At 43.9% G+C, this 121,481-nt stretch overlaps 3 protein-coding genes, 1 non-coding gene and 1 pseudogene across 7 annotated transcripts; 2 read left to right on the plus strand and 3 right to left on the minus strand.

Annotated features, from left to right (window-relative positions):
• The first annotated feature begins 19,650 nt into the window (after positions 1-19,650).
• On the plus strand, positions 19,651-53,023 carry UBE2Z (ubiquitin conjugating enzyme E2 Z). The gene is made up of 7 exons (XM_007529978.3): positions 19,651-20,395; positions 22,077-22,149; positions 27,068-27,255; positions 30,492-30,603; positions 39,025-39,137; positions 41,623-41,713; positions 51,047-53,023. The coding sequence occupies exons 1-7, from the start codon at positions 20,073-20,075 to the stop codon at positions 51,215-51,217; spliced, it is 1,071 nt and encodes a 356-aa protein (XP_007530040.1). The 5' UTR covers positions 19,651-20,072; the 3' UTR covers positions 51,218-53,023.
• Positions 39,807-39,906, minus strand: LOC132542256 (U6 spliceosomal RNA; annotated as a pseudogene).
• Positions 40,780-40,889, plus strand: LOC132542243 (U6 spliceosomal RNA). Its single transcript, XR_009553348.1, has one exon. It is a non-coding gene; the product is annotated as a U6 spliceosomal RNA (small nuclear RNA).
• Positions 53,024-54,419: 1,396 nt separating the features above from the next.
• SNF8 (SNF8 subunit of ESCRT-II) lies at positions 54,420-82,038 on the minus strand. 3 transcript variants are annotated; one of them, XM_060203664.1, is made up of 8 exons: positions 81,894-82,038; positions 81,490-81,540; positions 69,922-70,060; positions 63,018-63,122; positions 60,347-60,419; positions 58,725-58,866; positions 55,871-55,945; positions 54,420-54,681 (listed from the first exon to the last, which is right to left on the minus strand). In XM_060203664.1, exons 1-8 carry the CDS (start codon positions 81,945-81,947, stop codon positions 54,544-54,546), a joined length of 777 nt encoding a protein of 258 aa, XP_060059647.1. In that variant the 5' UTR covers positions 81,948-82,038; the 3' UTR covers positions 54,420-54,543. The 3 variants fall into 3 exon arrangements, with proteins under 3 accessions (XP_060059647.1, XP_060059648.1, XP_060059649.1); XM_060203665.1 differs by lacking the exon at positions 81,894-82,038 and adding an exon at positions 81,745-81,887; XM_060203666.1 differs by lacking the exon at positions 69,922-70,060 and having other exon boundaries at positions 81,894-81,953.
• Positions 82,039-89,872: 7,834 nt separating this feature from the next.
• Positions 89,873-101,606, minus strand: GIP (gastric inhibitory polypeptide). 2 transcript variants are annotated; one of them, XM_007529977.2, is made up of 4 exons: positions 101,491-101,606; positions 94,244-94,418; positions 93,667-93,756; positions 91,789-91,894 (listed from the first exon to the last, which is right to left on the minus strand). In XM_007529977.2, the coding sequence occupies exons 1-4, from the start codon at positions 101,567-101,569 to the stop codon at positions 91,789-91,791; spliced, it is 450 nt and encodes a 149-aa protein (XP_007530039.1). In that variant the 5' UTR covers positions 101,570-101,606. The 2 variants fall into 2 exon arrangements, 1 of the variants encoding a protein (XP_007530039.1); XR_009552821.1 differs by lacking the exons at positions 94,244-94,418; positions 101,491-101,606 and adding an exon at positions 89,873-89,994 and having other exon boundaries at positions 91,793-91,894; positions 93,667-93,688.
• Positions 101,607-121,481: the final 19,875 nt, after the last annotated feature.

A 121,481-nucleotide genomic window follows, 5' to 3' on the forward strand; every position in this document is an offset into this window, starting at 1 on the left:
CCCCATGTAATAGTCTGGGCCCCTTTGTCAAAGATTAGATGTCCATAGGTGTGGGGCCTCATTTCTGGGCTCTCAATTCTATTCCACTGGTCAGTGTGTCTGTTCATGTTCCAGTACCAAGCAGTTTTGATGACAGTGGCCCTATAATACAGTTTGAGATCTGGGAGTGTGATGCCTCCGGTTCTGTTCTTTTTTCTCAAGATTGTTTTGGCAATTCTAAGTCTTTTCTGGTTCCAGATAGACATTTGTAGCATTTTTTCTATTCCCCTAAACAATGTGCTTGGGATCTTGATGGGGATAGCATTAAATTTGTAGATGGCTCTGGGTAATATATTCATTTTGATGATGTTAATTCTTCCAACCCATGAACATGGAATATCTTTCCACTTCTTTGTGTCTTTTTCAATTTCTTTGAGTAATGACTCATATTTTTCAGTATACAAGTCTTTCACTTCTTTGGTTAGGTTTACTCCTAGATATTTTATTGTGTTTGTTGCTATAGTAAAAGGAATTGATTTCTGGATTTCAATTTCTTCTAGCTTAGTGTTTGCATAGAGGAATGCCACTGACTTTTGAATGTTAATTTTGTAGCCTGACACCTTACTGTATTGACTGATGATTTCTAAAAGCTTGCTGGATTCCTTAGGTTTTTCCATGTATACTATCATGTCATCTGCAAATAAGGAGAGTTTGACTTCTTCTCTTCCAATCTGTATCCCTTTAACTCCTTGCTCCTGCCTGATTGCTATGGCAAGAACTTCCAACACTATGTTGAATAGTAATGGTGATAATGGGCAGCCCTGTCTAGTACCTGATCTGAGGGGAAATGCTTCCAGTTTTTACCATTGAGTATGATGTTGGCTGCAGGTTTGCTATATATAGACTCCACTCTCTTCAGGAATTTTCCATCTATTCCCATTTTTTGTAGTGTTTTGATCATAAAGGGATGTATTTTGTCATAGGCTTTCTCTGCGTCTATTGATATGACCATGTGGTTTTTGGTCTTGCTTTTGTTGATGTGGTGGATCAAATTGATTGATTTACGTATATTAAACCAACCTTGCATGCCTGGGATAAACCCCACTTGGTCATAATGAACAATCTTTTTGATATACTGCTGTATCCGGTTGGCTAGAATTTTGTTCAATATTTTCACATCTATGTTCATCAGAGATATTGGTCTGTAGTTTTCTTTTTTGGTTGTGTCCCTGTCTGCTTTTGGTATCAGGGTGATGTTGGCTTCATAGAAGCTGGCAAGGAGTATTCTAGTGTCTTCAATCTTCTGGAAGACTTTTAAAAGTAGAGGTATTAGTTCTTCTTTGAAGGTTTTGTAGAATTCATTTGTAAAACCATCTGGTCCAGGACTTTTATTTTTGGGGAGATTTTTGATAACTGTTTCAATTTCATTAGCTGTGATGGGCCTGTTCATGTTATCCACTTCCTCTTTACTTAGTTTTGGAAGTTGGTAGGTATCTAGGAAATCATCCATTTCTTCCAAGTTCTCTAGCTTGGTGGCATATAGTTGTTCATAGAAGCCTCGCATCTCTGATACTGTTTTAGCTTGTTCAGCTAGTTGCATTCTTAGCTCAGCGATTTCAGCTTTCAGCTCTCTAATAACCATGAGATAATTAGTATTTTCTTCCATATTCTCATTTGTTGTTCCTGCATTTCTGATTACAATTTTTTCAAATTCTTTACTCACTCCTGTTATTATTTCCTTAGCTAATGTTTGGATGTTGAACTCATTATTTTGTGCTTCACCCTCTGGAGGACTTTTAGCTGGACTCTTGTCCTGGTTCAATTCTCCAATATTTTTTCTTGTTGTTTTAACCATTTTATATATTATGTTATGAGTTCCCTTTATCAGTACTTTTCAGATTATTGATCACTATTGCCTGGATTGACTTGTGTCTAAGTAAGTTAATTAAAGGGTTCACAGTGGTGGAAGTTAACAGTTATTTCAATCCCTGAGTTGGAGCTCAGTGGTTTAAAAGCCTCTTTTTTTTTTTCCTTTCCTGTAGGCTATGGGAGCCTGAGGGCTTTTAAACTATCAATAGGCTTCTTAGCTTAATCACTGACTCCTGACTAAGAGATAAAGCAGGGTGTGGCAGAGATAATCCAGTGGTTATGCAAAGAGACTTTCACAGCCCCTCAGCTATGCCACTGAGGTATAGGTCTTCTGAGTTTCCTGGTTAGGTCTCTGTCCCCTGGTGTCCCTTCCTGCTCCAGATTCTGAGGGTAGTAGCAATGAAGACTCAGAGTTGCACTTAGTGAGTCTCTGGGGAGTCCTCTCCTCCCTTCAGCTGTCCCCTTGTTGGTGGAGCAGACTGGAGGTGGTGTCTCAACTGATAAACTGCTGAACTGTTAGCAGTCACTTAATCTCTCCTTAGGCTCGTCTCTCCTCTCTGTCACCAGCCACATGTGTTTGTACTCACCGGTGATTTACTGGGTTCCTGTGGTCATTCTAGTCCTGCAGTCCCGGGTGGTCTCCTTTGGTATTCCTAGTTGATCCGGGAGAGGAGAGGAAATGAGAGAAAGCGATCTGCTTCTCGTAGCTCCGCCTCCGGAAGTCAAATCTTGGATATTTATTTATTTATTTATTTTTATTAAATTTTATTAATTTTATATTTATTTATTTATTCCCTTTCGTTGCCCTTGTTGTTTTATTGTTGTAGTTATTGATGTTGTCGTTGTTGGATAGGACAGAGAGAAATGGAGAGAGGAGGGGAAGACAGAGGGGGAGAGAAAGACAGACACCTGCAGACCTGCTTCACTGCCTGTGAAGCGACTCCCCTGCAGGTGGGGAGCCAGGGCTCGAACCGGGATCCTTATGCCGGTCCTTGTGCTTTGTGCCACCTGCACTTAACCCGCTGAGCTACAGCCCGACTCCCCGGATATTTATTTTTAACCACAAAGCACTGCTTAGTTTTGGCTTATGGTGGTGCTGGGGATTGAACCTGGGAATTTCAGTGCCTGGGGCATGGAAGTCTCTTTGCATAATCATTATGCTGTCTCCTCAGACCCTAGTATAATTTTTTCTTTAACACAAGTTAGGGAGGAAGGGAAAGCAAACCAGAGTGAGAAAATGGAAGAGTGAGAGGTGGCATGGGCATTGAACTTTAAAGAATAAGGTCTTAAATTTGATCCCTGGCATCCATGTACCAGTGATTCTCTGGTTCTCTCTGTCTTGTGTTAACAAATAAGACCTTGAAACAGCATAATGAAAACAACTTTCACACTTGAGGCTTTGAGCTCCCTGGTTCAATCCCCAGCACCACCATAAAGCCAGAGCTGAGCAGTGCTCTGATAAAAATGAATAAATAAGGAGTCGGGCAGTAACGTAGCGGGTTAAGCACAGTAGCGCAAAGCGCAGGGACCAGCGTAAGGATCCCAGTTTGAGCTGCCGGCTCCCCACCTGCAGGGGAATCCTGCTTCCACCTGCAGGGGAATCACTTCACAGGCGGTGTAGTAGGTCTGCAGTTGTCTTTCTCCCCCCTGTCTTCCCCTCCTCTCTCCATTTCTCTCTGTCCTATCCAACAGTGACAACATCAATAACAATAGTAATAACTACAACAATAAAGCAACAAGGGCAACAAAAGGGAATAAATAAATATTTTTTAAAAATGAATAAATAGGCAACAAGGGCAACAAAAGGGAAAAAAATAAAAATAAGAAAAATTAAAAAAAAAAAAAAAGAAGAAATAGGGACTAGACTCTGGCACACTTGGTTAAGTGCAAACACCACAGTACGCAAGGACCCAGGTTCAAGTCCCTGGTCCCCACTTGCAGGGGAAAAAACAAGGATTTAACATTGTCTCTGCCTCTAACTATATGACAGTACAAAAAATAAATCCTAAAAGAAAGAAAGGGGGCTGGGTGGTGGTACACCTGATTGAGTGTACATGTTGCAATGCACAAGGACCCACGTTTTAAGCCCCCACTCCCCACCTGCAGGAGGAAAGCTTCATAAGTGATAAAACAATACTGTAGATGTCTTTCTTGTCATTCTCCCTCACTATCACCTCCTTCCCTCTCAGTTTCTGGCTGTCTCTATCCAGTAAATAAAGATAATAAAATTTAAAGAAAGAGGGTGGGTGTAGGTAGCATAATGGTTAGTTATGCAAAGAGGCTGTCAAACCTGAGGCTTCAAGATTCCAGTTTCAATTCCTCACACCACATAAGCCAGAGCTGAGAAATGCTCTGGTTAAAAAAGAAAAAATTAAACTAGGGGGTCGGGCAGTAGCGCAGTGGGTTAAGCACAGGTGGTGCAAAGTGCAAGGACTGGTGTAAGGATCCCAGTGCAAGCCCCCAGCTCTCCACCTACAGGGGAGTCACTTCACAGGGGGTGAAGCAGGTCTGCAGGTGTCTCTTTCTCTCTCCCTCTCTGTCTTCCCCTCCTTTCTCCATTTCTCTCTGTCCTAACCAACAATGACAACATCAGTAAGGACTACAATAAGAGCAACAACAGAAAAAGGGAAAATAAATATTTTTTTAAAAAATTAAACTAAATGCAGACAGATGGAGACCTACCTCTACATTCTGTGCAACTATTTCTCTTAGTGGCACCTATTTTATGAAAACCCTGTACTTTAGTTGATGAAAAATTCTGTAAAATTGTGGAGCCAAAAACATACCTAATTAGTGTTTAGTGACATCTAGCTGAAATGCAAAGAGGATTAAAACATGCCAAAGAGAGGGCTGGGGAGACAGCATAATGGTTATACAAACAACTTTCATGCCCAAGGCTCTTGAGATTCCAGGTTCAATCCCCAGAATGACCATAAATCAGAGCTGAGCAGTACTTTGGTAAAAACCAATGGCAAAGTGGTCCAGGAGGTGGCACAGTGGCTGGAACATTAGATTCTCAACCATGAGGTCCTGAGTTCAGTCCCTGGCAGCATATCTGGTTCTTTCTCTTTCCTATCTTTCTCATGGATAAATAAATAAATTCTTTAAAAAAGAATGTGAGGACTAGAGAAATGGCATGGCAGAGTCCTGTCAGCACCTCAGAGGTACTGAGCACAGTCCTACAGACTTTGGGGAAAACAAATATACAAGGTTCTTAACCTCAAGAAAGTTGGGCATTGGAGCTAGGAGCAGCAGATCACTTTTTCTCCTCTCCTCTCCCAGATCAACTAGGAATACCAAAGGAGACCACCCAGGACCGAAACAAGACAGGACTAGAAAGTTGGGCATCAACACAGTAGAAACAATACCATCCATTATCGAGGCTGGGTAGAGGAGCACCTGGTTAAGCGCACACGTTACAATACCATCCATTGTCAAATATGTGGGTACAGAAACTATGTGCTGCAGAAGTTCTAGATGAAAAAAAAGGAAGCTAGTATTCAAAACACCAGTTAATATCTGAGCATTTATATGTAATGCACAGTACTAAGCATATAGTTATGTATATTTTTTTTTTTGCTACCAGGGTTGTTGCTGAGCCTTGGTGCTGGCATTGTGAATCTACCTCTCCCAGTGGCCTTTTTTTTTTTTTTTTTCTATTTTTATTAGGACAGACAGAAGTTGAAATGGGAGAATAAGATATAGAGGGGAAAAGAGACACCTGCAAACCTGCCTTACTGCTTGTGAAGCATCCCCCTTACAAGTGGGGAGCCAGGGCTTGAACCTGAGACCCTGTTCTTGGTAGTGGGTGCGCCACTGCCCAGCCCTTGCATAGTCCATAGTTAATTCCCAGCAGCCCTTTGAAATAAATTACAGAGAAGGAAACTAAGAAAGGTGCAGCAGGGACTGAGTGGTGACGCACCTGGTTGAGTGCACATGTTACAGTGTGCAAGGACCAGGGTTTGAGCCCCTGGTCCCCACCTTCAGGGGGAAAGCTTCACAAGTGATGAAGCAGGACTGCAGGTCTCTCTTCTCTATCTCCACCTCCCCTCTCGATAATCTGGCTGTCTCCAATAAATAAAGATAAAAAATGAAAAGAAAGAAAGGTGCAGCCTCCTGTGATAGTCATATAACTAATAATAAAGTTGGGATTCAGGTGGGGGTAGATAGCATAATGGTTATGCAAAAAGACTCTCATGCTAACAATAATAATAAAATAAAGTTAGGATTCAAACTCTAGAACCTATTTTACCACTGGGTTCACACTTTCAAGTTGAGTGATATAAACAAGATCACAGAACAAGCTAACATTTCCTATCCAAGTCTGACATTCATACAGTTAGGAGCTTGGCACATTTGGGGTCAGATAATTCACTGTTTGGCGTAGGGAAGGGCCACTATCCTGTGTGTTGTGTGATGTGTAGCAGCATTAGATTATAGTTCGAAACAGTACCCCCATTGTTAAATAATCGGAGGGAGGTGAAAATCACTTCTGGTTGAGAACTACTGGTCTGCCATAATCTGCTGCTTGTCTTTACTTTGAGTAACTCAGGATTGCCCAGAGCAATCCAACGGTAGAACCGGAAGCTAAATCCAGCAATCTCAGGACCAAAGAGGAAAGGATCCAAAGTTGAACTGGCAGCTGAGGTATCACCAAGGGAGCAGTGGATTAACGAGTAATGCTCTTACATAAACCTAGTGCAGTAACCCTTTGGGATGTTCTGCTGGCATCCTGATTTAAACCACTAGCTTCTGGTGGTAATCAAGGAATAGCCTCCAGAGAAAGCGATTGCATTTTTTTTCCTGTAGCATACCAAGAACCTTGTTTTCGCAGAATTTAAAACTTTTCTTTCACTGTGGATTCCAAACAACCTTGGAATCCCTGGACTTTCTAATTCAGCAGAATTGGTTATGTGGTCAGTGGACCTAAGATTGAGTCATGGGAGATTCTACCATGTTTTACAAGTGAGGAAACTTCTTCCTGATCTTTCACCAAGCTAATCCTTTTTTAATTTTTTTAAATATTTATTTATTTATTTCCTTTTGTTGCACTTGTTTTATTGTTATAGTTATTGTTGTTGTTCTTGATGTTGTCGTTCTCTCCCCCTCTCTGTCTTCCCCTCCTCTCTCCATTTCTCTCTGTCCTATCTAACAACGATGACATCACTAACAACAATAATAATAACTACAACAATAAAAAGCAACAAGGGCAACAAAAGGGAACATAAATTAATTAATTCATTCATTTAAAAATAGGGATAGGAGGTAGCATAAGTGTTATGCAAAAAGCCGTATGTATCTGATGCTCCTGATGTCCCAGATTCAGTCCCCAACACCACTGTAAGATATAGCTGAGCAGTTCACTAGTCAGAAATAGAGTCAAGCGGTAGTGCAGTGGGTTAAATGCAGGTGGCGCAAAGCACAAGGACCGGCATAAGGATCCCGGTTTGAGCCCCTCGCTCCCCATCTGCAAGGGAGTCACTTCACAGGTGGTGAAGCAGGTCTGCAGGTGTCTGTCTTTCTCTCCTCCTCTCTGTCTTCCCCTCTTCCATTTCTCTCTGTCCTACCCAACAACAACACCAATAACAACAATAACTACAACAACAATAAAGAACAACAAGGGCAACAAAAGGGAAAATAAATAAATTTTTTTAAATGGAGATAAGAGATTGGAGAAATTTCTCCATTGATAGAGCATCAGATATTAATGAGATTCCTGGTTCAATCCCCAGCACCACATGTACTAGAGTGATGCTCTAGCTTTTTTTCTCTCTTCTGTGTCTCATGTGAAACTTTCTCTAATTTGTAATAAATTAAAAATAAATTGGGGGGAGGGGTGTGGCATAATGGTTATGCAAACACACTCTCAAACCTGAGGCTCTGAAGTCCCAGGTTCAATCCCCCTACCACCAGAGCTGAGAGGTACTCTGATAAGAGGGAAAAAAAAAAAGAAAGAAAGAAAGAAAGAAAGAAAGAAAGAAAGAAAACTACAATAGAAGAAGCAACTATACACTTCAAAGTAAAAGTGTTTAATAGCCACCAGGTTCCAGATGCCATCAGGATGCTGGCCAGGCTTCCCTGGACTGAAGACCCCACCAATGTGTCCTGGAGCTCTGCTTCCCCACCCTACTAGGGAAAGAGAGAGGCAGACTGGGAGTATGGACCAACCAGTCAATGTCTCTCCATAAGACATTTAAAGAAATATTTATTCCCTTTTGTTGCCCTTGTTGTGATTGTTGTTGGATAGGACAGAGAGAAATGGAGAGAGGAGGAGGAGAGAAAGATAGACACCTACAGACCTGCTTCACTGCTTATGAAGTGACTCCCCTGCAGGTTAGAGCCTGGGCTCTAACCGGGATCCTTACACAGGTCCTTACGCTTTGTGCCACATGCGCTTAACCCGCTGCACTACCGCCCGACTCCCCATCATAAGACATTTTGAGGGTTTTTTCAGGACTGTACCCTCACTATGTACTGGCAATGATAAGGACTGCCCTACTTTCTGAAGGGAGTCTGGGTCAGCCTACTCTGCTACTGAAGGAAACTGGTCCTGAAATTAGTGCAGCCTAGAATCTTCCCAACTGTGACGAGGAACTGAGAGCACAGGCTAACAGGGACTCAGTGGTGATACAAGCTCCTGTACTGAATATGAATACATATGGACCCTGAGTCAGAATGACATGGTAAACAGTTAACTGGGTTTATATATTTTCTTTAAGTTTGGGAGATACTTTCTGCTAGCAGGGCTCTGAACCCCAATTCCATCATGACCCAGAGAGAGAAGAGGAAAAAAGGAAAGACATTTGGAAGTAAAAGGTGTATGGGGTGACTCAGAAAGGAAGAGAAGAAGGCAAATCATAGGGCAAAAACCGGCAAAAACGTGGTAGATACATAGATAGACAGACAGTGGTCCGGGATGTGGCAAAGTAGATAAAGTGTTGGACTCTCAAGCATGAGGTCTGGAGTTCAATCCCCGGCAGCACATGTACCAGAGTGCTATTTGGTTTTCTCTTTCTGCCTATCATTCTTCATAAATAGATGAATAAAATCTTTTTTAAAAAAGATAGGGGGAATCGGGAGGTAGCGCAGCGGGTTAAGCACATGTGGCACAAAGCACAAGGACCCATGTAAGGATCCTAGTTTGAGCCCCTGGCTCCCCACCTGCAGGGGAGTCGCTTCACAAGTGGTGAAGCAGGTCTGCAAGTGTCTATCTTTCTCTTACCCTCTCTGTCTTCCCCTCCTCTCTCCATTTCTCTCTGTCCTATCCAACAACGACATCAATAATAACTACAACAACAATAAAAAACAACAAGGGCAACAAAAGAGAAAATAAATACATAAATAAGAAAAAGAAAATATCTTTAAAAAAAAAAAAGGGGAGCAAGGCGGTGGCGCACTTGGTTGATCGCTCACATTACAGTGCACCAGGAGCCAGGTTCAAGCCCCTGGTCCCCATTTGCATGGGAAAAACGCCACAAGTGGTGAAGCAGGGCTGCAGGTATCTCTCTGTCTCTTTCCTTCTTTATCTCCCCCCCAATTTCTTTCTGTCTCTATCCAATAAAAATATTTTTTAAAAAAAAGATAGATAGACAGATAGCTAGAGAAATAATAGTAAACCCATATCTGTGACCTAAGGAGAACTTCAATGCAGTTTCCAATAGAGGGAATGAGCACACAGAACTCTGGTGGTGGGAATGATGTGCAATTGTTCCCCTGATATCTTGTAATTTTTTTTAATATTTATTTATTCCTTCTTGCTGCCCTTTTTTTTTTATTGTTGTAGTTATTATTGTTGATGTTGTTGTTGTTAGGACAGAGAGAAATGGAGAGAGGAGGGGAAGACAGAGAGGTAGAGAGAAAGACAGACACCTGCAGACCTGCTTCACCGCCTCTGAAGCAACTCCCCTGCAGGTCAGGAGGCGGGGGCTTGAACTGGGATCCTTGTGCCGGTCCTTGTGCTTTGCGCCACATGCGCTTAACCCGCTGTGCTACCTCCTGACTCCAAATATCTTGTAATTTTGTAAACCAATATTAAATTACTAATAAAGTAAAGTAGAGATGAGAACAATTCATGGTGGTTATGGTAACAAAATATAATTCAGGTAAATATATACAAATTGTGCTAGGAATATAACATGTAAGAACAATGTTTATGGGGAGTCGGGCGGTAGCGCAGCGGGTTAAGCGCATGGTGGCACAAAGCGCAAGGACCGGCGTAATGATCCTGGTTCAAGCCCCCGGCTCCCCATCTGTAGGGGAGTCGCTTCACAGGCGGTGAAGCAGGTCTGCAAGTGTCTTTCTCTCCACCTCTCTGTCTTCCCCATCTCTCTCCATTTCTCTCTGTCCTATCCAACAATGATGACATCAATAATAAATAATAACAACAACAATAAAACAACAAGGGCAACAAAAGGGAATAAATATTTAAAAGAAAAAAATTTTAAAAAAAAGAACAATGTTTATGAAATACATATTTTTAAAGTATATATATTTTTGGGAGGGAGGCCTCTAGGGTTATCACTGGGGCTTGGTACCTGCACTAAGAATCCACTGCTCCTGGCAGCCATCATTTCCCCCCATTGTTATTGTTGCTGCTTTTGTTGTTGGATAGGACGGAAAGAAACAGAGAGAGGAGGGGAAGACAGAGGGGGAGAGAAAGATAGATACCTGGGGGTCGGGAAGTAGTGGAGAGGCTTAAGCGCACATGGCGCAAAGCTCAAGGACCAGCTTAAGGATCCCGGTTCGAGCCCTCCAAAGGGAAATTTGCTTCATAAGCAGTGAAGCAGGTCTGCAGGTGTCTATCTCTCTCCCCCTTTCTTCCCTCCTCTCTTGATTTCTCTCTGCCCTATTCAACTATAATAACAACAACAAAGATGAACAACAAAGGCAACAAAAGGGAAAAAATGGCCTCCAGGAGCAGTGGATTCGTGCTGCAGACACCAAGCCCAGTGATAACCCTGGAGGCAAAAATAATGATAATAATAATAAATAAAAATTTAAAAAGAAAGATAGATACCTGCCGACTTGCTTCAACACTTGTGAATCAATCCCCTTGCAGGTGGGAAGCTGGGGACTTGAACCCAGATCCTTGTGCCAGTTCTTGTGCTTTGTACTATGTTACTTAACCCAGTTAGCTACTGCTTAATCTGGTTAGCTACCGCCTGGTCCCTTAAAGTATATATATATATTTTTTTTTTTAAAAAAGATTTTATGTATTTATTAATGAGAAAGATAGGAGGAGAGAGGAAAGAACCAGACATCACTCTGGTACATGTGCTGCCAGGGATTGAACTCAGGACCTCATGCTTGAGAGTCCAAAGCTTTATCAATGAACCACCTCCTGGACCACAAGAATATTTTTTAAACATTTTTATTTGTTATTAATAGTATGTTATAAGATTATACTGTTACAACATATAGCTCCACACCACACCACCAACAAAGTTCCGTATACCCCCACCCTCCCACCTCTTAAAGATAACCACACCATATTTCTCCCAAGTCTTACAGTTTGCTTGCTTCTGTTTTGTTTGGATTTTTTTTTTTTGGCAAGTTCATATAAATCAGATCTCTAAATTCCACATGAGTGAAAACTTCTGGTAGTTGTCTTTCATCTCTTTACTTATTTTCCTAAGCATAATCCCCTCCAGTTCTATCCATTTTGTACACAATACTATATTTTTGATTACAGAGTAGTATTCCATGGAATATATATCCCATAACTTCTCTAGTCAGTCATCTGATGATGAGCATTTAGGTTGCTTCTACTCTTTGGCTATTGTGAATAATGCAGCTATGAACATAGGGGTGCATGTCTCTTCTGATTAGTGTTTGAGTGTCCACTGGAGTGCCTAAGAGTGGTATTGCTGGATCATAAAGTACTTGCATTTTTATTTGCCTACAGGTGAGGACTGGGGGCTTGAACCTAAGTCCTTGCACATGATTACGTGTGCACTCAACCAGATGTGCCACCACTCAGCCCCTTTCAAGGACTCTCCATATAGTCTTCCAAAGGGTTTGTACCAGTTCGCATTCCCACCAGCAATGTAGCAGAGTTCTCTTTGCTGCACAGCCTCTCCAACACCTGTCATTTCCTGGTTTGTTGATGTAGGTGTGAGATGGTATCTCACTGTAGTTTGAATTTGCATTTCTGTAATGATAAGCGAAGCGGAGCATTTCTTCATGTGTCTGTGGGCTACGCGTATCTCTTCTTTAGAAAACTGTCTATTAGGAGTCGAGCAATAGTGCAGCAGGTTAATCACACTTGGCGCAAAGTACATGGACCGGCGTAAGGATCCCGGTTTGAGTCCCCACTCCCCACCTACAGGGGAATCGCTTCACAGGCAGTGAAGCAGGTCTGCAGGTGTCTATCTTTCTCTCCTCCTCTCTGTCTTCCCCTCCTCTCTCCATTTCTCTTTGTCCTATCCAGCAATGATGACATCAATAACAACAACAATAACTACAATGATAAGAAACAACAAAGGCAACAAAAGGAAATAAATTAATTTTTTAAAAAAAGAAAACTGTCTGTTGGGACCAGGTGGTGGCGAAGCATAAGGACCGCTGTAAGGATCCTGGTTCGAGCCCTCAGCTCCCCACCTGCAGGGGAATCGCTTCACAGGCGGTGAAGCAGGCCTGCAGGTCTATCTTTCTCTCCCCTTCTCTGTCTTCCCTTCCTCTCTCCATTTCTCTCTGTCCTATCCAACAACAACGACATCAATAAAACAACAAGGGCAACAAAAGGAAATAAATGTTAAATTAAAAAAGAATTAAAAAGAAAAGAAAAAAACATGCATTTGGAATTTTGATAGGGATTGTATTGAAATTGTAGATTGCTTTTGGTAGAATGGCCATTTTAAAAAATTAATTTATTTCCTTTTGTTGCCCTTGTTGTATTGTTGTTGTTAATGATATCGTCGTTGTTGAATAGGACAAAGAGAAATGGAGAGGAGGGGAAGACAGAGGGGGAGAGAAAGATAGACACCTGCAGACCTGCTTCACTGTTTGTGAGGCGACTTGGGAGCCAGGGGCTCGAACCGGGATCCTTATGCCAATCCTTGCGCTTTGCGCCACCTGCGCTTAATCCGCTGCACTTAACCCGCTGCACTACCGCCCGACTCCCGGAATGGCCATTTTAATGTTTAGGGAGTCGGGCGGTAGTGCAGCGAGTTAAGCGCACGTGGCGCAAAGCGGAAGGACCGGCGTAAAGATCCCGGTTCGAGCCCCTGGCTCCCCACCTGCAGAGTAGTCGCTTCACAGGCAGTGAAGCAGGTCTGCATGTGTCTATCTTTCTCTCCCCCTCTCTGTCTTCCCCTCCTCTCTCCATTTCTCTCTGTCCTATCTAACAATGACGACATCAATAACAACAACAATAATAAATACAACAATAAAACAAGGGCAACAAAAGAGAAAATAAATATTAAAAAAAAGAGAGAAAGAAAGAAAAAGGAAGGCAGGCAGGCAGGCAGGCAGGCAGGCAGGCAGAGGCTTGGAATCATGTTCCTGTAGGAACACTTCTCAGTTAAGTCAACCATTCCCAGAGGGCAAGGAGTGACTCCAGAAGTACTCTCTTGCCCTCCAGCCAAGTTGCCAATGAAAAGTAGCCAGTTGACGCCTAGAAAGGTTATGAGGGGGGCTGGGTGGTGGTGTACCTGGTTGAGCACACAAGTTACAATGTCAAGGACCTGGATTCAAGCCCCCAGTCCCCACCTGCAAGGGGGTAAGCTTCACAACAATGAAGCAGTGCCTGCCATAGGTATCTCTATCTCTCCGTGTCTGTGTGTGTCTCTATCTCTCCGTGTCTGTCTGTATGTGTGTGTTTCTCTGTCTCCCTTTTCCTCTTGATTTTTCTCTGCCTTATCAAATAAATAAATAAATATTTTTTAAAAAGAAGAAAGGCTGTGAGTAGTAAGCTATGCAACACCAATTTAATACCTTAGTGTGTTTTGTAAAGTTCTCCCCCAGCTTAGTGACCTCACAGAGTTCCTTTGGGAGGCAGTGGGCTGGTACATTCAGTAGCTGCCATCCTCTGCAGCCCATATGCCCTTGACTTACATTTTTGTGCAAGCTTGGCTCACTTCTTTGGGAAAGTAAATAAGCATATCTGAGAAGGAAGAGGTGAAATCATAAAGACCTACATCCAGCGGAAGGGAAGATAGTCTCCATGTCACTATTTCCATTTAGTAACTACTATTAAATGTCAAGACCTGAAGCCACAAATAGGTGCTTCAAGCTTCCTGGCCTAGAGGAGATCAGAGGTTGTAACCAGACAGATGAGTAGCCAAACCACTAAAAAGTAGTGTGTGCTATATAATAAAAGTATGAATAATCAGCTATTGAGGAACTGAGAATGGCATAATTAAGTATGACTAATTAATAATAATATACCTGGAGGTGTTAAAGTTTGACAGAGAAAGTAACATCCCATTCTTACTTGAAGAGTAAGAGCTAGTAATTATGATTTTTAAATAATTTTCATTTTTTAAACAAAATACTATGCAGTTCTAGTTTATAGTGGTGCAGGGGTTATATCTGGGATATCAGAGCCTCAGTCAGGGAGGTCTTTTTGCATAACTATTATATTGCCTTTCCAGCCCAGAGCTAATAATTATTGAATATTTATTCTGGCCAGGCAGTATGCATATTTACTATCATTTTTTAATTGTATTTACTTTTGTTTTTGAGAGAGATGCAGAGAGAGAGAAACACCAGAGCACTGCTCAGCTATGGCTTATGGTGTAACGGGGATTGAACCTGGAACTTTTTGGGCCTCAGGCATGAGAGTCTATTTGCATAACCATTATGCTATCTCCCCTCCCTTTTTTTTTTTTTTTTTAACCAGAGCACTGTACAGCTCTGGCTAATGGTGGTGCGTAGGCTTGAACCTGGGACTTTGGAGTCTCAGGCATCTTAGTCCATCTGTATAATCATTATAATATCTACCCTCCACCCTACTATCATGTTTTATCTTTTTTTTTAAATTTATTTTCCCTTTTTGTTGCCCTTGTTCTTGTAGTTATTATTGTTGTTATTGATGTCGTCATTGTTGGATAGGACAGAGAGAAATGGAGAGAGGAGGGGAAGACAGAGAAGGGGAGAGAAAGGCAGACACCTGCAGACCTGCTTCACCGCCTGTGAAGCGACGCCCCTGAAGGTGGGGAGCCGGGGCTTGAACTGGGATTCTTACGCTGGTCCTTGCTCTTTGTGCCACCTGCTCTTAACCTGCCTGCTGCGCTACCGCCCGACTCCCAACACTTTTTTTTGTTTTGTTTTAGAAATATTTACTTATTCCCTTTTGTTGCTCTTGTTTTATTGTTGTCATTGTTGGATAGGACAAAGAGACATGGAGAGAGGAGGGGAAGACAGAGACTGGGAGAGAAAGATAGACACCTGCAGATCTGCTTCAACGCTTGTGAAGCGACTCCCCTGCAGGTGGGGAGCCAGGGCCATCAACCAGGATCCTTGTGCCGGTCCTTGTGCTTTGTGCCACCTGCACTTCACCGACTGCGGTACCCCCCCGACTCCCGAAGCATCTTTAATATACTATAGAGTGGTAAAATATCTCACCCATAAAACATGTAATCTGTGTGAAATAATTGTATTGATTTATTTTGATTTGTTAAATACCTAAGCTGAAACAGACTCCGCTGTAATTCTAGATAGTAATAGTCTAGAGCTTCCCCCGATTTGTATATAAACATGCTGTGTGTGCTTTTGTTTTGGATAAAAGCAACAGGTGACAGAGGCAAACATGATGTGTGGGGACAGTTCCAAGCTGTGACAGTATCCTGTAGTGGTTAGAACTTCTTGGGAGTTGGGTGGTAGCACAACGGATTAAGGGCACGTGGCATAAAGTGCAAGGCCCAGCATAAGGATCCCCGTTCAAGACCCCGGCTCCCCATCTGCAGGGGAGTCACTTCACAGGCGGTGAAGCAGCAGTTCTGCCGGTGTCTATCTTTCTCTCCCCCTCTCTGTCTTCCCCTCCTCTCTCCATTTCTCTCTGTCCTACCCAACAACGATGACAACAATAACTACAACAGTAAAACAACAGGGCAACAAAAGGGAATAAATAAATTTCTTAAAGTGCTTTTTTAAAGCTTTTAAATTAAAAAAAAAAAGAATTTCTTCTCTGGAGTCCAACAGATTTGGCTCACAGCTTCAATTCTGTCACTGGTTCAGTGTGACAGGTGACTTTAAAAAGCCTTTTTTTACTATCCCGCTGAATGGATCGATAGTTGTACTCATTTCATAGGGTTGTTAAAAAGAATAAATAAGGGGATCGGGCGGTAGCACAGCGGGTTAAACTCAAATGGCGCAAAGCGCAAGAACCAGCATAAGGATCTAGGTTCAAGTCCCGACTCCCCACCAGCAGGGGGGTCGCTTCACAGGCGGTGAAGCAGGTCTGCAGGTGTCTATCTTTCTCTCCCCCTCTCTGTCTTCCCCTCCTCTCTCCATTTCTCTCTGTCCTATCCAACAACGACAACAACAATAATAACTATAACAATAAAACAACAAGGGCAACAAAAGGGAATAAATAAATAAAATAAATATTAAAAAAAAAGAATAAGAAAAAGTATAGGGGCCGGGTGGTGGTGCACCTGGTTGAGCATACATGTTACAGTGTGCAAGCACCCAGGTTCGAGACCCAGGTTTGAGTCCCCAATCCCTACCTGCAGGGGGAAAGCTTCATGAGTGGTGAAGCAGTGCTGCAGGTGTCTCTCTGTCTCTCTCCCTGACTAGCACCCCTTCCCTCTCAATTTCTGCTGTGTCTATATAATAAATAAAGACTTAACACACACACACACACACACACACACACACACGAAGTATAGGAAGTACATAGCAAATATTAAGCACTGATTAAGTGTCAGCTAAATTATCAAAGTCTTTGCCCAGGGTGATAAAACAGTGATTACGTACTAAGCTTTCATGCCTGAGGCTCAGACATCCTAGGTTCCATTTCCAGCATCATTGTAAGACAGAGTTGAGCAGCATCCTGGTTTCTTTCTATATCTTTATTTTATTTATTAGTGAGAGACATAGGAGGAGAGAAAGAACCAGACATCACTCTGGTGGTACATGTGCTGCTGGGTATTGAACTCGAGACCACCCTATGCTTGAGAGTCCAATGTTTTATCCACTGAGCCACCTCCTGGATCACTCTCTGTCTATTTAGATTAAAAAAAAAAGAAAAGAAAAAACAGGGAGTTGGGTGGTAGTGCAGTGGGTTAAATGCAGGTGGCGCAAAGCACAAGGACCGGCGTTAGGATCCCGATTCAAGCCCCGGACTCCCCACCTGCAGGTGGGTGAAGCAGGCCTGCAGGTGTCTCTCTTTCTCTCCCCCTCTCTGTCTTCCCTCCTCTCTCCATTTCTCTCTGTCCTATCCAACAATGGCTACATCAATAACAACAACAATAACTACAACAACAATAAAAAATAAGGCCAACAAAAGGGGGAATAAATAAGTAAGTATTAAAAAAAGAAAGAAAAAACAGGGAGTCAGACGATAGGGCAGTGGGTTAAGCACAGGTGGCACAAAGCGCAAGGACCGGGTGTAAGGATCCAAGTTCGAGTCCCCGGCTCCCTACCTGCAGAGGAGTCGCTTCACAAGTGGTGAAGCAGGTCTGCAGGTGACTCTCATTCTCTCCCCCTCTGTCTTCCCCTCCTCTCTCCATTTCTCTCTGTCCTATCCAACAATGACAACATCAATAACAAGAACAATAATAACTACAACAATAAAACAAGAGCAACAAAAGGGAATAAATAAATATTTAAAAAGAAAAAGAAAAAACTGTTAATTCCAAATACATTTTGACCATTTTCACTCAAATTCACAGTATCTCATTAGAAAATGCCCAATGCACACGGGAACAAAAGACATCAGATGTTTGTGGGTGTGGTTATATATGCAAACACCTAACCTAGGGAAACAAGAAACTGTACACATATGAAAACTGTCAAAGTATTTCCCCAAATAAAGTGATTTACATATAAAAATACTAAGCAAATAGAACATCATAAATGACAGGAAAGTGCCTTGGTCTCTCTGACAAGAAAAAAAAGCATATCTGGCAAAATATAATGCAAAATGAGACTATTCCCCGGAAATATGAATTTTAGTAATGTACTCAAAATGAGTATGAATATTCATACTTTTTTAGAGAAATACCAATATATTTGGTTACTTGGTATTTCCTCAGGTCCTGATGGGAGTGTCACTCTAAATTCTGAAACACATCTGACCCCCAAGAGTATAGGCTAAGATTTGTTTTTAGTATTTTATTTGTTTTTTATTTTTATTTGTTTTTTATTTTGAGATGCAGAGAGAAAGACACAGAGAGAAATACCAAAGCACTACACAGCTCTGGCTTTTGGTGGTGTGGGGGATTGAACCTGGGACTTCAAAGCCTCAGGCATGAGAGTCTCTTTGTATAACTATGCTATCTACCCCCATCCAGGTTAAGATTTCATTTAAAGAAGCATGCCCTTTGTTTCTTTCTTTCCTCTGTCTTTCTCTCTTTCTTTTTGCCTCTAGGGTTATCTCTGGGGTTGGGTGCCTACACTACCAATCCACTGCTCCTGGAGGCCATTTTCCCCCATTTTATTGGCCTTGTTGTTATTTTTGCCATTGCTGTTGTTGGATAGGACAGAGAGAAATGGAAAGAGGAAGGGAAGACAGAGAGGGGAAGAGAAAGACAGACACCTGCAGACCTGCTTCACCGCCTATGAAGCGACTCCCCTGGGGAGCCAGGGGCTTGATATAAAAGGGGGAGAGATACCAGAGGACTGCTCTGGTTTATGGTGGTGCTGGGGATTGAACCTGGGACCTTGGAACCTCAAGCAGCAAAGTCTCTTTGCATAACCATTATGCTGTCTCCCCAGCCCAATCATTACCTTATCTTATCTTTATTTACTGTATAGAGACAGAAAGACACCTGTAGCACTGCTTCACCACTTGCAAAGCTTTCCCCTTGCAGGTGGGGCTGGGGGCTCCAACCCGGGTCCTTGCGTATTGTAACGTGTGCACTCAACCAAGATGCGCCACCACCCAGCCCCACTTTTTTTTTTTTTTTTTTTTTAAGATTTAGTTTCTTATTTATGAGAAAGAAAGAATAAAAATCAAAGCATCACTGACAAACGCGATGCCAGGGTTAAACTGGGAACCTCATGCTTGAGAGACTAAAGGTCAATCCATTCATTGCACTACATCCAGGGTCACAGGATAAGATTCTTGCTAAGGACAAAAATGAAAGTTTTTTTTTTCTTTCTTTCTTCCTTTTTTTTTTAAAAGATTTTATTTATTTATTAATGAGAAAGATAGGAGTAAAGAGAGAAAGAACCAGACATCACTCTGGTACATGTGCTGTCATGGAATGAACTTGGGACCCCATGCTTGAGAGTCCGATGCTTTATCCATTCTCTCTCTCTCCCCTTCTGTTTTTTAGTCCATAGTGCTTTTTACCTCATCTCACATAGCTCAGCAAACTCCTGAGGAATTCTAGGATTTAAATTCACGGCGGCGGGGTGAAGGGGAGAGCGGCGTGGCGACTGGAGTCAGGAAATTGATTTTCCTTCCCTTTCCCAAACGTCTAAGTCGGCTTCATTATCCCTATGGCAACGCCTAGCAACAGTGCTTTCGTGTACATCAAGTGAAGTCTGGAAATGAGGAAGCTAGTCTTTCGCGGGTTCTGATTTCTTTCCGCCTCTGGGTCGTACTGCAGCTACCAGGCAGTCGCAGCCCGCTGTCGCCGGGAGGGTTAAGGGAGGATGGGTAACTCAGCACCTTCAGGGCAAGCACCCCCACGCCTCCCCAATCCTGCCCGACGGACACGTCTCGGGGCGCTTTCCTTAACGAGGGTGTACGCCCTCCCACTTCCAACACTTTAAAATAATATGTTCCGCGAAACCGAGAAGCTCTCAGCTGCACCTCGGCGTCCTGACACACCTCAGAACCTGCCCCAGCAAAGCGCCGTTCCAACGCAGGCCCAGAACCCTAGCGGAGCCGGCCAGTTCCTACCCCCTCCTTGGAGGACCGTGGGTGACGCTCTTGCAGAGCACCTCTCGCTGGTCGGGGCGGAGGGTGGGTGGAGCCAGTGCCGCCCGGGCTGTGCAAGCGGAGGGTGCGTACACTCTGGCCCGGCTCTCGGTGGTGCCGGAGCGGGAGGGAGTAGCGGCCGCTCTGGTCGGCGGACGTGCTGCCGAGCAGTCCCGGAAGCGAAGCAGCGATGGCGGAGAGTCCGACTGAAGAGGCGGCGACGGCGACGGCGGGCCCGGGAGCGACGGGCCCAGGGGCGAGCGGCGTCGCAAGCGTTGTCGGCGTCAGCAGCAGCGGCGGCGGGTTCGGGCCGCCTTTCCTGCCCGACGTGTGGGCGGCGGCGGCGGCAGCGGGTGGGGCCGGGGGCCCGGGGAGCGGCCTGGCTCCACTGCCCGGGCTCCCGCCCACGGCCGCTGCCCACGGGGCCGCACTGCTTAGCCACTGGGACCCCACACTCAGCTCCGACTGGGACGGCGAGCGAACCGCGCCGCAGTGTCTCCTCCGGATCAAGCGGTGAGCCGGGGCTTCTCCTCCCCCAGCCCCGAGTCCTGCTCGGGGGCCCGACCTTCCCCGCCCCCCCTCCCCGACACCCCGCCGCCGCCTCCGCGCTTTGCCCCGGGCGGCCGGGCTCCGCGGCCACCTCTCGGCCAGCTCAGAATTGCCCCGGGCGCCGAGTCCCATCGCACCCCCTCCCCCGCCCCAGCTGCACACGCTCCAGACCCTCCTGGCGGCCCAGGTCGAACCCCGCCCCTCGGCAGCCTCCCGGGGGCCCCGCTGCGCTCCGGACACCCTCCCCCACGCCGCCCGCCCGAAACCCGACCCTTTGGCGCTTCAGCGACACCCCCTCCCGCCTTTCGCGCCGCCCCTCTGCCCCCAGTCCCACCCAGTCGGGCGAACACGGCCCCGAGGCCCCACCCAGCGCCCCCCACCCCCACCCACGCCCCGGCGTCTTCTTGGGAGCCCAGCCTCGCACCCGAGGTCAGCCGTTCAATGCCAGGTGTCTTCAGGCCCCCTCCACAAATCTAGATCGCTTCCCTGAAGACCCGAAATCTTGCCTTGAACCACTTTTCCAGCACCCCAACGCTGACCACCTGTTTTAGCAACTCAGGACTCCCCCTCATTCTCACTCCAGTTTGTAATATCCCACTCGAGACTTTCTTTCCTGAAACCCCCCTCCCCCGCCCTGGATCACACGTTTTACATTTCTGAAGCAAATATATCCAATTCAAATCTAGGAACAAAGGCCTAAGTTCTTTCTGTGCTTGTTTCTCCGGGTGACTGATCAAAGATACTTAGCATAGTACCTATTGCATAGACAGAGGGTAATAGTTTTTAATTAGTTAATCCTAAAACTTGTCTTGTTGACCAGGAGAGGAGAGGGAAGGAGAGAGACCCCTACATATTCTCACTCCCCAGGTTCCAAATTCCTTCAGAGATTTCTCTACCTATCCTTCAAGGTTGTAATGAAAATTGGAACAGCGGATTGTGTGTAAAGTATCTGGCCGGGTGCCTCACACAGGCACCAGCCCTGTCAGCCTTGCCATCACTAACGTAAACTACTCAGTAGCTTTTCTACTTTTTTCCAACCTTTTCAGATACGACCTATAAGTCTTTGAGCTAATTAGCAATTTCAGGGATTCCTCTTGCTAAACTGTAGAGAGCTCTACCCTGTTAATCTCCTGGGCAGGAAGACAGTATTGCTCCCTGCTAGTTCATTTGCTTCATGTTAATCCCCTTCCAACAATAGTCTGTTGTGTGATTTATGAAATTAATTTTTTAGTGGGGTTGAATTATGCCTTCCTAGTTACTAAAAAGAATCTTTATTTAGCAGCATTCATACATAGTACCTGGGAATCTCGGAGGTGGGGAGTGAATGAATTGCCATGTGGGAGGAAATGAGAGTAAATGGGGTATGACTTTGCCAGAGTGACATCTTACGCCATTAGGATCTCTGATTTCTCTCCCCCTTTCTCCGACCCCCCACCTCAAACAATGCCCTTTTAATAATCATTTGCTTTTGGTCCATCTGACAAGTACTCAGCTGAGATTTTCAGCCAAAGAGACAGTACAAACATTTGTGATTGGTACCAAGCACCACTTTCTCGAACCCTCACTCATTGAGATAACTGTCCTGCTCAAGGCATTCCCCTTTTTTCTCTTCCTCATTCCCCCACCTCCTCTTGGTGTTATACAGGGATATCATGTCCATTTATAAGGAGCCTCCTCCAGGAATGTTCGTTGTACCTGATACTGTTGACATGACTAAGGTATGTAACTTGGTGGGGTTGGTGGGTATTGGGGAATTGGGTTCATAAAATTGAAAGAACCTAAAAGGGATTGCTTATCTGTGCTGTAGAGTTTTGTCTATATATCTCTTACATAGATGAATAAACCAAGATCACAAGAGTGTAAGTGGCTTGCCCAAGGTCACAAAGTAAGATGGAGCAGAACAGTGAACAGGTGTCTATGCAAGTACCAGTAGTCCTGGTTGTCCTGGAAGATAGGGGATGGGGTATATTTGAATAGTGTTGGGGGGGGGTCTTTTTTTTTTAAAGACTTTATTTATTTATGAAGAATGATAGGAGGAAAGAGAGAACACCAAACATCACTCTGGTACATGTGTTGTTGGGGATTGAATTCAGGACCTCATGCTTGAGAGTCCAATGCTTTTATCTACTGCATCACCTCCTGGACCACGTGTTACAGGGTCTTCAGGTACCTGTTTTTACTTTTTTTTTTTTTTTTTGCCATGTTTTTTGCCTCCAGGGTTATCGCTGGGGCTTGGTGTCTGTACTATGAATCCACTGCTTCTGGAGACTATTTCCCCCTCACTTTTAAAAAAAATATTTATTCTCTTTTGTTGCCATTGTTGTTTTATTGTTGTAGTTATTATTGATGCTGTCATTGTTGGATAGGACAGAGAGAAATGGAGAGGGGAGGGGGAGAGAAAGACACCTGCAGACCTGCTTCACCACCTGTGAAGCGGCTACCTTGCAGGTGGGGAGCTAGGGGCTTGAACCGGGATCCTTACGTCCTTGCGCTGCCACCTGTGCTTAACCCGCTGCGCTACCACTCGACTCCGACTCCCTATTTTCCACCCTTTGTTGCCCTTGTTTATACTGGTTGCTTTTGAATATTCCCTGCACTCCAAAAGCATTTCTGATCATCTGTACACAGTGAAAAGATTAGTCTTGGGGTGGCGGTAGCTAGCATAATGGCTATGCAGAGAGATTCTCGTGCTCCAGGGTCCCAGGTTCTTGAGGCTCCAGGGTCCCAGGTTCAGTCCCCTGCACCACCATAAACCAGAGCTGAGCAGTGCTCTGCTGAGAGAGAGAGGGCACGAGCTTAGTTTGTAATGTCACAGTCTTCTTAGTGTAAATACCTTGACCGCTCTGTCATTGTGTACGCTTCTTTCTTTCTTTTCTTTCTTTTTTTTCGTTTATTGGATAGGGACAGCTGGAAATTGAGAAAGAAGGGGGTGATAGGAAGGGAGAGAGACAGACATCTGCAGCCCTGCTTCACCACTCAAAAAGCTTTCCCCTTGCAGGTGGGGACCAGGGGCTTGAACCTGGGTCTTTGTGCACTGTAACATGGCACTCAACCAGGTGCGCCACCACCCGGTCCCTTTTTTTTTTAAAGATTTTTATAATTCACGAAAAAGATAGGAGAGGAAAAAAAAAAAACAGCCAGACATCACTACTCACTTGAGAGTCCATTGTGCCACTTTCTGGACTAAGTGCTCCTCTTTTTTTTTTTTTGCCTCCAGGGTTATCAACTGGGGCTCAGTATAGGCACTACAAATCCCCTGCTTCCGGTGGCCATTTTTTCTTTTTCTTTCTTTCTTTCTTTCTTTCTTTCTTTCTTTCTTTTTTTTTTAATGTATTTATTTATTAGGTAGGTCAGAGAGAAATTGGAGGGGAGGGGGAAAGGGAGAGAGAAAGACACCTGCAGGCCTGCACTTAACCCAGTGCCCCCCTCCCCCCGCCACCCCTCAGTGCTCTACTTGCAAAAGTAAAGATTTCCTAGATCTAGAGTTGTTTAAATGAAAACTCACAATTTCAAATTTCGTAGAGCAAAAGTTCAGATTTTGGTATCTTTTGTTTTGAATAGGTTCCCCCCCCCCCCTTTTTTTTTTTTCTGCTTCCAGGATTTTTGCTGGGGCTCAGTGCTGGCTGGCACTATGAATCCATTGCTCCTGAGGCCTTTTTTTTTTTTTTTTTTTTGGATGGAACAGAAAAATTGAGGGAGGGAAAATGGTAGACACCTGCAGACCTGCTTTACCGCTTGTGAAGCAACCTCCCTTACACCGGTCCTTGTGCTTATACTATGTGCACTTAACCTGGTGCGCCACCACTTGGCCCCAAGTTTCCCTTTAAATTGATTATCTCTTTGTGTGGTTGGAAATGTTTTTCCTGGAACGTCTTGCTCTCAGTCAAGTATCAGTGTTTTAATATGCTAATCCTTGGGGTCCCAAAATTGATGCCATGTTGATACTACTTGAGTTTTCTGTTCCTGGTGGTTGAGGACTAAGATAATCTAAACTGTCACCAGGGTGAGGAAGGGGATATTGAGTGATTGCAAGTCCTTTTTCTTTTTACTGTTCCAATTCTGAGCACTTAAATGTCTTTGTAGTAGAAGAAAAAATATTACTGAGTCAGTTCACTATTTTCCCTTTCTGGAAGGGAAATCTTGTGTAATGATTATGGCTGCAGGAAGAGAGTTTAATTTTTTTTTCCCTTTAAGATTGTATTTATTTATTTATTAGAAAGATAGAAAAGAGAAAATCAGATATCACTGTGGTACATGTGCTGCTGGGGGTTGAACTCAGGACTTCATACTTGAGAGTCCAATGCACTGTGCTACTTCCTGGTTCACCAAACTTTATTTGAGGTGCTGCTTATGACTTTTTTTTTTTTTTAATTTCTTTATTGGGAGATTAATGGTTTACAGTTGACAAATAGTTTATATATGCATAACATTTTCCAGTTTTCCACATAACAATTCAACCCCTAGTTCCTCCTCTGCTCTCATGTTCCAGGTCCTGAGCTTTCTTTCCCACCTCAGAGTCTTACTTTGGTGCAGTGCACCAACTCCAATCCAAGTTCTGCTTTGTGTTTTCCCTTCTGTTCTTGTTTTCCAACTTCTGCCTATGAGCAAGATCATTCCATATTCATCCATCCAGGATGAGGTAAAGAAGGTGAATGCACCGTTTTTAATAGCTGTGTAGTATTCCATTGTGTGTGTGTGTATCTGTGTGTGTGTGTGTCACAACTTGCTTGGCCACTCATCTGTTGTTGGACACCTGGTTTGCTTCCAGGTTTTAGCTATTACAGATTGTGCTGCTGTGAACATAGGTATACACACATCTTTTTGGATGGGTGTGTTGGGTTCCTTAGGATATATCCCCAAGAGAGGAATTTCAGGGTCATAGGGTTGGTGGGTCCACTTCTAGCTTTCTGAGAGTTCTCCAGACTGCTCTCCATGGGAATTGGACCAAATGACATTGCCACCAGCAATGCAAGAGGGTTCTTTTATCCCCACAACCCTCTCTAGCATTTATTTTTACTATCTTTTCTGATGTATGACATTCTCATAGGAATTAAGTGGTATCTCATTGTTGTCTTTATTTGCATTTCTCTGATAATCAGTAACTTGGAGCATTTTTTCATGTCTGTTGGTCTATTGGATCTCTTTGGTGAATATTCTGTTCATATTCTCTCATTTTTGGATGGGGTCATATGTTTTCTTATTGCTGAGGATGATTACTTTTTGTTATTAACCTACAGCGTTGGGGAAATTTCTGGGGATGATCTTACAGCTTCTAGTGGTCCTCTGAATCCTTCCCCCCCCCTTTTTTTTTTTTTTATCTTACACAGCTGGATACTGGAAGAGCCACACCCTGTACAGTAGGTTTACTCCTCTGGTGGGAGCAGACACGCCAGCTCTCCATTACAACTCTCAGCCCTACACTGTGATTTGCACTAATGCTGTGGCCTATAGCCCTTTTCCTCTTTTCCATTCATTTTACTTCCCCATTATACAACATTAATGGTAGGTTGAGTAGCATCTCATGCCCTTTAACATAAGCAAATTCAGAGATAACACACTTTTTTTTTTAAGGGGGGGGCTTGGGCGGTAGTGCAGCAGGTTAAGCGCAGGTGGCGGCGCCAAGTGCAAGGACAGGGGAAGGATCCCAGTTTGAGCCCCCGGCTCTCCACCTGCAGGGAAGTCACTTTGTCTTTCTCTCCCCTTTCTATCTTCTCCTCCTCTCTCTATTTCTCTCTGTCCTATCCAACAAAGATGACATAAATAGCAACTACAACAATAAAACAAGGGCAACAAAAGGAAATAAATATTTTTTTTTTAATGTTGTCTTCTGGGGTGGGGAAGATAACATAATGGTTTTGCAGAGACTCTCATGCCAGAGGCTTTGAAGTTCTAGGTTCAATACCCCCCACCACCACCACCACCATAAACCAGAGCTGAGCAGTGCTCTGGTTTAAAAAATAAATATGCTAGGATAATTTTTTATAGACACATTTTGTATTTTGCCTATTGTGTTCTATCTATTTATTACATATAATACTGATCAGGGAAGTGCAAACCAAAAAAACTTCGCTTTAAAGGAAAACTCAAGGGTGATCTTAACTAGATTCAATTTTCACTTTGGTTGGGCTGGGGAGATAGCATAATGGTTATGCAAAAAGACTCATGCTTGAAGCACTAAATTTCTCAGGTTCAATCTCCAGCACCAGCATAAGCCAGAGTTGAGCAGTGCTCTGGTTTAAAAAAAAAAAAAAAAATTCACTTTGGGTTCTAATTTTAAAACGTAACGAGTAAGATACCACTCCACTATAGTGGGATTTCTTTAAATTCTGAGTGTATTAGTATGAGTATAGGCTGTTCATTATGCATAATGAGGATATGGAATATGGTTGCTTAATGAAGGTCCTGCTTCTGGTGTGGGTAGCAAATAGAAAATAGGTGGGTGGGGCTGGGGAGAAAGCTCCAGTCTCCCAGGTTCAATCCCCAGCACCACCATAAGCCAGAGCAGAGCAGTGCTCTGTTCTTTCTTTCCCTCAATCTCTCTCTCTCGTTGAAATAATAAAATCAATATTAAAGAAAATAAGAGGGGTTGGGATGGGAAATCACTTCACAATTTTGAGCTGGGGTTTTATTTTGCAGATTCATGCATTGATCACCGGCCCATTTGACACTCCTTATGAAGGAGGTTTCTTCCTGTTCGTGTTTCGGTGTCCACCCGACTATCCCATCCACCCACCTCGGGTCAAACTGATGACAACGGGCAATAACACAGTGAGGTTTAATCCCAACTTCTACCGCAATGGGAAAGTCTGCTTGAGTATTCTAGGGTAAGAGGAGACTTCTAAGTGGTCATGTTGCTGTTAGCAAGTAATTACCGTAGGCCAGCCTTTATCAACCAGGGCTCTTCATCTGGCACACAGAAAATGATTGGAATGACTTTTCCTCACTTCTCCCCAGGATGGTGCATGACAAGTATTCTACATGTAAAAGAAAAATTAATTTGTTAAATTTATATCCAATGGAAGTCTTAGGGAAGTGGTCCTCTAGGAGCAACAGCTGCATCTGGGAGCTTCTAGCCATCTAGATTTTGAGCCCCCAGTTGAGAGACTTAACTGTCTCAAATTCTAGAGATGGATCTCAGCAATTGCTTTTATATTTTTGCTCATGGTGCTGGAGAACCACTCCTTTAGGGCATGGAGGTTTAATTGTCTCCTCAATCGGTTGAGAAAGGCTACAGGTCTCTGACACTCAAGATTGTGGGTGTCTTATTTCTGAGTCAATTGAGTGCTTTGGTGGTGGTGGTGGTGATGATATTTTCACAACTGAATGAAAAAAATGTCTAAGGTTGGAAATCACATCAGATATGAAACAAATACTAAGTATGTTTTGTTTCTGGAAGTTTGGGTTCATGTAGTTCTCATCTATTCCCTTTTAGTTCCCTTCACAGTTTAAAATTTCAGAGTGGAAATTCCTTACAGTGTATTCTGGATCAGTCTTTTAGTGTAGCCTCAATTTCCCGGTGGTAGAGAACAATTACAGATTGAAGTTGAGAAAGTTGTCCAAGTTGGTGAAATTGTTTTCCCTTGTCCAAAACATTTCCGGGTTTTGGAGGATGGGAGAGTAACTAAAGCTGGATAGGTGGGTTTTTTTTTTTTTAATTGTAGTTATTGATGTCGTTGTTGTTGGATAGGACAGAGAAATTGAGAGAGATAGGGAAGACTGGGAGAGAGAGACACCTGCAGACATGCTTCACCACATGTGAAGCGACTCCCCTTCAGACTGGGAGCCGGAGACTCAAACCGGTATCCTTAAGCCGTTCCTTGCACTTCACGTCACCTGTGTTTAACCCGCTGTGCTACCGCCCGACTCCCTGGGTGATTTTTTTTTTTTTAAGGGGGAAAAAAATCTTCTAAATCCAGGAATATGCTCTGTGGTTGTAGCGGTAAGGAATTATTTTTATTTATTTTTTGCCTCCAGGATTACTGTTGGCTCAGTGCCTGCACCATGAATCCACTGCTCCTGGAGGCTATTTTTTCCCCTTTTGCCCTTGTTGTTGTTGTTTTTTATTTATTTTCCCTTTTGTTGCTCTTGTTTTTATTGTTATTGATGTCATTGTTGGATAGGACAGAGAGAAATGGAGAGAGATGGGGAAGACAGGGGGAGAGAAAGAGACCTGCAGACCTGCTTCACCATCTGTGAAGTGACTCCCCTGCAGGTGGGGAGCTGGGGGCTTGAACCGGGATCCATATACCGGTCCTTGTGCTTTGCATCACCTGTGCTTAACCGCTGCGCTACTGCCCTCCCCACCCTTGTTGTTTTATAGTTGTCGCGGTTGTTATTGTTGTTATTGATGTTGTTGTTGGATAGGGCAGAGAGAAATTGAGAGAGATGGGGAAGACAGAGAGGAGAGATCGACAGACACCTGCAGACCTGCTTTACCCCTCGTGAAATGACCCCCATGCAGGTGGGGAGCCGGTGCCTCGAACCAGGATCCTTATTCCAGTCCTTGCGCTTTGTACCACATGCGCTTAACTTGCTGCACTACCGCCTGACCCCCAGCAAGGAATTAATTTAAAGGAGGTCATTTTAAAACAATTTCTGCTCTTGGTCTGGGAGGTGGCACAGTGGATAAAGCACTGGACTCTCCAGCATGAGGTCCTGAGTTCAATCCCCGGCAGCACATAAACCAGAGTGATGTCTGCAGCACATAAACCAGAGTGATGTCTGCTTCTTTCTCTCTCTCTTCCTACCCCTCTCATTGATAGATAAATGAATAAAATACTTTAAAAAATAAAAATAAAACAATTTATTCTCCTTAAAAATACATAGTTGTCTGTGCTGCTAAGACAGTGATGTGCATAACCTATGGTGTTAAAGAAATTTAGTTGTTTCATGTGAACATCAGGTTGTAAAAGCAGGGGAAAGAAGATATAGTATGGGAGAAGTGGCAGAAGTATAATGGATAGAAGCTACCTGTATTGAAAACTTTGTCATGAAGAATCCGAGTAAAAAAATTCTACTTGTTCTTAACTGACTGTATTAGCTTCTTTAACTTCATTCCTCTCCTTCCAACCTAGGAGGGCGGGGGAGCTGTTGGACTGACATACAGAAGAAAATTCACTGAACATTTATGTTTTAGAGTATAAGGTCTAGACTTCCTGGCAGAACAAAACAGAGAAGAAAGTAGCTTAAGAAACAACTGCAAGCACACTTTATGAAGTTACAGCACTTAGGCTTTTCTCAAGTCTGGCATGGAAAGGGAAGTGGCCGATTCACTTAAACAGGCCAATCCCAGCTCAGTTTGTGTTGTTGCCTGCTCAGGGGCTAAATCTTTGACTAATTTGAGCTAGGAACAAATGTCATTACTGTCCAACCTGCCTCCTACACCCTAAAAAGGGTAGATTAATGAGAGAAAGGAACAGTTTTTGATATCTCTTAATTTGAGATGTTGTCATATATGATTTTCCGATCTTCCACAATCCAGAAGTGTCCCTTATTCCCTTTTGTCCTTTGGCAGAGTTCTGTAGTCTTCAGAGAATTTTGCAGTCCTTGGGACCTTATGGAACTGGATCCCTGATCACCAACCCTACCACATGGCCTCTAACCATATGGTCTAAGTTCCCTTTCTGCCTCTGCTCAACTTCTCTCTTCACTAACTTCATCACCGCCCATAAATAAGTAAGCACTTTGAAGACCCGCAGAGGTTAGCATTTAGAAGACCTGAGAACTGTTCTCTCTTCACCACCCCCCAACCTTAGTACTTTCATTTTGATGTTGAGGACCTTCCCTGGCTACTGTTTCTTCCCTAGCCCAAATAAATAAATCCCTTTAAAGTTATCTTGCTTGTTTTATGCTCTTTTGTCCCACTTGATAAGAGGATTAGACAGTTGACTGATTTTTGATAAATGAGGCTGAGCTAGAGGCTGGGAAATTCCAGAGTATTAGTAGTGAAAGAGAAATGTCGAGTCACGACGGTGCTGCCAGGCCCCACAGTACTTGTGGTCTGGTCTTGCCTTTACCATCACTCTCTGTTTCATTCTTTTCCCTTTTTGTTGTTTTGCAGTACCTGGACTGGCCCTGCCTGGAGCCCAGCGCAGAGCATCTCTTCTGTGCTCATCTCTATCCAGTCCCTGATGACTGAGAACCCCTATCACAATGAGCCTGGTTTTGAGCAGGTAAGGCCAAGGAGGCCCAGCTCCAGGGGTGTGGAATATTGGGTTGTAAAGAACTTGAGATATCTAGATTCTTTTTGTTTGTTGTTTTTCTTTTTTAAAATTTTATTATCTTTATTTACTGGATAGAGACAGCCAAAAATGAGAGGGAGGGATAAAGAGGAAGAGAGACAGAGAGACACCTGCAGCACTGCTTCACCACTTGTGAACCTTTCCCCCTGTAGGTGGGGACCGGGGACTCGAACCAGGATCCTTGTGCATTGTAACATGTGCGCTCAATCAGGTGTGCCACCACCCGGCCCCCTGTTTGTTGTTTTTTAACTTGGCTTATTACAGAAAGAAAAAAAGACTTAACATTTTTACTCCTAAATAATGATTTTTTTTAATTATTATATTTATTCATGAGAAATTATAGAAGAGAGAGAAAGAACCAGATATCACTCTGGTACTTGTGCTGCCGGGGAGTGAACCCAGGACCTCATGCTTGAGAGTGCAGTGCCTTATCTGCTATGCCACCTTCCAGACCACAATAATGATTTTTTTTTTTTTTTTTATGAGAAAGATAGGAGGAGAGAGAAAGAACCAAACATCACTCTGGTACATGTGCTGCCGGGGAGTGAACGAACATAGGACCTCATGCTTGAGAGTTCAGTGCCTTATCTACTACGCCACTTTCCGGACCACAATAATGCTTTTTTTTTTTTTTTTACTTGCAATTTACAGTAATACTGTCAACTTATGATCTGTGTGTAAATGTCAAAAAATACATCTGGGAGTAGGACAGTAGTGCAGCGGGTTACACGCATTTGATGCAAAATGCATGGACTGGCCTAAAGATCCCAGTTCGAGCCCCTGGCTCCCCACCTGCAGGGGTGTCACTTCATAAGCAGTGAAACAGGTCTGCAGGTGTCGTCTGTCTTTCTCTTCCTCTCCTCTCCATTTCTCTCTATCCTATCCAACAACTACAACACCAATAACAATAATAACTACAACAACAATAAAAAACGGGCAACAAAAGGGAAGATTATATATGTGTGTGTGTGTGTGTGTATATATATATATATATATATATATATATATATATATATATCCTTGAATGAATAACTTTACCATAAGGAAGTCAGTGGACTCACTTGGAAATTCATTCTGAGCTAGCTTTGGGGACTGTCGTACATAGGATTCTTCTTTATGTTTCTGTTCTGCAGTATCTATCCCCTTAACATGCTCCCTTGTGATTATTGTCAAGTTAAACATTCTTTTGGAATTATGAGACACTGCTACTAGTGGAACCTAAAGGTGGGCCCATAGCTAGGGCAAGAATGTCTCAGTGCTGCCGAAAAGGTAGATGTGTGAAAGGTAGATAGCATAATGGTTATGCTAACAGACTCTCACACTTGAGCCTCCAAAGTCCCAGGTACAATCCCACCATAAGCCAGAGCTGAACAGTGTGCATGTAAAAAAGAGAAAGAGAGGGAATTGGGCAGTAGCGCAGCGGGTAAAGTAAAGTGCACACAGTGCAAAACGCAAGGACCGGTTAGAATCCCGGTTCACCCACCTGCAGGGGGAAAGCTTCATGAGTGGTGAAGCAGGGCTGCAGGTGTCTCTCTGTCTCTCTCCCTCTCTATCTTCCCCTCCCCTCTTGATTTCTGGCTGTCTCTATCCAATAAATAAATAAAGATAATATAAAAAAAGAAAATATTAAAAAAAAAAAAAGAATCCCGGTTCAAGCCCCCGGCTCCCCACCTGCAGGGAATTCGCTTCACAGGCGGTGAAACAGGTCTGCAGGTGTCTCTCTGTCTCTCTTCCTCTCTATCTCCCCCGTCTCTCTCAATTTCTGTCTCTATCTGATAACAAATAAATAAATAATTTAAAAAGAGAGAGAGAGAAAATGGATGCAGATATGCAAGGGAATGTTATATGCCTGGCAACATCAAGTTTCTGAGTTTCTGGTGCCAGGGATCAAATCCAAGGTCTGGTACATGTGAAGCATCTGCTCTTCAAATGAGTTACATCTATAGCCTAGACAGTGCCTTTTTAATATTAATGTTATTTAATTATTTTAAAGACTTTTTTTTTATTGGGAGTTGGACGGTAGCACAGCAGGTTAAGCATAGGTGGAGCAAAGCGCAAGGACCTGCATAAGGATCCTGGTTCCAGCCCCCAGCTTCCCACCTGCAGGGGAGTCGCTTCACAGGCGGTGAAGCAGGTCTGCAGGTGTCTATCTTTCTCTCCCCCTCTCTGTCTTCCCCTCCTCTCTCCATTTCTCTCTGTCCTACCCAATGACGATGACATCAATAACAGCAATAATAACTACAACAATAAAACAACAAGGGCAACAAAAGGGAATAGATAAATGGGGGAAAAAAAGACTATTTATTTTTAATTTATTTTCCCTCTTGCTGCCCTTGTTTTTTATTATTATTATTTTTTTTATTTAAGGAAGGATAAATTAACAAAACCATAGGGTAGGAGGGGTACAATTTCACACACTTCCCACTACCCAATCTCCATATCCCATCCCTTCCCCCGATAGCTTTCCCATTCTCTATCCCTCTGGGAGCATGGACCCAGGGTCATTGTGGGTTGCAGAAGGTAGAAGGTCTGGCTTCTATAATTGCTTCCCCGCTGAACATGGACGTTGACTGGTCGATCCATACTCCCAGTCTGCCTCTCTCTTTCCCTACTAGGGTGGGTCTCTGGGGAAGCTGAGCTCCAGGACACATTGGTGGGGTGCTGCCCTTGTTTTTATTGTTGTTGTTGATGTCATTGTTACTGGATAGGACAGAGAGGAAGGGAAGACAGAGGAGGAGAGAAATAGACACCTGCTTCACTGCTTGTGTAGCGACTCCCCTGCAGGTGGGGAGCCAGGGGCTTCAACTGGGATCCTTACTCTGGTCCTTGTGCTTTGCACCACGTGAGCTTAACCTGCTCCGCTACCTCCCGACCTCCTATGTTAATTTTTTTCTTAATATTTATTTATTTTTTTGTTGCCCTGGTTGTTTTATTGTTGTTGTTATTATTGATGTCATTGTTTTTGGATAGGACAGAGGGAAATGGAGAGAGGAGGGGAAGAGAAAGACAGACACTTACAGACCTGCTTCACTGCCTGTGAAGCAACTCCCCTGCAGGTGGGGGGGGGGGGTTGTTCAAACCGGGATCTTTACTCCGTTCTTTCCGCTTTGCACCACATGCACTTAACCCGCAGCGCTACCGCCCGTTATTTATTTTTAATCAAAGAGATATTCACGGAGAGAAACACCAGAACACCTCAGTTCTGGCTTTACCGTGGTGTTGGCGATTGAACCTGGGAGTTTAAAGCTTTAGGCATGGAAGTCTTTTGCATAACTATTGTGCTGTTTTCCCAGCTCTACTTTATTTTGTTTTGTCTCCAGGGCTTAATCATTCCAGCTGACTTTTTCACATAGAGAAGGAAAGAAACTATAGCACGGGGAGCTGGGTGGTGGCCCAGCAGGGCAAGGGTCAGTGTAGGGATCCGGGTTCAAACTGCTGGCTCCCCACATGTAGGGGGTTCGCTTCACAGGCGGTGAAGCAGGTCTGTAGGTGTCTTGTCTTTCTCTCCCCTCTCTATCTTCCCCTCCTCTCTCCATTTCTCTCTGTCCTAATCAAACAACAACAACAATAGTAACAATAATGATAAACAAGAAGGGCAACAAAAGGGAAAATAAAAATAAAAAATAAAATAGGAAACACTTGAACTTCAACTTTGATGGCTCGCTGCATTTCCATTCAACAGGTTGCCACATTCTGTTAATTTCTGAAGGATCCTTGAAATTGCCCACTCACCTTCACCCTTACTTCTTCACCCAAATAACACCCTAACTAACTACTGATCCTCTAGATGGTTTCCTTCACACAAAAAAGGAAAAAGAAACTATAGCACTGAAGCTTCAGTTCAATGGGGAATGAGTGTGGCAAAAATAGCACATTACATATAATTTCTCACTTAAGCAGTCCAGGTGGTGGCACAGTGGCTAGAATGTTGAATTTAGCTGGGAAAATAGCATAGAGGTTCGTAAAGAGACACTCATGCCTAAAAGGTCCTCTCACATGGTAGAGTGTGTGCTTTACTGTAAGGATAAGCCATCTCCCAGGCCTATCTTGGAAGGTTTTTCACAGTTGCCCAGGCAAAAAGAAATACTGTGCTGTTTTGCCTGATCCTTTGTTAGATCCAAACAACTCTGTAAATACCTATAGTGATTTCATAGGACGTACACACCTTCGGGCACCCCACAACTTTAAAATCTTGAATAATGATTAGACTCCACCACCTTCGCTTCCTTTCCTTCTATAACATTTTAAATATTTTTAAACGTTTATTCAGTGGTGTGTTATTACAGTGTAACAAGAGTAGGGGAAATAAATTGTACTATGGAGTGCACGATAAAGTGCAAATGTATAGACTACGTATTATGAAACAGTAGTGTAGAGACTGCAGGAATGGGACTGAAACTGAGAAAAGTGATTTGGAATGAGATGCTCAGGCTGAGCTGTGCTGCCATTTCCCGTGGTCAGAGGTCTTGTACATCTCTCCAGTACCACCTCTTCAGAGAGCTACAATTAGACTTTTAAAAAATTTTATTTGTGGTCCGGGAGGTGGCGCAGTGGATAAAGTATTGGGCTCTCAAGCATGAGGTCCTGAGTTCAATCCCCGGCAGCACATGTACCAGAGTGATGTCTGGTTCTTTCTCCTGTCTTCTCATGAATAAATAAATAAAATTTTTTTTTTTTAAAAAAAGAAAAAATTAAAAAAAAATTATTTATGGGTGGGGACAGATATGCAAAGAGACTCATGCCTGAGGCACCAAAGCCCTAGGTTCTGTTCCTCACAATACCATAAGCCAGAGCTGAGCAGTGTTCTCATCAAAAAAAAAAAAAAAAAATTTATTTACTAATGAGAAAGGACAGAAAGAACTAGATATCACTTTGGTATATGTGGTGCTGGAGATTGACCTCAGGACCTCATGCTAGATCATGTCCCGGACCACACTCCAATCATTCTGTAATAAACACAAAACAGATGGGCCACTGAGTGTGTATCAGCTATCTAGTACAGCGTAGCATTTAATTTGAACTGTTGACTTCAGGCTAGTAGTTCTTTTTTTATCTTTATTTTGTCACCCTTGTTGTTTTATTGTAGTTATTATTGTTTGATGTTGCTGGATAAGATAGAAATAGAGGGGGAGAGAAAGACACCGGCAGACCTGCTTCACCTCATGTAAAGCGACTCCCTTGCAGGAGGCTCGAACTGGGATCCTTATGTGGGAACCCTCGTGCGCTTAACCCGCTGCACTACCGCCCGATTCCCAGGCTAGTAGTTCTTATGGTGTTTGACAGGTGCTGAGTTCTGTGGTTTCCTTCATAAGTTTAAAATGTCCTATATCACCACTGTTAAGTTCAGGGACCATGATAGTAGACTGAAGGTATATAGTGTTACCCTGTGTGTCAAAATTTTCACCTAGGACAGTGCTCTGGTTGATTGTGGTTAGTGGTGAGAGGAGCATTGAAGAGCAAATAAAAGTAAAAAGTTAAGGCTGTTTTCATTCATACATCCATGTTAGCTCCCTACACCAGAATTGGAGTTTTTTCTTTTGAAAAATTTCAGTTCTGCTTTTTACGATTTTATTGGTTCGGTCAGTGATAAAGGGGATTTTTTTTTTTTTTTTTTTTTGCCTCCAGGGTTATCGCTGGGACGTGGTGCCTCCACTGCTCCTAGAGGCTATTTTTTCCCTTTTGTTGCCCTTGTTGTTTATTGTTGTTGTTGCTGCTGTCATCATGGTTGGATAGGACAGAGAGAAATTGAGAAGGGGGGGAGACGGGGAAAGAAAGACACTTGCAGACCTTCTTCACCACCTGTGAAGCGACCCCCCTGTAGGTGGGGAGCCGGGGGCTCAAGCCGTGATCCTTAGCTGGTCCTTGGGCTTTGCGCCATATGTGCTTAACCCGCTGCACCACCACCCTGCCCCCCACATTTTTTTTTTGAGTGGGGATAGGATAGGGGATATAAGGCATCAAACTTGGGGGCCCAGGTGGTGGTGCACCTGGTTGAGCACACATGCTGCAGTGCGCAGGACCCAGGTTCGAGCCCCTGGCTCCCACCTGCAGGGGGAAAGCTTCATAAGTGGTGAAGCAGGGCTACAGGTGTCTTCTGTTTGTCTTTCTGTCACCCCCTTCCCTCTCAATTTCTGGCTGTCTCTATCCAAATAAATAAAGATAATTAAAACAAACAAAAAAAGGAATCAACTCTTTTTTTTTTTCTTCTTCCTTTTTTGCCCAGAGCACTGCTTAGCTCTGGCTTATGGTAGTATGGGGAGTTGAATCTGGGACTTTGGAGACTCTGGCATGGGACTCTCTTTGTATAACCATTATGCTACCTAGCCCCACCCTTGACCTGCATCCTTCATCCTGTCCTACCATCTTGATTTATTTTAGAGATAGCAAGAAATTGATAGGGAAAGAGGGGGAGAGACCTACAGCACTACTGAACTGCTCCTGAAGCTTCTCTTCCCTGCAGGTGGGGGCTGAGGGCTTGAAGCCAGGTCCTTGCATACTGTAACGTGTTGAATTAGGTGTGCCACTGCCCAGCCTGATTAAAAAAAAAAAAAAAAATTTAGTTTGGGGCTGGGTGGTGGCGCAACTGGTTGAGCGCATGTACTACAATGTGCAAGGACCTGGGTTTGAATCCCTAGTCCCCACCTGCAGGGGGAAAGCTTTGCAGGCAGTGAAGCAGGGCTGCAGGTGTCTCTGTCCCTCCCCTTCTATCGCCCTCTTGATTTCTGGCTGTCCCTCCCCTTCTCTATCACCCTCTTGATTTCTGGCTGTCTCTATCCAGTAAAGAAAATTTTTTAGGTTTAAAAATAATAAAAAAAAAAAAAACTTAGTCTTTAAAAAATTTTTTTATTATATTCTCTTTTGTTGCCCTTGTTGCTTTATTGTTTTAGTCATTATTGATGTCATTGTTGTTGGATAGGACAGAGAAATTGAAAGAGGAGGGGAAGACAGAGGGGGAGAGAGATAGACACCTGCAGACCTGCTTCACTGCTTGTGAAGTGTCTCCCCTGCAGGTGGGGAGCTGGGAGCTCGAACCAGGATCCTTACACCGTTCCTTGCGCTTTGTGCTACGTGCGCTTAACCGCTGCGCTACCGCACAGCACTGCTTTACAGCTCAGAAAATGGAAAATTTCCCTCTGCAGATAAGTGCCAAAGGCTTGAACCTCAATCCTTGTTTTTGTTTTACCAGAGCACTACTCAACTCTGGCATGTGGTAGTACAGGGGATTGAACCTGGAACCTTGGGAGTCTCAGGCATAATAATCATGCTGTCTCCTCTACCCCTAAGATTTATTTATTTATTTATTAACATGAGAAGGGCTAATCTGAGTATTATGCGATGCTGAGAATCAAACGGGGTGGGGGGCATCGGCGCTGGGCCATGGCGAACTGGGTTAAGCACACATAGTATGAAGGAGTGGAGTAAGGATCCCAGTTCGAGCCCCCAGATCCCCACCTGCAAGGGGGTGGTCATTTCACAAGCAGTGAAGCAGGTCTGCAGATGTGTCTGTCTTTCTGTCCTTCCCCCCAAACCCCCTTTTTTCGCTCCTGATTTCTCTTTGTTCTATCCAATTTAAAAAAAAAAAAAAAGGTGAGGTGGCTCAGTGGATAAAGTACTGGGTGCTCAAGCATAAGGTCCTGAATTCAGTCCCCAGCAGCGCATGTGCCCCAGTGATGTTTGGTTCTCTCTTTTCTCTCTCTCTCTGTCTCTCCCCCAATCTTTCTCATTAATAAATAAATAAAATTTGTGGTCTGGGAGGTGGCGCAGTGGATAAAGCATTGGATTCTCAACCATGAAGACCCACGTTCATTCCCCGGCCGCACATGTACCAGAGTGATGTCTGGTTCTTTCTCTCTTTCCATCTTTCTCATGAATAAATAAATTCTTAAAAATAAATAAAATCTTTAAAAAAAAAAAAAGAATAAGTGGCCACAGGAGCAGTGGAGTCATAGTGCTGGCACCAAGCCCTAGTGAATGAAGGCAAAAAAAAAAAAAAGAAAGAAAGAGAATCAAACCAGGACCTCCTGTATTTGTGCATGCAACTATAGCACCCTACTCACTGTGTCACCTTTCAGGCCACCGACTATCATTCTTTTATTCAGTTATTTTCCACTTACTCTTCACTTAAAAAGCTTTTCATTTGAAGATTAGGAAGATGTGTGATGGGTCTAGTTTTCCTTATTGGTGGAATAACCTGTAACAGCATTGCTATTGGTATGTATGGGCAGCATGCTGAATGGTCTCAAAATAATGGCTGACTTCATGGATCTGCCATAAAGTGGGACAGGTATTCTCTTTGGTCATTCTTTTTGCCTAAATCTGGGGTGTGAATAGTGTGTGTCTGTTTCATTACAGGAAAGACATCCAGGAGACAGCAAGAACTACAATGAATGTATTCGGCATGAGACCATCAGAGTAGCAGTCTGTGACATGATGGAAGGAAAGTGTCCCTGCCCTGAACCCCTTCGGTATGTCTCAAGAGAGCCAACTTGGTATTCTTTTTGGAAATTTAGTTGGCTCCTGTATTTGGGAAGTTTTGGGGGCACAGTGCTGTATTACCTGGCACTGGGGAGGAAATAAAGAAAATATGGCTCGTGTTTTTAAAGTACATATTGCTGAAGGTTATCCAAGAGGAAGTTCAGAGAGGTTATTCTTGGAGAGAATGAAGTCTAATGGCCTCAAAGAATCCCATTTGATGAGAATTTGCACATACGATACTCACTTGTTCTATAGCCAAGTATTATGTAGAGTGCTTCTGAATTAATCCATTTCTTAAAATTCACCTTCCCTCCCTCCTTTCCTTGCTTTTTCTTCATTCCTTTTACCCTTCCTAGATTATTTGTTGGGGGCGGGGGGTTTGCTTTCTGTTTACAAGTGGTTATTTTAAAAGTAAGTAGTAGCCGGGCGGTGGCACAGCAATTTAAGCACAGATGATGAGAAGTGCAAGGACCAGCTTAAGGATCCCAGTTCAAGCCCTCCTCCCCCAACTCCCCACCTGCAGGGGAGTCAATTAACAAGTGACTTCCCCCTCTCTGTCTTCCCCTCCTCTCTCAATTTCTCTGTCTTATCCAGCAACAACGACAACAGTAATAATAATAATGGTAAACAAGGGCAACAAAAGGGAAAAAATAATAGTAATAAATATGTAATGAATTTGCATGTATGTCATCCTTACACAGGGGTTATGCTAATTTTTTCAGTATCATTCCAATTTTAGTATATCTGCTGCCAAAGCAAGCACTGTTTGTTGTCATGAGACCAGAGCATTGCTCAGTTCTGATATATGATGGTAAAAGATAGCATCTGGTGTGCTATTGCTGTCAACCTAGCCCCTCTCCTCCCCCCCCCCCCCCCCCGTTATTTTATTTCATAAGAAAGAGAATCAGAACATCACTCTGGCATATGCAGTGCCGGGGATTGAGCTCAGGATTTCATTACCTGTAAGTCTGTAATTCTTTTTTTTTCTTTCTTTTTTAATTTTTTAAAATACTTATTGCCTTTTGTTACCCTTTTTAAAAATATTTATTCCCTTTTGTTGCCCTTGTTGTTTTATTGTTGTAGTTATTGCTGTTGTTGTTATTGATGTTGTTGTTGGATAGGACAGAGAGAAATGGAGAGAGGAGGGGAAGACAGAGAGGGGGAGAGAAAGATAGACACCTGCAGACCTGCTTCACTACCTGTGAAGCGACTCCCCTGCAGGTGGGGAGCCGGGGGCTCAAACCGGGATCCTTGGGCTGGTCCTTGTGCTTTGCGCCACTTGCGCTTAACCCGCTGCACTACCGCCCAACTCCCTGCCCTTGTTTTTTATTGTTGTAGTAGTAGTTGTTGTTGTTGTTGGATAGGGCAGAGAGAAATGGAGAAAGGAGGGGAAAACAGGGAGAGAAAGAGAGACACCTGCAGACATGCTTCACTGCTTGTGAAGTGACTCCCATATAGGTGGGGAGCCAGGGGCTTGAACTGGGATCCTTAGACCAGTCCTTGCACTTCGCGCCACGTGTGCTTAACCCACTGCACTACCACCTGATTCTCTTTCCCTATTTTCTATTGAGGGGTCTTTGTAGGAAACCAAATACTGATTTAATTTAATTTGGCATTAAGATTAGGTGCTAAGTACTCAATTTAGCAGCAGCACATATACTAAAATTGGAATGATACAGAAAAGATTAGCATGTCCCCTGTTTAAGGATGACACATGAATTTGGGAAGCATTCCATTATTTTAAAAAATAATAAAGATAAATAAGATTAGGTGGTGAGGATAGGGGAGATAGTATAATAGTTAGATAAAAGACTTTAATGCCTGAGGTTCCAAGAACCAAGATTCAATCCCCAGTGCCAATATAAACCAGAGCTGAACAGTGGTCTGGCATTTTTTTTTTTTTTTTTTACCAGAGCACTGCTCAGCTCTGGCTTATGGTGGTATGGGGGGTTGAACCTGGGACTTTAGAGCCTCAGGCATGAGTGTCTCTTTGCATAACCATTATGCTATCTACACCCCTAATCTCTAATACAAAAAATAATAATGATAGGGGGCCAGGCATTAGCGCAGCGGGTTAAGTGTATGTTGCACAAAGCGCAAGGATGGGTGTAAGGATCCTGGTTGGAGCCCCAGGCTCCCCACCTGCAGGGGAGTCGCTTTATAGGTGGTGAAGCAGGTCTGCATGTGTCTATCTTTCTCTCCCCCTTTCTGTTTTCCCCTCCTCTGTCCTGTCCAACAACAACAATAATATTAATAATAACAATAAATAGCAAGGGCAACAAAAGGGGGGAAAATTGGCCTCTAGGAGCAGTAGATTTGTAGTGCAGGCACGAAGCCCCAGCAATAACCCTGGAGGAAAAAAGTAACAAAAAAAAGATTAGATGGTGAAAGGATAATTCATTCACCCTCTGCCCCCACTGTTGTCAATGTGTGTTTCTCTACTTGTCAATTTGTGTTTTTCTACTTGTTTTCCAGAGGGGTGATGGAGAAATCCTTCCTGGAGTATTATGACTTCTACGAGGTAGCCTGCAAAGATCGCCTTCACCTTCAAGGCCAGACTATGCAGGTAACACAGCCTCTGCTTCTGACACCCTAGACCTTATGGAAAGGGGGAATGCAAATTCCCCCTTCCTCCATGCTTACACACACAAGGGTGACAAGTGCATCTCCTAGAGATCAGAGCCAGAAGAACTGTGTCATCTATATATCTAAGACCCAGAAAGAAGATATACATGCCTAAAGTCAGGTAGAGTAGATCTTAAGTGTCCCCCTATCTCCACCCTCCAGACATCACTCTGGTACAAGTGCTACCAGGAATTGAACTCAGTACCTGATGCTTGAGAGTCAAGTGATTTATTTGCTGCACCTCCTGAACCTTTTTTAAAAAAAATTTTTTTTAAAACTATTTATTTTATTTATTTATTCCCTTTTGTTGCCCTTGTTGTTTTATTGTTGTAGTTATTATTGTTGTTGTCGTTATTGGATAGGACAGAGAGAAATGGAGAGAGGAGGGGAAGACAGAGAAGAGGAGAGAAAGATAGACACCTGCAGACCTGCTTCACCGCCTGTGAAGCGACTCCCCTGCAGGTGGGGAGCCGGGGTTCGAACCGGGATCCTTATGCCGGTCCTTGTGCTTTGCGCCACCTGCGCTTAACCCACTGTGCTACAGCCCGACTCCCCCTTTTTTTAAAAAAATTTTTATTCATTTGATAGAGCCAGAAATCAAGAGTAAGGTGGGGGTATAGAGAGGGGAGAGACACCTGCAGCACTGCTTCACCATTTACGAAGCTTCCTCCCTGCAGGTGGGGAACGGGGACTGAAGCTGAGTCCTTGTTCATTGTAACGTGCTCAACCAGGTGCACTACCACCTGGTCCCCATTCTGACTTTTTATTGTGAAGATCAGAGCTGACCCAAGGAAGGAAAAATTCCTGGCAAATTAAAAAAAAAAATTGCTGGCATAAAGTATATATGTGTTGCATTTGATTCGCCCCACTTTCTAGCCTGGATTCCTTCCCTTTGTAGTTGATAGTCTTTAAGCCAAGAATATTTAATTCTCAGAATCTCAGAAATGATATGAGTCATGTATTGGAATTGTATCTCTACTACACACAGTGAGTTGGAGAAATACGGGTGTGCAGTGTTATCTGTTTAAAGGCTCCTTTTACAAAACTGGTAACCAGTTGTTCATCCTTTGCTTCTTCTGGTTATATGTGCTTCTGCTTCCTCTAAGAATGTAGAGCTTAGACTTACAGGTACTTACTACATTGATAATTTTATTGGCTTCATTGGTTTGGCTTATTAGAAAGGCAGTAATAATAATAAGAAAGGGTTCCTTTTTTCTCTCTGTTTTGCTTTCCTTCTATTTATTTTACCGGAGCACTGCTCAGCTCTGGTTTATGGTGGTGTGGGACAATTGAACCTGGGACATCAAAACCATTGGAGTCTCTTTGCATGACCATTATACTATCTACCCCTGCCCCTTTTCTCTTTATAGTTTAGTAATATGTATAGATTTATTTAAGACAAAGGCACATACCAGAGCTGGAGATTGGGCTTGATCTCTAGTAATGAGAAAAACTGCATGGTGAAGAAAATAGATTTGGGGGTGAGGTGGTAGCAGCATAATGGTTATTCAAAGACTCTCATGACAGGCTCAAAAACCCCAGGTTCACTCCCCTCCCTCCATCATAAGCCAGAGCTCAGCAGTGCTAGGGGTAGGCAGGAAGTTGGTCTGCCAGAGAGGTTGTTACCAAATCAAATTATAAAGAGTCAAGCCTAAGTGTGGTCCGGGAGGTGGTGCAGTGGATAAAGCATCAGTCTCTCAAGCATGAGGTGTCCGGAGTTCAGTCCCTGGCAGCACGTGTACCAGAGTGATGTCTGGCTCTTTCTCCTCCTTTGTTTGTCATTAATAAATGAATTTTTAAAAAAAAGGGGGTGGGGGAGTCAGGCTGTAACGCAGCGGGTTAAGCACAGGTGGCACAAAGCGCAAGGACCAGTATAAGGATCGCGGTTCAAGCCCCTGGCTCCCCACCTGCAGGGGAGTCGCTTCACAGGCGGTGAAGCAGGTCTGCAGGTGTCTCTTTTTCTTTCCCCCTCTGTCTTTCCCTCCTCTCTCCATTTCTCTCTGTCCTGTCCAACAACAACATCAATGATGACTACAACAATAAAACAGCAAGGGCAACAAAAGGGGATAAATAAATAAATAATAAAAAATATTTTTTAAAAAAGTAAAAAAAAGAAAGTCAAGCATAAGCAACCTGATTGGTAATAGTATGAGACTTCCTTTTTCTTTTTTCCCCCTCAAAGAGTAATTAATTTATTTTAAAAAATATTTATTCCCTTTTGTTGCCCTTGTTGTTTTATTGCTGCAGTTATTATTTCACTCAACATGATATTTTCAAGGTCCATCCAAGATCGGCTGAAAACAGTGAAGTCACCATTTTTTTTTTGTTTGTTTTTTTTACATACAAAGCCAAACAAATTGTTGAGCAATTATGGACCCAAAGCTTGGAAAAGTGGAGAGGAAGTATTAGGGAGTATCACTGCAAACTCTAGTGTACTTCTGCTTTCTTACTTTGGTGACATACTCCAAACTCAGTCAATTTCTGCTTTGCGTTTCTACTTCTTTTTTTTTTTTTTTAACATGCATAACATTCCCCAGATTCCCATTTAACAATACAACCCCCACTATTTCATTCATCATTTTTCATGGACCTGTATTCTCCCCACCCACCCACCCACCCCAGAGTGAAGTCACCATTTTTTACAGCTGAGTAGTATTCCATTGTGTATATATACCACAACTTGCTCAGCCACTCATCTATTGTTGGACACCTGGGTTGCTTCCAGGTTTTGGCTATTTCTTTTTTTTCTTTTTATTTATTCCCTTTGTTGCCCTTGTTGTTTTATTGTTGTAGTTATTTTTGTTGTTGTTATTTTTATGCCAGTCCTTGTGCTTTGTGCCACCTGCGCTTTGTGCCGCTGCTCTACAGCCCGACTCCCATGGATTTATTTCTTAATAAATTTCTCCATATTAAATTAAGAGATTTTATTTTTTTTCAAATTTCCTGCAATAGATCCCTTAAGTTCCTTCTATCCCCTAAGGTCTTTCTCTGATAATTATTCTGGATCTGCATCAGTACATTCTTGGTTATCACCTTGGGTTTGCAGAACCAGCATTTTCCAAGTTTTACCCATCTGTTTTAGTTTCTCTTGTTAGCCCACAGGTGGTACTAGGTTCTGCTTTATATATGAATTTCAGGGGGACTAGAGGAGTTTTGAAGAAGTGATGTAGTATTAAGGCACCTAATGTCACTTAAATAGAGCCCTAGTTCAGTGGGGTTTATTCAAGTAGGCATACTAATTTTTGGAAAATGGAAACTCTGTTGTGAGGTCAAAGTCACTTTCCCACCTGCAGGATGGTCTGACCCCATTCACCAAGGTCTCTATGTCAGTTGGAACACCTTAGAGTTTGTTCTGCTGTCTTAATACCCCAAGGACAGAGTATTTAGTTTCCTGGTTCCCCTGGAGGACTAAGGTTCACTTAAACTATGGCTTCTATAGCTCTAAACAGCAATCCTGAGATCCTTTTCTTAAGCCACTCAGTGCCCAAGTGGTTTCATGTGGTCCCTTTAAAAATACCATGAGAGGAAATTGCAAAAATAGCACCTACTTGAGATTTTCTCTCTCTCCCCTCCTGCTGTCTGCCAAGCTAGCTTTGCGGGTGGGAGAGAGACGACCAGGGACTCATGGCTGAGTGGGACACAGTTCAATCTTTTTTTTTTTTTCAGGCATTTTTTTATTACTATTATTTTAATAATTTATTTATTGGGGAATTAATGTTTTACATTCAACAGTAAATACAATAGTTTGTACATGCATAACATTCTCCAGATTCCCATTTAACAATACAACCCCCACTATGTCATTCATCATCTTTCATGGACCTGTATTCTCCCCACCCACTGTTGTAGTTATTATTGTTGTCATTGTTGGATAGGACAGAGAGAAATGGAGAGAGGAGGGGAAGACAGAGAGGAGGAGAGAAAGATAGACACCTGCAGACCTGCTTCACCGCCTGTGAAGCGATTCCCCTGCAGGTGGGGAGCCGGGGCTCGAACCGGGATCCTTATGCCAGTCCTTGTGCTTTGTGCCACCTGCGCTTAACCCGCTGTGCTACAGCCCGACTCCCGGCTATTGGCTATTTCTTTTTCTTTTTTGACACCTGCAGACCTGCTTCACTGCCTGTAAAGTGACTCCCCTGCAGGTGGGGAGCCGGGGGCTTAAACCGGGATCCTTATGCCGGTCCTTGTCTTACTTATTTTTTTATTTTTTTATTTATTTGTTATTGGATAGAGTCAGAGAGAAATTGAGAGCGTAGGAGGAGATAGAAAGGAAGACACCTACAGACCTGCTTCACTGCCGGTGAAGTGACTCCCCTGCTGGTGGGGAGCCGGGGGCTTGAACTGGGATCCTCCAGCCTAATGCTCTCCCAACTGAGCTACTTCTGCACTTGAACCGATATCCTAACCGGTCATTGCGCTTTGCACCATGTGCGCTTAACCTGCTGCACTACCGCCTGACTCCCTAAATACCCTTTTTTCTTCACTCCCTGGTTCCTGATGGAACTGTATGGACTTCAGAGCCCTCTGGTCATCTTCCCCTAACATTTCTTCTACTCTGGGAGTGTGGATCAGAATTCTCTATGGGGTGCAGAGGGTGGGAGTTCTGGCTTCTGTAATTGCTTCTCTGCTGGATGTGGACTTTGGCAGATTGATCCATATCCTCAGCTTGTTTCTTTTTTTCTTTTTTTCTTTTTTTTAATATTTATTTATTTCCTTTTGTTGCCCTTGTTTTTTTTTTTTTTTTTTTTTTAATGTCATCGTTGTTGGTATAGGACAGAAAGAAATGGAGAGAGATGGGGAAGACAGAAAGATAGACAGACACCTGCAGACCTGCTACACCGCTTGTGAAGCGACTCCCCTGCAGGTGGAGTGCCGGGGGCTTGAATTGGGATCCTTAAGCCCTTCCTTGTGCTTTGCGCCACCTGCGCTTAACCTGCTGTGCTACCATCCGACTCCCCTTTTTCTTTTTTTTAAAGATTTTATTTATTTATGAGAAAGATAGGAGAGAGAAAGAACCAGACATCACTCTGGCACATGTGCTGCCGGGATTGAACTCAGGACCTCATACTTGAGAGTCCAAAGCCTCATCTCTGCACTACCTCCGGAACACACTAGTGAGGTCATCTGCCCAGAGTTCAGGATGGCAACATAGTAGCATCTGCAGCTTGGTGGCTGAAAGGCAATAAGATATAAAGCAGGACAAAAAGTAGGACTAGAACAGATGAGAATAGGGTTTTTTTTTTTAATTATTTATTTTCCCTTTTGTTGCCCTTGTTTTTCATTGTTGTTGTAGTTATTGATGTCGTCATTGTTAGAGAGGACAGAGAAATGGAAAGAGGAGGGGAAGACAGAGAGGGGGAGAGAAAGATAGACACCTGTAGACCTGCTTCACCGCCTGTGAAGCGACTCCCCTGCAGGTGGGGAGCCTGGAGCTCAAATCGGGATCTTTATGCCGCTCCTACTTTGTGCCACATGCGCTTAACCCACTGCGCTACCACCCGACACCCAAGAATAGGGCTAGAAAGCTGAATTAGGGCAGAGAATAGCTCCCAATAGTATGCATTTAATTGTTACCACATCAGTCTGACTCAGGGCCCGTGTATATTCATATTTAGCACAGGAGCCTGTATAACCTCTTGAGTCCTTGTTGGCCTGAGCTTGCATTCCATGGTCACAGCTGAGAACATTCTAGGCTGCACTCATTTCTGGACCAGTTTTCCTCAAGTGCAGAGTAGGCTGACCCAGCCTCCCTTTGGAGAATGGGGCAGTCCCTAGCATTGCTGCCTTATAATGAGAGCATGGTCCTGGAGAGGCCCACAAGAGGCCATATGATGTTCCTGATGGAAGTGACCAGTGATGGTGGAGAGAGGGATCTACTAGAGGGTTAGGCCCATCATAAATGTGTGGGGATCCAAAGATTCCTGACTAGGGCCCCAGATGATGGAGTGGTCTGGTATTGACCAAAAAGGGCATCATGAAGTGAGTCAGTCTCTTGCCCTTTCCAGCTTTTTTTAGTCCTTTATCTGATGAGCTTAGACTTTCTCCAAGTTGCCAAATTGTGGCATGTCCATTTGTTGTATCCAAACCAGTATTAGGTCTATGAGGTCTGGCCTCAAGGTAGGGAGGGGATAGACTAGCGTTTAAGTGGGATCAAGTGTGTTTAAGTTAACCTCAAGTCTTACTGCATTTACTTGTTTGATGATTCTAATAAAGGCTGTTGTAGGGTCAATAATTCTAAATTTGTGGGGATATATACACACACACATATACATACAGAGCACTACTTAGTTCTTGTCTATGAGGATTGAACCTGGAACTTCAGAGCCTCAGACATGAGAGTGTCTTTTGAATAACCATTATGCTATATACCCTGCCCAATTTATAGTCTTTAAGTGGTGAAGCAGTGTTACAGTTATCTCTTTCCCCCTTATCTCCCTTTTCTCTCTCAACAACTTTCTGTCTCTATCTAAAATAAATAAAATAATGACATCTCACTACTCAGTATAGATTTTCTTTAAGATTTTATGTATACATGAAGAACGACAGAGAGAGGGAACCAGATATCAATCTGGTATGTGTGCTGCTGGAGATTGAAATTGGGACCTCATGCTTGAGAGTCCAGTGCTTTATGCACTGTGTCACCTCCCAGACTATAATCTGTATATATGAAAAAAAAAAAAAAATGGGCAGGGGTAGATAGCATAATGGCCCATGCCTGAGGCTCCAAAATCCCATGTTCAGTTCCCTGTACCACCATAAGCCAGAGCTGAGCAGAGCTCTTCTTCTAGCATTTGCCCTTCTTCCGTAACCAGTCAACAGCGTCAGGTTGAGCCTGATGTAAAGTTTCGAGACCTCCTTTGAATCTGGAGAGGTGGCAGTCGTTGACTATGTGGGTCATAGTCTGTCTGTAGCCGCAGGGGCAGTTCGGGTCGTCTCTGGCTCCCCAGCGATGGAACATAGCGGAGCACCGGCCATGGCCTGTTCGATAGCCATTGAGGAGGGCCCAATCATAACGTGCTAGGTCAAAGCCGGGTTGACGCTTGCAGGAGTCTGTGAGGAGGTGTTTGTTCTTTATCTCAGCTGACTGCCAACTCTGTTTCCAAGAGACTGGAACAGAGAAGTTCAGTGTAGGCATAGGGGACCAGATTGGGTGATGAGACGTCAAGCGTTGGACAGGGTGGGCAAAGATATCCGAGTACATTGGCAGGTCCGGTCGAGCGTAGACGTGGGAAATGAACTTAGATGATGCCGCATCCCGACAAATATCTGGCGGGGCGATGTTGCTAAGAACTGGCAGCCATGGAACCGGGGTGGAACGGATGGTTCCAGAAATTATCCTCATGGAGGAATATAATTTGGAATCGACCAAGTGGACATGGGGGCTACGGAACCATACTGGGGCACAGTATTCTGCAGTGGAATAGCATAATGCCAGAGATGATGATCGTAGTGTGGAAGCGCTCGCACCCCATGAGGAGCTGGCCAGTCTTGCAATGATGTGATTCCTCGCGCCCACCTTTGCTGCAGTTTTTATGAGATGTTTGTGAAATGACAGAGTGTGATCGAGAGTAACGCCAAGATAGACTGGCTGGGCTTCATGCCGGATTCTCGTATCGCCAAGCTGCACGTTAAGCTCACGCGAGGCCGAGGCATGGTGTAGATGGAAAACAGATGATACCGTTTTTGCAGTGCTAGGGATTAGTCGCCATTTTTTACAGTAATCAGATATCAGAGACATGTCTTTCGTGAGTGTTTCCTCGAGGATGTCGAACTTGGATGCCTGAGTTGCACAGCAGATGTCATCGGCGTAGATGAACTTCCTTGAAGAAGTTTCTGGGAGGTCATTGATGTAAATATTAAATAGCGTAGGAGCCAGAATAGAGCCCTGTGGGAGGCCACTTGAGACAAGTCTCCATCTGCTAGACTTGTCACCCAGATGCACCCGGAATCTTCTGTTTTGGAGAAGAAACGATACAGTGTTGGCCACCCATGGAGGCAGGCATCTTGAGATCTTGACTAGGAGACCACGGTGCCAGACCGTGTCATAGGCTGCTGTGAGATCAACAAAGACAGCACCCGTCTTTAAATTCTTCTGGAATCCATTTTCAATGTAAGTTGAGAGGGCCAGGGCTTGTTCGCAGGTAGATCTGGTAAAAAAGAAAAAAGGAAAAAAAAAAGTAGTCTCGTTGGTGGTGCAGTGGTCTTGACAGAAACTGCTGATTCTGAAGTAGTGAGCTTTTTAACTAAGTTAAGTCCTTTCATAAAATGTTTTGCATTTTCATTGTGATACAGAAGTTGAGGGGGTTTTTTTGTTTGTTTTCCTTCTTTTAAACATTTATTTTCCCTTTTGTTGCCCTTGTTTTTTATTGTAGAGTAAGGCATTGGACTCTCAGCATGAGGTCCTGAGTTCAGTCCCTGGCAGCGCATGTACCAGAGTGATGTCTGGTTCTTTCTCTCTCTCCTGTCATTTCTCATGAATCAGTTAATAAAATCTTTTTTTAAGAAAATCAACAGTTACTTGAACCCTAACCAGTTAAAAATCCCTCCTCCTTTTATCTTCTAGCCAACTGTAGCTAATTATTGAAACTTTTAGCCAGTTTGTCATATCTGTTTTTGGAGATTTTTCAAGTATGGCTTTTATGAGGTTAATTAGAAGTACAGACATAATTATTACAATTCTGGTTTTGAACCCCTCTTTCCCATCTATCTCACCTGTACTGTGTCTCCTGCATACTGACTTGCTTTTGAGAAATTCAGATATGTTTGTAATCTGTCTGGGTTATAAGCATTTTGTAAGTTTCCTAAATAGAGATTATGTTATTTTGTTTGGAATTTTATGTGCGGTGTCCTCTTTTTTCCATGAGCTTGCATTTCACATGCTTCCAAAGCTACTTTTTTTTTTCCCCTCTAGGATTATCACTGCAGCTCAGTGTTGGCACTACGTACGAATCCACCACTCGTGGCAGCCTTTTTTTTCTTTTCTTCTTTTGTTGTTTTATTTGATAAGACGGAGAGAAGTTGAGAAGGGAGGGGGAGATAGAGAGGAAAATGAGGTAGACATCTGCAGACCTGCTTCACTACTCTTGAAGTGTATCTGCTGCAGCTGTAGGGCTGGGTCTCGAACCGTGGTACTTGCGCAGGTCCTGCATAGTACTTTCATAGTACTGTGTGCTTAATCTGGTACGCCACTGTCTGGCCTCCAAAGGTACTTTTCTCTAGGATGAGTCATCAGGCTTGAATCTCCCATCCTGATAGTTTCTTCTCCCCCCACCAGGACCCTTTTGGAGAGAAGCGGGGCCATTTTGACTACCAGTCCCTCCTGATGCGCCTGGGACTGATTCGACAGAAAGTGTTGGAGAGGCTCCATAATGAGAATGCCGAAATGGACTCTGATAGCAGTTCATCTGGGACAGAGACAGACCTGCACGGCAGCCTGAGGGTTTAAACCCTGTTCCCCTCTCCCCGCCCCCACTTGAGAGTCCCAGCAAAAGTACCTTCCCCACACCCCAGGGATGGAGAGGCACTGTGTATCTCCCTCCAGATGTGATGTCATCCCGCAAGATGGGAAGAACCAAGCCAGCTTGGATCCCAGGGTGTGAGAGTTGGGGAGGCTGGTCCTGATCTGATCTCCTTGGCTGTCAAGCATCTGGACAACCTAGGGCGACAGCCTCTGACAAAAACAAAACAACCAACACACCTCTCCACAGGGCCAGCTCCTTAGGGACAGTGGGAGACATGTAATTTCAAGAGGGAGTGTGCCCAAACAATTTATGGGGTTATCCAGAAGGGAGCGTGGGGTGGGGGTGGGGTGGGGGCTGTCTGTGACACTTAAGCAGTCTGGGTGGGTGTCTGTCATCAGTCTTGAAGCAGGGCTTCCCAAATGCCCTTTTCCTCATTGCCTCTTTTTCCACATTTGCCATGGGCCAGCATAACTTTGTTTTCCTAATTTATAGTCACTGTTCTAGACAGACCAAAGAGAAGGAACAGTGGTGGAGTCTAGGCTGCTGAAAAGTAAGCTTTACCTAGCACCTGAGCACCTTTCTCCTGCCTCCCTTTCCCTCACCCATATTTCTGGATTTAAGACAGAAGGTAAATGTGGCTGGGACCAAAGCAAGGTCTCAGTAAAGCCTGCCCAGGCACTATAAGAAGCTGAAAGAAAATACTGTTTATTCCTGCAATCACTGATTTGAAAAAGTTCCCAACACAGGCACTTCCGTGTATATGGGATTAGAGCCACTACATAGAATAGTCTCATAGATTTTCATAAATACTAGTTACAATATTATATGGGAGCAGGGTGTATTTTATTTGCTGTCCTTGTGTATTTCCAACCCAACTTAATAAATTCCCCCTCCTCACTAAGCCCAGGGACTTATGAGGAGCAAGGGTAGCCAAAGGCCTAAGGGCATTGGGGCTAGGACTCTGGACTCCGCTCTTCTTCTCTCCCCCTCCCGCCCAGCATCTCATTGTTACTGGCTCTGATGGGTATTTGCCTGACTGTATTGCTTCTCTTACCTGTATTTAGCTACAGTGACCCTTTAGCTGGTTGGTTCAGAAAAAAAAATGTGCTTTAGGTGTCCTGTGAATACTGGGCAACAAGGGAATCCATCCTCCCCCTTTTTGATGTGTTCTCCCATATTTCCAGATTCTTCTTGTTATGGCTCTCAGTGGACTCAGTGATCCACATGATGCAGGGCCTCAGTATCCAGCCACATTGAAGGGAGAGGATAACTTGGTCCTGCCCCTGCCCGCTGCTATGTAGGCCTCTGCCTTACAGATCATGGAACTTCCCTGGGGATGAGGGACTGTAGGGAGAGGGGTTGGACATTCTCAAAAGAGAAATGTCCCACTTGGAAGGGCAGGAAGCAAAGAAACTGGACAGAAAATGGGTTTGGGGAACAAGTTTGTCTTGGCTACCTGAAGGCTGTGTCACTTCACATGGAAACTCAAGAGAAAGGGACACCATCCATTTCCAGTTTCCCCCTTCCATTCCCAGAGCTAGAAAGGTCTGTTGGTCCAGTGTTTTCTGTCATTCATTTTTAAGTGTTCCCAATTTCAAGTGACAATCCTCTCCCTGGTCCTGCCATGGGGCAGAGCATGTCTGGCATACTGGCCCGACTTTAACGCCCTAATCTTGAGTTGAGAAAATGTATGCACAGGAGTCAAAGAGATGTCTTTATATCTGACTGTACATAAATGAAGTTTTTTTTTTTTTCCCCTTTTTGGTGCAATAAAGTTTGTTTTGGCAGAAGGAGGAAGTGCCTATGGGTGTGGGAGGATTTGTGTAAAGGAAAAGTGGGACTGTCTCAACCATACTTCTCACCTGTGCCTGAAACAAGAAAAAATCAAGTATTAAGTGAATTACCTGGAAACTGAAAAATTAGGTTACATGATACGGGGGAAGCAGGGTTTCTGATGGCAAGTTTGCCACCATCCAGTATGGAAGAGCCCCTTGTAAGACCATAGCTCTAGCAGTCAAGGTGAGAGATACCATCTCAGCCTTAGTGGTTTCCAGAGAAACGTTCAGAAATAGGAAAGCAAATTTTTCCTGTAATTTGGGCTTAGACTATATTGGGTTGTTGGCAGTCATGGTTTTTTTTTTTTTTTTTTTTTTTTACCAGAATACTGAGCAGGTCTGGTTTATGGTGGTGCAGTGCAGGGGATTGAACCTGGGACTTTAGAGCCTCAGGCATGAGAGTTTCTTATATAACCATATGCTATCCACCCCCTCCCCACCCTTGCCCTGACTTTGTTTCCCTATACAGAAATGTGCTATGGCTTTCCCCAACAACCCTAAGAGAAAGCTAATATGGATATAACCATTAAGTTTTCAGTTTTTTGGTATTGTCCCTAAATTAGACCATAGGGATTTATTTAGCATTTCAGTCACGAAGACTTACAGGTTTAACACTGGTCTACCAGCACATAACCAACCACCTTCCCTGCTCATACAGAAGGCTTGCTTTCTGAGGCAGAGGCCTTCCGTCCTGGCTAATGATGTATGTAGGAAAAGATTACACGCAAATTGTCTAGTTGGCTGACCTCAGCTGTGGTATTAGTGACCCTAGAGCTTTGGCTCTACTAAAGCTGATGGGCCCTGGTGAATTAAATTCCTTACCTGTGAAGCTATAACGTGAGGAACTTAACTTTTTAACAGTTGTGAGAAAAAAAATGAGGTGTATATAAAACTTGGCACAGGGTAGATACTCAGCAAAAGGTTATCACCACCAAAGCTGGGGTGGGATGGTGGTGGCTGCTGATCAGCCAAAGAGAGCTAGTTGGCAACTCAAACTACATTCACTTTTGGTTGATTTTGATTCCCCCTCAAATGATACTGTTTTCTTTGATTGCCATTTGACACTGACATCTGTTTTCTTTACACTCAGCTAAGTCTTATAACCTGGATAGAGAAAAGGTTTGACTCAACAGGTTATGATTTGTGGCAGGAGACAGGCTGTATTCATTCTTGCCCAGCTCTACCATAAACTTGTGGATAACCTGTACAATTCATTTTACTTGTGCTTGCTCTCAAATCTGTTACTCAGGTTATCATTGCTGGATAATGAGGTTTTCTCCAATAAAGATGCAATGTGAAGGCACTTTAGAAAAACAAATAAAGGCCGAAGAATATTGGGGGGAGAAAAAAATACTTGGAACTTTGTTTCTGTTTTTTTGTTTTGTTTTTTTTTAAACAAAGGTTCAGGTTTTATTCACCAACAGCTCCTCCCTTGTCTCCCAGCCTGCTGCTGTAATCCTTCTGCACTCCAAAATTCAGGGAAGAGCTTCTCTGGCCTCATCGGCTGTTATCTCCTGGGAGTAGAGGTCAGTGAAGAGAGCTGGCAACCAGTAGTGGGCCTCCCCTGGGGCTTGTAGGTCTAGCCAGGCCAGCCCTTCCTTCAGTAGGTGTTCCTAGAGGAAAAAAGCAGTAAGAACCACATGAAGAGAGATTCCACAAAGTAGGATAAATAATCCCCAAGCCTATTTTGGCACCTCGAATTTTCAACTGAAACCACATGAGTGCCTTCACATATTTACACAACCCAACTTCCATGAGCTGCTTGTTCTTGCCCTTTGCCTGAGGTGTGAAAAATGCTACTAAATCACTTAGGCTGTGCAGCTCGGGAATTGTAAAGAGAAGACTGGGGAGTTGGGCGGTAGTGCAGCGGGTTAAGCACAGGTGGTGCAAAGTGCAAGGACCGTCACTTAAGGATCCCGGTCTGAGCCCTGGATCCCCACCTGCAGGGGAGTTGATTGACAGGCAGTGAAGCAGGTCTGCAGGTGTCATCTTTCTCTCCCCCTCTCTTGTCTTCCCCTCTTCTCTCCATTTCTCTGTCCTATCCAACAACAATAAAACAACAAGAGCAACAAAAGGGAATAAGTATTTAAAAAAATGTTATTGAAGGAATGTAGGGATACAGAAATATTTACTGTATGGCTTTGAGCAAAGCAAAATGAGGACTGCTATTCCAGTTAATGATGGACAGATGTGGGTAAACCTCTCTAGAGAAATAAATGGAATGGCCATATTACTATCAGAACAGGCTCAGTTTCTAAGCTGTAAGTATATTCAAAATGGGTTGGTTCTATCTCCACTTAGTAGGTAAAATAAAATGTGCAGCTTAATTGCCTGTGTAAGGAGGAAATAAATACTCAAAATCAAGGCTCCAAATTCTCATGCTGTTCCTTCTTCATGCCACATTTCAACAATACTATGAAATTTGTATATATAAGATTAGATAACATGCAACATACCTAGTGTATAACTATACAGTTAATTCACTGTACTAACTTATTTCAAGTACAAACTATATATGAGCCAACTCAGTAGGCTCTGCAAATCAGAAGGGAGCAAGTATTGATTTCAGAGTAGCAGAGATAAAACCCTGGGTTTATATACATATCCAGGTTGGAGAAGCCTGCCTTTGTGAGTACTAGCTCTCTGCCATCTTCAGAGAAGTGCTGGGCTGGCTTCTGGTGGGGCAGAGGTAGTCTTCATGGCAAGAGGCCAGCAGAATGAGGCGGAAGCTGTGTGTAGTGCCCATCAGCCCACCTCCTATCTAAAGCCCATTTTCTCTAGACCATTCCAAAAGTCACATACCAACACCTGTCGTGCTCGCTCGGTCTCCCACTTAAGAGTGGCTTTGATGTCACTGACAGTCACATAGCCGCTTTTCTGAAGGAAGAATGAGGAATGAGTTAAAGAGTGTTTTCACAGGGAAAAAAAAAAGTTTTCACTTTGAACCCAGCTGCTGCCCAGGGCCACATTTATCTGGACCAGAGAAACTGCCCTTGAGCAAAGCCTAAGAGCACAGAGAAAAAATTTTCAGAGGTTCCAGCACAGAGAGAAAAGTGGTTTTTAGGCTCATGGGGATGTGGGGGTGGTTTCAATCTTAAAAAGTGAGGTTCTTGACACTTAAATATTTAGACTTTCTCAGACCTCTAGAGTATGAGGAGGAAAGATTTGGAATGAATAATTAATAAGAAATAATGGTAATCATAAACTATTCATAATCTAAAATATCTAGTCCTTGCTCTGCCTCACCCTACCCACGCCTCAATTAAGTCCTTCTCTTAGTTTTGTTGTGTATTACAGAATTAAGAAAACGGGGGGCTGGGTGGTGGCGCACGTGGTTGAACACACATTACAGCGCACAAGGACCTAGATTCGAGCCCCCAGTCCCACTTGCAGTGGGAAAGCTTCACAAGTGGTGCAATAATGCTGCAGGTGTCTGTCTGTCCCTTTCTATCACCCCTTTTCTCTCAATTTCTGGCTATCTCTATCCAATAAATATTTTATTTAAAGGGGAGTTGGGCGGTAGCACAGCGGGTAAAGCGCAGGTGGCGTGAAATGCAAGGACCAGCCTAAGGATCCCGGTTCAAGCCCCCGGCTCCCCACCTGCAGGGGTGTCTTTCTCTCCCCCTTTGTCTTCCTCTCTCCATTTCTCTCTGTCCTATCCAACAACAATGACATCAATAACAACTACAAAAAAACCCACAAGGGCAATAAAAGGAAAAATAAAATTTTTTAAAAAGTATTTAAAATTTTTTTTTATTTAAAACGAAAACAGGACTGGGCGGTAGGTAGCACAGTAGGTTAAGCGCACATGGCACAAAGCACAAGGACCGACAGAACCTGGTTCGAGCCCCCAGCTCCTCACCAGCAGGGGAGTCGCTTCACAAGCGGTGAAGCAGGTCTGCGGGTGTCTGTCTTTCCTCTTTGTCTTCCCCTCTGTCCTATCCAACAATAACAACTACAACAAGGGCAACAGAATGGGAAACATGGCCTCCAGGAGCAGTGGATTTGTAGTGCAGGCACCGAGCCCCAGTGATATCCCTGGAGGCAAAGAGAATTAAAAAATAAAAGGAAAGAAAACTGAGGGCAAGGGAGACAGTATAATGGTTATGCAGAGAGATTTTCTTGCCTGAGGCTTCAGGTCCTCAAGTCAATCCCCTGTATTGCCATAAACCAGAGCTGAGTAGTGCTCTAGTAAAAAAATAAATTTTTAAAAATTAATTAAAAAGAAAACTGAACATGTCTTTCCTTCCCTGAACATGACAAGGATTTATTTGGTCATGCTGAGGAACAGGAGGATGTCAAACAAGACTGAATGTTAAGAATCTATATGGTAGGGAATTGGGCAGTAGTGCAGAGGGTGACGTAAAGCGCAAGGACCAGCGTGAGGATCCCTGTTCGAGCCCCAGCTTCCCACCTGCAGGGGAGTCACTTCACAGGCGGTGAAGCAGGTCTGCAGGTGTCTCTCTCTCCCCCTCTCTGTCTTCCCCTCTCCATTTCTCTGTCCTATCCAACAATGATGGCATCAATAACAATAATAACTACAACAATAAAAACAAGGGCAACAAAAACGGAAAATAAATATTAAAATAATAATAATAAGAAGAACCTATACGGTGGTCCCAGAGGTAGCACAATGGTAAAGCTTTGGACTCTCAAGCATGAGGTCCCAAGTTTGATCCCCGGCAGCACATGTGCCAGAGTGATGTCTGGTTCTTACTCCTAAATAAATAAAATCTTTAAAAAAAAAAAAAAGAATCTATATAGTGGGCGGGGGAGATAGTATAATAGTTATGCAAAACAGACTCTCATACCTGAGGCTCCAAAGTCCCAGGTTCAATCCCCTGCTGGTACCACCATAAGCCAGATCTGAGCAGTGCTCTGGTGTTTCTCTCTCTCTCCCTCTGCATCTCTCTCAGAAATAAAATAGGGGCCGGGTGGTGGTGCACCTGGTTGAGTGCACATGTTACAGTGCGCAAGGACCCAGATTCGGGACCCCAATCCCCACCTGTAGGGGGAAAGCTTCACGAGTGGTGAAGCAAGGCTGTAGGTGTCTCTCTGTATCTCTCCCTCTCTATCACCCCTTTCCCCTTAATTTCTGGCTGTTTCTATCCAATAAATAAAGATAATTAAAATTAAAAAATAATAAAATACTTTTTTTAAAGAAAGAATCTATACGGTAATTTTAAGATGATATCAGTCTACCCAAACATATAGTTGTCTGCATGTCTGTCTACTCACTAGACTAAGCTTCCCAAGAGCAGGAACTACCTGGTAGCCTTTATATATCTAGCCCAGTGCTTCACAATAAAGGTTCAATAAGCAGAAATCTGAATAGTTCACTCTATTAGAAAACCTCAGCGAGGGCAGGGGTAGATAACATAATGGCTATACACAGAGACTCTCATGCCTGAGGCTCCAAAGTCCCAGGTTCAATCCCACCATAAACCAGAGCTGAGTAGTGCTCTGGCTAAAAAAAAAGAAAAAAGAAAAAAAAGAAAATCTCAGCAAACACCTGAGTAATGGGGAGGGAAATTATCAGGACTGCTGCAGAATCCCCTCCCAGAGCATCCTTTGTGCATGTGCACACACACACACACACACACACACACACACACACACACACACACACACACACACTCAGAAGGCACGCCAGTACCTCTGCCAGCTGCAACACCACAGTATGGTCCATATTGAGCTCAGCAGGAACGGATTGAATGAGGTAAGTGCCACCCACAGGGATAATGCTGAAACCAGTGCCAAGTGCCTTTAATTTCTTGATAGCTCGGATCAGGTCGTCTCTGAGGTGAGGGAAGAGTTACTTAAAAGACTACTCTTGACCTAGCTACAACGCAGTTTCAGCTCTGCCTGAGACAAGATACCCTGATGAGAAACTCAAAAGGCTAAGTAGTCTTTAACTATGCCAGTAAAGAAGATTAAAGGAAACTGAGTGGTGCTTGAACAGTCAGCAGAGATGGAATACAGGTAAGGAGATAGTTAATGGTTATGCAAACAATGTTCATGCCTGAGGCTCCAAGGTCCTAAATTCAATCCCCAGCACAACTATAAATCAGAGCTGAGTAGTACTCTGGTTAAAAAAAAAAAAAATCCAAAGACAATAGGAATAATATGAACTATGACAAAACAGAGAATGATCATTGAACGGTGGGCAGTGGTGCACTCAATTTAGCACACATGTGCAAGGATCCAGTTTCAAGCCTCCACTCCCCACCTACAGGAAGGATGCTTCGTGAGTGGTGAAGCCAGGCTACAGGTGTCTTTCTCTCTCCTTATCCTTTTCCCTCTCAACTTCTCTCTGTCCTATCAAATAAAAATAAAGTAGAAAAAAAAGGGAAAAATGGCCACCAGGAGCCATGGATTCATAGTGTCTGCATTGAGTCCCAGCAATAACCCTGGGACAATAAAAAATAAAATAATTGGGTGGGGGTATAGCATAATGGCTATGCAAAGAGACTTTCATGCCTGAAGCTCTCAAGTCCCAGGTTCAATCCCCCACACTGCCATAAGCCAGAGCTAAGCAGTGCTCTGGTAAAAAATATATATATATAAATAACTTTAAAAATTAAAATAAGAGTAATTATCTGAAAGACAACCCAGCTGATTATTACATTTAGAAATTCAGGTCCAATATGCCAGATTTCTTAGTTAACAATTAGCTCATGGGCAGGGTAGATAGCATAATGGTTATGCAAAGAGACTCATGTCTGAGGCTCCAAAGTCCCAGGTTCAATCATCCATAAGCCAGAGTTAAGTAGTGCTCTGGTAAAAGAAAAAAAAAAAAAAAAACACCATAGATCAAATAGGAAAAAAAGAAAGCCCACACATAATAGGTAGACCATGTACTCAACCCCCGTGATAGCCTTTAACCGTTTATCAAATTCAAGTCAGCTACAGAGGCAGGTAAGTCAGGTCAACTGACCCACAGGCTCTTCCCAGCCTGTCTCAGTGGCCTGCAATACTCTCCTTACCATCAAATAATCTTGAGTATACACAGTCCAAATATGTTTTCGAGAATCATACAAAAGTAGTAATAAAAATGCTAATAAGCAAATATACCAAAATGTTAAAATGCTTGCAATCTCTCCACTGAGAAATGAGAGCTTTAGTTTACTTTTTTAAAACCTATTCTCAGATTTCTAAACTAAAACTATTTTTTACTGATCAGAAAGAATAAAAATGATTTCAATACTAGACCAGATAGACAAGCAGTAAAAAAAAAAAGGAAAGATATCCATCGAAGAGTTTGGAAGCAAGACCTACTGGCTGACATCCTGGGCAAATTTGCCTCTTCCTTTCAACACCTGTTGATGTAACTCCTCCAGGGTTATCAGACCTATTGGAGAGGGAAACAAAAAGCAAATGGATTACCCCAATAGCGAAAACAACAAAACTTTGTGCCAGATGAGATCAGGCATGTTCAGGTTGGTATGGCTGTAGACATCAAACAGAAAACAACACAAGTGGTCCGGGAGGTGGCGCAGTGGCTAAGGCACTAGACTCTCAAACATGAGGTCCTGGGTCCCCGGCAGCACATGTACCAGAGTGATGGCTGGTTCTTTTTCATGAATAAATTCTTTTTTAAAAGTCCTTTTTTTTATTATTCCCTTTAGTTGCCCTTGTTTTATTGTTGTTATTATTGATGTCGTTGTTGGATAGGACAGACAGAAATGGAGAGAGGAATGGAAGACAGAGAGGGAGAAGAGAAGGATAGACACCTGCAGACCTGCTTCACTGCTTGTGAAGCGACCCCCCTGCAGGTGGGGAGCCGGTCATTGCGCTTTGTGCCACCTGTGCTTAACCTGCTGTGCTACAGCCTGACTCCCATAAATAATTTTAAAAACACACACACACAAAAGGCAGCAGCATCTCTGAGAAATGATGAGCGCGTGCTTGTGTGTGTGTGTGTCCAGGATTTTGTAGATGTATGATTTTATCACCTCATGTCTTTCTGATGGAGAAGGCAGAGCACCAGTGCTTCCCCCACTGCTACAGCACCTCCCATGTTAGACCAGGCACCACACAAATGGCAGGGCACCCTGTGTACCCTATGCGATGCCTTATTTTTAGGCCTGAACGTTCTCTTGACGTGGAACCTATGTATACATACAGCCAATGATTTATACCTTAGGTAAGCTTACTAGCTTTTTTCTTGTCATCAGACCAGGAGTTCATACCTGTCTGTGGTGACAATTCTACCGCTCCCAGTAGACTTTTTTTTTTAATCTTTAATTATTTATTGGGTAGAGACAACCAGAAATTGAGAGGGAAGAGGGTGACAGAGGTGAGAGATAGAGACACCTGCAGCCCTGCTTCCCCACTCGCAAAGCTTTCCCTTCGCAGGTGAGGACCAGGGGCTCGAACCTGGGCCCTTGCACATTGCAACATGCGCACTCAACCAGGTGCACCACCACCCAGCCCCTCCCGGCAGTTATTTATTTATTTATTAATATTTATTTCCTTTTTGTTGCCCTTGTTTTATTGTTGTTGTACTTATTGTTGTTATTGATGTCATCGTTGTTGGATAGGACAGAGAGAAATGGAGAGAGGAGGGGATGACAGAGAGGGGGAGAGAAAGACAGACACCTGCTTCACAGCCTGTGAACTGACTCCCCTGCAGGTGGGGAGCCGGAAGCTCGAACTGGGATCCTTACGCTGGTCATTGCTCTTTGCGCCACCTGTGATTATCCCGCTGCGCTACCGCCCAATTCCCTGAATTTTTAAAATTAATTAATTAATTAATTTTTTAATCTTTGCCTCCAGGGTTATCGCTGGGCTCAGTGCCTGTACTACAAATCCACTCCTCCTGGAGGCCATCTTTTTGCCATTGTTGTTGCTGCAGCTGTTGGATAGGACAGAGAGAAACTGAGAGGGGAGGGGAAGAGAAGACAGAGACGGGGAGAGAAAGAACCTACAAACCTGCTTCACTGCTTGTGAAGTGACGCCCCTATAGGTGAGGAGCCAAGTGCTTGAACCGGGATCCTGGAGCTGGTCCTTGCACTTTGCACTATGTGCGCTTAACCCAGTGTGCTACCGCCCAGCCTCCAGTTTTAAACTTCTTAAGTTCCACTAGACCACTGAATGTACATTTTAATACCATTGCTTATTTATTTATTTATCTATCTATCTATTTATTTATTCCCCAGAGCACTGCTCAGCTCTGGGGATTGAACCTGTGGCTTTGGACCCCCAGACATGAGAATCTCTTTGCATAACCATTATACTATCTTCCCCATCCTGTGTCACCATTTCTAAGAGACAGAAACTTGCTTGACATCATCATACCCTGGGGAGATAAGGTAGCCTTTAAAAAGGAAATCAGGGAGCCAGGCAATGACGCACCTGGTTCAGCGCATACATTATAGTGCAAGGACCCAGGTTTAAGCCCCTGGTCACGACCTGCAGGAGGAAAGCTTCACAAGTGGTAAAGTAGGGCTACAGGTGTCTCTGTCTCTCTCCTCTATCTCCCATGCCCCTCTCTATTTCTGTCTCTATCCAATAAATAAATAAATAAATAAATGATTCATTTTTTTAAAAGGAGGAAATCAGAAACAATACCTCATATATGAAAGGAAAAGACCCATCTCCCCCCTACTTACTCTCTTCTGTAACACGTAGGAGACTGCAACTCCCTTTCCTTATGCCGCTCCTTGCGCTTTGTGCCATGTGCGCTTAACCTGCTGCGCTACCACCCAACTCCCAAGAACTCCCTTTCCAAAGATCGTTGGAAAAAAAAAATTCAATAAATCCAATTACCCTAGGCGACAGAGACCTGTCACATATTCACAACCACATGAAGCAACAAAGATGCTTTTCAAGACCCAAGAACTCCCCAAGACCTTGCTGGCCTACAGACTGCAAAATGGGAAAGATCATCTTTCATTGTTTTTGGAAGTTCCAGATCTAATCCACAGGATGTAGCCAGCCTCCTCACCTCCATTCCGATGCTTCAGGGCCAGGCACACTTCAATAATCTGAACACCAAGTTCATAGTAGAAGTCTCCCACACCTAGCATCTCAGACCAAAATCCTTTTCCAGCTAAACGAAAAGCAAAAGAACACTCATTAGATTATACTTTCATTTTCAAAGCTAGATTGAAAACAGTCATTTCATGGGGAAGTCTTCCCCAGCCTAGCCTTTAAGACCTTCTGGCCTCAACACAACCTGACTCTTGGTTATTCTTCCTCAAGAACTGTCTCGGGGAGGCGGGTGGTGGCGCACCTAGTTGAGCGCACATGCTATAGCACTCAAGGACCTGGGTTCGAGCCCCCAGTTCCCAGCTGCAGGGGGAAAGCTTTGCGAGTGATGAAGCAGGTGTCTCTCTGTCTCTCTCCATCTCTAGCTTCCCTCCTCCTCTTAATTTCTGGCTGTCTCTATTCAATAAATAAAGATAATAATAATAAAAAAAGAATTGTCTCGGGTAGAAGGTAGATAGCATAATGGTTATGCAAACAGACTCTCATGCCTGAGGCTCCAAAATCCCAGGTTCAATTCCCCCGTACCACTATAAACCAGAGCTGAACAGTGCTCTGGTTAAAAAAAAAAAAAAAAAATTGTCTCAAGGTGAGGGCGGGGAGATTGCATAGTGGTAAAACACAGGACCTGCATGCAAGTGATCCCAGGTTCAACCCCCACCACCACCACCAGCCAGATCTGAACAGTGCTCTGGTAAGAATATAAGTAAATAGTAAGTAAATAAGCAAACAAGCAAGCAAGAAGGCTCAGACAGTTCTACAGGGTGGGCAGCCTAAGCCATTTCTGGGACTGCAAGACAGTTCACATGGGAGAATACCCACGTTGATATGATATGATCCAATTTAAGCCAGGTTCCCAACCCCTATCATACTGGAGTGAATTTTAGTGCTATATTATCTTTCCCTCTATCCCTCTATGTCTCCATCTGAATGCTGGATCAGAGTGGTGAAGACCCAACAATGAAAAAAAAAAAGTCATGACCCCATCTTCCCAGACAGTATTTTTAGTCCACGTTCCACCTCCATGTTAGCTTTCAAACTCAATCAAATATTACTAAAGTCATGGGCCCCTAGGAATATATCTAAAGACTTCCTACCTTCTAGGGGCCGGATGGTAGTGCAGCGGGTTAAGCATACATGGCGCAAAGCACAAGGACCTATGTAAGGAACCTGGTTCAAATCCCTGGCTCCCCACCTGCAGGGGGTCACTTCATAAGCTGTGAAGCAGGTCTGCAGGTGTCTATCTTTCTCTCCCCCTCTCTGTCTTCCCCTCCTCTCTCGATTTATCTCTGTCCTATCCAACAATGACAGCAACAACAACAATAATAAAAACAAACATAAACAAGGGCAACAAAAAGGGAAAAAATAGCCTCCAGGAGGAGGTCCGACGGTAGTGCAGCTGGTTAAGCGCACGTGGCACGAAGTGCAAGGTCTGGTGTAAGGATCCTAGTTTGAGCCCCTGGCTCCCCACCTGCAGGGGAGTTACTTCATAGATGGTGAAGCAGGTCTGCAGGTGTCTTATCTTTTTCTCCCTCTCCTTTTTCCATTTCTCTGTCCTATCCAATGACGATGACATCAATAACAATAGCAATAATAATAACTACAACAACAATAAAACAAGGGCAACAAAAAGTGGGGGAAGCAAAATTGAAAAAAAAAAAAAAAAGCCTCCAGGAGCAGTGGATTCGTAGTGCAGGCACCAAGCCCCAGTGATAACCCTGGAGGCAAAAAAAAAAAAGACTTCCTACATTTTTTCCACCCTAAAATACCTATTCTCGGGAGTCAGGCGGCAGCGCAGTGGGTTAAGCACAGATGGCGCGAAGCGCAAGGACCGGCGCAAGGATATCAGTTCGAGCACCCAGCTCCCCACCTGCCGGGGAGTCGCTTCATAGGCGGTGAAGTAGGTCTGCAGGTGTCTATCTTTCTCTCCCCCACTATCTTGCCCTCCTCTCTCCATTTCTCTCTGTCCTATCTAACAACGACATCAATAACAAAAACAATAACTATAATAATAAAAAAAGTTTATAAATATTATGAAAATGTCTAAAAAAGATGTAAAACTGCTAATAGTATTTATGTAATTATGGATCAGGTTCAGACTTCTGTTTTCTCTTCTTCTTTAATCACTGTTGATATTAGTTTATTTATTTACTCCACTGCCTCTGGGATGTCACTGCTCCAGGCCAACTATTTCAGATAGACTGAAAGAAACATACCGCAGCAGTGAAGTTTCCTCTAGTGCAGTGGGGGACTGGGTTCAAACTCTGAATCAAACACATGACTAATTAGGCACACTATACAGGTGAGCTATCTTGAAGGTGTTTTTTTGCCTCTAGGGTTATTGCTGGGTGTCTGCACTATGAGTCCCATGGCTCCTGGAGGCCATTTTTCCCATTTTGTTGCTATTGTTGTTGTTGGATAGGACAGAGAGAAATGGAGAGAGGAGGGGAAGACAGAGAAGGCGAGAGAAAGACAGACACCTGCAGACCTGCTTCACTGCCTGTGAAGCGACTCCCCTGTAGGTGAGGAGGCATAGGCTTGAACAGGATCCTTAGGCTGGTCCTTGTGCTTTGCACCATGTGCGCTTAACCCGCTGTGCCAAGCCCTTTTGTATACAGGGGAAAACCCTGCCCCAAGCCCTTTTGTATACAGGGGAAAAACAGCCATAAAAAATTCTACTGTGGGGAGTTGGGCGGCAGCGCAGTGGATTAGGCGCACATGACACAAAGTGGAAGGACAGGCATAAGGATCCTGGTTCAAGCCCCCAGCTCCCCACCTGCAAAGGAGTGGCTTCACGGGCAGTGAAGTGGGTCTGCAGGAGTCTGTCTTTTTCTCCCCCCTCTCTGCATTTCTCTCTGTCTTATCCAACAATGATGACATCAAGAACAATAATAACTACAACAACAAGGGCAACAAAAAGGAAATAAATAAATATTAGAAAAAAAAGTTTTACTGTGGGGGTGGTGCACTCGGTTGAGCACACATATTACCACATGCAAGCACCTGGGCTTGAATCCCTGCTCCCCACCTGGAGGGGGATGCATCACGAGTGGTGCAGCAGGTCTGAAGGTGTTTGCTTTTTCTCTCCCTCTCGCCTTTCAATTTCTGTCTGTTGTATCTAATAAAATAAAAAGGGGAAAAGGGTGGGGGGGAAACTTTGGTTTGCAGGAGCAATAGATTCATAGTGCTGGCACTGAGCCTCAGCAATAACCCTGGTGTGGGGAAAAAAATCTACAGTAGGGCCATAAGGATAGGTCACTAGGAAGAGTGTCTACTTTCTACTTTGCCATGTGTGTGATCTAGGTTCAAGCCTGATATCCTACCACACTAAGGGAAACTTCCTTTTTTTTTTTTTTTGGAAGAGTTTTGGTTTTGTTTTTAAATATTTATTTATTTATTTATTCCTTTGTGTTGCCCTTACTGATTTATTGTTGTAGCTATTATTGTTGTTGTTGTTGTTTGATAGGACAGAGAGAAATGGAGAGGGGAGGGGAATACAAAGTGGGAAGAGCGAGATAGACACTTGCAGACCTGCTACACCACTTGTGAAGTGACCTCCCCACAGGTGGGGAACTGGGGGCTTGAACTAGGATCTTTACGCTGGTCCTTGTGCTTTGCGCCACCTGCGATTAACCCACTGTGCTACCGCCCGACTCCCGTCTTTCTTTTCTAACCGATAAGGTTAGCTGAGTGGTAAAGCAGCAATAATTAAAAAAAAAAAAAAATCCACAGTAGCTTATTAAAGAGAAGATCAGGAACTCTAACTACTATGTCTGTACTGTAACCTCTCAATCTTCCCCAAAAGAACTGGGCCACTTAAACATTCTGCTAGGTGTGTGTTTAGGCTTCTCCAAAAAGCAACTCTTCAGATCCCTGCAGACCCTTCCAGAAGTGATGACAACCAGGTGAACTTCTGTACCTTAAAAAAACCCTAGGGGGAGTCAGACTGTAGCGCAGTGGGTTAAGTGCAGGTGGCGCAAAGCACAAGGACCGGCATAAGGATCCCGGTTCAAACCCCGGCTCCCCACCTGCAGGGGAGTCGCTTCACAGGCGGTGAAGCAGGTCTGCAGGTGTCTGTCTTTCTCTCCTCCTCTCTGTCTTCCCCTCCTTTCTCCATTTCTCTCTGTCCTATCCAACAACGACGACAATAATAACTAGAACAATAAAAAACAAGGGCAACAAAAGGGAATAAATAAAATAAATATTAAAAAAAAAAAAAAAACCCTAGGATAGTGAGTCGGGCGGTATCACAACAGGTTAAACGCAGGTGGCGCAAAGCACAAGGACCAGCCTAAGGATCATGGTTCGCGCCCCCAGCTCCTCACCTGTAGGGAAGTCGCTTCACAGGAGGTGAAGCAGGTGCAGGTGTCTATCTTTCTCTCCCCCTCTCTGTCTTCCCCTCCTCTCTCCATTTCTCTCTGTCCTTTCCAACAACGACGACTACAACAACAATGGAAACAAGGGCAACAAAAAGGAAATAAGTAAATAAATGTTTTAAAAACCACATGGTCATATCAATAAATACAGAGAAAGCCTTTGACAAAATACAACATCCCTTTATGATCAAAACACTACAAAAAATGGAAATAGATGGAAAATTCCTGAAGAGAGTGGAGTCTATATATAGCAAACCAACAGCCAACATCATACTCAATGGTGAAAAACTGGAAGCATTTCCACCCAGATCAGGTACTAGACAGGGCTGCCCACTATCACCATTACTATTCAACATAGTGTTGGAAGTTCTTGCCATAGCAATCAGGCAGGAGCAAGGAATTAAAGGGATACAGATTGGAAGAGAAGAAGTCAAATTCTCCTTATTTGCAGATGACATGATAGTATACATGGAAAAACCTAAGGAATCCAGCAAGAAGCTTTTGGAAATCATCAGGCAATACAGTAAGGTGTTAGGCTACAAAATTAACATTCAAAAGTCAGTGGCATTCCTCTATGCAAACACTAAGTTAGAAGAAATTGAAATCCAGAAATGAGTTCCTTTTTCTATAGCAACAAAAACAATAAAATATCTAGGAGTAAACCTAACCAAAGAAGTGAAAGACTTGTATACTGAAAATTATGAGTCACTACTCAAGGAAATTGAAAAAGACACAAAGAAGTTGAAAGATATTCCATGTTCATGGGTTGGAAGAATTAACATCATCAAAATGAATATACTACCCAGAGCCATCTACAAATTTAATGCTATCCCCATCAAGATCTCAAGCACATTTTTTAGGAGAATAGAACAAATTCTACAACTGTTTATCTGGAACCAGAAAAGACCTAGAATTGTCAAAACAATCTTGAGAAAAAAGAACAGAACCGGAGGCATCACACTCCCAGATCTCAAACTATATTATAGGGCCGTTGTCATCAAAACTGCTTGGTACTGGAACATGAATAGACACACTGACCAGTGGAATAGAACTGAGAGCCCAGAAGTGAGCCCCCACACCTACGGACATCTAATCTTTGACAAAGGGGCTCAGACTATTAAATGGGGAAAGCAGAGTCTCTTCAACAAATGGTGTTGGAAACAATGGGTTGAAACATGCAGAAGAATAAAACTGAACCACTGTATTTCACCAAATACAAAAGTAAATTCCAAGTAGATCAAGGACTTGGATGTTAGACCAGAAACTATCAGATATTTAGAAGAAAAATATTGGCAGAACTCTTTTCCGCATAAATTTTAAATACATCTTCAATGAAACGAATCCAATTACAAAGAATACTAAGACAAGTATAAACCTATGGGACTACATCAAATTAAAAAGCTTCTTCACAGCAAAAGAAACCACTACCCAAACCAAGAGACCCCTCACAGAATGGGAGAAGATCTTTACATGTCATACATCAGACAAGAGTTTAATAACCAACATATATAAAGAGCTTGCCAAACTCAACAAGACAACAAATAACCCCATCCAAAAATGGGGGGAGGACTTGGACAGAATATTCACCACAGAAGAGATCCAAAAGGTGGAGAAACACATGAAAAAATGCTCCAAGTCTCTGATTGTCAGAGAAATGCAAATCAAGACAACAATGAGATATCACTTCACTCCTGTAAGAATGTCATACATCAGAAAAGGTAACAGCAGCAAATGCTGGAGAGGGTGTGGGGTCAAAGGAACCCTCCTACACTGCTGGTGGGAATGTCAATTGGTCCAACCTCTGTGGAGAACAGTCTGGAGAACTCTCAGAAGGCTAGAAATGGACCTACCCTATGACCCTGCAATTCTTCTCCTGGGGATATATCCTAAAGAACCCAACATATCCATCCAAAAAGATCTGTGTACACATATGTTCTTGGCAGCACAATTTGTAATAGCCAAAACCTGGAAGCAACCCAGGTGTCCAACAACAGATGAGTGGCTGAGCAAGTTGTGGCATATATACACAATGGAATACTACTCAGCTGTAAAAAATGGTGACTTCACCGTTTTCAGCCGATCCTGGATGGACCTTGAAAAAATCATGTTGAGTGAAATAAGTCAGAAACAGAAGGATGAATATGGGATTCTCTCACTCTCAGGCTGAAGTTGAAAAATAAGATCAGAAAGAAAACACAAGTAGAACCTTAAATGGAATTGGCGTATCGCACTAAAGTAAAAGACTCTGGGGTAGGTGGGTGGGGAGAATACAGGTCCAAGAAGGATTCAGAGGACCTAGTGGGGGTTATATTGTTATATGGGAAACTGGGGAATGTTATACACGTACAACTATTGTACTTAGTGTTGAATGTAAAACATTAATTCCCCAATAAGAAAAAAATCAGGAAAAAAAATAATAAGAATAATTTTTTTAAAAAAGGAAAGAAACCCTAGGATAATATGGACCCCCTACAGACAACTCCTTACAGGCCAGAGGATCCACCCCAATGGTGGCACACATGTCCTGGAACTGCACTCGGAACTCGGGATTCTTTCGGATCTCCTGCTTGTGTTTGCTGGCAAATTCTTCCAGGTTGGTCTTGAACATGTCTAACTGCTTTGACATCTGTAATATGAACAAGAGAAAGATTAGTGACAACCCAGTCAGGTTATAATCAAAAGTCAAAAAATAGCATTAGAGACTACAAGGGCATGGTCTGGGAGGTGGCACAGTGGATAAAGCACTGGATTCCCAACCACGAGGTCCCAAGTTAAATCCCTGGCAGCATATATACCAAAAATGATATCTGGTTCTTCCTCTCTCTCCTATTTTTCTCATGATTAAATAAATTATTAAAAAGAGAGAGAGAGCCTCTCCTCTCCCGGATCAACTAGGAATACCAGAGGAGACCACCCGGACAGAAACAAGACAGGACTAGAATGACCACAGAAACCCAGTAAATCACCCGTGAGTACAAACACGCGTGGCTGGTGACAGAGAGGAGAGAGGGGCCTAAGGAGAGATTAAGTGACTGCTAACAGTTCAACAGTTTGTCAGTGGAGACACCACCTCCAGTCTGCTCCACCAACAAGGGGACAGCTAAGGGAGGAAAGGACTCCCCAGAGACTCACCAAGTGCAACTCTGAGTCTCCATTGCTACTACCCTCAGAATCTGGAGCAGCAACAGGGAGGGACACCAGGGTACAGAGATCTAACCGGGAAACTCAGGAGAAGACCTATACCTCGGTGGCATAGCTGAGGGGCTGTGAAAGTCTCTTTGCATAACCACTGGATTATCTCTGCCACACCCTGCTTTATCTCTTGGTCAGGAGTCAGTGATTAAGCTAAGAAGCCTATTGATAGTTTAAAAGCCCTCAGGCTCCCATAACCTACAGGGGGGGAAAAAAAAGGCTTTTACACCACTGAACTCCAACTCAGGGATTGAAAAAAACTGTTAACTTATATAAAATGGTTAAAACAACAAGAAAAAATATTGGAGACTCGAACCAGGACAAGAGTCCAGCTAAAAGTCCTCCAGAGGGTGAAGCACAAAACAACGAGTTCAATATCCAAACATTAGCCAAGGAAATAATAACAGGAGTGAGTAAAGAATTTGAAAAAATTGTAATCAGAAATGCAGGAACAATAAATGAGAATATGGAAGAAAATTCTAATTATCTCATGGTTATTAGAGAGCTGAAAGCTGAAATCGCTGAGCTAAGAAGGCAACTAGCTGAACAAGCTAAAACAGTATCAGAGCAGGGCAACAAAATAGATGAACTCCAGAAAGCAGTAGAGGGCAGAGAGAATAGAATCAATGAGGCTGAAGACAGAATTAGCAAGATTGAGGATGAATTAGAGACAACTAAAAAAGAAGTAAGAGATCTCAAAAAGAGATTAAGAGATGCTGAAAACAACAACAGAGTCCTATGGGATGACTTCAAAAGAAACAATATACGCATTATTGGCTTACCAGAGGAAGAAAGAGAAGGAGAGGAAGAAAGCATTCTCCAGGCCATAATAGCTGAAAATTTCTCTAGTCTAGACAACACCAAAGACATAAAGATTCAAGAAGCCCAGAGGGTCCCAAACAGAATTAACTCAGACCTAAAGACACCAAGACATGTCATACTTAGATTGGAAAGGAATAAGGATAAAGAAAGGATCCTCAAGGCTGCAAGAGAAAAACAAAGAGTCACCTACAAAGGAAAACCCATAAGATTAGCAGCAGACTTCGCCATACAAACACTACAGGCCAGAAGAGAATGGCAAGATATCTATCGAGTGCTCAATGAGAAAGGCTTTCAGCCAAGAATACTATATCCTGCTAGATTGTCATTCAGACTAGATGGAAGCATCAAAACCTTCTCAGACAAGCAACAGCTGAAGGAAGCAACCATCACCAAGCCTGCCCTGAAAGAAGTTCTGAAAGGTCTCCTATAAACAACCAGACCACCACAAATAGGACATATATCAAAACACTCTAAAACTCTACAAGAATGGCATTAAAATATCTTCAATCTTTGATATCAATAAATGTCAATGGCCTGAATTCACCTATTAAAAGACACAGAGTAGGAAGATGGATCAGAAAACACAACCCAACAATATGTTGTCTACAGGAAACTCACCTAACGCAACAAGACAAACACAGACTTAAAGTGAAAGGATGGAAAACTATCATTCAAGCCAATGGCCCACAAAAAAGGGCAGGAACAGCTATTCTCATATCTGACATGATAGACTTTAAAATACATAAGATTAAAAAAGATAGGAATGGACACTACTTAATGCTCAGAGGATCAGTCAATCAAGAGGACTTAACAATTATTAATATCTATGCACCCAATGAGAAGCCATCTAAATACATCAAACTTCTACTGAAAGAGCTACAGCAATATATTAACAGTAACACAATCATAGTAGGGGACTTCAACACCCCGCTATCTCAACTTGACAGATCATCCAGGCAGAAAATCAGTAAAGACATAAGGGAGCTAAATGAAGAGATAGATAAACTAGAACTATTGGACATTTTCAGAATCATTCATCCCAAGAAACTGGAATACACATTTTACTCAAATCCACATGGATCATTCTCAAGAATAGACCATATGTTAGGCCACAAAGACAGCATCAGCCTATTCAAGAGCACTGAAATCATCCCAAGCATCTTCTCAGACCACAGTGGAATTAAACTAACAATCAACAAAAGATTAGTAACAGTGCCAAAATGTGGAAGCTCAACAGTACACTTCTTAACAACTTCTGGGTCAAAGAGGAAATCAAGGAAGAAATCAAAATGTTTCGAGAGTTCAATGAAAATGAAGACACAAGCTATCAAAATATTTGGGACACAGCTAAAGCAGTCCTAAGAGGGAAGTTCATAGCTATACAAGCACACATTAGGAAACAAGAAAAGGCACAAATAAATAGCCTGATTGCACATCTTAAAGACCTAGAAGAAGAACAACAAAGGAACCCTAAAGCAACCAGAAGGACAGAAATTACTAAAGTTAGGGCAGAAATAAATAACATTGAGAATAGGAAAACCATACAAAAGATCAATGAAAGTAAATGTTGGTTCTTCGAAAGAGTAAACAAAATCGACAAACCTTTAGCCAGACTCACAAAACAAAAAAGGGAGAAGACCCAAATAAATCGGATAGTAAATGAAAGAGGAGAAATCACAACAGACACTGCAGAAATTCAACATATCATGCGAGGCTTCTATGAACAATTATATGCCACCAAGCTAGAGAACCTGGAAGAAATGAATGATTTCCTAGATACCTACCAACTTCCAAAACTAAGTAAAGAGGAAGTGGATAACATGAACAGGCCCATCACAGCTAATGAAATTGAAACAGTTATCAAACATCTTCCCAAAAATAAAAGTCCTGGACCAGATGGTTTTACAAATGAATTCTACAAAACCTTCAAAGAAGAACTAATACCTCTACTTTTAAAAGTCTTCCAGAAGATTGAAGACACTGGAATACTCCCTGCCAGCTTCTATGAAGCCAACATCACCCTGATACCAAAAGCAGACAGGGACACAACCAAAAAAGAAAACTACAGACCAATATCTCTGATGAACATAGATGCAAAAATATTGAACAAAATTCTAGCCAACCGGATACAGCAGTATATCAAAAAAATTGTTCATCATGACCAAGTGGGGTTTATCCCAGGCATGCAAGGTTGGTTTAATATACGTAAATCAATCAATGTGATCCACCACATCAACAAAAGCAAGACCAAAAACCACATGGTCATATCAATAGATGCAGAGAAAGCCTTTGACAAAATACAACATCCCTTTATGATCAAAACACTACAAAAAATAGGAATAGATGGAAAATTCCTGAAGAGAGTGGAGTCTATAAATAGCAAACCTACAGCCAACATCATACTCAATGGTGAAAAACTGGAAGCATTTCCCCTCAGATCAGGTACTAGACAGGGCTGCCCACTATCACCATTACTATTCAACATAGTGTTGGAAGTTCTTGCCATAGCAATCAGGCAGGAGCAAGGAATTAAAGGGATACAGATTGGAAGAGAAGAAGTCAAACTCTCCTTATTTGCAGATGACATGATAGTATACATGGAAAAACCTAAGGAATCCAGCAAGAAGCTTTTGGAAATCATCAGGCAATACAGTAATGTGTCAGGCTATAAAATTAACATTCAAAAGTCAGTGGCATTCCTCTATGCAAACACTAAGTTAGAAGAAATTGAAATCCAGAAATCAGTTCCTTTTTCTATAGCAACAAAAACAATAAAATATCTAGGAGTAAACCTAACCAAAGAAGTGAAAGACTTGTATACTGAAAATTATGAGTCACTACTCAAAGAAATTGAAAAAGACACAAAGAAGTGGAAAGATATTCCATGTTCATGGGTTGGAAGAATTAACATCATCAAAATGAATATATTAGTGGCGCAAAGCGCAAGGACCGGCATAAGGATCCCGGTTTGAACCCCGGCTCCCCACCTGCAGGGGAGTCGCTTCACAGGCGGTGAAGCAAGTCTGCAGGTGTCTATCTTTCTCTCTCCCTCTCTGTCTTCCCCTCCTCTCTCCGTTTCTCTCTGTCCTATCCAACAACGATGACAATAATAACTACAACAATAAAAAAAAAAAAATGAATATATTACCCAGAGCCATCTACAAATTTAATGCTATCCCCATCAAGATCCCAAGCACATTTTTTAGGAGAATAGAAAAAATGCTACAAATGTTTATCTGGAACCAGAAAAGACCTAGAATTGCCAAAACAATCTTGAGAAAAAAGAACAGAACTGGAGGCATCACACTGCCAGATCTCAAACTGTATTATAGGGCCATTGTCATCAAAACTGCTTGGTACTGGAACATGAACAGACACACTGACCAGTGGAATAGAATTGAGAGCTCAGAAATGAGGCCCCACACGTATGGACATCTAATCTTTGACAAAGGGGCCCAGACTATTATATGGGGGAAGCAGAGTCTCTTCAACAAATGGTGTTGGAAACAATGGGTTGAAACATGCAGAAGAATGAAACTGAATCACTGTATTTCACCAAATACAAAAGTAAATTCCAAGTGGATCAAAGACTTGGATGTTAGACCAGAAACTATCAGATACTTAGAGGAAAATATTGGAAGGACTCTTTTCCGCATAAATTTTAAAGACATTTTCAATGAAACGAATCCAATTACAAGGAAGACTAAGGCAAGTATAAACCTATGGGACTACATCAAATTAAAAAGCTTCTTCACAGCAAAAGAAACCACTACCCAAATAAAGAGACCCCTCACAGAATGAGAGAAGATCTTTACATGCCATACATCAGATAAGAGTTTAATAACCAACATATATAAAGAGCTTGCCAGACTCAACAACAAGACAACAAATAACCCCATCCAAAAATGGGGGGAGGACTTGGACAGAATATTCACCACAGAAGAGATCCAAAAGGTGGAGAAACACATGAAAAAATGCTCCAAGTCTCTGATTGTCAGAGAAATGCAAATCAAGACAACAATGAGATATCACTTCACTCCTGTGAGAATGTCACACATCAGAAAAGGTAACAGCAGCAAATGCTGGAGAGGGTGTGGGGTCCAAGGAACCCTCCTGCACTGCTGGTGGGAATGTCAACTGGTCCAACCTCTGTGGAGAACAGTCTGGAGAACTCTCAGAAGGCTAGAAATGGACCTACCCTATGACCCTGCAATTCCCCTCCTGGGGATATATCCTAAGGAACACAACACATCCACCCAAAGAGATCTGTGTACACATATGTTCTTGGCAGCACAATTTGTAATAGCCAAAACCTGGAAGCAACCCAGGTGTCCAACAACAGATGAGTGGCTGAGCAAGCTGTGGTCTATATACACAATGGAATACTACTCAGCTGTAAAAAATGGTGACTTCACCGTTTTCAGCCGATCTTGGATGGACCTTGAAAAAATCATGTTGAGTGAAATTAAGTCAGAAACAGAAGGATGAATACGGGATGATCTCACTCTCAGGCCGAAGTTGAAAAACAAGATTAGAAAAGAAAACACAAGTCGAACCTGAAATGGAATTGGAGTATTACACCAAAGTAAAAGACTCTGGGGTGGGTGGGTAGGTAGGTAGGGAGAATACAGGTCCATGAAAAATGATGAATGAAATAGTGGGGGTTGTATTGTTAAATGGGAATCTGGGGAATGTTATGCATGTAAAAAAAAAAAAAAGAAGAAGTAGAAACGCAAAGCAGAAATTGACTGAGTTTGGAGTATGGCACCAAAGTAAGAAAGCAGAAGTACACTAGAGTTTGCAGTGAGTACCTCCCTAATACTTCCTCTCCACTTTTCCAAGCTTTGGGTCCATGATTGCTCAACAATTTGTTTGGCTTTGTATGTTAACTCTCTTTTCAGTCACCAGGTTCCAGGTGTCATCAGGATGCCGGCCAGACTTCCCTGGATTGAAGACCCCACCAATATGTCCTGGAGTTCAGCTTCCCCAGAGACCCACCCTAGTAGGGAAAGAGAGAGGCAGACTGGGAGTATGGACCGACCAGTCAACGCCCATGTTCAGCGGGGAAGCAATTACAGAAGCCAGACCTTCTACCTTCTGCAACCCACAATGACCCTGGGTCCATGCTCCCAGAGGGATAGAGAATGGGAAAGCTATCGGGGGAGGGGGTGGGATATGGAGATTGGGCGGTGGGAATTGTGTGGAGTTGTACCCCTCCTACCCTATGGTTTTGTTAATTAATCCTTTCTTAAATAAAAATTAAAAAAAGAGAGAGAGAGAGAGAGAGAGAGAGAGAGAGGGAGGGAGAGAGTATAAGGGCCCAGGTTCTAGCCCTTAGTTCCCACCTGCAGGTGCAAAGTTTTTTTTTTAATTAATTATTTATTTATTTATTTTCCCTTATGTTGCCCTAGTTTTTTATTGTTGTAGTTATTATTACTGTTGTTCTCATCGTTGTTGGTTAGGAAAGAGAGAAATGGAGAGAGGAGGGGAAGACAGAGGTGGGAGAGAAAGACAGACACCTGCAGACCTGCTTCACCACCTGTGAAGCATCTCCCCTGCAGGTGGGGAGCCAGAGGCTTGAACAGGGATCCTTCCGCCGGTCCTTGTGCTTCAGGCCATGTGCGCTTAACTCAGTGTGCTTAACTCATTGTGCTACTGCCAGACTCCCAGGGGCAAAGTTTTACAAGCGAAGTAGGGCTGCAGGTGTCTATCTCTTTCCCTCTGTCTCCCTTCCTCCTGTCTCTAATAAATAAATAAATAAAAATTAAAATCAAAATAGCTCCCTGGCCCAAAAGTGGATAATACAACCTACTTCCTGGGTCCAAAAAGTGGTGCAGTGGATATAGAATTGGGCTCTCAAGGGTCAGACAATGGTCCAGCCAGTAGAGAGCACATATTACCATGTACAAGGACCCTGGTTCAAGACCCTGGTCCCCAGATGCAGGAGGGATGTTTCACAAATGGTGAAACAGTGCTGTAGGTGTCTCTCTTTCTCTCCCCCCCTTTTTTAAACAAGAGCACTGTTCAGCTCTGGTGTGGGGGACTGAACCTGGGACATTGGAGCCTCAAACGTGAGTCTCTTTGCATAATCATTATTCTGTCTACCCCTGCCCTCTTCTCCCTCTCTAATATCCCCCTTCCCTCTCAATTTCTCTGTTTCTACCCAAAATAAATAAAATATAATAAATATTAAGAACTAGATTCTCAGGTGTAAGGGCCTGAGTTTAATCCTTTACATCCGTGGTCCGAGAGGTGGCAGTGGATAAAGCATTGGACTCTCAGACATGAAATCCTGAGTTCAATCCCCAGCAGCACATGTACCAGAGATGTCTAGCTCTTTCTTGTTGTTGTTAATGATGTCGTTGTTGCTGGATAGGACAGAGAAATGGAGAGAGGAGGGGAAGACAGAGAGGGGGAAAGAAAGATAGACACCTGCAGACCTGCTTCACCGCCTGTGAAGCGAATCCCCTGCAGGTGGGGAGCCGGGGCTCGAACCGGGATCCTTAGCAGGTTCTTGTGCTGTTCCCTTTCTTTTTAACCTCTGCTTCTCCTTCACATATGTATTGTCAGCAGAAATGAGGTACCATAATTGTTTCCTCAATTCCAAAACACACATTACTTTACACAAGTTCCTGTTCTGAGGTCAGGGTGCACCAAGATACATATCTTTTTGTTTTGTATATAGCTTTCTATTTTCAGGCTTTCAATTTTAGTACTTTTCAGGCTGGTGAAACAGCTCACTTGAACAGTATGCAGCTTTGCCAGGTGCATGACTGAGGTTCAATCCCAACCCACACCTCAGGAAGGAAGCTTTGGTACTGTGGTTTCATTCTCTCTCTCTCTCTCACTGTGGTTTCATTCTCTCTCTCTCTGCCTCTCTCTCTCCCTCTGCGCCTCTTTGTCTCCATCTAAAACAAAAAGTCGTGCTTTTCTTTATCCCAGTGAAATAGTTATTAAGTTGTAGACTTGTATAATAATCCCTTTTATCTTTTTTAAATGAGGGAATTGTTTGTTTATTTATTCTTTATTTATTTACTTATTTATGTTTATTCCCTTTTGTTGCCCTTGTTGTAGTTTTTATTGTTGTCGTCGTTGTTGGATAGGACAGAGAGAAATGGAGAGAGGAGGGGAAGAAGACAGAGAAGGGGAGAGAAACATAGACACCTGCAGACCTGCTTCACCGCCTGTGAAGCGACTCCCCTGCAGGTGAGGAGCCGGGGACTCCAACCAGGATCCTTATGCTGGTACTTGCGCTTACGCCATGTGTGCTTAAGCCACTGCGCTACTGCCAGACTCCCATTTTTTTTTTTAATCACTGGGGCTCCACCACTTTTTTAGAAAGAAACAGTGGACTAGGAAGTAGCACAGTGGAAAAACAGGGATGTATGGTCCAGGAGGTGGCGCAGTGGATAAAGCACTGGACTCTCAAGCATGAGGTTCTAATTTCAATCTCCAGCAGCTCATGTACCAGAATGATGTCTGGTTATTTCTGTCTTTCCTCTATCTTTCTCATCAATCAATAAATATTAAAAAGGGGGGGGCTTGCAAATATGATGTTCTGAGCTCAACCCCTAGCATTCTCTGGTTCTTTTTATTTCTCATTAATAAATAAATCTGAAGGGGAGAGGAGGAAGGGATGAAGAGAGGAAGGAAAGGAAGGGAAGGAAGGGTGGGAGAGAAAAACACCATTATTATCAAATCTTCTCCCAGGGTAATGGGAGCATGTTTTGAACTTCAGTCCATGTGCATGACAATACAGGCACTTTCTCAGGTGAGGTACTCACTGGACCTTTGTTGGAGAATTTTTGTTTTTAACTTTCTTTTTTTTTTTTCTTTTTCTTTTTTTTCTTTTTTTTTTTTTTCCTCCAGGGTTATTGCTCGGTGCCTGCACCATGAATCCACCGCTCCTGGAGGCCATTTTTCCCCCTTTTTGTTGCCCTAGTTGTTGCAGCCTCGTTGCGGTCATTATTGCCATCGTTGATGTTGCTTTGTTGTTGGATAGGACAGAGAGAAATGGAGAGAGGAGGGGAAGACAGAGAGAGGGGGAGAGAAAGATAGACACCTGCAGACCTGCTTCACTGCCTGTGAAGCGACTCCCCTGCAGGTGGGGAGCCGGGGGCTCGAACCGGGATCCTTAAGCCGGTCCCTGCGCTTTGCGCCACATGCGCTTAACCCACTGCGCCACCGCCCGACCCCCTAACTTTCTATTTGTATTACTCCTTGTCTTCTCCTAATTAACAAAGCCTATCTGCTACCAGACCAAGTGTAATTAATCCGCCCCTGTGCCAACACCTCATATGCTACATATTAGCAACTTACACAATACACAGTTACCACTTTAAATTGACACCTAGGTAAGAGAGAGAACCAGAGCATCACTCTGGTACATGCAATGCCCAAGACAGAACTTAGGACTTCATGCTTAAGAGTCAACACCTTAGCCACTGCACCGCCTCCCCAGCCACTATTTCCTCAGTTGTAAGGCACATTTCCCTTGAATCTGTGTCTTCACCAGTTACAAATGAGTAAACTCAGTGAATGCACAGAAAAGGGAAGTGTAGGGGCCAGGTGGTGGTGCACCTGGTTAAACACACACATTACAGAAAAGGGAAGCATTAGAGAAGGAAACTGTAGGAGTCACATGGTGGTGGCATGATGCCAAAGGTAATACTTTCATGTTATTCTTTTGTGTTATTTCTTCTTATTATTATCTTTATTTATTAATTGGATAGAGACAGCCAGAAATTGAGAGGGAAGGTGGTAACAGAGGGAGAAAGACAGAAAGACACCTGCAGCCTTGCTTCACCACTCACAAAGCTTTCCCCCTGCAGGTGGGGACCAGGGGTTTGAAGCTGGTTCCTTGTGCATTGTAGCATATGTACTTAACCAGGTGCACCACCACCCAGCCCCTTTCATGTTATTCTTAAGCATTTAAACTAAAATCTCCCAGGAAGGGATGGCACACCCTCTACAGGGCACTGGGTACAATGCACAAGGACCTGGGTTCAACCCCTGATCCCCACCTACAGTGGAGGGAAAGCTTCATCAGCTGTGAAGCACTGTTGCAATGCACACACACACACTCTCTCATATATATATCCCTTTTCCCTCTCAATTCAGTCTCTATCCAATAAAAATAAGTAAAATTTAGATAACTAAAACCTTCCACAGATCTAACTCAAACAGTCCTACCATTTATTACCATGTATCCTTTTTAAAAATTATTTATTTATTACTGGACAGAGAGAAACTGAGAAGGGAGGGGAAAATAGGAAAGAGACAGAGAGACCCCTGCAGTCCTAATTCACTCATGAAGCTTTCCCCCTGCTGGTGGGGGCCAGGTCCTTGAGCACTGTAATGTATGTGCTTAACCAGGTGTACCCCCATGTATCCTTGAAAAAATCAACACCTTAAATCTAACCTGGGAATAACAGAGTTTTTTCCATACAGAATTGTCAGGAGGAATGTAATAGGATGGGGGGGGGGAGGCTGGGAGGTAGTGCTTTGAGTATGACACCAAATTGGAAGCATGAGATCTGAGTTCAATCCTAGGCATTCCATGTGCCAGAATGATGGTCTGGTTCCCTGGTTCCTGCTCTCACCCTCCCTCCCACATTGCCATTCTGCCTTGTGTTAATCAATAATTAAAATGCAAAAAAAAAAAAAAAAAAGGAAATGGACAAGTGCCAGGACATCATAAGATCATAAGCACGTAATCAGAGATACTAGTTATCACCAACATTAGCAAGTCACGTAGATCTGAGCAGCCCCAAAATCAAACTTGCCAAATGCCCCGCTTTTGTTGTTGTTATTGTTTGCTGTTAACCAGAGCACTGCTCAGTTCTGGCTTATAGTGGTGCTGAGGATTGAACCTGGGACCTTGTAACATCAGGCATTAAAGTCTTTTACCTAACCATTACGCTAGCTCCCCAGCCCCAATACCCTGCTTTCGATTCAATCCAAAGAGCTTAATTCACATCAAGTATCCTATTTAGTTTTGTCAGGTCTCCCTTTCAGCATGGAGCCCTCTAACCTACTCACCTGTGCCAGCTGGTCCTCAGCCAAGACAGTCCCTCGCTCTTTATACTTGGCCTGTCAGACAAAGAGACCACCATGAGATGAGAGTGGACGCTGTGGGCTCTCACTTGTACTAACTCAGCTGGTGTACAAAGTGGGTCTCTCTTACACGCCCCCCTCCCAGGAGAGGAATGAGCAAGTAGAATAGAACAGACGACTCATCCGTAGTTGAATTTGGGGAAGCGGGGAGAATGGCTAGGAGAGTATGGGGGTGCTGACATTCCAGTCCACCGGAAGCTGGAGAAACTGGAGTCCCAGGAACCAAGAGCCCGTGTCAGATTTAACAGGAGGCAGTATGAGGACACAGGGCTCTGCATCCAGTCTCTCGCCGATCAGACGTGGCTGTGGATCGGCTTCCTTCCCCTCACCTCGGCAAGCTTCTTCTTGGCGATGGCGCCAGCTCCCACCCCGCGGCGATGCATCCCGCCCTGGGCCCGCGGGCAGCCCCGCTGCCCGGACCCAGGGTTTTCAAGTGCCGGGATCCGCCGTCTACTTCCCCAACGCGGAAGCGCGTGCTGCGCGTCATCTCTGCGCGCCGGAAACTAGGCTCTAGACTTCCTGCCGCGGAGTTGCGAGTCTACAGCTACCGGACTCCACCTTAGACTGTTAGCCGAACTCGGCCAGTTGTTGTGGCTAGAAAGGATTGACAGACCGAGAGACTCGGAGCCCCAACCTCCCTTACGTGACCCTGCCATCCCCAGCCGCAAGAACGCGCGGGAAGCTCGCATCTTCCCGCGACAGCTTCTCCATTTCCACACCAGCCTCCATGGGGGGGGTGTCAACCAATTGTCAACCAATGCCCTTTGACCTCCTACTGCGGCCTACACCCTAAGCTGGGCGCTGAGTTCATTTTGGGCCAGAAATGAAATCCATTCTACTCTATAGATATATTTCTTTTTTAAAGTTTTTTTATAGATATATTTCTTTTCTTCCTCTTCCTTCCTGCCAGAACACTGCTATTTTTGTTTGTTTTTAATATTTATTCCCTTTTGTTGCCCTTGTTGCTTTATTGTTGTAGTTGTTGTTATTGATGTTGTCGTTGTTGGATAGGACAGAGAGAAATGGAGAGAGGAGGGAAGATAGAGAGGGGGAGAGAAAGACACTTGCAGGCCTGCTTCACCGCTTGTGAAGCGACTCCCCTGCAGGTGGGGAGCTGGGGGCTTGAACCGGGGTTCTTTTTTTGTTTTTTACCAGAGCTGGCTTATGGCGGTGTCGGGGATTGAACCTTGGACTTGAGAGCCTCCGGCATGAAAGCATAACCATTATGCTATACCCCCACCCTCTGCTCTGTTTTTTTTATTATTATTTTTAGCTTTATTTATTGGCTAGAGACAGCCAGAAATCGAGAGGGTAGGGGAGCTAGAGAGGGAGAAAGAGAGACACCTGCAGCCCTGCTTCACCACTTGGAAAGCTTTCCCTCTGCAGGTGGAGACCTTGAGCACTGTAATATGTGCGCTCAACCAGGTGCGCCACCACCCGGTTTATAGTGGTGTGAGAGGTTGAACCTGGAACTTTGGAGCCTCAGCCACGAAAGTATGCTATTCCACTGCAGAATACTGTGCCCCAGTATGGTTCCGTAGCCCCCATGTCCACTTGGTCGATTCCAAATTATATTCCTCCATGAGGATAATTTCTGGAACCATCCGTTCCACCCCGGTTCCATGGCTGCCAGTTCTTAGCAACATCGACCCTCCAGATATTCGTCGGGATGCGGCATCATCTAAGTTCATTTCCCACGTCTACGCTCGACCGGACCTGCCAATGTATGCGGATATCTTCGCCCACCCTGTCCAACGCTTGAAGTCTCGTCACCCAATCTGGTCCCCTACGCCTACACTGAACTTCTCTGTTCCAGACTCTTGGAAACAGAGTTGGCAGTCAGCTGAGATAAAGAACAAACACCTCATCACAGACCCCTGCAAGCGTCAACCCGGCTTTGACCTAGCACTTATGATTGGGCCCTCCTCAATGGCTATCGAACAGGCCATGGCCGGTGCGCCGCTATGCTCCATCGCTGGGGAGCCAGAGACGACCCGAACTGCCCCTGCGGCTACAGACAGACTATGACCCACATAGTCAACGACTGCCACCTCTCCAGATTCAAAGGAGGTCTCGAAACTTTACATCAGGCTCAACCTGACGCTGTTGACTGGCTACGGAAGAAGGGCAAACGCTAGAAGAAGAAGCCACGAAAGTCAATTTGCATAATCATATGCTATTTCCCCCACTCTTCCATTCTACTCTGATGGAGCTAAACACTTGCCTTTTTTTTTTAAATATTTTATTTATTAATGAGAAATATAGGAAGAGAGAGAAAGAACCAGACATCACTCTGGCACATGTGCTGCCGGGGATTGAACTCAGGACCTCATGCTTGAGAGTCCAATGCTTTACCCATTGCGCCACCTTCTGGACCACAAGCAAGCTTTTTTTTTTTTTCCTTGTGATGAATAGTAGTTTAGAAAATTGTAAGATGACACAGCATCCACCACCAAAACTGTCCCCACCCTACCACCTCCCAAAGATAACTACTTACAGTTCTCACAAATCTTTTTTTTTAAAGTATTTTATTTATTTTATTTTTGAGAGAGAAAGACACAGAGAGAGAAGCACCAGAGCACTACTTAACTCTGGCTTATGGTAGTGCGGGGGATTGAACCTGGAACTTCGGAACCTCAGGCATGACAGTCTCTTTGCATAACCATTATGCTATCTACCCTCCACAGTTCTCACAAATCTTAAGAACAGTTTACTTCCTTCTGCCCCCCTTCCACCAAGTTCATGTGTATGAGACCTCTAGATTGCACATATCAGTGAAACTATTTGGTAGTTGTCTTTCATTGCTAAGCATGTTCACCTCCAGTTCCATCCATTTTGTACAAAAGGACACAATATTGCCTTTTTTTTTTTTTTTTTGCAGAGGGCAAGTTCTTTAATGTATTAGATTTATCTGTCCACAATTGTGAAAACATAATATCTACTTGATCTTTACAGCTTCATAAGTAGATATAACAAGACATTTAATGCATTACCTGACATGTAAATAGATAAACATCTATGGTGGTTATTGATCAAGCTAAGATCTGTGTAGTTTGGAAGGTTCCACGGATGATTTTGATAGCATTATTGAGTTTAACAACGAGGTAGTGGAGAACTCAACTCAGGGAGTAATAACATCAATGTTTTTTGTTTTAGAAAAATAAATAGCAAATGACAATTTAAGGCATTTGTAGCAGTACAAATGAATAATGAGGACTAAAACTAAGAGGATAGAGAAAATGGGATACATTCATGAGTTAAGAACGGAAAGGTGGGTCAGGGGTAGATAACATAATGGTTATGCAAAGAGACTCTCATCCCTGAGGCTTCAAAGTCCCAGGTTCAATCCCTTGCAGCACCATAAACCAGAGTTGGACAGTGCTCTGGATAACAATGCTGAAGGGCCTAGGTTCAAACCCTGGATCCCTGTCTGCAAAGGGAGAAGCTTCAGGAATGATGAATCAGTGCTGCTAGTGTCTCTGTCTTCCTCTTCTCAATCACTGTCTCTATCCAAAATAAGAAGGGAGAATGGGGGGGCCTGGGAAATATCTTAGATGGATAGTGTGATGCTTTACGATGTGCATAAAATGCTGTTAAAATAATCATAAGGAAAAGAAGATGTCTTGTGGGTTTGTTTTGTTTTGTTTTGTTTTTTTGCCTCCAGGCTTATCCCTGGGGCTCAGTGCTGGCACTATGAATCCACTGCTCTTGGAGGCCACTTCACCCCTTCTTAAAATTTTTATTATTATTATTGGATAGGACAGATAAACTGAGAGAGGAGGGGAAGACAAAGAGGGGGAGAGAAAGATAAGACACTTGCAGACCTGCTTCACTGCTTGTGAAGTGACCACTCCTGCAGGCGGGGAGTCAGGAGCTCAAACAAGGAACCTTGCGTGGGTCCTTGCACTTCTTACTTTGTGTGCTTAACCTGGTGCTGCTACTTACCAGCAGCCCCCAAACCACAGCAGTAATCTCTTGCCCATGTTATGCCAGAGATGATTACTGATACCACATGGTTGTGAATCCAATGCCAGATTGCAAAGCTGCTGCTGTTGCTACTACTGCTTCTTTTATTATTGTTTTGTTTTGTTTTATTTTCACCAGGGCTTTACCACTCCAGGATGACTTATTTCAGGTTAATATACATACACACTCACACACAGAAAGAGAGAGAGAAAGAGAAAGAGAACGAGTGATGGCAGAGGGTAAATAGCATAATGGCTATGCAAACAGACTCTCATGACTGAGGTTCCAAAGTCTCAGGTTCAGTCCTCTGCACCACCATAAGCCACAGCTGAACAGTACTCTGGTAAAAAAAAAAAAAAAAACAAAAAACACGAGTAAAAGAGACAGCAGCACTTAAGTGTCCTCCAAAGCAGTGTGGGCCAGGCTTGACACAAAGATGGCAAAGCAGCTCACTATCCAGGTGACCTGTTTCACCAGCCCCCTCCCCTTATAGTCTTACTTCCCAATCAAAACCTGGTTTCTTAGGTGTTCACCAACACAATCTAGATATACCTAGTTCATTTATTACTCTTTGACTCACACTGTATGACCCCTTAGGTACACACACTAATTCCCTCACCACACCTACGACCCCAGATTTAACTATTCCCATGCACACATATGTGTCCACTTACATACATGCATAGACTCTTGACTGTATCTCATTGCCACATTCACACAGATATATTCATTATGCTAGTTAGACACATTTGTTCCCTTTTATAATTTGGAGGAAATACACTTTCCAGTAACGTGCTAGTAAATATTTAACAACCAATTCTCCAAGTTAGGAAGGAGGAGCTCTGATTTATAGCACCTGCCAATTTCTATGGTCTAAGTAGTCTGACTGTGGGTGGCCAATTTCAAGCTCTCAGTGGTTTTACAACTTACTCACAAAATCCCTTACAATTTAACAATGGCACTCAAGAGTGCTCTGCTCCACTACACCACCGAATGCTGACCATCACAGATGCCTCCACAGTTTTAAGTAATACACAGGCCTTGTGGAAGCAGTATAGCACACAGTTACTTTTTTAAAAATAGTTATTTATTCCGTTTTGTTGCCATTGTTTTATTGTTGTAGTTATTGATGTCGTCGTTGTTGGATAGGACAGAGAGAAATGGAGAGGGAGGGGACGACAGACAGGGAGAGAGAAAGATAGACACTTCAGACTTACTTCAAGGCCTGTGAAGCGAACCTCCTGCCAGTGGGGAGCCGGGGGCTCGAACCAGGATTCTTGTGCCATGTGCGCTTAAGCCGCTGCGCTATTACCGGACTCCCACTTTTTTGTTTTTCCAGAGCACTGCTGAGTTCTGATTTATGGTGGTGCTGCGGATTAAACCTGAAAACTCAAAGCTTCTTATTTTTTTATAATTTTATCTATTTTCCCTTTTGTTGCCCTTGTTGTTTTTATTGTTGTTGTTTTTATTGTTGTCGTTGTTAGATAGGACAGAGAGAAATGGAGAGAGGAGGGGAAGACAGAGAGGGGGAGAGAAAGGCAGACACCTGCAGACCTGCTTCACCGCCTGTGAAGCGACCACCCTGCAGGTGGGAAGCCGGGGGCTCGAACTGGGATCCTTATGCGGGTCCTTGAACTTTGCGCCACCTGCGCTTAACCCGCTGCGCTACCGCCCAACTCCCCTTTCTTTCGTTTTTTTAAACAGTTTTTTTTTTATTACTATCTTTATTTATCGGGTCGAGAGAGCCAGAAATCAAGAGGGAGGGGGGTGATAGAGAGGGACAGAGAGACACACCTGCAGCCCTGCTTCACTTGTAAAGCTTCCCCCCTGCAGGTGGGGACGGGTGCTCTAACCCAGGTCCTTGCGCATTGTATTACATGAGCTCAACCAGGTGCGCCACCACCTGGCCCCTCTTTTTGTTTAAAGATTTTATTTATTTATTCATGAGAAAGATAGGAGGAAAGAGAAAGGACCAGACATCACTCTGGTACATGTGCTGCTGGGGATTGAACTCAGGACCTCACGCTTGAGAGTCCAGTGCTTTATCCACTGGACAACCAATTTTTCCTTTTTTAAATATTTATTTATTATATTTTTATTTAATGAGAATGATACAGAGACATCAGTGTACTGCTCAGCTCAGATTCAGAGCATTGAACCTGGACCTTAGAGTCTCAGGCATGCATGTCTTTTTTTTTCTTTATTTCTTCTTCTTTTTTTAATATTTATTTATTCCCTTTTGTTGCCCTTGTTGTTTATTGTTGTAATTATTATTGTTGTTGTTACTGATGTCCTTGTTGTTGGATAGGACAGAGAGAAATGGAGACAGGAGAGGAAGACAGAGAGGGGGAGAGAAAGATAGACACCTGCAGACCTGCTTCACCGCCTGTGATGCAACTCCCCTCCAGTTGGGGAGCCGGTGACTTGAACCGGGATCCTTATGCCAGTCCTTGAGCTTTGCGCCAAGTGTGCTTAACCTGCTGCGCTACTGCCCGACTCCCCAGGAATGCATGTCTTATGCATAAGTATGGTACTGTTATCCCTGCCTCTTATTTTAAAGATTTTATTTATTTTAGTAAATGTTTATTTATTTTTATCAATTTCTGCTCTGGCTTATAGTGGTGCTAGGGACTGAACCTTGAAACTCAAGAGCTTCAGGCATGAGAGTCTTTAGCATAACCATTACGCTCTTTCCCCTAGCCTTTATTTGTTTATTTTTTTGAGATGAGGGTGGGGGGGAGAAGCAGAACTCTTTATGAAAGTGCTGTGGGGGCAGGGGGCGAGCAGTTAAGTACACATAATACAGAACATAAGGACCCACACAAGGATTCTGGTTCAAGACCTCCAGTTTTCCACCGGCAGAGAGAAAGCTTTGCAAGTGGTGAAGCAGGTCTGCAGCTAGCTATCTTTCTCTCTCCCTCTGTATCTTCCCCTCCTCTCTCAATTTCTCTCTGTCCTATCCTATAAAAAAAAAAAATGGAAAAAATGGCCTCCAGGAGCAGTGGATTCATAGTGCCAGCACTGAGCCCCAGCGATAACCCTGGAGGCAAAAAAAAAAAAAAAAAGAGAGAGAGAGAGAGAGAGAGAGGGAGAGAGAGGGAAAAGAAAAGAAAGAAAGAAAATGCTAGAAACTTGGGGCTTCAGGCATACTACTACTGTGCTTTAGGGGCCGGCCAGTGGTGCACAGTGGTCAGGAACCAGAGTTCAAGCCCCTGGTCCCCGCCTACAGGGGGAAACTACTTTGTCTTTATCATAAATAAACAAATAAAGTAAAATATAACACAGGAATCCCTACCAGACTTCCCTGGTGGTGGAACTGTGCTGTGGTGTCTTTACATCTCTCTATATTTCTCATCTATCTAGAGAAACAGGTGGCAGTGGGGGTGATCAGTGGGAGCCCCAGAAATAACCCCCATGGCAAAATAAAATAGGCCTGGTGGAATAGTCCACCTGGATAGTGCACTGCTTTACCATGTGCACAACCCAGATTTGAGCCTGGCCCCCACCATACTGAAGGAAGCTTCAGTGCTGTGGTCTCTTTCACTCCCTCTACTTCTCTGCCTGTCTATACAAAAAAAAAAAAAAAAAAAAAAAGGAAAAAGAAAAAAAGCAATCTCTTTTTTCTTTTCTCTGAGGCGAAGAACAAACACCACTTCCTATTGAAATGCAAAGCATGGGGCTGGTAAAATAGCTCACCTGGATAGTGTGCTATTCAGGCATGTATTCCAGGGAGGTCCAAGACTAGCTCCCCACCCACTGAGGGAAATTTTAGTGCTGTAATCTCTTTGTTTTTCTGCCTCCTTATCGAGAGAGGGAGAGAGAGAGGAGTGCGGGGGTCAGGCAGAAGTTCAAGCCCTCGGCTCCCCACCTGCAGAGGAGTCTCTTTACAGGTGGTGAAGCAGGTCTGTAGGTGTCTATCTTTCTCTTCCCCTCTCCGTCTTTCCCTCCTCTCTCGATTTCTCTCTATCCTATCCAACAATGAATGACTTCAACAACAACAATAATAATCACAGCAAGGCTACAACGACAAGGGCAACAAAAAGGGAAAAAAAAGTGAAAAGCAAGGTATGTTGGGATATTGGGACTGCTGCATTTGAGAATTATACATGCATGGACACTCTTCTATCCTCCTATCCTCATTTAAATAAGGTCTCTGCATATTAATTTTCTTAACATAAACCTAGTGGTTAGCATAGTCCCTGCTTATGTTCCGTTCTGTTTTTAGAATAAATAGATGATTTAACAGGTAGGCAAGGACCGTGTCTCCTTTTCACTGGGAAGGACACACATATAGTACACAGTAAACATTTCAATAAGTTTTGACAATGGAATAAAGATTTATGTCAGCTTAAATTTTATTGATTTGACTTCTCTTGGTTTTCCTGAAGGGGGGCTGAGGCAGGAGTTGAGTAAGTGCAGGGCAAAGTCCAGTCCGGAGCTGGGTTTGGTTAGAGTCACTGAAACCTGGGGATAGTGGAGAAGAGGTTCACTAGCAGCTTGGAGTCAGCAAAGTCAACTTGCCCTGGAGCCCTCCCACAATTTACCACATTTTATCTCCAAAAGACCTTCTTAATTATGAGTAATCATAATAATTTCAAAGAACATAAGAGTTTGGAGCAGGGGTAGATAGCATAATGAATATGCAAAGAGACTTTCATGCCTGAGGTTCTGAAGTCCCAGGTTCAATCCCCCACATCACCATAAACCATAGCTAATCAGTGCTCTGGTAAAAAAAATAAATAATAATAGGGAGTTGGGCTGTGGCGCAGCGGGTTAAGCGCACGTGGCACAAAGCACAAGGACAGGTGTAAGGATGCTGGTTCAAGCCTCTGGTCCCCACCTGCAGGGAAGTCGCTTCACAAGAGATGAAGCAGGTCTACGGGTGTGTCTGTCTTTCTCTCCCCCTCTCTGTCTTCCCCTATCCAACAACTACGACATCAATAACCACAATAGTGTTAAACAACAAGGGCAGCAAAAGGGAAAATAAATAAATATTTAAAAAATAATAATAAATAAGTAAATAAAGTTATAACTGAAAGAGGCTCTTTAAAAAAAGAGGGGCCAGGCTGTTGAGTGCACACATTAAGGTACAAAAGGACCGGCGTTCAAGCCCCTGGCCCCACTTGCAGGGAGAAACCTTCATGAGTGGTTCAGCAGGGCTGCAGGTTTCTCTATCTCTCCCCACCCCTCTCAATTTCTCTCTGACTAATAATAAATAAATAAAATTATTTTTTTTAAAGTTTGTTATCGAGAGTCTGGTGGTAGCACAGTGGGTTAAGCAGGTGGTGCAAAGTGAAAGGATTGGCTGAAGGATCCCCACCTACAAGGAAGTCGCTTCACAAGCAGTGAAGCAGGTTGCAGGTGTCTGTCTTTCTCTCCCTTCCTCTCTCCATTTCTCTCTGTTCTATCCAACAACGACAGCATTAATAACAACAATAATAACTTCAATAATAAAACAACGGGGCAACACAAGGAAATTAAAAAAAAAAGTTTGTTATCTTACTCATAAGCTCTTCTCCATTGTTCTGGTCACATGCCTCTCTCCTTTCTTAGCCTTTTTTTTTTTTTTTTTTTAACTAGAGCACTGTTTATCTCTGGCTTGTGGGAGGGAGGGAATTGAATTTGGGACTTTGGAGCCTCAGGCATGAGAGTGCATAACCATTAAGCTATCTAACCACCACCACCACCCCCATAGCTTCTTACAGGAAGCCATCTCAGATTTCTTTCCTCAAATCCTCCCTAGTTCTCCAGATTAATTGTCTAACTTTGTTTTGGATTCTTCAGCCTTCACGATTCTAGGGCATACTAGATTAAGGGTCTTGCTAGCTGGTGAGGTAGGTTCAAGGACTACTCTAAACAACAGAGGTTACAAAGAAGAACAAACACCCAGATATAGGGAGTGCATCACTGGGAAGGTACCATGGCATAGGGTACAGAGAGGAAACTACAATAGGGTGAGCTTGGGGGCAGGGGCACTGAGAGCAGCATCTCCCCTGGGGGAAGCTGAGCATTCTAAACTCTCATCCTACACATGCTGGTGTCACTCTTCCCAGATGTTATGTCATTAAAATCTCACAATACCTTGAAGGGGGTTAAGTAGTCCTGATTTCCATGAAAACACTGAGGTTCCGAGAGACTAATTTTGCTAGCAAGCATGGGGAGATGAAGATCTGGACTCAGGTCTCGTCCCAGAGCTCAAGCTTTCAAGAGTCTAATGCTTTATCCACTGTGTCAAACACTCAGCGGCACCAAACATCCTCACCTGAGCCTGCAGAGCTTTGTTTGATCCACCATCCAGGCTAGCAGCTCTTGAATCAGTAAATCTTTCAGCAAGTCTTCATTACTGAGGTCCTTGTGTGAGATGCTGCAAAGGAGTAAACCTTGGTCAGGCTGTTTCAAACTGGGCCCCACCCAGAGTCAATACTGGCCCTGGGACTCCAAAGGGAGCCCAGAGGTGTGGGCAGGAAGTCAACACAGCAGCCTCTCAGTCACCTCCACTTTCAAAGTTCATCCCAGATCTGTCAACTAGGAGAGTGTGGGCTTTTCAACTCAGGCAAAGCCAAGTAGAACTCCAGGGGGAAACAAGACCCCATCCAGCTCCTGGAATGCAAACCCCAGGTGCACCTGGTCAAGCACAGATTTTACAAAGCGCAAGGATCCAGGTTTGAGCCCCTGGTTCCCACCAGCAGGAGGAAAGCTTCAGGAGTGGTAAAGCAGTGTTGTAGGTGTTTCTCTGTCTCTCTGTCTCACTCTCTCTCCCCACTCCCTTCCTTCTCAATTTCTGGCTATTTCTATCCAATCAATAAATAAAGATAACAAAAATTATCTATATATCAGAACAGACAGAAATTGAAAGAGGAGGGAGACATAGAGAGAGAGAGAGAGAGAGGGAGATCAGAAAGACTCCTCCAGCAGTGCTTCCCCACTTGTGAAGCTTCTTCTTTGGAGGTGGGAACCAGGTCTTGAACCCAGACCCTTGCACATGGTGACAAGTACATCATCACTCTGCATTTCTTCCTTCCTCTCTTTCTCTCCCTCATTCTCTCTCTCTTTATATCTATTTTTAAAGATTTATTTATTAATTAATGAGAAAGATAGGAGGAGAAAGAAGGGACAGGGGTAAATAGCATAATGGTTATGCAAACAGACTCTCATGCCTGAGTCTCCAAAGTCCCAGGTTCAATCCCCCACACCACCTTAAGCCAGAGTTGAGCAGTGCTCTGGTTAAAAAAAGAAAGAAAAATAAATAAATAAATAATAAATTTAAAAAAGAAGAGAGAGAGAACCAGACATCACTCTGGTAAATGTGCTGCCGTGGACTGAACTCAAGACCTCATGTTTGAGAGTCTAATGTTTTATCTACTGTGCAACCTCCCAGACCACTCTTTTCTCTCCCTCTTTTTTTTTTCCTTTTCCTTTTTCTTTCTATTTTATTTTATTTATTTTATTTTGTTGTTTATACCAGAGCACTGCTCAGCTCTGGCTTATGGTGGTATGAGAGACTGAACCTGTGACTTTGGAGCCTCAGGTGTGAGAATCTCTTTGCATAACCACTATGCTATCTACCCCCATCCTTCTTTTTTTTTTTTTTCCTTCCTTCCTTCCTTCCTTCCTTCCTTCCTTCCTTCCTTCCTTTTCTCTCTCTTCACCTCCCCTCCCCTCCTCTTTCTTCTCTCCCCTCCTCTCTCCTCTCCTCTCTTCTTCTTCCAATGTGGTAGAAGCCATGCTCCAACTGGTGGGTCATGCACATGCCAAAGCAGCACACTATCCAAGTGAGCTATTTTGCAGCTCAGAAGTGAGTTCCTTAAGTCTCTTTTGCTGCCTCTCTCCTTGACTGAGTGACTCCAAACACTGGGTTATCTATCTTAGAAACCCTGGCTCCCCAGACCCTCCCCCCATCCTTTCCAGGTTTTACCCTCAAGCTTGCCCTGACCTCCAGGAGTTCAATAAAGACACACACACACACACACACACACACACACACACACACACACACACACACTCCTTTGAACTCTGAGTGGTAGCCAATGCTTATGTAAGGTCCTGCCCTGCTCTGGGGTCTGTGAAAAGAAACAATGAGGTGGGGGGAGGGTCAGCAGGCCCCACCCCCATCCTTCCCTCTATGGGCTGACTCACCCCTGTGGCCCCTCCGACTCCTCCTTCCTGTTAGATTGATGTGCCAGCTCCAAGGCTCCAGCCTCCCTCTGGGTGAGATTATGTTTCCAACTGGTAAGATAAAGATTTGGGAGTAGGAGGGGTGAGATCCCAAATGCTCTTGGTTTCAAGGATTACAGATGCTCTTAGTCCTTCTACCTCAGCAGAAGAATGTGCCTCTTTCTCCATTCAGCCTCCCCATTACTGGAGCTCAGCTTAGTGAACAACTTGTGAGAACCCACCATGCTGATTTAAAAGTGTGGGCAAGCAAAGAGAAGGAAGGAACAGTTGACCCTATTTCCAAATTATGAAGCAGACCACCATCAGGTGTCATTGGCAGCAGCTCAGCAACCCCCGCCTTCATGCCCAATCTCTTAGGGATCCTCTGTGAGCAGGAAACATGCCTCCTAGTCTTCTCTTCCCTAAAGAGTGGGGAAATTGGACAGGGCTGCGCCTGAAGGGAAGGCACCATCTGGAGTTGTCATGAGGATGAGTATATAGAGTGTCAGGTATGAAGTTAAGGAAGGGGGAGCAGGTGAGGGCATGCACGGTGACTCACTCATTCTTCTTCCCCTTCTGAGCCAGCAGCCAGTTCACAAAGTCTTGTTGGCGGATCTTGTCCATGGCGATACTGTAGTCACTGAATAAAGTCCCTTCAGCATATCTAGCCCCTCGAGACCAGGGGCCACTGATTTTAGGGTGAAATCTGAGGAATATGGAAGGGAGAGAATGAATGAACAAGGGCAGTGTCTGTTGCCACAGAAAGACAAGCACTGTCATACCAACTTTTGCAAAAAGAAAAAAAAAATTAAAAACCTGAGCTGTTTAAACACAATGGAGAGTAGAGCAATATTGAAATCATCCATACACACACACACACACACACACACACACACACACACACACACACACACACGTGCTTCTTTGTTTTAGAGAATATTTATACAGGCAGAAGGAAGGACTAGAAACTTCCACTGTTGATTGTTTTGAAAAACAAGAGATAAGTTTGGGGATAAATAGGTGTAGTGCTTGAGGCTATCCAGTTATCTGGCCTACTGGATTTTGGTGTTTTTTTCTTCCTTGTAATAAACTCAGTTGTTTGCCTTGAAGGCGAAAAAAAGACAACTAAGCAAGGAACAAGACTGGGTAAGTCTTTAGGCCATCAAGTCATCTGGTTTTCTGGATCAAGATTGATTTTCCTTAACTTCTACAAAGTAGTTTCCGTAACAGAGTGCTAGAGTGGTTATCTTTTGCTTAACCCAATGTATCAATGTCAGGTGGGCTTGTTGGGTCCCTTCGGTGCTAAGGTTGGTTTCAAAACCAGAATGTCATGCAAAGGGAGGAAGGTAAGAGGATTGTTTACTAGTAGGCAATTCATAATGAAATTAATTAACCAACAGCCCAGGAGATGGTGCAGTGGGAAAGCCTTGGATTCTCAAGCATGAAGTCCTGCATTTAATCCCCAGTAGACCATATGCCAGTGTGAGGCTCTGGTTTTCTCTTTCTTTTCCTCCTCTTTCTTCAAAAACATACATAATAATAAATCTTATGGGGGGGGAAGGAAAGGAAAGGAAAAAGAGAGAAATAAAGAAAGAAATGAAGGAAGAGGGGAGTCGGGCAGTAGTGCAGTGGGTTAAGCGCACATGGTGCAAAGCGCAAGGACCAGCATAAGGATCCCGATTCCAGCCCTACCCACCTGCAGGGGAGTCGCTTCACAGGCGGTGAAGCAGGTCTGCAGGTGTCTTTCTCTCCCTCTCTGTCTTCCCCTCCTCTTTCCATTTCTCTCTGTCCTATCCAACAACGACGACATCAATAACAACAACAATAATAACTACAACAATAAAACAACAAGGGCAACAAAAGGGAATAAGTAAATAAGTAAATTTAAAAAAAAGGAAGGAAGGAAGGAAGGAAGGAAGGAAGGAAGGAAGGAAGAAATGGTCCAGGCAGTAGTGAACCTGGTTAAATAGATACATTACAATGTGCAAGGACCTTGGTTCAAGCCCCTGGTCCCCACCTGTAGGGGAGAAGCTTCACAAGTGGTAAAGTAGGATTGTCAGTGTCTCTCTGTCTCTTTCCTCTCTATCTCCTCCTCCCTTCTCAACTTCTTTCTTTTTTTTTTTAATTATCTTTATTTATTTATTGGATAGAGACAGCCAGAAATTGAGAGGGAAGGGTGGAATAGAAAGGGAGACAGAGAAACACCTGAAGCATTGCTTCACCACTTGTGAAGCTTTCCCTCTGCAGGTGGGGACCAGGGGCTCAAACTGGGGTGCTTGCGCATTGTAACATGTGTGCTCAACGAGGTGTGCCACCACCCAGCCCCCCTTTCTTTCTCTATTTAAAAGCAAAAAGAAAGAGTGGTCTGGGAGGTGGTGCAGTGGATAAAGAATTGGACTGTCCACCATGAAGTCCTGAGTTCAGTCCCTGGCAGCCACATGTACCAGAGTGATGTCTGGTTCTTTCTCTCTCTCTCTCCTGTCTTTCTCATGAATAAATAAATAAATAAATAAATAAATACTTAAAAAGAAAGAAGAGAAAAAAAATTAGCCAACCATCCTAGGGAAATAGCTCAGTTAGTAAGAGCCTTAGTCATGCATGCCTGAGGTTCCTGGTTCTATCTCTAGCACCACATGTACTAAAGTAATGCACTGTGCTATTTTACTCTATTTCATGTGAAAAATTCTCTCTCTTATGCAATAAATAAATTAAATCTATCTTTAAAAATAAAGAGGATTGGGAGTTGGGCAGTAGTGCAGCTGGTTAAGCACACTTGGCACAAAGTACAAGGACCGGCGTAAGGATCCCGGTTCGAGCCCCCGGCTCCCCACCTGCCTGGGAGTCGCTTCACAAGCAGTGAAGCAGGTCTGCAGGTGTCTATCTTTCTCTCCCCCTCTCTGTCTTCCCCTCCTCTCTCCATTTCTCTCTGTCCTATCCAACAACAATGACAACAATAATAACAATAGTAAAAAACATTAACAAAAGAGAATAAATTAATAAATATTTTTAGAAATTAAGAAAATTATTTTTAAAAATAAAGAGGGCTGGGAGTCAGGCGGTAGCACAGTGGGTTAAGCACAGGTGGCACTAAGCGCAAGGATCAGTGTTAAGGATCCCAGTTCGAGCCCCTGGCTCCCCACCTGCAGGGAAGTTGCTTCATAGGCAGTGAAGCAGGTCTGCAGGTGTCTCTCTTTCTCTTCCCCTCTTTGTCTTCCCTCCTCTCTCCATTTCTCTCTGTCCTATCCAACAACAACAGTAATAACTACAACAATAAAACAACAAGTGTAACAAGAGGGAATAAATAAATAAATATTTTTAAAAAATAAAATAAAGAGGGCTGGGGGGGCCAGGCTGTGGTGCACCTGGTTAAGCACACACATTACAGTGCACAAGGACCCACGTTCAAGCCTCTGGTCCCCACTTGCAGGGGGAAAGCTTCACAAGTGGTGAAGCAAGGGGTGCAGGGTCTCTTTGTCTCTCTCCCTCTCTATCTCCCCTCACCTCAATTTCTCTCTGTCACTATGCAATAATAAAGATAAATTTAAAATAATTTTTAAAACAAGAAAGAAAGAAAAAGGGCTGGGAGACAGTATAATGGTTATGCCTGAGGCTCTGAGGTCCTGACTTCAATCCCCAGTACCACCATAAGCCAGAGCTGAGCAGTGTTTTGGTATCTCTCTCTCATTCAAATAAAATAAACAAAATATTTAAAAAGAAATAAAGAAAGAAAGGGTCCGAGCGATGGTGTACTATGTGTTAAACACACATAGTATAAACTGCAAGGACCCACTCAAAGATCCTGGTTCAAGCCCCCGACCTGCAGGGGGGTATGCCTCACAAGCAGTCAAGCAGGCTTGCTCTGGTTAAAATAAATAGATGAATAATAAATAGATAAATAAATAATAACTTCTATAGCCTTAAAAAATTAAAATGGTGGTCCGGGAGGTGGCGCAGTGACAAAGCTTTGGACTCTCAAGCATGAGGTCTCGAGTTCGATCCCCGGCAGCACATGTGCCAGAGTGATGTCTGGTTCTTTCTCTCTCCTCCTGTATTTCTGTATTTCTCATAAATAAACAACAACAAAAAAATCTTAAAAAAAATTTAAATGAGGGGGCCAGGTAAAGTGCATTGAGTTAAGTGCACATGGTGTGAAGTACAAGGACCGGCATAGGATCCCGGTTCAAGGAACACCTCCCCTGTCACCTGACTTTTTATTTTAATTTGATGCCAGGAATCAAACCCAGGATCTCATACATCAGGGCTCCTGCTTTATCAACCTAGGTCCAGGCTCAATTCTTCATTCAAATCAGACTCTCTCTTGGTGCCCTCAGATGCAATCAGCGTCTCCTGCTATGTGTACACGCCTGCTTTCCTTCACAGGACTCAGAACAGCTTGCAACATGACTGCATGGTTCTCAATTTCCCCTCAGGTCTCATGAAGGCAGGAGGCATTTATGGGTTACTCTTTTCTTCTTCTTCTTCTTTTTAATATTTATTTATTTATTTTCCCTCTGTTGCCCTTTTTTATTGTTGTAGTTATTGTTGTTATTGATGTCATCGTTGTTAGGACAGAGAGACATGGAGAGAGGAGGGGAAGAAAGAGAGGGGAAGAGAAAGAGTAGACACCTGCAGACCTGCTTCACCACTTGTGAAGTAACTTCCCTGCAGGTGGGGAGCCGGGAATTTGAACCAGGATCTTTATGCCGGTCCTTGCGCTTAGCACCACATGCACTTAACTCACTGTGTTACTGCTCTTTTTTTTTTTTTATTTTTTAAGATTTTATTTGAGGCGTCTGGCAGTAGCACAGTGGGTTAAGCAGACGTGGTGGGAAGTGCAAGGACCAGCTTAAGGATCCCAGTTCAGTCCCCCAGCTCCCCACCTACAGGGGAGTCTCTTCACAGGCAGTGAAGCAGGTCTGCAGGTGTCTATCTTTCTTTCCCCCTCTCTGTCTTCCCCTCCTCTCTCCATGTCTCTCTGTCCTATCCAACAAAGATGACAACAATAATAACTACAACAATAATAAAAGAAACAGAGGCAACAAAAGAGAAAATAAATAAATATACAAAAATATTTTATTTATTAATTAATGATAAAGATAGGAGGAGAGAAAGAACCAGACATCCCTCTGGTAAATGTGCTTCTGGGGATCAAACTTAGAACTCACTGCTTGAGAATCCAGTGCTTTGTTCACTGTACCACTTCTCTGACCACACTGGGCTACTCTTCACATGTGTCCTTTATGCCTGGTGCACAGGAGACCCTCTATAAAATTTGATCAAGTGGTGCAGTTATGTGTCACAGAGGATGAAGTATTGGATTCTCAAGCATATGGTCCCAAGTTAGATCCCCCACTATTGCATATACCAGAGTGATGCTTTGATTCTCTCTCTCTCTTTCTCCCTCTCTCTCTCTCTGTCTCTTTCTTTCTCTCACATACACACACTACATTTTTTAAATTAATTATTTTCCCTTTTGTTGCCCTTGTTTTTATTGTTGTTGTAGTTATTATTGTTGTCATCGTTGTTAGATAGGACAGAGAGAAATGGAGAGAGGAGGGGAAGACAGACGGGAGAGAAAGACAGACACCTGCAGACCTACTTCACTGCTTGTGAAGAGACTCCCCCGCCAGTGGGGAGCCAGGGGCTCTAACTCTGGTCCTTGTGCTTCGTGCCACGTGTGCTTAACCCACTGGGCTACCGCCCAGTTCCCCACACACTACATTTAATACAAACACATTAATAGATAAAATAAATCATTAGGGCTGGGGAGACAGCTTAGTGGTCATGCAAACAACTCTCATGACTGAGGCTCTGAGGTGCCAAGTTTAATCTCAGCACAACCATAAACCAGAGCTGAGTAGTGCTCTGGTAAAAATAAAATAAATAGGGGAGTCAGGCTGTAGCGCAGTGGGTTAAGTGCAGGTGGCGCAAAGCACAAGGACCAGCATAAGGATCCCGGTTCGAATCCCGGTTTGAACCCTGGCTCCCCACCTGCAGGGGAGTCGCTTCACATGCGGTGAAGCAGGTCTGCAGGTGTCTGTCTTTCTCTCCTCCTCTCTGTTTTCCCCTCCTCTCTCCATTTCTCTCTGTCCTATCCAACAACGACAACAACAATAATAACTACAACAATAAAACAACACGGGCAACAAAAGGGAATAAATAAATAAAATAAATATTAAAAAATAAATAAATAAAATAAATAAATAAATAAAATAAATAAATAAATAAAATAAATAAATAAAAACAATAAAAAGACAACAAGGGCAACAAAAGGGAAAATAAATAAATGAAATTAAAATAATAATAATAATAATAAAACAAATATTAAAAAGAAATTGGGTGGGGGTATAGCATAATGATTATGCAAAGAGACTTTCATGCCTGAGGTTCTCAAGTCCCAGGTTCAATCCCCCACACCGCCATAAGACAGAGCTGAGCAGTGCTCTGGTAAAAAATAAATAAATAAAATCATAGTGGTCCAGGAGGTGGTGCAGTGGTGAAGCTTGGACTCTCAAGCATGAAGTTCCGAGTTTGATCCCCGGCAACACATTTGCCAAAGTGATGTATGGTTCTTCCTCCTCCTATCTTTCTCATACATAAATAAAATCTTTTAAAAAATCATCATGACAAGATGGTGGCACACCCAGGTGAGTGCACGCAGTATCATGCACAAGAACCCAGGCTCAATCCCCTATCCCCATCAGCAGGGCAGAAGGTTCATGAGCAATGAAGCAGTACCTCAGGTGTTTATCTCCCCTTCCAATCTCTTTGACTTATCAAATCAAATAAATAAACATTTTTAAATGATCAAATGCAACATGAATGAAAGGTATGGCCTTTCCTTAGGAGGGAAGATGTTAGCACTTAACCACCGAGAAGCCCTTTCCAAAGATATAGCCACAGTTTCTCCTGCGGTGACAGGAGCACATACTAAATACTCTCTAGCTCTGATCTCACTCTGCACTCAACCTAGCAGGTTGTTCCCCTAAAACTTATTAATTTATTTATTTTACTGTCATCAGGGTTATCACTGGGGCTTGGTACCTACACAAAGAACCCATCACTCCTGGTGGCCTTTTTTTTCCTCCCATTCTATTTTATTTAATAGGACAGAGAGAAATTGAGAGGGGAGGGGGTATAGAGAAGGAGAAAGAAAGATAGACATCTGCAGACCTACTTCACTGCCTATGAAACTTCCCCCTTGCAGGTGGGAAATGGGGTTTGAACCCAGGTCCTTGAGTATGCGAGGGGTACAGTGAAGCAATGAAGGGGTGCATTCAACTGGGTGCACCACCACCAACTCCCCAAAGGTTCTTCTTCTTTTTTTTTTTTTTTTTTTTTTTGCCTCCAGGGTTATCACTGGGGCTCGGTGCCTGGACTATGAATCCACTGTTCCTGGAGGCTATTTTTTCCCTTTTGTTGCCCTTGTTGTTTATATTTGTTGTTGTTATTATTGTTGTTATTGATGTTGTTGTTATTGGATAGGATAGAGAGAAATCGAGAGGACAGGAAGACAGAGAGAGGGAGAGAAAGGTAGACACCTACAGACCTGCTTCACCACTTGTGGAGCGACCCCCCTACAAGTGGGGAGTCGGGGACTCGAGCCGGGATCCTTACTCTGGTCGGTGCACTTTGCATGTGCGCTTAACGCGCTGCGCTACCGCCTGGCCCCATGAAGCTTCTTTTCTCTTGGCTTGGACATCTCCCGTTCTTACTACTCATTTCCCCAACATGAGCAGAAAACCCACTTACCTCATCCCAGCCCCCTCTCCTTCCCCAAGCACTTGTTCCCATTACCCTACCTAGAGTGGCCCTCTTCCTTCTCTCCCAGCACCACAGCCAGGAACAGGGACAGCAACAGCAGAGCGATCTTCATGGCCATCATTGTCCAAAGGCGTCTTACTCAGCTGAAAGAAACAGGGTGAGGTGGAAGTGTTCTGCTGAGTGAATGACCAGTAAGGCAGCCCGGGGCCTGGGCCTCAGAACCTGAGCTGGGGACACTGAGTCCTGGGCTTTGGAGCTTTTCCCAGGAGGCAAGAGTAACATCTTGAGGGCCAGGCGGTGGTGCACCTGGTCAAGTGTACACACCGGAAGTGGGGAGGTAGCGCAGCGGGTTAAGCGCACATTGCGCGAAGTGCGAGAACCAGCGTAAAGATCCAGGTTCGAGCCCCCGGCTCCCCACCTGCAGGGGAGTCGCTTCACAGGCGGTGGAGCAGGTCTGCAGGTGTTTCTCTCTCTCTCCCCCCTTCTCTGTCTTCCCCTCCTCTCTCCATTTCTCTCCGTCCTATCTAACAACGACGACATCAATAACAACAACAATAATAGCTACTACAACAATAAAAAACAAGGGCAACAAAAGGAAAAATAAATAAATACATGTCAAAAATTTGGGGGGGGGGAGTCGGACGGTAGCACGGTGGGTTAAGCGCAGGTGGTGCAGAGCGCAAGGACCTGCGGAAGGATCCAGGTTTGAGCCCCCGGCTCCCCACCTGCAGGGGAGTATCTTCACAAGCCGTGAAGCAGGTCTGCAGGTGTCTTTCTTTCCCCCCTCTGTCTTCCCCCCTCTCCATTTCTCTTTGTCTTACCCAACAACAACAACATCAATAACTACAACAATCAAACAACAAGGGCAACAAAAGGGAATAACATAAAATAAATATTAAAAAAAATTTTTTTAAGTGTAAAATTTTTTTTAAGTCCTTCCATAGCACAGTGTGGAAGGACTCAGATTCAAGCCCCTGGTCCCCACCTGCAGGGGGAAAACTTCACAAGTGATGGCGTAGTGCTGCAGGTGTCTTTCTGTCTCTTTTCCTCTTTATCTCCTCCTCTCAATTTCTCTCTGTGGTTATTCAATAATAAATAAAAAATAAATATTATTTAAAAAGTAAAAAAAAAAAGACAAGAGCAACACCTTAAGGGTGGGCATTAGAGTTTGTTACTATTTAGAAGTGAAATGAAAACAGGTTAAGAGATGAACCTGCTTTTTCTTTCCCTTTCTTTAATTTTTTTCCCTCCTTTTGTTGCCCTTGTAGCCTTGTTGCGGTTCTTATTGTTGTTGATGTCGTTCATTATTGTTGGATAGGACAGAGAGAAATGGAGAGAGGAGGGGAAGACAGAGGGGGGAGAGAAAGAGAGACACCTGCAGACCTGCTTCACCACTTTTGAAGCGACTCCCCTTTAAGTAGGGAGCCAGGGGCTGGAACCGGGATCCTTACATCAGTCCTTGCGCTTTGCGTCATGTGCGCTTAATCTGCTGCACTACCGCCAGGCCCCTCTTTTTCGTTTAAAGGGGGGGGCGGACTTCAGTGCAATGGAGGCTAGGCTTAAACCTGGATTTTGCACGACAAGCAACATACTATCCAAGTGAGCTATTTTGATGACCCTTTATATTATAATAATAATTACTATTATTGTTATTATTTGTTGTTACAAAGAAATTGCATGCATGATTTCACTGCTCCAGGGCACTTTTTTTTTCATTCAGATAGAGAGATGGAAATAGAGAGACACCACAATACCAAATCTTTTTTTTTTTTTAAGATTTTAAAAAATATTTATTTACTTATTCATTTTTGTTGCCCTTGTTGCCAAATCTTTTTTTCTTATGCTTGAGTGTCTAGTACCTTATCCACTGCACCACCCCCCAGACCATCTCTGTTTGTATACTGCCTCCCATATGATCACCCACATAGCAATGCGGGCATCCTACTGGGTGAACTATCTCTCTGAGTCTTATCTTTTGTTCTTAAGTATAGGCATGAAGCCCTCTGTTCTACTTTTTTCCCCCCTTGTTACTGGAGTTTCACTGCCCCAGGGCAGCTTTTTCAGACAAAAAGAGAAAGATAGAGACAGGGAAAAAAGGAAAGACAACACAGCATGAGAGCTTCCTCTGGTGGATTAGGACTCTCTTGTGATGTACCAGAGGCTCAGACTTGGGCCATATGCTTAGCAAACAGACACCTTCGAAGGTGAGCTGTGTCACTGGTCCCCATGATTTTCTCATTTTTTTTTTAAAGATTTTAATTTATTTATTAATGAGGAAGATAGGAGGAGAGAGTAAGAACCAGACATGGCTCTGGCACATGTGCTGCCAGGGATCGAACTCAAGACCTCTTGCTTGAGAGTCCAAAGCTTTATCACTGCGCCACCTCCTGGAACACAATTTTCTCATTGTTTTATTTACTTAAAATTTTTTATTTATATATTTATTTATTAGAGACACTGAGAAGGGAGGGGGAAATAGGGAAAAAAACAGCGAGACACCTGAAGCCCCACTTCACCACGTATTTATTTGTTTATTTATTTATTTATTTGCCTCCAGGATCATTGCTGGGGCACAGCACCTGCACCATGAATCCACAGCCCCTGGAGGCCTTTCTTCCCCCTTTTATTGCCCTTGTTGTTGTGGTTAATTATTGTTGTTGTCATCAATGTCATTGTTTTTAGATAGGACGAAGAGAAATGGAGAGAGGAGAGGGGGGGTAGAAGGAGAGATAGCTGCAGACCTGCTTCACCACTTATGAAGCAACCCCCCCGCAGGTGAGGAGCCAAGGGCTCAAACTGGGGATTCTTATGCCAGTCCTTGCGCTTTGTGCCATGTGCACTTAATTTGCTGCGCTACCGCCTGACCCACTCTTCACCACTTTTGAAGTTTTCCCCCTGCAGGTGGGGGCCAGGGGCTTGAACCCTGGCCCTTGTGCACTATATTGTATGTGTTTAACTAGGTATAGGATGCCTCACTCCTATTTATTTATTTAAAGAAAAACATTTTATTTTGTCCAGGTGGTGATGCACTTGGTTGAGCACACATATTACAATGCGCAAGGACCCAGGTTCAAGCCCTGGGCCCCCACCTGCAGGATGAAGCTTCATAAGTGGTAAAGCTGGGCTGCAGGTGTATCTGTTTCTCTCCCTCTCTCCCTCCCTCTTCCTCTCAATTTCTGGCTGTTTTTATCCAATCAATCAGTAAATAAAGGTAATTAAAATATATTTTATTGGGGGTCAGGCGGTGTTACACCCGATTAAGTGCACATAGCGCAAAGTGCAAGGATCCCGGTTCCAGCCCCCGGCTCCCCACCTGCAGGGTGGTCGCTTCACAAATGGTGAAGTAGGTCTGCAAGTGTCTCTCTTTGTCTCTCCCTATCTTCCTCTTCTCTCTCAAATTCTGTCTTATGCAGTAAAATGAAAAAAATAATAAAAGGCCTCCAGGAGCAGTGGATCTGTAGAGCTGGTACCGAACCCCAGCAATAACCCTGGAGGCAATATATATTCACTTTTGGATATAAATGGAGAGAAATTTAGAGGAAAGGAGGAGATAAAGACAGAAAGAGAGGGCAGGGGTAGATCGCACAATGGTTATGCAAAGAGACTCTCATGCCTGAGGCTCCAAATTCCCAGGTTCAATCCTCTGTACCACCATAAGTCAGAGTTGAGCAGTTCTTTGGTAAAAATAAATAAATAGGGAGTTGGGCAGTAGCACAATGGGTTAAGCGCATGTGGCGTGAAGCACAAGGACCGGCGTAAGGATCCTGGTTCGTGTCCCTGGCTCTCCACCTGCAGGAGAGTTGCTTCACAGGTGGTGAAGCAGGTCTGTAGGTGTCTATCTTTCTCTCCACCTCTGTCTTCCCCTCCTTTCTCCATTTCTCTTTGTCCTATTTAACGACGACATCAATAACAACAACCATAACTACAAAAACAATAAAAAACCAAGGGCAACAAAAGGGAAAATAGATATAAAAAAATTAAAAAATAAATAGAAAGAATTCAATTTTAAAAAAAAGCTTCTTGTGATATTCCTACTCTGCTGGTAGGGATGGGGCTTGAACCTAGGTCCTTGTTCATGGTAATATGTGCACTCAAACAGATGTGCCACCACCTGGCCCCTTTCTATTTTCTCTTCTTTTAACTGGATAGAGATTGAAAGAAATTGAGAGGGAAGTGTTAGAGGGGAAAAGAGAGAAAAAGAGAACTGCAGTACTGCTTCACTGCTCTTAAAGCTTACTCTCCTACAGGTAGGAACTGGGGGCTTGAACTTGGATGTTTACACATGATAATATGTTCATCCAAGTGCACTTTAGCTATCTCCCCTTAATGCCCCCCCACACACATTCTTTTAATTTCAGATAGAGACAGAAAAAGGAGACTCTGTGGCCCTGGTGTTCCCCTGATGTAGCAGTGCTCCCATGCTGCGCTGGGCTCAGGCCCTGACTCTGCACATGGCAACTTGCAGGTCCTGACAAGTGAGCAATCCCCTGCCTGTTTCATTTTTAAATAATAGCCATCAGAGTGGGGGTGGGAGGAGTGGTGAAGAGATCCAGATAAGAGAAAGCAGGGGAAACCTGAGTGCACAGACAGCCCGCCTTCCCTGCTTCAGGGCTTAGATGTCACAGGCATGTGGTCAGGCAAGATTCTCTTCTGAGGGTCCTTTAGGAACATAACAACCAGCCTTCCAGCTCTCAAACTGGCTGTCATCTAAAGCATCAGACTTCTTGCCCTGATTAAAAACCAAGTGTAAGGGGCCGGGTGGTGGCACACGCGGTTAAGCACACATAATACTACGCATAAGTATATACACAAGGACCCGAGTTTGAGCCCCTGCACTCCACCTGCAGTGGGACACTTCACAATTGGTGAAGCAGACCTTCAGGTGTCTCTCTCCCCCTTTGTCTCCCCCCACCCCTCTTACTTTCTCTCTGTCCTATCACAGAAGGCGGGGGGGGGGGGAGAGAAGGGCTCTTGGGACCAGTGGGTTCATAGTGATAACCCTGGTGGCAATTAATTAATTAAATAATTAATTTTGGTGGTCCAGGAGGTGACATAGTGGAGGATAAAACATTGGACTCTAAAGCAAGAAGCCGGGAGTTGGGCGGTGACCGCAGCGGGTTAAGTGCAGGTGGCGCAAAGCGCAAGGACCTGCATAAGGATCCCAGTTCAAGCCCCCAGCTCCCCACCTGCAGGGGAGTCGCTTCACAAGCGGTGAAGCAGGTCTGCAGGTGTCTGTCTTTCTCTCCCCCTCTCTGTCTTCCCCCCTCTCTCCATTTCTCTCTGTCCTATCCAACAATGACATCAGTAACAACAACAATAATAATTACAACAATAAAAAACAAGGGCAACAAAAGGGAATAAATAAATAAACAAAAAAATAAATACTTAAAAAAAAAAAAAGCAAGAAGCCATGAGTTCGATCTCCAGCAGTACCTATACTAGAGTGATGCTCTGGTTCTTTCTCTCCTCTCCATGATCTAATTTCCCTCCTCACCAGAATCTCAACTCTCCAACATCCCAGTTGCCCTCTTACCGGGACTTCCTTCCCAGCTCCTCCAGAAGAAGGAAAGGATGAGTCTCCTCCTGCCTTCTGGCCCTTGGGTCTACCTCAAGAAAGTTCAGCTCCCTTATATGTAGGCACCACAGACCTGCTGATTAGCCTAAAAGCATCTTATCTCAAGAAATTAACCCCACAGCTCCTGCCACATTAACTCCATTTTACACAAAATTAAATTGCCCTTTCCACCTCCACTGTGTTAATTGGTGATTAACATTTGGCTATCTCCAGCTGCTGTCTGGGGATTGTCCCAGCACAGGGAGGGTAACTCTTACATTTTCCCCTCTTCTCCCTTCAGAGCACAGAAGTGTTCTTCTATCTCCCATCTTCTTCTAGAGATGTAGTCGTTTTGAAAAGACCCCTGAGATGAGGGCAGAGTTGGTATTAGGGCAGCATTAACTGGGGGGGTGGGGGTGGGGGGAGTTAGTTCTAGGTTTTGAGAAATTATGCAAAAGATTTTTGTGCTTGATGTCCCAAGTTATATCTCCTGCACCACCATGAACCAGAGCTGAGCAGTGCTCAGGTAAATAACAACAGTAGTAGTAATAGTATAATCCCCAGTTCTAGATAGTACCCATGATTGATTAATCAATTTAGTGGAGTCAGAGCCTCACACATGAAGGATTTCACAGCTCCTAGGTCACCTTCTCATTCAGATAGATTTCTTCCTGGGGGTGGGGGGCGCAAGGGGTCAGGCAGTGGCATACCTGGTTAAGTACGCACATCACAGTGCACAAGGGCCCAGTTTCATGCCCCTGGCCCCCAGTTGCAGGGGAAAGATTCATGAGTGGTGAAGCAGGGCTGCCTTCCTCTCTATATCCCCCTTCCCTTTCAATTTATCTCTGTCTCTATGTAATAAATAAATATATTTTAAAATAGATTGCTTCCCCAGGTTCCATGACGCCTCCTATGTGATGCTGGGCCTTGAACCCAGTCATGCTCTACTACGTGAGCTATCTCTCCTGTCCCAGTATCCTATGATTTTTGGCAATACCCCCATGACATTATCTAGGGGGTATCTCAGTTGAGGAAAGGGCTAGAAAAGGAGAAGGCAAAGGGTAGAGAGAATAGGAAGAATGGTGCTTCCTTGGTGGTGGCAAGGTGAATTGAGAGTCTCCACACAGGCTGTTTCCCAGCTAAGGGGTAGAAAAGAGCAGGGAAAGGGGGAACCTTTACACCCTGAGAACTGAGGAATGAGAGCAGCTACAACTCTAGTCACAATAACGATTCGTGAGACCCAACTGTCTCTCTGCAAACCTCCAACTCTTCTGTCTGAGAAGAGAATATAAATATAATCCTATCTCTGCCACAGTGAGAACTCCTGAGGTCAGACTGTGTCTACAAACAGACTGGGCAGCTCTAGGGGCAGAGACTTTTCTCCCCAAGCAGAGCAGGGCTCCCTGGGTGTGGCTGGGCCTCTGTTTTCCCCTTGCCAGGAGGATACACAGACTAAAGGTTGGATCTTCTGGTTGGGTGGTGGTGTACCTGGTTGAGCACACATGTTATATTGTGTAAGGACCTGGGTTCAAGCCCCTGGTCTCCACCTGTAGGGGGAAAGCTTCACAAATGGTGAAGCAGTGCTGCAGGTGTCTCTCTGTCTCTCTCCCTCTGTCTATCCTTCCTCTCAATTTCTGGCTGTCTTTATCCAATAAATAAATAAAGATAAAAAAAAAAGAAAGGTGGGAGTCGGGCGGTAGCACAGTGGATTAAGCGCAAGTGGCATAAAGTGCAATGACCAGCATAAGGATCCCTGTTAGAGCCCCTGGCTCCCCACCTGCACAGGAGCTCTTCTGTGGTGAAGCAGGTCTGCAGGTGTCTATCTTTCTTTCTCCTCCCTGTCTTCCCCTCCTCTCTCCATTTCTTTCTGTCCTATCCAACAATGATATCAACAACAACACCAATAATAACTACAACAGCAATAAAAAACAACAAGGGTAACAAAAGGGAAAGTAAATAAATAAATTTTTTTTTTTAAAAAAAAGGTTGTATCTCAGGCCTGGGGAGCCAGCATAAAGGTTATGCAGGAGACTTTCATGCTTGAGGCGCTGAAATCACTGTTTAAACTCTGGCATCACCATAAGCTAGAGCTGAGCAGTGTTCTGATCTCTCCCTCTGAATTTCTCTTTCACTAAAAAATCAAGTAGGGAGCCGGGCAGTGATGCAGTGGGTTAAGCACAGATGGCTCGAAGTGCAAGGAACAGCATAAGGATCTCAGTTTGAGCCTTTGGCTCCCCACCTGCAGGGGGTTCCCTTCACAGGCGGTGAAGCAGGTCTGCAGGTGTCTATTTTTCTCTCCTCTCTCTGTCTTCCTCTCCACTCTCGATTTCTCTGTCCTATCCAACAACAACGATAAACAACAAGGACAACAAAAGGGAAAAAATAAGTTTCTTTAAAAAAAAAAAATCAAGGGATTCGGGCTGTAGCGCAGCGGGTTAAGCGCAGGTGGCGCTAAGGTCAAGGACCGGCGTAAGGATCTCGGTTCGAGCCCCTGGCTCCCCACCTGCAGGCAGGTCCCTTCACAGGCGGTGAAGCAGGTCTGCAGGTGTCTGTCTTTCTCTCCCCCTCTCTGTCTTCCCCTCCTCTCTCCATTTCTCTCTGTCCTATCCAACAACAACGACACCAATAATAACTACAACAATAAAACAACAAGGGCAACAAAAGGGAATAAAAAAAAAAATCAAGTGGGAGTCGGGCGGTAGCACAGCGGGTTAAGTGCAGGTGGTGCGAAGCGGCAAGGACTGGTGTAAGGATTTCCGAACGATCCCTGGCTCCCCACCTGCAGGGGTCGCTTCACAGGCAGTGATGCAAGTCTGCAGATATTTCTTTTTCTCTCCCCCCCTTTGTGTCTTCCCCTCCTCTCTCCAGTCTCTCTATCCTATCCAACAACAAGAAGAACAATAGTAACCACAACAGTAAAACAACAAAGACAACAACAACAACAAAATAAATAAATCGGAAGTCAGGCGTTAGTGCAGCGTGTTAAGCGCACGTGGCGCAAAGCGCAAGGACTGGATTAAGGATCCGGGTTCGAGCCCCCAGCGCCCCACCGGCAGTGGAGCTGCTTCATAGGTGGTGAAGCAGGTCTGCAGGTGTCTATCTTTCTCTCTCCCTTCTCTGTCTTCCCTTTCTCTCTCCATTTCTCTCTGTCCTATCTAACAACAACGACATCAATAACAACAATAATGATAACTACAAAAACAATGAAGAACAACAAGGGCAACAAAAGGGAAAATAAAAAAAAATCAAGTAAGTAGTAGGTAGGTCAGGTGGTTGCTCATCCAGATGAATGCATATATTGCAATGTTCAAGTACCTGGGTTCAAGCCCCTAGTCCCCACATGCAGGGGAAAAGCTTCTCAAGTTGTGTAATAGTACTGCAGATGTCTATCTTCTTCTCTATCTCCCCTTCCCTCTCAATTCCTGCCTGCCTCTAATTAATTGATTAATTAATTAAATTTTAAAAAATCAATTCATAAAAAAATGTATGTGAAAGAAAGAAAAGAAAAGAAAAAGACATGTCTCCCCTTGGAGCTAGAGACTCCTGGAGATAAACTGTTTGCCTTTTTTCAAAGTTCTTGGCTCATGACTCTGCCTCCAGAAGCTGTTTGTCTAAAAGAGACAAGGCACGCCATATTTTGTGGCAGCCCCCCAACCCTCCTGCCAGGCTCTCCCTTCTCTTCTGACTCAGGAGTACTTTGAACAATAAACAAGATAAACAACTAAGATCATACTGATTAGGTCCAGGGCCTAATAAAGGTCACTTTCCTTTCCAGCTGTTCCAGCATGAAATTAAGTACTTACGTGGGATGAGAGATAACTGAACTGAGAGGGCAACTCACCTCTGCTTCCTAGAAACCTCACCCACTCACTACCCATTTCTCACCACCTAGAAAAATGTCTCTCTGGGCAAGCGCTACAAATTTCATCTCCCAGGTATCAATGGGCAGAGATCAGACATCAATTTAGATCTGACTTCCAAAGGGGATGTAAAGGCTGCTTGGAATCTTGCTTTCTATAGAATAACACAGCTAAGACTCAGAAAAGTTGATGTAAAAACCTGGACACCCTTATCTGGAGGCAGGGGATATTCAGAAAGGGTGGGTAGCATCTCCTGGAACCCCTAAATATGGTGCCAAATCAGAGTCAAGGTAAGTGCTGTAGTGACTGGGAAGCCCTGAGCCTCTGTCTGGTGTTTTGTAGTTTCCTTCTCCTCCACCTCCTCCTCCTTCTTTTTACCTCCAGAGTTATTGCTGGGGTTCAGTGCCAGCACTATGAATCCACTGCTCCTGTTGGCCCTATTTTTCCATTTTTCAAAAAGTTTTTTTATATCTTTTTTATATTTATTTATTCCTTTTTGTTGCCCTTGTTTTGTTGTTGTAGTTATTATTGTTGTTATTGATGTTGTTGTTGTTGGATAGGACAGAGAGAAGTGGAAAGAAGAGGGGAAGGCAGAAAGGGGAGAGAAAGATAGACACCTGCAGACCTGCTTCACCACCTGTGAAGTAAGTCCCCTGCAGGTGGGGAGCCGTGGGCTCAAACCGGGATCCTTATGCCGGTCCTTGTGCTTTGCGCCACCTGCGCTTAAGTCCAACTCCCATATTTTTCCATTTTTATTGGACAGGACAGAGAGAAATTGAGAGGGAAGGGGAAGATAGAGAGTGGGGAGAGACACAGAGAGAGAGATCTGCAGTCCTGCTTCACGACTTGTGAAGTGATTCCCCCCCCCCCCCCCCGTAGGTGAGGAGCTAGGGGCCCAGACCCAGGGGCTCAGACCCAGGTCCTAGCATGGGACCTTGTACTTTGTACTCTGTGTTGTGTGCTTAACCTGGTGAGCCACCGCCTGGCCCCTGGTTTTCTTTTTCTTTCTTTCTTCTTTTTTTTTTTTAGATATTTATTTATTCCCTTTTGTTGCCCTTGTTTAATTATTGTAGTTATTATTGTTGTTATTGATGTCGTCATTGTTGGATAGGACAGAGAGAAATGGAGAGAGGAGGGGAAGACAGAGAGGGGGAGAGAAAGACACCTGCAGACGTGCTTCACCGCTTGTGAAGTGACTTCCCTGAAGGTGGGCTCTTTTTCTTTGTGGTCATCACTGGGCTTCAACACAGATCACTTTCCCCCCCTTTTAATGATTCTTTTTTAAAAATTATATTTATTAATTAATTAATTTATTTATTTTCCCTTTTGTTGCCCTTGTTTAACATTGTTGTGGTTATTGATGTCGTCATTGTTGGATAGGACCGAGAGAAATGGAGAGAGGAAGGGAAGACAGAGAGGGGAGAGAAAGATAGACACCTGCAGACCTGCTTCACCACTTGTGAAGCGACGCCCCTGCAGGTGGGGATCCTTACACCTGTCTTTGCGCTTTGCGCCACGTGTGCTTAACCCGCTGCACTATCGCCTGACTCCCTTAATTTTTAAAAATTTATTAATTTATTTATTCCCTTTTGTTGCCCTTGTTGCTTTATTGTTGTAATTATTATTGTTGTCGTTGTTGTTGGATAGGACAGAGAGAAATGGAGAGAGGATGGGAAGACAGGGAGGGGGAGAGACAGACACCTGCAGATCTACTTCACCGCTTGTGAAGCGACTCCCCTGTAGGTGGGGAGTTGGGGGCCCAAACATGGATCCTTCGGCCGGTCCTTGCGCTTTGCGCCACTGTGCACTTAACCTGCTGCACTACCGCCGGACTCCCGCTTTCTTTTTTTTAATGATCTTTATTTACTGGATAGAAACAGTTAGAAATCTAAAGGGAGGGAGTTAGGTGGTAGTGCAGCAGGTTAAACGCACGTGGCACAAAGCTCAAGGACCAGCATAAGGATCCAAGTTCAAGCCCCGGCTCCCCATCTGCAGGGAGTCGCTTCATAAGTGATGAAGTAGGTCTGCAGGTGTCTGTCTTTCTCTCCCCCTCCTCTCTCCATTTCTCTCTATCCTATCCAACAACATCAATAACAACAACAATAATAACTACAACAATAAAACAACAAGGGCAACAACAGGGAATAAATAAATATTAAAATAAAGAAAGAAAGAAATCTAGAGGGAAGGGGGAGATATAGAGGAAAACAGAGAGACACCTGCGACCCTGCTTCACCACTTGCAAAGCTTTCCCCCTGCAGGTGGGGGCCAGGGGTTTGAACCCAGGTGCTTGTACATTGTAACCAGGTGCTTCACCACCCAGCCCCTCTCCCTCGCTCTCTATTTTCCCCTTCCTCTCAACTTCTGGCTGTCTCTATCCAATAAATAAATAAAGATGATAGAATTTAAGAGAGAGAGAGAGAGAAAAGAAAGAGAAGAAAAGAAAAGGCAGGCAGAGAGAAACATAGCTCAACACTGAAGCTTCCTCCATGGTGGTAGAGATAGGGCTAGAACCTGGGTCATGCTCATGACAAAGCAAGGGCACTGTCTAAGTGAGATATCTTGCTAGTCCCTTTGTGGATTTCTTTTGGGGCTGAGCTATAATAATAAAGGTCAATTTTGCTTTAAGTCTTCACTCACATTTTCTAGGAGAGCTGCCTTCAGCCTTCCCCCTCCCCTTTTTATTTTCCTTATTTACTGTTTGTTTGCAGCAGGAGGGACCCTTACATCTGTAATCTCACTGGTCAAGCTGATTTTTAAAAAATTATTTATGAATGTTTCTTTTTTTAAAAAAATTTTTAAAAAATTTAGGGAAACTAAAAGCAGAACCTGATCAAATTGTAAGTAGGGCACCAAAGTAAAAACCCAGTGGTGAGGGGTAGACATGTAGCTTTCTGGGCCAGTGGGGGTTGGGAGTGGGCGGGAGGGATGGGTCACAGTCCTTTGGTGGTGGGAATGGTGTTTATGTACACTCCTAGCAAAATGTAGACATATAAATCAGTAGTTAATTAATATGAGAGGGGGAAATCAATTGTATGTCTCAAAGTTTCTCAAAAGACAAATTGAATCTTTTTAATATATAGGCTATGTATTTGATATGCGGACTCTCTCAAAAGCCTAGACCAAGTAGATTAGAAGCTTCCAATAGCACAGCTATATACAAGATACTGGGTACTGTCCAGCAAACCATAACAAAGGGATTTTTCAAAGTTAACCCAATTAACAAATAATGTGATGATAATATTAACTATTGATTGTCTTTTTGAACCCTAAGACAGCAGGAACCTCACATCTTCACTATAGAGCCCCTACTTCCCCCAGTCCTGGAACCCTTGGATAGGGCCCACTTTCCCGTATGCATCTCCCACTCCAAACCAAATAACATTGCATCCGCCGACCACAACCTAACCAAAGCTACGATTGCTACCTCAACATGCTTCACCTCAGAATGTATCCAGAGACTTCACGTGTGGAATGACAACCCTTCAGCTTCATTACTCGGGTGAGACCTTTCCTTTAATAGTACACTCTAATTTCATCTCAGGTAGTTCACTTTCTAACAAAGTCCCATAACCTAGATATACACCAGTTTTTGTGAGAGAGAGCTTATGTGCACACGTATCCATAAACTACTGCAAAATATATACCTGAAAGCAGGATTACACTAGAGTTTGCAGTGAGTACCTCCCTAACACTTCCTCTCCACTATTCCAAGCTTGGGATCCATGATTGCCCAACAAATTGTTTGGCTTCATATGTTAACTCTCTTTTCAATCACCAGGTTCCAGATGCCACCAGGATGCTGGCTAGGCTTCCCTGGATTGAAGACCCCACCAATGTGTCCTGGAGCTCAGCTTCCCCAGAGACACACCCTACTAGGGAAAGAGAGAGGCAGACTGGGGGTATGGACTGACCAGTCAACGCCCATGTTCAGCGGGGAAGCAATTACAGAAGCCAGACCTTCTACCTTCTGCAACCCTCAACAACCCTGGGTCCATGCTCCCAGAGGGATAGAGAATGGGAAAGCTACCATGGGAGGGGGTGGGTTATGGGGATTGGGTGTTGGGAATTGTGTGGAGTTGTACCCCTCCTACCTTATGCTTTTGTTCACTAATCCTTTCTTAAATAAAAAAATTTAAAAAAAAATTTCCCCCAAGATTTTATTTACTTATTAATGAGAAATATAGAAAAGAGAGAGAAAGAACCAGGCATCACTCTGGTACATGTGCTGCCGGGGATTGAACTCAGGACCTCATGCTTGAGAGTCCAATGTTTTATCCACTGTGCCAACTCCCAAACCACTTTTTTTTTTAATTTTTAAATTTTTTTAAACCAGAGCAGTGTTCAGCTCTGGCTTATGGTGGTGCAGGGGGTTGAACCTGGGACTTTGGAGCCTCAGGCATGAGAGTCTGTTTGCATAACCATTATGCTATCTACCTTCTGCCTTGAATGTTTCTTTTTAAATATTTTTATTTATTTTATTATTGGTTAGAGACAGAAATTGAGAAGGGAGGGGGAGATAGAAAGGGGGAGTATCAGGAAAGCTTTGCTTGTGGTGAAGCAGGGCTACAGGTTTCTCTCTGTTTCTCTTCCTCTCTATCTCCCCCTTTGCCACTCAATTTCTGGCTCTTTCTATCTAATAAATAAATAAATAAAGATAATAAATTTAAAAGGCGGGGGAGTTGGGTGGTACTGCAGCGGGCTAAGTGCAGGTGACACAAAGCACAGGGACTGGTGTAAGGATCCTGGTTTCGACCCCCTGGCTCCCCACCTGCAGGGGAGTTGCTTCACAGGCGGTGAAGCAGGTCTGCATGTTTCTATCTTTCTCTCCCCCTCTCTGTCTTTCCCTCCTCTCCCCATTTCTCTCTCTGTTCTATCTAACAATGACAGTATCAATAACAACAACAATAATAACTACAAGAACAGTAAAAAACAAGGGCAACAAAAGGGAAAATAAATAAATAAATATTTTAAAAAAAAAAAAAAAGAAAGGGGGGAGGGAGACACTTGTAGCCCTGCTTCAGTATTCATGAAGCTTTCACCCTTGCAGGTGGGGACCAGGGACTTGAACCTAGGTCTTTACATACTGTTATGTGTTTGCTTAACCAGGTGCACCATGCTTGGCTGTGAGCTAATTTTTTTTTCACTCTTTTTATTATTTTTTAAAAAGAGAGACAGGGGAGTCGAGTGGTAGCGCAGCAGGTTAAGCGCACATGGTGCAGAGCACAAGGATTGGCGTAAGGATCCCAGTTCGAGCCCCCGGCTCCCCACCTGCAGGGGAGTTGCTTCACAGGTGGTGAAGCAAGTTTGCAGGTGTCTATCTTTCTCTCCCCCTCTCTGTCTTCTCCTCCTCCTTCTTCTTCTAGCGTTTGCCCTTCTTCCGTAGCCAGTCAACAGCGTCAGGTTGAAAGCTGTCAGGAGCTGCTTGTTGCTGGCTTTGAAAGTGACTGGGATCCATGTGGATTCAGTCGGCTAGGAAGGATCCTCAGTTTCTCCAATGAATGGGTACTCACGGGATGCACCACGAGAAGGTCGATCCAATGCAACCCTCCTGTCTCGTTTTCTCTCTGTCTTATCCAACAATGACAACATAACAACAATAATCACAACAACAATAAAAAAAAAAAGGGCAACAAAAAGGAAATAAATAAATTTTTAAAAAAAGAGAGAGACAGATGGAGAAATGCCAGAACACTACTCTGCCATCCTTGGAACCTCCTCTGGATGTTGTTAGGCTCCCATAAGATGCCAAGCCTTGAAGGAGGGCTTCAGGAATGATAAGACAAGCTCCCTACTGAGTGAACTATCTCCAGGCTCCCTAGTTTTCCTTTGATCTTTGTCTCTCAGACCAGGGAGAATGTTCTGGGCCCTGGGAGAGGGAGGGAGGGGTGTGGAGAGGAGATCAAGAAAATGACAGACTTCCAGGGGGCCTTCAGTCCCCCTACAAGGCATCCTGGGAAGCCAGGGAATGTGAAGACTGGCCTTGGGAAGTTTCTGAGGGATCAGAAGGGCCTTCTGGATTTGATCAAAATAGCTCAGTAAATCCAACTGACAACTGGCTGGCCCATCCACACCAACTTCAGAAGTGTGTCTTGGTGTAAGAGTCCAGTGCAGCTCGGAGAGGAGTAGGGAGGTGCAGAGGTGTTCAAGAGGTGCAAAGACACAATCCTCTGCAGAGATTTGCCAGGATGTGAGGGCTCAGAGAGAACACCAAACAAGGAGGAAGAAGGACCTTCCCCCACACACCCCAAAATGATCTGAAGCCTAGATACAGGGGTTGATGGAGGGCCAGCAAAGTAGTTCACCTTGACAGTGTGCTGCCTTGCCATGAGTGTGATTCACGTTTGAGCTCAGTTCTTCCCTACTGCACACCACTCCCTACCCCTGTGTCTTAAAAACAAAAACACAAGGAACCAAGGAACAAGGGTTGATGACCCAGACAGATGGTGTCCTGGGCTTGGGTGTCTGTGTGAAAGCTCATGGAAGCAGGACACAGAAAAGGTGATGAGCAATACTACTGCAAGAAAACCCAGGATCCCACTTCTCAGCCCCTCCTGGTTCAGAATCAAGGCCCCAGGATGAGAACTAGATGAGCAGGAGGGCTTGCTGACTCTTCCAGCCCATGGTGGTGACTCATTACCCACCCTTCAACCTCCCCAGGAGGCACAAGGTTACCACAGACATTCCAGACCCAGCTCTGCATCCAGACCAGAGTGACTCAGTAGGCTGACTTTAGCCTCCCTGCAGAGTGACTCTGCTTTTGAAATTCACATGGTCTTCAAGCTCACCAGTTGACTCAGAGAGCAGACATCCCTCTCTGGTCTCTTTGCTGGCAGATTCACTCTGCTTCTACAGAGGAGACAAGAGATGACAATGAACCTTGACAGACTTGCAGCAGCATCCCGTCTATCCTGATTCTTAGGAGAACTCCCTCCCCAGTCACATTACAAACATAGTAATGATCCCCATCATTTTGGTCGTCAACTACCCCCACACAGGCTACCATACATGAGGACCCAGGGTCAAGTCTGTGGCCCCCACCTGTAGAGGGACTGCTTCATGAGCAGTGCTACAGGCATCTCTCCTCTCTCTGTTTCTATCTCTTTCTGTATTTATTTATTTATGAGAAAGATAGGTGGAGAGAGAGAAAGAACCAGACATCACTCTGGTACATGTGCTGCCAGGGATTAAACTCAAGACCTCATGCTTGAAGGTCTGATGCTTTATCCACTGTGCCACCTCCCGGACCACCTCTTTCTGTCTTTTACCTTCTATTAACAAAAAAGCTGACTCTCAGGCAGAAGCTGAAAAACAAGATCAGAAAAGAAAACACAAATAGAACCTGAAATGGATTTGACATATTGCACCAAAGTAAAAGACTCTGGGGTGGGTGGGTGGGGAGAATTCAGGTCCATGAAGGATGATAGAGGACTTAGTGGGGGTTGTATTGTTATATGGGAAACTGGGGAATGTTATGCATGTGCAAACTAATGTATTTACTGTTGAATGTAAAACATTAATTCCCCAATAAAGAAATAATAATAATAAAAAAAGCTAAGGGGGCCAGTGGGTGGTGACACATCAGGTTAATCGCAGGCACATAATACGAGCTACAAGGACTCATGCAAGGATCCCAGTTCCAGGCCTTGGCTCCCAACCTGCAGGGGAGGGTGGCTTCACAAGCGGTGAAGCAGCTCTGCAGGTGTCTATCTTTTTTTTTTTTTTTTTTAAGATTTTATTTATTTATTTGAAGCCAGCCCGGCATTTATTAATGAGAAAGATAGGAGAGAGAAAGAACCAGATATGTGCTGCCAGGGATCCAACTCAGGATCTCATGCTTGAGAGTCCAAAGCCTTATCACTGTGTCACCTCCCAGACCACAGGTGTCTATCTTTTTCTCTCTCTCTTTACCTCCCCTCCCCTCTCAATTTCTCTCTGTCCACTAAAATGGAGAAAGATGTCCATCAGGAACAGTGGATTCATGGTGCTGGCATGGAGTCTCATTAATAACCCTGGAGGAAAAAAAAAAAGCTACCAGAATAGTGAAGTTGTGTAGGTACTGAGTCGCAGAGACAAACAAACAAACAAGCAATCCTCCCTCGGCCAAACTGCTGCAGGGGATCAGTTGGGAATTCTGCTCTCAATTCTAACCTCAATCTCTGTACCATTTTCTTGTTTAGTGCTTTGTTTTCTTTTTAAATTTTTAAAAATATTTATTTATTTATGTCCTTTTGTTGCCCTTTTTTTTATTGTTGTAGTTATTATTGTCATTGTTATTGATGTCATTGTTGTTGGATAGGACAGAGAGAAATGGAGAGAGGAGGGGAAGACAGAGAGGGTGAGAGAAAGATAGACACTTGCAGACCTGCTTCACCTTCTGTGAAGCGACTCCCCTGTAGGTGGGAAGCCCGGGTATGGAATCAGGATCTTTAAGCCTGCCCTTGTGCTTTGTGCCACCTGCGCTTAACTTCACTGTGCTACCGCAGAGCACAGTTTTTACAAAGAAACTCTCATGCCTGGGGTTTTGAAGTCCCAGGTTCAGTCTCCACCCCCCCCCCCCCCCACCATCATAAGCTAGAGCTGACCAGTGCGCTGGAAAAACAAAAAAAGGGAAGAAGAAGACAGTGGCAGGGGAGATAGCATAATGTTATGGGAAAAGAGATTATACCTGGGGTTCTGAATCCTGAGGTTCAATACTAGGTATCATCATAAACCAGAACTGAACTGTGCTAGAGGGGGGCGGGGGAGAGGAGGAGCCAGATATACATCATGCCACGGATTGAACTGGGAACCTCAGTTATGCTAGTCTGATCAGTTAAGCTGTTTCCCCTGCCTCTCTCTTGCTTTTCTTTCTTTTTTTTAAATCTTTTATTGTTTTTATTTATTTATTGGATAGAGACAGGCAGAAACTGAGCGAGCGGAAGGGGAGAGATAGACACCTGCAGTCCTGCTTCACCACTCGTGAAGCTTTCCCCTTGCAGGTGAGGAGCAGGGGCTTTAACCTGGGTCCTTGCATACTATAACATGTGCACCCAACCAGGTGTGCCACCACCTGGCCCCTGCCCCTCCCCCTTTTTTTAACCAGAGCACTGCTCAGCTCTGGCTTATGGTGGTGCAGAGGATTGAACCTGGGACTCTGGAGCCTCAGGCAGGAGAGTCTCTTTGCATAACCATTATACTATCTACCCTCCTCCCCCTCTTGCTTTTCAAAAGCTATTTTGTCTACTTTTGATAGTCAATAAAATAGTTTAGCCCTTACTAGTTGTAGCCTAATCCTGGGAAGAAAATTGCAATGGAATTAGAACTGTGAGGGGGTTGCCACAAGGTTCTTTCTTCCAGATGGGAAAAAATTGGTGCTGTATTTAAGGCTTCCCTGAGAGCAGCATTCCTGACTGTCTCCCAGGCTGAGGGCATATTTCCAGGAAAGAACGAAGGAGGGAAAGCTGCTATCCCTTCCTTTCTAGCATGGGGACGTGAAGGATGGAGCAGTTTCCAGAGTCTCAGTGGAATGCCCTCCTCAAATGTATGCTTTGCAGTAAGTATGTGAAAGGTACTTCTGAAACCTCAGAAGACACACTTTAATTAATTCAGTTGACTGTAGCCCTGGCAGGATTGGGGGAAGGGAGATGCAAGCCCTAGGTTCACGTACCTTCCAGCCCCCTTGAGGCTATGTTTATTTTGGCCAAAGTCCTTTCTTGCTTAGTCTTCACTCACCTATCTCTGTTTTATTTTATTATTTTTAAGTTGATTTCATTTGATTTGATAAGATTGCAAGAGAAATTGAGAGGCAGAGAAGAGAAAGAGAGAGACCTGCAACACTGCCTTACCACTTGTGAAGCTTCCCCTCTGCAGGTAGGGAGATGGGGGACTTGAACTCAGGTCCCTGTGCATAGCAGCATGCTTTTATTTATTTATTTATTTATTTATTGACTCCAGGGTTATTGCTGAGGCTCGGTGCCTGCACCATGAATCCACTGCTCCTGGAGGTCACCTTTCCCCTTTTGTTGCCCTTGTTGTCTATCGTTGTTGTTAATATTATTGTTGTCATTGTTGTTGGATAGGACAGAGAGAAATTGAGACAGGAGGGGAAGACAGGGGGGCAGAGAGAAAGACACCTGCAGACCTGCTTCACCACCTGTGAAGCGACTCCCTTGCAAGTGGGGAGCCCGGGCTCCAACCAGAGTCCTTACACCGGTCCTTGTGCTTTGTGTCACGTGCGCTTAACTCGCTGCGCTACTGCCCAGCCCCCAGCAGCATGCATTTTTAAAAGAATATTTATTTATTTATTTTCCCTTTTGTTGCTCTTTTTTTGTTTGTTGTTATTGTTGCTGTTATTGATGTCATTGTTGTTGGATAGGACAGAAAAAATGGAGAGAGGAGGGGAAGACAGAGAGGGGGAGAGAAAGACAGACACCTGCAGACCTGCTTCACAGCCTGTGAAGTGACTCCCCTGCAGGTGGGGAGCAGGGGGCTTGAACCGGGATCCTTACGCTGGTCCTTGCGCTTTGCACCACGTTTGCTTATCCTGCTGTGCTACCGCCCGACTCCTGGCAGCATGCATTTTTAACTAGGTGCAACACCACTCAGTCCCTCTTATAACTTTTTATTTGATTTTATAG

This window comes from Erinaceus europaeus, chromosome 12 (genome assembly GCF_950295315.1).
Source record: "Erinaceus europaeus chromosome 12, mEriEur2.1, whole genome shotgun sequence".
Taxonomy (NCBI): Eukaryota; Metazoa; Chordata; class Mammalia; order Eulipotyphla; family Erinaceidae; genus Erinaceus; species Erinaceus europaeus.

Excerpts from the sequence above, each read along its gene's own strand:
- UBE2Z (XM_007529978.3), top strand. The coding sequence starts at position 20,073 with ATGGCGGAGAGTCCGACTGAAGAGGCGGCGACGGCGACGGCGGGCCCG. Across the intron at positions 20,396-22,076 it reads TGTCTCCTCCGGATCAAGCG|GGATATCATGTCCATTTATA; the intron begins GTGAGCCGGGGC and ends GGTGTTATACAG. Across the intron at positions 27,256-30,491 it reads GTCTGCTTGAGTATTCTAGG|TACCTGGACTGGCCCTGCCT; the intron begins GTAAGAGGAGAC and ends GTTGTTTTGCAG.
- SNF8 (XM_060203664.1), bottom strand. The coding sequence starts at position 81,947 with ATGCATCGCCGCGGGGTGGGAGCTGGCGCCATCGCCAAGAAGAAGCTT. Across the intron at positions 70,061-81,489 it reads CTGAGGACCAGCTGGCACAG|ATGTCAAAGCAGTTAGACAT; the intron begins GTGAGTAGGTTA and ends TTCATATTACAG. Across the intron at positions 54,682-55,870 it reads AGCGAGCACGACAGGTGTTG|GAACACCTACTGAAGGAAGG; the intron begins GTATGTGACTTT and ends TTTTTCCTCTAG.
- GIP (XM_007529977.2), bottom strand. The coding sequence starts at position 101,569 with ATGATGGCCATGAAGATCGCTCTGCTGTTGCTGTCCCTGTTCCTGGCT. Across the intron at positions 94,419-101,490 it reads AGAGAAGGAAGAGGGCCACT|TTCATTCTCTCCCTTCCATA; the intron begins CTAGGTAGGGTA and ends TGCCCTTGTTCA. Across the intron at positions 91,895-93,666 it reads GAGTCGGAGGGGCCACAGGG|CATCTCACACAAGGACCTCA; the intron begins GTGAGTCAGCCC and ends ACTCCTTTGCAG.